At 45.0% G+C, this 144,179-nt stretch overlaps 2 protein-coding genes across 15 annotated transcripts; one reads left to right on the forward strand and one right to left on the reverse strand.

Annotated features, from left to right (window-relative positions):
* Positions 1-11,422: 11,422 nt before the first annotated feature.
* HAAO (3-hydroxyanthranilate 3,4-dioxygenase) lies at positions 11,423-89,480 on the forward strand. 12 transcript variants are annotated; one of them, XM_056568145.1, is made up of 12 exons: positions 25,690-25,831; positions 26,780-26,972; positions 27,023-27,068; positions 32,718-32,796; positions 61,419-61,502; positions 63,945-64,051; positions 75,179-75,268; positions 79,266-79,309; positions 84,212-84,357; positions 85,133-85,201; positions 87,807-87,889; positions 89,318-89,480. In XM_056568145.1, exons 2-12 carry the CDS (start codon positions 26,909-26,911, stop codon positions 89,394-89,396), a joined length of 891 nt encoding a protein of 296 aa, XP_056424120.1. In that variant the 5' UTR covers positions 25,690-25,831; positions 26,780-26,908; the 3' UTR covers positions 89,397-89,480. The 12 variants fall into 12 exon arrangements, with proteins under 12 accessions (XP_056424121.1, XP_056424129.1, XP_056424123.1 ...); XM_056568146.1 differs by lacking the exons at positions 25,690-25,831; positions 26,780-26,972; positions 27,023-27,068 and adding exons at positions 11,423-11,456; positions 18,254-18,400; XM_056568148.1 differs by lacking the exons at positions 25,690-25,831; positions 26,780-26,972; positions 27,023-27,068 and adding exons at positions 12,160-12,292; positions 18,278-18,400.
* A 14,204-nt stretch (positions 89,481-103,684) lies between these two features.
* On the reverse strand, positions 103,685-134,212 carry LOC130360860 (transmembrane protein 229b-like). 3 transcript variants are annotated; one of them, XM_056563412.1, is made up of 2 exons: positions 134,136-134,212; positions 103,685-104,273 (listed from the first exon to the last, which is right to left on the reverse strand). In XM_056563412.1, the coding sequence occupies exon 2, from the start codon at positions 104,250-104,252 to the stop codon at positions 103,773-103,775; it is 480 nt and encodes a 159-aa protein (XP_056419387.1). In that variant the 5' UTR covers positions 104,253-104,273; positions 134,136-134,212; the 3' UTR covers positions 103,685-103,772. The 3 variants fall into 3 exon arrangements, with proteins under 3 accessions (XP_056419387.1, XP_056419386.1, XP_056419385.1); XM_056563411.1 differs by having other exon boundaries at positions 134,047-134,181; XM_056563410.1 differs by lacking the exon at positions 134,136-134,212 and adding an exon at positions 114,453-114,507.
* Between the last annotated feature and the right edge of the window lie 9,967 nt (positions 134,213-144,179).

The following is a 144,179-nucleotide window of genomic DNA, read 5'->3' on the forward strand; positions in this document are numbered from 1 at the left end:
GTCCAGCTTGGTAAAGATGTGGGCGCCTTCTAGGCGGTCAAAGAGTTCCGAGATAAGAGGTAGGGGGTAGCGTTTTTTTACAGTGATTTTATTAAGTCCGCGGTAATCAATGCAAGGGCGTAGGGAGCCATCTTTTTTGGAGACAAAAAAAAATCCAGCTCCGGCAGGAGAGGAGGACTTGCGGATAAACCCCTTTTTTAAGTTCTCCTGGATGTATTCCGACATAGCTTGGGTTTCTGGAGCAGACAGAGGATAGATTCTGCCCCGGGGTGGAGTAGTACCCGGGAGGAGGTCAATAGGACAGTCATAAGGCCTGTGAGGAGGCAGAGTCTCTGCTTGTTTCTTTCAAAAAACATCAGCATAGTCCAGATAGGCCTTAGGAAGACCAGATACCGGAGGAATAACAGGGTCACGACTGTGAGTACTGGGAGCTGGTTTAAGACAGTCCTTGTGGCAAGAAGTACCCCAGTTCTTGATTTCCCCTGTGGTCCAATCAAGGGTTGGGGAATGGCGTTGAAGCCACGGTAATCCAAGAAGAATCTCTGAAGTGCAGTTAGAGAGGACCAAAAATTCAATTTTTTCGTGATGGGGTCCGATGCACATTAAGAGAGGTTCCGTGCGGTAACGCACGGTACAGTCCAATCTTTCATTGTTAACAGAGTTGATGTAGAGGGGTCAGGCGAGACTGGTCACCGGGATGTTGAACCTGTTGATGAGAGAGGCCAAAATAACATTTCCTGCAGATCCGGAATCCAAGAAGGCCATAGCAGAGAAGGAGAAGGTAGAAGAAGACATCCGCACAGGCACAGTAAGACGTGGGGAAGCAGAGTTCACATCAAGAGCTGTCTCATCTTTGTGCGGAGTCAGCGTGCGTCTTTCCTAGCGAGGAGGACGGATAGGACAATCCTTCAAGAAATGTTCGGTATCGGCACAGTACAGGCAAAGGTTCTCCATGCGGCATCGTGTCCTCTCTTGAGGTGTCAAGCGAGACCGGTCAACTTGCATAGCCTCCACGGCGGGAGGCACAGGAATGGATTGCAGAGGACCAGAGGAGAGAGGAGCCGGGGAGAGAAACCGCCTCGTGCGAACAAAGTCCATATCCTGGCGGAGCTCCTGGCGCCTTTCGGAAAAACGCATGTCAATGCAGGTGGCGAGATGAATAAGTTCATGTAGGTTAGCAGGAATTTCTCGTGCGGCCAGCACATCTTTAATGTTACTGGATAGGCCTTTTTTAAAGGTCGCGCAGAGGGCCTCGTTATTCCAGGATAATTCGGAGGCAAGAGTACGGAACTGGATGGCGTACTCGCCAACAGAAGAATTACCCTGGACCAGGTTCAGCAGGGCAGTCTCGGCAGAAGAGGCTCGGGCAGGTTCCTCAAAGACACTTCGAATCTCCGTGAAGAAGGAGTGTACAGAGGCAGTGACAGGATCATTGCGGTCCCAGAGCGGTGTGGCCCATGACAGGGCTTTCCCAGACAGAAGGCTGACTACGAAAGCCACCTTAGACCTTTCAGTAGGAAACTGGTCCGACATCATCTCCAAGTGCAGGGAACATTGTGAAAGAAAGCCACGGCAAAACTTAGAGTCCCCATCAAATTTATCCGGCAAGGATAATCGGAGGCTGGAAGCGGCCACTCGCTGCGGAGGAGGTGCAGGAGCTGGCGGAGGAGATGATTGCTGAAGCTGTGGTAGTAGCTGCTGTAGCATCACGGTCAGTTGAGACAGCTGGTGGCCTTGTTGCGCTATCTGTTGCGACTGCTGGGCGACCACCGTGGTGAGGTCGGCGACAACTGGCAGTGGGACCTCAGCGGGATCCATGGCCGAATCTACTGTCACGATTCGGCTGGCTGGAGGTGGATCCTCTGTGCCAGAGAGGGATTGGTGTGGACCGTGTCGGTGGACCGGTTCTAAGTTGCTACTGGTATTCACCAGAGCCCGCCGCAAAGCGGGATGGTCTTGCAGCGGCGGTAGCAATCAGGTCGTATCCACCGGCAACGGCTCAACCTCTCTGACTGCTGAGATAAGCGCGGTACAAGGGGGTAGACAAGAGCAAGGTCGGACGTAGCAGAAGGTCAGGGCAGGCAGCAAGGATCGTAGTCAGGGGCAACGGCAGGAGGTCTGGAACACAGGCTAGGAACACACAAGGAAACGCTTTCAATGGCACAATGGCAACAAGATCCGGCAAGAGAGTGTAGGGGAAGTGAGGTATAAGTAGGGAGTGCACAGGTGAAGATACTGATTAGGCCTGCTGCGCCAATCAGTGGCGCAGTGGCCCTTTAAATAGCAGAGACCCGGCGCGCGCGCGCCCTAAGGAGCGGGGCCGCGCGCGCCGGGACAACACAGACGGAGAACGGGTCAGGTACGGGAGCCGGGATGCGCATCGCGAGCGGGCGCGTCCCGCGTCGCGAATCGCATCCCGGCTGGGAGTAATATCGCAGCGCACCCGGTCAGGAGGTCTGAACGGGGCGCTGCGAATGAGAGGACGCTGCGAGCGCTCCGGGGAGGAGCGGGGACCCGGAGCGCTCGGCGTAACAAGGGGCTTCCTAAATGTGACATGCCCCTCAAAAACCATTTCAGAAAAACTCACTCTCCAAAATCCCATTGTTGCTCCTTCCCTTCTGAGCCCTCTACTGCGCTTGCCAAGCACTTCACATACACATATGAGGTATTTCGAGAGAGAAATTGTGTTACCCCTTGTAAAAATTCAAAAACTGGGTCTACAAAAACATGCGAGTGTAAAAAATGAAGATTTTGAATTTTCTCCTTCACATTGCTGCTATTCCTGTGAAACACCTAAAGGGTTAACAAGCTTTCTGAATGTCATTTTGAATACTTTTTAGGGGTGCAGTTTTTATAATGGGGTCATTTATGGGGTATTTTTTAATATGAAGGCCCTTAAAATCCACTTCAAATCTTAACTGGTCCCTGAAAAATTCCGATTTTGAAAATTTTGTGAAAAATTTGAAAATTGCTGCTGAACTTTGAAGCCCTCTGATGTCGTCCAAAAGTAAAAACTTGTCAATTTTATGATGCAAACATAAAGTAGATATATTGTATATGTGAATCAATATATAACTTATTTGGAATGTCTATTTTGCTTACAAGCAGAGAGCTTCAAAGTTAGAAAAATTCAACATTTTAAATTTTTTCATAACATTTTTTAATTTTCACTAAGTATCAACAAAAATTTACCACTAACATAAAGTAGAATACGTCACGAAAAAACAATCTTGGAATCAGAATGAAAAGTAAAAGCATCCCAGAGTTATTAATGCTTGAAGTGACAGTGGTCAGAAGTGCAAAAAATGCTCCCGTCCTTAGGGTTATAATGGGCTCCGTCCCCAAGGGGTTAAACTCTGAAATGGACGTGGTTAAACAAAAAATGGGCATGTTCCCGACAAAAAGCCGAAAATACTCTGAGTACTTCAAAAATCACTCCAGAAAAAGCGTGAATTTGGCTCACAGAACAACCGACAGCCAAGAGGACGAGTTAAAATTAAAAAAAATTGTGATTTGTAACAAGGGACTGATTAACATTGTGGTGTGTTAAAGTAACTTGTTTTCTAACCTGAAAACATTTTGTACAGTTCAACACTTTTATGAATAAAATATTGAATGCTTTTGTGATAGTTGATGTTTATTATTTTTCTTTTTAACACATTTGCAATATTACCGTATATACTCGAGTATAAGCCGACCCGAGTATAAGCCGAGACCCCTAATTTCAACCCAAAATCCCAGGAAAAGTTATTGACTCGAGTATAAGCCTAGGGTGGGAAATACATCATCCCCCCCTGTCATCATCCAGACCCGTCATTAACATCCTCATCATCATCAACGCCTGTCATCATCCAGACCCTCATCATCATCACCTGTCATCATCCCCTTGTCATCATCCCACACATCCCCCCTTCATCATCCCCTTGTCATCATCCCCACCCCCCTTCATCATCCCCTTGTCATCATCCCCACCCCCCTTCATCATCCCCTTGTAATCATCCCACACCCCCCCCTTCATCATCCCCTTGTCATCATCCCCACCCCCCTTCATCATCCCACACCCCCCCCTTCATCATCCTCTTGTCATCATCCTCTTGTCATCATCCGCCCTCAGTGGTCTTCAACCTGAGGACCTCCAGAGGTTTCAAAACTACAACTCCCAGCAAGCCCGGGCAGCCATCGGCTGTCCGGGCTTGCTGGGAGTTGTAGTTTTGAAACCTCCGGAGGTCCGCAGGTTGAAGACCACTGCGGCCTTCGACATCATCCAGCCCCCTCTCACCCCCCCCTTTAGTTCTGTACAGTACTCACCTCCGCTCGGCGCTGGTCCGGTGCTGCAGGACTGTCCGGAGAGGAGGTGGTCCGGTGGGATAGTGGTTCCGGGCTGCTATCTTCACCGGGGGCGCCTCTTCTCGCTGCGGGCCCAGAATAGAGGCGTTGCCTTGACAATGACGCAGAAGTACGTTGGCAATGAACGTACCTCTGCGTCGTTGTCAAGGCAATGTGACTATTCTGGGGCCGGGCCCAAAGCGCTTAGAAGAGGCCTCCCCAGTGAAGATAGCAGCCCGGAACCACTATCCCACCGGACCACCTCCTCTTCGGACAGTCCTGCAGCACCGGACCAGCGCCGAGCGGAGGCGAGTACTGTACAGAACTAAAGGGGGTGAGAGGGGGCTGGATGATGTCGAAGGCCGCAGTGGTCTTCAACCTGCGGACCTCCGGAGGTTTCAAAACAACAACTCCCAGCAAGCCCGGACAGCCGAGGGGGGTGTTTTCAGCACGGAAAATCGTGCTGAAAAACTCGGCTTATACTCGAGTATATACGGTAGGTTTAAATCAATTTAACACCCAATCTGATAAACAAGGAGAATTGTTGTAATGTTTGAAAAATTATAACACATGAAAACTTTTGATTCAGGAAAACATTTTTAAACAAACAAGTCTAAGGCTAAGTTTCCACTTGTTTTTTTTTTCTGGCAGTTTTTGGATATCTGCCACTGTAGTTTTTGAGCCAAAGCCAGAAGTGTATTCAAAAGGAATAGGACATATAAAGGAAGGACTTACACTTCTCCTCCCTTATGGATCCACTTCTGACTTTGGCTCTAAAACTTCAGTGGCAGTTTTCCAAAAACTGCCAGAAAAAAAAACAAGTGGAATCCTAGCCTTAACCATTTTGACTCACACAACTAATTTCTTTAGCTTGGAGTTTGTGTGACACAATTGACTAGTGCGATACAAAAAACCATGCGACAGAAAAATAACCAACATGTGCGACAGAATAGTAAAGAAGCCTGAAAAAAAAGACGAGTGATTTTGAAATTACTCCAGAATAAACACTCCACTCTTAGTAAATCAGGGCCAATGTGTGTATGTTGTGTATGTTTCAACATCATGTCCAAACAGCTAAAGATATTATCATGAACCTTGACACACATGTTACTTATATGTCAATAACAAACATAGGATAGGTGATTTAACTCATACCCACCCCCATTTGCCAGGGTCAGGTTTTTTATTTAAAGTCCCATATAAGTCTATGGGAAATAAATGTTACTGCATAATTTCCAAATAGCTGGAGATATTTCAATAATACTTGGTCACATCTTACTTTTATGTCAAATAAAAATATGTAATAGTTAAATTAACCCCTAACCTTCCCCCATATGTGAATGATGTTTTTTTTGTTTAAAGTCCCATGCAAGTATGTAGGACTTCTGGTGCCTTACTCCACAAGCTCCGCTCTGCATCTCCTGGTGAATGTGTCACTCTGGCTGGTAAGCCACACCCCATCACACAAAGACATGCCCACCTTTTAAGCCACACCCCTTTTATTTTCAGCTTACAATATCTTTACCAAATGCAGCCCCACCTGAGGACGGGATATGAGAATTAGAAATGAGGATTAGCTATGGAGATGGAATATGAGGTCGGGATATGAGGTCAGTATATGAGGACGGCATATGAGGTTGAGATATGAGGTAGGGATATGGGGACGGGATATGGGGAAGAGAAATGGGGTCGGGATATGGGGTCAGAATATGGGGTCGGGATATGGGGATGGGATATGGGGATAGAATATGGGGAAGGGATATGAGAATGGGATATGAGGACAGGATATGAGAACAAAATATGAGGACGGATATGAGGACAGAATATAAGGAGGGGATTTGGTGTCGGGATATGAGGAGGGAATATGGGGTCAGGATTTTGGAATGGGGACAAAAGCTTACTCCTTTTCCCCCACAAGGATAAGTTAGGAAAAACCTGGCAACATAGGGTAGGTAATTTAACCCTTACTCACCCCCATTTGCCAGGGTTGTTTTTTTTGTTTAAAGTCCCATACAAGTCTATGGGAAATATATGTTACTGCATAACTTCCAAACAGCTGGAGATATTTTGATAATACTTGGTCACATGTTACTTATATGTCCACATAAAATAGAGGATAGTTATTTTTAAACCTTAACTACCCCCATTTGTGAGGGTCAGGGTTTTTGTTTAAAGTCCCATGCAAATCAATGAGAAATGTTTGTTCCCACATAACTTCCGTATGGCTGGAGATATTTCAATAATACCTGGTACACATATTACTTATATGTCAGAGATATGATAATTAAATTAACCCTTACCTACACCCTTATATAAAAGATGGATTTTTGTTTCAAGTCCCATGCAAGTATATGGGACTTCCAGTACCTTACTCCACAAGCTCCGCTCTACATCTTCTGGTGAATGTGGCAATCCGGCTTGCAAGCCACACCTCATTTCACAAAGGTACACTTGCCTTTTAAGCCCCACATTTTTTATTATCTACCCTTTTTTTGCATCAGTCTGGCTGGCAAATCACGCCTAGTCCCACAAAGCCACGTCCCCTTCTATTTTGAGCTTACAATATCTTCATCACAAATCAGTCCCACCTGAGAACAGGATATAAGGATGGGACATAATGATGGGATATGAGGTCGGGATATGAAGACGGGATATGAGGTCGGGATATGGGACAGGATATGAGGTCGAGATAGGAGGACAGGAAATGAGGTCTAGATATGATGATGGATTATGAGGACAGGATATGAGGACAGGATATGAGGTCAGGATATGATGACGGGATATGAGGTTGAAATATGAGGACGACATATGGGGTTGGGATATGAGGACGGAATATGAGGTTGGGATAGGAGGTTGGGATAGGAGGTCGGGATAGTAGGTCGAGATAGGAGGACGGGATATGAGGTCGAGATATGAGGACAGGATAGGAGGTCAGGATATGAGGTCGAGATATGATGACGGATTATGAGGACGGGATATGAGGTCAGGATATGATGACGGGATATGAGCTTGAGATATGAGGACGAGATATGGGGTTGGGATATGACAACAATATATGAGGACGCAATATGAAGTCAAAAGCTTCCTCCTTTGTTGATTTTCCTCCCCAACAAGGATTAGGAAGGAAAACCGGGCAATGCCGGGTACCTCAGCTAGTATACATGTGTATATATATATATATATATATATATATATATATATATATATATATGTATATATATATATATATATATACATATTTATATGCATGTGAAAATTCATAAAATAAATAAAAAATACATACAAAAATTAAGTGCACAGTGCTTGTTAACGTGTTACCAATGTTTAAGAGACAAAACATATTATTGTCATAGACTATCAATCTATCAATCTATCTATCTAACAGAAAAAAGAAGAAGAGCAGCACAACCACCTCAGGATAAATAGATGCAAAAGGGTGCACGCAGAATATCAAGCCTTGGTTAGGGGCTCCTGGTGTATAAAAAGGAAGCTCTCCACAGCACTCCAATGTTCAAAACAGGGTGAATTTATTCCATAAAAAAAGTGTCTTACAAAAGCGATGTTTCAACCTGCTCTACCTGGTCTTTCTCAAGCTGTGTACATTGTAGTGACTACCTCACATATATAGGGGTATCATTCAGATACCACAGTGAAATAATAACATTTAATAGTGCAAATAAATCCATAAAAATCATTACATATCAATACAAATCGTGATATCAACCAAAAAAGTGCATAATATAATAAGGTTCTCTTCATATATAGAGTATAAACAATGTACGGGGTTTGCCGTCATGGATGAACCATCCTAGTCAATCGACGGGCAGTACAGAGGGACTATCTCCCCCCCACCCCCCAGCTATGCATTCTCTTGAGAGCAGTCTGGGCAGTCTGTGGTGCAAGTTGGCGTTGGTGGATGGAGCGATCAGGTCTGGGGAACGGGCGGCCAGTCCATAGCATCAATCCCTTCCTCTTGCAGGCATTGCTGACACACTCCAGCCACATGAGGTCTAGCAGTGTCTTGCATTAGGAGGAACCCAGGGCCAACCGCACCAGCATATGGTCTCACAAGGGGTCTGAGGATCTCATCTCGGTACATAATGGCAGTCAGGCTACCTCTGGCAAGCACATAGAGGGCTATGCGGCCCCCCAAAGAAATGCCACCCCACACCCTTATTGACCCACCGCCAAATCGGTCATGCTGGAGGATGTTGCAGGCAGCAGAACGTTCTCCACTGCGTCTCCAGACTCAGTCTGTCACATGTGCTCAGTGGGAACCTGCTTTCATCTGTGAAGAGCACAGGGTGCCAGTGTCGAATTTGCCAATCTTGGTGTTCTCTGGCAAATGCCAAATGTCCTGCACGGTGTTGGGCTGTAAGCACAACCCCCACCTTTGGACATCGGGCCCTCATACCACCCTCATGGAGTTGTTTCTGACCATTTTGAGTTCACACATGCACATTTGTGGCTTGCTGGAGGTCATTTTGTAGGGATCTGGTGGTGCTCCTCCTGCTCCTCCTTGCACAAAGGTGGAGGTAGCGGTCCTGCTAATGGGTTGTTGCCCTCTTACGGCCTCCTCCACGTCTCCTGGTAGTGCCTCCATGCTCTGGACACTGCGCTGACAGACACAGCAAACCTTCTTGCCACAGATCGCAATGATGTGCCATCCTGGATCAGCTGCACTACCTGAGAAGTAGTACCTGACTACTACCTAACCCACTTGTGTGGGTTGTAGACTCCGGCTCATGCTACCACTAGTGTGAAGTGGTCTGTGGTCACCACCTGCAGAACTACTCCATTATTGGGGGTGTCTTGCTAATTGCCTAAAATTTTCACCTGTTGTCTGTTCCATTTGCACAACAGCATTTGAAATTGATTGTCAATCAGTGTTGCTTCCTGAATGGACAGTGTGATTTCACAGAAATGTCATTGACTTGGAGTTACATTGGGTTGTTTAAGTGTTCCCTTTATTTTTTTGAGCAGTGTATTTGTGAAGCTATGCGCCAACTTAATGATACCAATACTTACCAATTACTGTCTAGGGATCCCAAATTTGACATCTCTTGTTGAGGAGGCATTTACATCATGAGTTATTGACAAAGCACTTAAGAGTTATCTTACAGTTTCACATACCACAACACCGTGTTTATATTTACTGCCAAAAATACATAAGTGCTAAGGGACCCACCCGGAAGACCAATTGTCCCTGACCAGCCATTGCTCTATTTTCCTTGATCAGGTATTACGCCCCTTTACCACCAAGAGAGAGAGTTCTTTCCTATTGGATACCTCAGGTTTTTTTTAGGAAAATTGAGGATTTGGTTATTCCCCCTCACGCCATTCTAGCCTCACTAGACGTAACCAGTCTGTATATGTCTATCCCCCATGATAGGGACATAAAAGCTGTACAAGATCTCATAGACCAAAGACCAATTTTCTCCAGTCAAAACTGAATTCATTTTGTCTACATTGCAATTTGTTCTGACATGCAACTACTTTACATTTAATTAACATTTTTTTTTCTTCAAATAACGGGCACTGCCATGGGGATCAATACCTAACAACACAGAGTAAAGGCAGCTACCCATGTCGCTCAGGTATTAACTGTCCCCGGATGATTAAAGGTGCATCTTTCACATATTCTGTAACAACCAAGGATTACAATATCAGATATTATTTGACCTGTACATCTAAATTTGTTGGTGTATCTACTTTCTTGCCCATGTCAACATTTATATGTGGGTGAAACAACCCTGGATTTTCACACTCGCATTAACCACCACAGGTACACCATCCACAAAAAGCGCATGGATTTACCTGTGGCAAAACATTTTACCGAAATGGGCCACAGCAAACGTGATCTCCGCCTTACAATAATTGACCATGTTCATATCCCCAAAATCGGTGGGGACCGTACTGCTTTACTAAAACTTGAAAAACCAAAGAAAAAACAAGTGGCACCGATACCTCATAAACGTAGACCCTCAGCAGGACAGTGTAGCAACTGAACAGGTAACCAGGTAATATCCAGCAGCGGCGGTGCTAGAACAAAGTGAACAGTAATCACCAATATGTATACCAAAAGAAACAAAGGTGCTCTGCACTCACCGCTAGATGCTGGTTAAGCGGCTTCCATCTCGGGCTGTTTCGGCACGGTGAACAGGACTGCGTGGGGCGCTCAGAGGCGACTGCCGGAGGTTTCACGCGTGAAACCGCCAGCAGTCGCCTCTGAGCGCGCCAAGCAGTCCTGTTCACTGTGCCGGAACAGCCCGAGATTGATGCCATTTAACCAGAATCTAGTGGTGAGTGCAGAGCACCTTTGTTTCTTTTGGTATACATATTGGTGATAACTTTACTAAAACGTTGTGAACTCCGTTGGATTTTCAAACTCCAAATGCTGCGTCCTAAAGATCTTAATGTAGAATTTAATGTTACACCTGATTTATTATAATATTATGTATACAATATGTCCCAATCATGTTGTTATTTTAGTGTTGTTTAAGATGTGCTTTTTTCCAGTCTCAAGCGTTCAAATTTTTTCTGTCTCTCTGTTTTTTACAGATGGAAATGCGGATGAAGAATAACACCACCAAAATAAATATTATTATATTTATGTATATGATCTAATTTTGTTCAGAACGGGAAACTGAGAAGCCAATATTTGTAAAAATTACAGCAAACTCATGTCCTTGTTCACACTGATGCGATTTGGAGGCGGTTATGGTGTTGCCCTGCCAAGATGTGCAGAATGGCTTGTCTCCGCATTCCTGATACGTGATCCATAGATGGCGATGCTTTCTTTGTTTCGCTTAGGGGTGATAGCTACCTGGAGTATCGTGGGTTCCCTACGATCTCCGGGCGACTTTGCGGCTGCCCAATATGCATAGTGCTGTGGTGAAGGCTTAATATGGACCGTTTACACCTTATCATTCTGTAGTGCCCTCTTTTTCCACTGAAACGCATTATGCTATGCCCTGAACTAAGATGGCTGCGCACTACCGCCATGCGCCTGCACTAGACGTCTAATATGCCTATTGGCTCCTCGTGTGTTTACTGCCCTGTACTGTGCGCCAGCACACGTGGGACATGGCGTCCCCGAGACCATGCTGAGATGCTGTTCTTTCCTATTGGTGAGTGTAGTCTCCATCCTGCTTGTACTGATTACTATATTTTGCACATGATGATAATTATCCTTGTTTACTCATTTAGCACTTTGGCCACTTTACTGTACATGTAATTACGTACCTATGATTATACACTGATTTGTTGCACTTTATGTATGCTATAAGCTTCTTTTTGATGTATATATTATTTTATATTCTCATGATACAACATTTTGAATGTAAATTGACACTTATGTATCACCCCTATTTATATGCTGCACATTCACTCTGTTACCATGCTTGAAAATGGTCGCATGTGGCGACCGAAACATCACACTTTAGATGGAATAAAATAATCCTATTTTTCACCTGAACCTGAGTGCTGCAACCTTCCTTTGTCTATCTCTCATATCTATCTATCTATCTATCTATCTCATATCTATCATTTATCTCTCTATCTATATCATATCTATCTATATTTTTATTTATAATCTTTTTATCTATCCAGGAAGGTAGGCATCAGTGTGTCTTATTGCTGTGTATTTGGAGCAGTGCAACAGGTATTGGGAATTATCCTCCATGTCTTATGGCACAATGGCCGCTCAATCTTTCTTTTTTAACCTATGCTGTGTGGGATAGAAGCAGTGATTTGTAAAGGAAAATCCTACCCCATGCTACAATTTTTTCTATGAAAACATATATTTTGCAGAACTTCAATACCAAAACCATTGCACAACGAGCCTTGTCTGGGATCTAACTAAACCACTTCCCTTATTTGCTTCCACCTCAGCACAATGTCACATCTATATCGCTGGATTCCATCAAAACAGGAGCATCTGGATCAGGACGGCACCTAATGGGAGGTTTGTATGCACTTAGGATCAGGGGATATCAGGTTATATTCTTCACTTCTAAGATAGAAATGTTACGATAAGTGAAGAATCCTGCTGCTCCTTCCCTCTACACTGACTATCATTCTCGGTTCCCTTTTCTATGATGCATTGTCCTTTAATACTGTAGCTTGTAATAAAGTAGTAAGGCCTTGACACTGATAAAATATATAAGGTGGGGGCCAGCAGCTGGAATACCCACCAAGCCCTGAGAATGAGCCTGATGCCAACTGGGTTATAGACATATATGGCAACAATCGTATGGGAATGGAAACTGTCTTATGGTCCCCTGGGGAAAGGATCTATCTTGTTGGAATCTTATTGCTTACAGTCTCTCTTATTAATCTGATGGCTTTCATGGACCTTTAAATTGTCTTACCTTGCCTACATTTTAGGATTCCAAAATCTGAAATTATATTAATTTGTTATTTCAGTTGAGGTAAGTTGTGCCAATCATAAGACGTCTGAAGCAGAATTTGAGATGCAGCCACCTAGCAACAGAAACCAACATACATAGATATACACATACATTGGTCAGCCTCATGTGTAGGCTCCTCTTGTGCCTACAACAGCTCTAAGTTATTAAAGGGGTACTCCACCCCTAGACATCTTATCCCCTATCCAAAGCGATCTCCCAGCTGCCCCCGGCATTCATTTAGAGCGTCGGGTGCAGTGCCAGACTTGCATGCCCCCTCCCATAGACTTGCATTGAGGGGACGTGGGCGTGACCGTGACATGACAATCCTCCACCCCCCATCTCCAGTCATCCGACACAAAGCAAAGTTTACTCCGTGCACCGAAAGTCTGGGGGGCGCAGCCGAGATCGTGGGGGTCCCCAGTGGCGGAACCCCCACGATCAGACATCTAATTCCCTTTCCTTTGGACTTCCCCAAGCAAGATCACATGCACAGGTCAGAATATGTGTAGAGGGGGACAGTACAAAATAGAATGGAAAAGAGGGGAGGTGCTAAAAAGCATAGATCAATTGGCTAAGTGTAAATATTCGTATTCCCGAGAAGACAGGAAGGATACCCAAGGATGCCAAATAGAGAAATGTTTCTCCATATGGTGTCTAGAGTCAGCTATAAGTTCCTCCTTCCTGCATAGATGTGATACTTCCTGTAGCTAAGACGAGATGGAAGGAGAGAGTGAAGACTTCCATAGCCATGGAATCACCGTTCTGGCTGCCAGAAGCAAAATAGAGATCAATCGGGTGTGACCTCTCGTCGTGTCTACAGGAAGCATGGAGAGAAGAACCTCAGGAGTTTTCGGAAGGCGTACAAAGGAGATGCGTGTTATTATGTCCATCACCTGTGTCCAATATCTATATAAACCAAGCAAATACTCCTAAGTGTCTCAGGGCAAAACAATGAAAATTACAATTTTAGGGACACGTCCCCAAGGACTGCCCTAAACTAGAGACTACCTAACTAAATTATTAAAACTTAACTTTTATTACAACCACTAAATTATAAATTGTGCTTTTGGTACCATAGTGAAAAAATGTTAAAAAGTCCGGTCATCCACAGTGTGACTACAACATAGGTCAAAATTGCCCATATGTCTTGTGATCAGTATCACAGTGGAAAGGTCTAGTTAAGCCAGACAGTGTCGCCACCGCTGACTAGAGAAAACCCCCACCCTGTTAGAATCTTGCTATAGTGTCACTAGGATGCCGATTTATAAAAACATTATAGCCTCTCCTGCTGACGTTTCGCCAGTGTACCCTGGCTTTTTCAAAGAAGTGAGGACAGGATTTGAAAAAGCCAGGGTACACTGGCGAAACGTCAGCAGGAGAGGCTATAATGTTTTTATAAATCGGCATCCTAGTGACACTATAGCAAGATTCTAACAGGGTGGGGGTTTTCTCTAGTCAGCGGTGGCGACACTGTCTGGCTTAACTAGACCTTTCCACTGTGATACTGATCACAAGACATATGGGCAATTTTGACCTATGTTGTAGTCACACTGTGGATGACCGGACTTTTTAACATTTTTTCACTATGGTACCAAAAGCACAATTTATAATTTAGTGGTTGTAATAAAAGTTAAGTTTTAATAATTTAGTTAGGTAGTCTCTAGTTTAGGGCAGTCCTTGGGGACGTGTCCCTAAAATTGTAATTTTCAATATCTATATAGGGAAGGACATGAGAGCAAAAAATTAACCATGTTACCACCGGTCCCTGCACACCTCCAACAGGAATCAGCGACATTCAGATAAAATTTGGAGAGAAGAGAGGGGTACCCTGTACCATTTTGTTAGAACTTTATAATTGGTCTCCTGAGCTTTGCAGGATGTGGAGGTATGGTGACAACGAGAGAGAACTTAGCTCCAGGCTTCTAATTTTCTCTCCCAACCATCGCAAAATGGCTGGGGATCTGTCATGGATGCCTCTGGAACAACTGAATAGAGGACGCTTATGGTTTGAGGTATGGGGGATGAGGAGTTGCACAGACGTTCAAATTTTGTTAGTGGGCTGTGAAGATTCAACATGGGATAAAAGTGACAAAGTTGAGAGTATTGAAAGGACTGCAATGGGGAGGGAGGCACGGTCTGAAGAAGTTCCAAAAAGGACTTCAACCAAGTCGGATTCAAAAGGGGAATAAAGGCGATTCCCTAATCTCACTGAAAGATAAGATAAGTGCGGTCCGAGGAAGCAGGTGGAAAAGAGGGATTGCCAAACAGCAGGATGAAGGGTACATCTGGGGTAAAAAAAAAGGGTATACTCTTAGAATATGAGTGCTGGGCACTAGTTACCGAATAACTGGAGGAAAATTGGTTAACGCAACAGGCAGGGTGGAGTGGTGGGGGAGCCAGGGTAGGAATTTGGGGTCATGTCCCAATTTTTGACCCTCAAATGCTACCCACTGTTTGTCTCACCTATGGTGGAAGCAATCCATAATTCGAGTGAGGACTGACACCAAATAATAGGAGAAATAGTCAGGTAGGGCCAGAACCCCTCCCCTTTACGTCTAATCAACACGTGTCTTGCCAATCTGAGATGTTTATGCGCCCAAACAAAACCTGTCTGAAGAGCAAAAATTCTTTGAAGAATGTCCTAGGGAGGTGAAGCGGGATGCTGGAGAACAAGTACAAGAGACGTGGGAGAACAGTTTTTTCATTATATTTATCCTACCCAGCCATGAAAATTCCTAATGCTCCCACCTAGCTAAATCTCATTTCAACATTTGTAAGAGGGGAGGAAAATTAAGCCTATATGTTTCTCGAAGGTCCGCGGGCACTTGAATATCTAAATATTTAATGGATGTTGATTGCCACTTAAAGGGGTAAGAGGTAAACAGGATATGGAGGGTAGAGAGCCTCAGATTTAGAAGAGTTCAATTTATAGTTACTATAAGTGGAGTATAATCTAATAGTGGATATGAGGGAAGATAAAGTTGTATGCGGGGAAGATAAAAAAAGAAGGAGATCATCAACAAAGGCTGAACATTTGCAATGGCACGGCGGGGCTGACAGACCTTTGATATCAGGATTCTGTCTTATAGCTATGAGAAGATGTTCAATACAGAACACATATAGAAGCGGCAACAGGGGGAGAAAACGATTTTTTAATTACGCAAACATTTCCACCCCATGGCCACCGGATGGCGGCAAAGAGCATTTAAAGTATATAAAAAAATAAAAAAAAAACAGGCTGGATCCTTCATTCGCAGTAATAGCAACAACTGCAATGTACTGTGCATTTTTTTTATGGTACTGCATTTCCATATTTACTGTACATTGTCATCATTTTCTGAATGTAAGGTTTGGATAGGCAGCATAGTAATAGCAATATTACACTTTTTATTGCCTCTTCTGTAAGGTTCATTAAAACTGAGGATACAGAATGCCGGATCTATGCCAACCGTGTAATGAATAAAACTGTGTCCCTGTAACAGAATGTGACACACTTTTCTGCTTTACAGACTGGTCCCTCTCACTCCCTAACCCTAATCCTAACCCCTAATCCTAACCCTAACCTCCAACACTAATCCTAACCCGTAATCCTAACTCTAACCCCTAATCCTAACCCCTAATCCTAACCCTAACCTCCAACACTAATCCTAACCCGTAATCCTAACTCTAACCCCCAACCCCTAATCCTAACCTCTAATCCAAACCCCTAACCCTAATTTTAAGCCCAATCCTAACCCTAGCTCTTATCCTAACCCCTGATCCTAACCCTAACCCTATTTCTAACCCCTAATCCTAACCCTAATCCCCACCCCTAACGGCAATCAGCGGTGAGCTCAGGTCACATTTGGCTACGGGTCACAGTTTTTTTTTCCCCTTCACTTATGCCTCTTATTTACCGTATTTTTCGCCCTATAGGACGCACCGGCGTATAAGACGCACCCAATTTATAGGTGCAAAATAAAAAAAAATAAAGATTTTGAACCCAATAGTGGTCTTCAACCTGCGGACCTCCAGATGTTGCAAAACTACAACTCCCAGCATGCCCGGACAGCCGTTGGCTGTCCGGGCATGCTGGGAGTTGTAGTTTTGCAATATCTGGAGGTCCGCAGATTGAAGACCACTGCATAGGAGGTAATACTCACGTGCCCCCGCCGCTCCAGACCCGTCACCGCTGCCCTGGATGTCGCTCCATCGCTGTTGCCGTGTCCCTGTCGTTCTGGAACGTTTCTGTGCCGGCCGGGTATCCTCGCTCTCCGTTGCCGCCCTCACGTCGTTACGCACGCCAACGCACGTACGCGCCGACGTGATGACGAGGAAGGAGAGCGCCGGCCATACAGGGGATCCCTGAACGGAGAAGACACCGAGGAGGCAGGTAAGGTCCCTCCCGGTGTCCTGTAAGCACTAACCCGGCTATTCAGTCGGGCTGTTCGGGACCGCCACGGTGAAATCGCGGCGGTCCCGAACAGCCCGACTGAACAGCCAGGTTAGTGTCACTTTCCCTTCAGACGCGGCGGTCAGCTTTGATCGCCGCGTCTGAATGGTTAATACAGGGCATCACCACGATCGGTGATGTCCTGTATTAGCCGCAGGTCCCGGCCGTTGATGGCAGCAGGGACCGCCGCGATAGGGGTGTATTCGCCGTATAAGACGCACCGACTTTTTCCCCCCAGTTTTGGGGAAGAAAAAGTGCGTCTTATACGGCGAAAAATACGGTAAATCCCATGCCCCAATTTTACTTATTTCCTCGATTATCTTTACTATTATTATTAATATCATTAATAGCATTATTGTAATTTTATTAAGGTCTAATTTGTTGTTGTTGAGTATTTTGAATAATCATTGTGTATCCAGGCTTTTTTTTTTTTTTTTATAATTTTTTTTTATTTCCTCATATTTAGTAGTCCATATAAAAGGAAAAATAATCCATATCCCTGTCTTCATTTTGATGCACAATGCTAAAAATACCCGTGCACCAGAACAATGAACACACACGGCAAATAAATATCATAAAAAAATAAAAAAAAATAAAAAACGAAGCGACACATAACCCAACAACAGTTACAACCCGCCATAAGTACATTACATTAGGGCCAATGGGTGGCATAGAAAATTGCACCAAATTTATCGTACATCATTATGACGTTATCATAAATCTGGAACATTTGATATCGACATAAATGAACAGGTGCGATCACTGATGATGTATATAGCGTCCCTAATATCTAGGGCAGAGTTTTCCAAACAGTGTGCCTCCAGCTGTTGCAAAACAACAACTCCCGGCATGCCCGGACAGCCAACGGCTGTCCGTGCATGCTGGAAGTTGTAGTTTTGCAACAGCTGGAGGCGCATCGGTTGGGAAATACTGGTGTACATTATATAGTTAACACTTGCAACTATTTTTTTCGGAAATGTTGCTGTGAGCTCTGCCCGCCTTTACCTTTGCACCCTCCAACCTTTGCTCAGTAAACATGCAGTGTTCCAGAAATGCTCGCTCTATGTTTTTTTTCCCTAAACAGTATTCCATCGTATATATATCCCAGATCCATCTTTTCGCCATAAGACGCAAGTCAACGTTCAGACATGGAGTCGAAAGCGATTAATGTAACCAAATGGATAAAAGAGAACAAGGCTTCTTTCCTACCCCCCGTGTGCAACAAACTTATGTAAGTACGAGGGGTTAATCCAGGTTATTGCTGAATGTCATGAACCTATACGGATTTGAATTGTTAGCTCCTGCGGACGGTTTCCTGCACAGACTACAGATGTGCTATAGATAAGATGGACTATAATAGAGATAAGACACATAGGTATTATAGAACAGAGGATACGTGATACCAGTTCTCACAGATATTTCACAGCACTGTACAGAGCACTAGGGGTTTTATATATCAACTGGCTCCAGAAAGTTAGACAGATTTGTAAATTACTTCTATTAAAAAATCTTCATCCTTTCAGTACTTATGAACTTCTGAAGTTGAGTTGTTCTTTTCTGTCTAAGTGCTCTCTGATGACACCTGTCTCGGGAACCGCCCAGTTTAGAAGCAAATCCCTATAGCAAACCTCTTCTACTCTGTGCAGTTCCCGAGACAAGCAGAGATGTCAGCAGAGAGCACTGTTGCAAGACAGAAAACAACAACTCAACTTCAGCAGCTGATAATTATTGAAAGGATTAAGATTTTTTAATAGAAGTCATTTACAAATCTGTTTAACTTTCTGGAGCCAGTTGATAAAAAAAATAAAAAAACGTTTTTTCCTGGAATACCCCTTCAAATTACCCTGTTATGTATTAGAAAAAATAAAGCTAGGTGGGGAAGCAGGGGATTAAATGGGTACTCCGCCCCCTAGACATCTTATCCCCTATCCAAAGTCTGTCCACAGTGCTCTCTGTAGACATATGTTTGCTATGGGGATTTTCTCCAGCTCTGGACAGTTCCTGACATGCACAGAGGTGTCAGCAGAGAGTGCTGTGGTCAGACAGAAAAGAAATCCAAAAAAGAAAATAATTTCCTCTATAGTATACAGCAGCTGATAAGTACTGGAAGGATTAAGATTTTTTTAAAGGGTACCTTTCATCAAAAAAAAAAAACTATTGATATATTATTAATTAATAAGGAGAGGAAATAGCCAGCATGGAAAATTCAGAAAATCCCTTTATTGCATAAAATCCGAAAAGCAGGACAGGCTAACCATGATGACGCATTTCAGGCGTAGACCACCCTTAGTCATACACTCAGTATGACCAAGGGCGGTCCATGCCTGAAACGCGTCATCATGGTTACCCTGTCCTGCTTTTCGGATTTTATGCAATAAAGGGATTTTCTGCATTTTCCACGCTGGCTATTTCCTCTCCTTCCTAAATTGTTGGTGTTGCCGCGCACCTGCCGTGCTGTGGACGGGACTGTGATTTGGTGAGCTTATCTACACATATCTTCATTATAGATTAATGTATGCAGAATAACTTTTCAATTGCATGTTATTAAAAAATACGCTTCTTTCTATTTCATTTTCCACTAGACCACTAGAGGTCTCCCTACTAGCACAGCAGGGTATACTCCTGACTCTGCCTTACTGCATACCCTCATTCATTTTACTATCTGAGCTCCCATCTTTCTTCTCTCTGCACATGCAGTTGTAAACAGAGAGGAGAAGATTCAGAGCTGCCAGCTGAGCTTGTCTGTGTCCCGGCTGCAGTCTAAGATTTAGGACTCCAGCATGAGTCTGAAATCTATAAATAGGGCTTTCGACCAGGACTTGTAGGATACCTCTAGTGGTCATTTTTTTCAAAGTCTAAAATTAAATAGAAAGAAGCATTTTTTTTTTATTTAATAACATACAATTGGAAAGTTATTCTGCATACATAAATCTATTATATATCAAAAGTTTTTTTTTTATGAAAGGGACCCTTTAATAGATGTACTTACAAATCTGTTTAACTTTCCTTTAGTCATCCAGTTGCATTGGTTAATACACGCCAGTGATCAGTATAGGAGATCAGTGTGTGCAGTGTTATGGGGCCCTATGGGACCTATAACACTACAAAAAAAAAGTAAAAAAAAAGTGTTAATAAAGGTCATTTAACCCCTTCCCTAATAAAAGTTTGAATCACCCCCCTTTTCCCATAAAAAAAAATGAAACAATGTAAATAAAAATTAAATATAAACATATGTGGTATCGCCGCACAAAAAAATTCCAAAGTCCAAAAAAGCTTATTTTGGTCACTATATAAGGTCAAACTGTTACGCCGAGCGCTCCGGGTCCCCGCTCCTCCCCGGAGCGCTCGCTTCTCTCTCGCTACCGCAGCGCTCCGGGCAGCTCCACTGACCCGGTGCGCTGCGATACCGTCTCCAGCCGGGATGCGATTCGCGATGCGGGTAGCGCCCGCTCGCGATGCGCATCCCGGCTCCCGTACCTGACTCGCTCTCCGTCTGTCCTGTCCCGGCGCGCGCGGCCCCGCTCCCTAGGGCGCGCGCGCGCCGGGTCTCTGCGATTTAAAGGGCCACTGCGCCGCTGATTGGCGCAGTGGTTCCAATTAGTGTGTTCACCTGTGCACTCCCTATTTATACCTCACTTCCCCTTCACTCCCTCGCCGGATCTTGTTGCCATTGTGCCAGTGAAAGCGTTTCCTTGTGTGTTCCTAGCCTGTGTTCCAGACCTCCTGCCGTTGCCCCCGACTACGATCCTTGCTGCCTGCCCTGACCTTCTGCTACGTCCGACCTTGCTTCTGTCTACTCCCTTGTACCGCGCCTATCTTCAGCAGTCAGAGAGGTTGAGCCGTTGCTAGTGGATACGACCTGGTCACTACCGCCGCAGCAAGACCATCCCGCTTTGCGGCGGGCTCTGGTGAAAACCAGTAGTGACTTAGAACCGATCCACTAGCACGGTCCACGCCAATCCCTCTCTGGCACAGAGGATCCACTACCTGCCAGCCGGCATCGTGACAGTAGATCCGGCCATGGATCCCGCTGAAGTTCCTCTGCCAGTTGTCGCCGACCTCACCACGGTGGTCGCCCAGCAGTCACAACAGATAGCGCAACAAGGCCAACAGCTGTCTCAACTGACCGTGATGCTACAGCAGCTACTACCACAGCTTCAGCAATCATCTCCTCCGCCAGCTCCTGCACCTCCTCCGCAGCGAGTGGCCGCTTCTGGTCTACGACTATCCTTGCCGGATAAATTTGATGGGGACTCTAAATTCTGCCGTGGCTTTCTTTCCCAATGTTCCCTGCACTTGGAGATGATGTCGGACCAGTTCCCTACTGAAAGGTCTAAGGTGGCTTTCGTAGTCAGCCTTCTGTCTGGAAAAGCTCTGTCATGGGCCACACCGCTCTGGGACCGCAATGACCCCGTCACTGCCTCTGTACACTCCTTCTTCTCGGAAATTCGAAGTGTCTTTGAGGAACCTGCCCGAGCCTCTTCTGCTGAGACTGCCCTGTTGAACCTGGTCCAGGGTAATTCTTCCGTTGGCGAGTACGCCGTACAATTCCGTACTCTTGCTTCAGAATTATCCTGGAATAATGAGGCCCTCTGCGCGACCTTTAAAAAAGGCCTATCCAGCAACATTAAAGATGTTCTGGCCGCACGAGAAATCCCTGCTAACCTACATGAACTCTCTCCGCAACACATCATTCCTCCTGACTGCCTGATTTCCACTTCTCCAGCCTCCATCAGGCAAACTCCTCCAGGAAAGACCTTCGTCTCTCCACGCCAACGCCTCGGAATCCTCAAATGGGGTCACTCCTCCCATCTCGCAGGTCATGCAGGCATCAAGAAATCTGTGCAACTCATCTCTCGCTTCTATTGGTGGCCGACTCTGGAGACGGATGTCGTGGACTTTGTGCGAGCCTGCACTGTCTGTGCCCGGGATAAGACTCCTCGCCAGAAGCCCGCTGGTTTTCTTCATCCTCTGCCTGTCCCCGAACAGCCTTGGTCTCTGATTGGTATGGATTTTATTACAGACCTACCCCCATCCCGTGGCAACACTGTTGTTTGGGTGGTCGTTGATCGATTCTCCAAGATGGCACATTTCATCCCTCTTCCTGGTCTTCCTTCAGCGCCTCAGTTGGCTAAACAATTTTTTGTACACATTTTTCGTCTTCACGGGTTGCCCACGCAGATAGTCTCGGATAGAGGCGTCCAATTCGTGTCAAGATTCTGGAGGGCTCTCTGTAAACAACTCAAGATTAAATTAAACTTTTCTTCTGCATATCATCCTCAATCCAATGGACAAGTAGAAAGAATTAACCAGGTCTTGGGTGATTATTTACGACATTTTGTTTCCTCCCGCCAGGATGATTGGGCAGATCTTCTACCATGGGCCGAATTCTCGTATAACTTTAGAGTCTCTGAATCTTCCTCCAAATCCCCATTTTTCGTGGTGTACGGCCGTCACCCTCTTCCCCCCCTCCCTACTCCCTTGCCCTCTGGTTTGCCCGCTGTAGATGAAGTGACTCGTGATCTTTCCACCATATGGAAAGAGACCCAAGATTCTCTTTTACAGGCTTCATCTCGCATGAAAAAGTTTGCCGATAAGAAAAGAAGAGCTCCCCCCATTTTTGCTCCAGGAGACAAGGTATGGCTCTCCGCTAAATATGTCCGCTTTCGTGTCCCCAGTTACAAACTGGGTCCACGCTATCTTGGTCCTTTCAAAGTCTTGTGCCAAATTAATCCTGTCTCTTACAAACTTCTTCTTCCTCCTTCTCTCCGTATTCCTAATGCCTTTCATGTCTCTCTTCTTAAACCACTCATCATCAACCGTTTCTCTCCCAAATTAGTTTCTCCCACTCCTGTCTCCGGTTCTTCTGACGTCTTCTCAGTGAAAGAGATACTGGCCTCCAAGACGGTCAGAGGAAAAAGGTTTTTTTTTGGTGGATTGGGAGGGCTGTGGACCTGAAGAGAGATCCTGGGAACCTGAGGACAACATCCTAGACAAAAGTCTGCTCCTCAGGTTCTCAGGCTCTAAGAAGAGGGGGAGACCCAAGGGGGGGGGGGTACTGTTACGCCGAGCGCTCCGGGTCCCCGCTCCTCCCCGGAGCGCTCGCTTCTCTCTCGCTACCGCAGCGCTCCGGGCAGCTCCACTGACCCGGTGCGCTGCGATACCGTCTCCAGCCGGGATGCGATTCGCGATGCGGGTAGCGCCCGCTCGCGATGCGCATCCCGGCTCCCGTACCTGACTCGCTCTCCGTCTGTCCTGTCCCGGCGCGCGCGGCCCCGCTCCCTAGGGCGCGCGCGTGCCGGGTCTCTGCGATTTAAAGGGCCACTGCGCTGCTGATTGGCGCAGTGGTTCCAATTAGTGTGTTCACCTGTGCACTCCCTATTTATACCTCACTTCCCCTTCACTCCCTCGCCGGATCTTGTTGCCATTGTGCCAGTGAAAGCGTTTCCTTGTGTGTTCCTAGCCTGTGTTCCAGACCTCCTGCCGTTGCCCCCGACTACGATCCTTGCTGCCTGCCCTGACCTTCTGCTACGTCCGACCTTGCTTCTGTCTACTCCCTTGTACCGCGCCTATCTTCAGCAGTCAGAGAGGTTGAGCCGTTGCTAGTGGATACGACCTGGTCACTACCGCCGCAGCAAGACCATCCCGCTTTGCGGCGGGCTCTGGTGAAAACCAGTAGTGACTTAGAACCGATCCACTAGCACGGTCCACGCCAATCCCTCTCTGGCACAGAGGATCCACTACCTGCCAGCCGGCATCGTGACACAAACCTATATAAGGTAGGGTATAATTTTAACCGTATGGACCCACAGAATAATGATAAGGTGTCATTTTTACCGAAATATGCACTGCGTAGAAACGGAAGCCGCCAAAAGTTACAAAATGGCATTTTTTCTTCGATTTTTTTTTCCGTTTTGTCGTGAATTTTTGGGTAAAATGACTGATGTCACTGCAAAGTAGAATTGGCGACGCAAAAAATAATCCATAATATTGATTTTTAGGTGGAAAATTGAAAGGGTTATGATTTTTAAAAGGTAAGGAGGAAAAAACGAAAGTGCAAAAACGGAAAAACCCTAAGTCCTTAAGGGGTTAATCTTAAAAGGGTTATCCCAAGATTAATACTTGATAGGGGCTAGGTATCTGAATGGTGGGGGTCTGACTGCTGGGACAACCACTGATCACAAAAACTGAGGATCCCAGTAAATGAGGCAACAGCAAGCATGCCCAACTGTGGCCCCATTTTTGGGAGCGATGGAGGTCCCTATGGTGGTGCCCCTCACTTATTATATACTCAAGTATAGGTGATTCATTTTAATGGTAGGATAGCCCCTTTAACCTGGAGAGTGCACAACATTTCTGGATTTATTCATTGTCTTGCATAGTTAGTAGTGATGAGCGGCAGGGGCCACATTCCAATTTGCAATATTTTGTGAATATATTGACGAATATTCGTCCTATGTTCGGGAAATTCACATATTCGCTATATTCATTCACTTTTTTTCCATGTGAAAATTTGCATGTGAAAAAAAAAGAGAGAATATTCGTCATTACGAATACATAGCACTATATTCTAAAAAATATTCGCAAAATCGTGAAGTGCCAATATTTGCGATGAAAATTTGCATTACGAATATTCATGCTCAACACTTATAGTTAGGTGCCATTTATAGGACAAAGGGCAAACGATTTTATCTTCTCAATAGCCGACATGTCCTTCGGAGGCACCAAGAACCCATTGAGGGAGATTTATCAAAACCTGTTCAAAGGAGAAGTTGCCCAGTTGCCCATAGCAACCAATCAGATCACTTCTTTTATTTTGCAGAGGCCTTGTTAAAAATGAAAGAAGCCATCTGATTGGTTGCTATGGGCAACTGACCCACTTTTCCTCCTGACAGGTTTTGATAAATCTCCCTTACGATGCTTTTGTCAGTGGATTTAGTTACATAGGCCGGGAAGCCATCTAAATATTTGCCCTAGGTGGAAGAAATCCTATATACGACTCCGAGCTTCTTCAGTATATATATTATATACACCATACAGATAAATGAGTAATTCAAATCCGGTTAGGACTGGCTGAAACTTGGATGTAATACGTAACTATGAGGCCCCAAAGAAAAACATAAAACAAACCCTTCTCAGCTCTACTGTAATGTGACAGAACACTGGTAAGGGTTAAAGGGGTTCTCCGATGCTTAGACATCTTATCCCCTATTCAAAGGATAGGGTATAAGATGCCTGATCGCGGGAGTCCCGCCGCTGGGGACCCCCGTGATCTTGCACGCGGCACCCCGTTTGTAATCAGTCCCAGGAGCGTGTTCGCTCCGGGTCTGATTACCGATGACCACAGGGCCGGCGGCGTGTGACATCACGCCTCCGCCCCCGTGTGACGTCACGCTCCGCCTCGCCATGCAAGCCTACGGGAGGGGGCGTGACAGCTATCACGCCCCCTACCGTAGGCTTGCATTGAGGGGTGGAGCGTGACGTCACACGGGGGCGGAGGCGTGACGTCACACGCCGCCGGCCCTGTGGTCGTTGGATAGGGGATAAGATGTGTAAGCACCGGAGTACCCCTTTAAACCTAGGAAAGAGGAGGGAGACCCCCTGCAGGAGAGGTGGCACAATATACATACAAAGTCCAGAAACAGTTTGCTCAAATCTCAAGGTAACTTTACTTTCAGGAAGGCAACAAGCTTCATAGTTGCAATGCATACAAGCTGGGCACTTCTCACTTCATAGTCTGCACAAGATAGGTGCTGCTTTATGCTCTACACACTTGCCCTATCCCTTTGTGTTTCCCAACCAGTGTGCCTCCAGCTATTGCAGAACTACAACTTCCAGCATGCCCGGACAGCCAACGGCTGTCCGGGCATGCTGGGAGTTGTAGTTTTGCAACAGCTGGAGGCACACTAGTTGGGAAATATCAGCAAAGCCATTTAGTGGCTGCAGCAAAACGTTAGAAAAGAGTATAACACGGTGTTAAAGGGGTACTCCGGTGGAAAACTTTTTTTTTTTTTTTTTAGCTCTTTATAAGTCAACTGGGGCCAGAATGTTAAACAGATTTGTAAATTACTTCTATTAAAAAAATATTTACCCTTCCTGTACTTTTTAGCAGCTTTATGCTACCGAGGAAATTCTGTTCTTCTTTTTTAATTTCTTTTTTTGTCTTGTCCACAGTGCTCTCTGCTGACACCTCTGTCCATGTCAGGAACTGTCCAGAGCAGCCTAGGTTTGCAATGGGGATTTTCTCCTGCTCTGGACAGTTCCTGATACGGGCATCAGGTGTCAGCAGAGAGCACTGTGGACAAGACAAAAAAGAAATTCAAAAAGAACAGAATTTCCTTGGTAGCATACAGCTGTTAAAAAGTACAGGAAGGGTACAGATTTTTAAAATAGAAGTAATTTACAAATCTGTTTAACTTTCTGGCACCAGTTCATTAAAAAAAAAAAAAAAAAGAGTACCCCTTTAATTTCGTCGACTAATCATATTCGTCATAGTTTTAGTCGAAAACTAAGGTAAAAACTAAGTTATGATGAAACTAGAATCTATCGACATTTAAGACAGCTGACTAAAACAAGACCAAAATGTTGATCTTTTTTTGTCCGTATTTAGTGTGCAAACCTTAAAGGGGTACTTCGCTCCAGTCCCCCTGCAATCTCAAGGCCGGTGACCGCGACATATTCAGAACACGGAAACTTGGAGCTTCTGTGTTCATGACATCACGCCAGACTCCCTCCATTCATGACTATGGGAGGGGGTGTGAGGGCTAGTACAGGGATCCAAATCTCAAAGCATAAAAAAGAAAGAGGAGTCAGCTCATCATGTGAATTAATCAAACGTTCACATCTTGACCTTGAGGATCATTCGTAGGAAGCACAGAAGAAACTAGGCCGGGTAACAGGTAAATATGTTGTAGAAAGAGAAGATGCTCCAGCTACCTTAAAGGGTACCTCTCATCAAATAAACTTTTGATATATTTTAGATTAATGAATGTTGAATAACTTTCCAATAGCATGTTAATGAAAAATATGCTTCTTTCTATTGTATTTTTCCCGATCAGTCCTGTCAGCAAGCATTTCTGACTCATGCTGGAGTCCTAAACACTCAGAGCTGCCAGCCTGCTTTGTTCACAGCCAAACAGACTGTGAACAAAGCAGGCTGGCAGCTCTGAGTGTTCTCCTTTGTGAACAAAGCAGACTGGCAGCTCGTAGTGTTTAGGACTCCAGCATGAGTCTGAAATGCTTGCTGCCAGGACTGGTAGGGAGACCCCTAGTGGTCATTTCTTCAAAGTGGAAAATTAAATAGAAAGAAGCATATTTTTTAATAACATGCAATTGTGCATACATTAATCTATAATATATCAAAAGTTTTTTTGATGAGAGGTACCCTTTAAAACTTAAAAACTTTAATAAGTCCATTAAAAATGCAAAGAAAAAGTGCACGGTTAAAGCCAAATGAAACTCTGACATGTTTCGGTTTACATGTAAACCTTAAAGGGGAACTCCAGTGCAAAATTTCTTTTTTTTTTAAATCAGCTGGTGCCAGTAAGTTAAACAAATTTGTAAATTACTTCTATTAAAAAATCTTTACCCTTCCAGTATTTTTTAGCAGCTGTATACTCCAGAGAAATTTTTTTTCTTTTTGAATTTATTTTTTGTCTTGTCCACAGTGCTCTCTGCTGACACCTGATGCCCGTATCAGGAACTGTCCAGAGCAAGAGAAAATCCCTATTGCAAACCTATGCTGCTCTGGATAGTTCCTGACATGGAGATAGGTGTCAGCAGAGAGCACTATGGACAGGACAAAAAAGAAATTAAGAAATTAAAAAAGAATAGAATTTCCTCTGTAGCATACAGCTGCTAAAAAGTACTGGGAGGGTAAATATTTTTTAATAAAAGTAATTTACAAATCTGTTTTACTTTCTGGCACCAGTTGATTAAAAAAAAATGTTTTCCACTGTATATTCCTTTTGTTTCATGGTTATGATGTTTAAACTCATTCCTTCCTGTAGTAATTTCTCTGGTGACTGGAGTAAGCTGGTGTTCAGACGGAAGGCGTTTTGGATCCTCCATCTGGACACCAGATACCCGCAGGGACAGAACTACAGAAATTACTTATCATCTATCTATTGATGTGCCCTTCCCCCCCCCCATATAGCAATGTACCTGTGCCGAACTTAACATATTTTTTTCATATCTTTATTTTTGTGTTTTTCTGCATTTCTATTTGTTATCCAGCACACATGTCTACATTTACATACTCAGCTGCTTGCATAAATATACTAATTTCTGGAACACACGCCATACGAGAGGTGTGTCCTTTACTTGCTCATTACTTTCTCTGGCAGGTATAAATACTGGATACTTTCTTCTGTGTAATATTGCTATGATTAAGGTTTACATGTAAACCGAAACGTGTCAGCGTTTCATACGGCTTTTACTGTGCACTTTTTCTTTGGATTTTTAATGGACTTTTTAAAGTTTTGAAATTTTTACATGGATGTCACACCACCTCCGTAGACATGAGTAGAGGGGGTGTGGCTGCTGTGGTCACCCATCATCCGACACAGAGCAGAGTTTGCTCCGTGCATCGGATGACTGGGGAGCCGTGCCAGAGATCGCGGGGGAGTGCCAGCGGCCGGACCCCTGTGATCGGACATCTTAAACCCTATACTTTGGATAGGGGATAAGATGTTTAGGAGTGAAGTAACCCTTTAATACCATAAGCAATTTGGTTCATAGCTTTATCATCAGTTTTCTTTATTTAACCATTTATCTAGAATTTCCATTATACTTTATCTAAACTCATTAGACTTGTATCAACTAAGCTAACTGTGTTACCAGGGCCCAAATAAGAAATTATAGGCCTCTTGGCTACAGGTACTGTGAGTTTTCCCCCCAACAACTGCCTAACCCCCCACCATGGTAAAAACCCCACACAACCCAACCTGTTCCCAACGCCCCAAAAATGTTGGACCTTAAAAAAAGGTTAATGGCCCATATGTATCAATCAGCCTAAAACCCTAACTGTCTGTTTTTTTCATAACAACCAATCACAGCTCAGCTTTCACTTTACAAGAGCTCATTAAGATATGAAAGCTAAGCTGTGATTGGTTGTTATGGGAAAATCCAGATTAGGGTTTCAGTCAGATCGATAAATCTGGGCAAATACTTTCAATGTGTGCCCCAGTCCAGTTAGATCAAGCTCCAAACTGACTCCAGAATCCAAAATCGGCAAGCAGAGGGTGATAGGCCGAAAAACAGATACACAGAAAATAGTAAAAAAATTAATAAAAAAAGAGGTACGGCAAAACAAATACTATGTCGACCCCAATAGTGTTTTTTGGGGTTTTTGTTTTCAAACCACTGAACTAAAACATACCTTTATTTAATATACAATGAAACATCCCAAAAAGACCACCCATTTGAGAAGACCACCCCTCTGTGAGAGATGTAGCGGTTGGAGATGTAGTGGCTGCATATCAAGGTGCAATAGGAAGAGAAGCTAATGGTGGGGACTAAGGATAACATAGGGAGCCATGTTGGGGAGAGGGGAAGCCATGTTGATGGCCAGGAATAAAAGGGCAAGCCATACTGGGAAAAGAACTGAGATATTGAGCCATGATGGGAACCAGGACTGAGATGGTGAGCCAGGCTGGGACCCAGGACTGAGATGGTGAGCCATGCTGGGGACCAGGACCGAGATGGTGAGCCATGCTGGGGACCAGGACTGAGATGGTGAGCCATGCTGGGGACCAGGACTGAGATGGTGAGCCAGGCTGGAGACCAGGAACAGTACAGTTCCCCTACATTAAGTGCAGTACAGTTCCCCCACATTAGGTGTAGTATAGTTCCCCACATTATGTGCAGTATAGTTCCCCTACATTAGATGCAGTATAGTTCCCCCACGTTAGGTGCAGTACAGTCCCCCACATTAGGTGCAGTATAGTCCCCCACATTAGGTGCAGTATAGCTCCCCACATTAGGTGCAGTATAGTTTTCTCCACATTAGGTGCAGTATATCTTTCCATATTAGGTGCAGTACAGTTCCCCCACATTAGGTGCAGTATAGTTCCCCCACATTAGGTGCAGTATATTTCCCCCACATTAGGTGCAATATAGCTCCCCACATTAGGTGCAGTATAGTTCCTCACATTAGGTGCAGTACAGTTTCCCCACAGACATACAGCCTTCAGCCATATACAGTGTATGGCTGGAGGCTGTATGTCTGTGTACTGCCCCAGTTCAGTGTTCCGACCACCAGTCCTCCGGTCCGGGGTCGCGATCTACTGCTATGGCCTATAGACCATAGCAGTAGGTCCCGGGACTGGAGGACCGGTGGTCGGAACACTGAAGACGATGTGCTGCCAGCTCGTGTTGGTCACTTACCATTCCGGCCGGCGCGCGCATCCTCTTCCTTGAATCTCCGCTCCTCCGTTGCTATGGGCGCACGCACGGGATGTCAATGATGTCCCTGCGTGCGCTACTTCCCGGTGGCCCCTGTATTTTTAAAGTTATCACGGGGGCCGCTGTAGAAAGGTAACCGGGACATCCTTGTGTCCCGAAAAGATCTTTCGGGACGCAGGGATGTCCCGAATGTGACGGGGGGATCCTCTGCGGGCTGCTCAGTGGTGGCCTCGGATGCCCCCCTGGGCTTGATTAGGGTGTGCCTGGGCACACCCCGTGCGCACGCCTATGCTGGAGACCACACTGAGCAGTAGGAATGAGATAGCTGGAGACCACACTGAGCACTAGGAATGAGATGGAGAGCCATGCTGGAGACCACACTGAGCAGTAGGAATGAGATAGGGAGCCATGCTGGAGACCACACTGAGCAGTAGGAATGAGATAGGGAGCCATGCTGGAGACCACACTGAGCACTAGGAATGAGATAGGGAGCCATGCTGGAGACCACACTGAGCAATAGGAATGAGATGGAGAGCCATGCTGGGGACCACACTGAGCAGTAGGAATGAGATAGGGAGCCATGCTGGAGACCACACTGAGCACTAGGAATGAGATAGGGAGCCATGCTGGAGACCACACTGAGCAATAGGAATGAGATGGAGAGCCATGCTGGGGACCACACTGAGCAGTAGGAATGAGATAGGGAGCCATGCTGGAGACCACACTGAGCAGTAGGAATGAGCTAGGGAGCCATGCTGGAGACCACACTGAGCAGTAGGAATGAGATAGGGAGCCATGCTGGAGACCACACTGAGCAGTAGGAATGAGATAGGGAGCCATGCTGGAGACCACACTGAGCACTATGAATGAGATAGGGAGCCATTCTGGAGACCACACTGAGCACTAGGAATGAGATAGGGACCCATGCTGGAGACCACACTGAGCACTAGGAATGAGATAGGGAACCATGCTGGAGACCACACTGAGCACTAGGAATGAGATAGGGAGCCATGCTGGAGACCACACTGAGCACTAGGAATGAGATAGGGAGCCATGCTGGAGACCACACTGAGCACTAGGAATGAGATGGGGAGCCATGCTGGAGACCACACTGAGCACTAGGAATGAGATGGGGAGCCATGCTGGAGACCACACTGAGCAGTAGGAATGAGATAGGGAGCCATGCTGGAGACCACACTGAGCACTAGGAATGAGATAGGGAGCCATGCTGGAGACCACACTGAGCACTAGGAATGAGATAGTGAGCCATGCTGGAGACCACACTGAGCACTAGGAATGAGATAGGGAGCCATGCTGGAGACCACACTGAGCACTAGGAATGAGATAGGGAGCCATGCTGGAGACCACACTGAGCACTAGGAATGAGATGGGGAGCCATGCTGGAGACCACACTGAGCACTAGGAATGAGATAGGGAGCCATGCTGGAGACCACACTGAGCACTAGGAATGAGATAGGGAGCCATGCTGGAGACCACACTGAGCACTAGGAATGAGATAGGGAGCCATGCTGGAGACCACACTGAGCACTAGGAATGAGATAGGGAGCCATGCTGGAGACCACACTGAGCACTAGGAATGAGATAGGGAGCCATGCTGGGAATCAGGAATGAGATCAATAGCATTTCTGGGGATTAGGAATCAGATGGGGAACAATGTACAAGGAATGGAGAGCGGAGTCGTGTTGGGGACTAGTAATTCAACACATGATTTAAAAAAACATGATTTTTGGCTCTTTCATCATTATTTATAATTATTTGTGAACATGCTTGCTAACTCCATGAGACACTTTATTCAGCATTCCGTATACTTTTTATGAGATGTCGGCCCCTATAAAAGACCCCTTGTTTGTGCAAATTTGAAATGTCAACTCAAAGAGGTTTTGCTGTAGTTAACTTTGATCATATTCTTCTTACAGTGCTAAGGAGACCTGATACACGTCCTTCCTTATTTATAATTTATACCTGATGTACCAATATATCCCATAATGCAATGAGGGCACGGACTAAATAGACAGAAAACAACATCAGAGGAATCTATCTTTGTGGCTTGAAGGAAAGCCGGGGGAATCGCTAATTCGGATTGGGTCGTTTTTTTGTGAATAATTTATGTCTGTTTTTCGCAGGCACAATAATCAGCTGACAGTAATGTTTGTAGGAGGCCCGAACCAGAGGAAGGATTATCACATCGAAGAAGGAGAAGAGGTATTATGATGCACTAAGTAGTAGAGTATTATTATTAGTGGTTTTCTGATCAGACAACACTTTTAGGCCATGTTCACATGTATAGACATTCCACACACTTAAACGGGTACTCCAGTGGAAATTATATATATATATATATATATATATATATATATATATATATATATATATATATATTTTTTTTTTTTATTAACTGGTGCCAGAAAGTTATACAGATTTGTAAATTAATTCTATATAACATTCTTAACCCTTCTAGTACTTATGAAGTTCATTTCTGTCTGACCACAGTGCTCTCTGCTGACACCTCTGTCCATGTGAGGAACTGTCCAGAGCACAAGGAAATCCCTATAGCAAACCTCTCCTGCTCTGGACAGTTCCTTATACAGACAGAGGTGTCAGTAGAGATCACTGTGGTCAGACTGAAAAGAACTCCAGAAATAAATAAAACTTCCTGTTGAGCATATAGCAGCTGATTAAGTACTGGAAGGATTAATATTTTTAAATAGAACTCATTTACAAATCGGTTTAACTCTCTAGCACCAGTAGATTTGAAAAAAATAGTTTTCCACCCGAGGACCCCTTTAAATAATCCGGCGGGCCCTAAAAGCTCTTGAACATGTGCCATCTCATAAATGGTTGTGCCTTTGCAGAAGATATTTCTGCCATGGAAATCCCGATTCTGGAGTGTCATTTCTTTCTGCGGATTCCACAATGTGCGCAGTGCAGCAGAATTCCCTAGAAATCAATGGGACTCTCCTGAATCGGAATGTCGGTGCGGAATATTCTGGGGGAATTCAGCACGGAAATTCCATTGTGTGAACGTGGCTTTACATGGGGGCGGATCCCTCTAAACTAATGTAGTCCCAAGAGTCCAGGTATACAGTCAATTTTGGCAAGAGAAGTTGATTTAAAGGGGTATTCCAGGAAAAAACTTTTTTTTTTTTTTTTATATCAACTGGCTCCAGAAAGCTAAACAGATTTGTAAATTACTTCTATTAAAAAATCTTAATCCTTTCAATAATTATCAGCTGCTGAAGTTGAGTTGTTGTTTTCAGTCTGGCAACAGTGCTCTCTGCTGACATCTCTGCTTGTCTCGGGAACTGCACAGAGTAGAAGAGGTTTGCTATGGGGATTTGCTTCTAAACTGGGTGGTTCCCGAAACACGTGTCATCAGAGAGCACTTAGACAGAAAAGAACAACTCAACTTCAGCAGCTCATAAATACTTAAAGGATTAAGATTTTTTAATAGAAGTCATTTACAAATCTGTTTATCTTTATGGAGCCAGTTGATATACATAAAAAAAAAAAAAAAAGTTTTTTTCCTGGATAACCCCTTTAAGTTCTTGAGAGCTAGAGCCATGGGGGTTCATTAAAGGGGAACTTGGATACATAAGTACTTATCCCCTATATATAGGATCCTGTGGTTCCCCTTTAAATAGAAGGACTGTCCATCCAGCTACAATGAAGCTGAACTTCAGGGACTAAGGGCTGGAGGCCGTATTCTGAAACCACTTTATTGGACATCAAGAGAACGTGCCCTGTCCCTGATAGACAATAATCCCTATAATAGTGTTTTCCAAATACTGGGTCTCCAGCTGTTGCAAAACTACAACTTCCAGCATGCCCGGACAGCCGTTGGCTGTCCAGGCATGCTGGGAGTTGTAGTTGTGCAGCAGCTGGAAACACACTGTTTGAAAAACTCTGCCCTAGATATTAGGCACGCTATATACATCATCAGTGATCAGTGATCGCACCTTTTCATTTATGTCGATATCAAATGTTCCAGATTTATGATAACGTCATAATGATATACGATAAATTTGTCGCAATTTTCTATGCCACCCATTGGCCCTGATCTAATGTACTAATGGCGGGTTGTAACTGTTGTTGGGGTTATATGTCTCTCTGTTTTTTTTTAATGATATTTATTTATTTGTCGAGTGTACTTTGTTTTGGCGCGAACGGGTATTTTTAGCACATAGTGCATCAAAATGTAGACAATTATATGGATTATGTTTCCATTTATTTGGACTACTAAATATGAGGAATTTCAACAACAACAACAAAAAAGAAATGCTTTTTTAAAATTCCTCAATTGGGAATTGGGAAAATACCCAACAACAAATTAGACTAAAATTACAATAATGCTATTAAGGATATTAATAATAATAATAATAACTATAATAATAATATTAATAATAATGATAGAAATATTTGCAACAAAAATAACAGAAATCACAATAATAAATTATAATAGGGATAATAATAATATTAATAAAAATAATAGAAATAATATTTGTAACAAAAAATTACACAAGTCACAATAATACATTTTAATAGGGATAATAATAATAATAGTAATAAAAATAATAGAAATAATATTTGTAACAAAAAATAACACAGATCACAATAATAAATTACAATACAGTTCATGCTTTCGGTGGAGTCCAGAATTAGAATTTCCGTGGTTAAGTGCAGCAAAATCCCATTAAAGACAATAGAAGCTGCGGCAACTGGCATCTCGGGTCGTAAATTCGGTAGTGTGTAAGGGGCCTAAGACTTTGGTTTGGTATTGTAATTCATGTAGCCATGCTTCTTTTTTAATATTGTGGTGTAAAAGTCGGGTTAGGGGTTTTTATGAGGCTCAGAGTCGCATAAGCTGGTGCCACAATTTTGGCAACTTTTTAAAAAAGTATATGCATCTAAGAACCCACAACACTTAAACTACCTTCCCTTTTTTAGGTCCAAACAAGAAAATGGTGGGCTTGGTAAAAAGTGACAATAAAATGATACAACTGCATAATAAATGTAGGTGAAGTGAAGGCCAGAAAAAGTGGAGAAAAAGTTGCAAAAACAGATGCAGACACCATGGTAGATACTCCTTTTTATCTCTGTATATAGCAGCACAAATAAAAATGATAACTGCAATTTTTGCAATTTTCACCCTATAAGAACTGTTTTCTTTTAATCCCGCTCCTGCTGGATTTCTGACCATTAAAAGGGTACTCCACCCCTAGACATCTTATCTCCTATGCAAAGGCAGGACCCCCGCGATCTCGGCTGCGGGACCCCGGACATCTGCTGCACAGAGCGAACTTCGCTCCATGCCGGTTGACTGGCGATGCGGGGCGGAGGTATGTGATGTCACAGCCACTCCCTGCTCGTGACATCATGGTCACGCCCCCTCAATGCAAGTCTATGGGAGGGGGCGTGATGTCCGTCACGCCCCCTCCCATAGACTTGCATTGAGGGGGGCGTGGCCGTGATGTCATGAGCAGGGAGTGGCCGTGGCATCACAAGCCTCCGGTACTGCACCCAACGCTCAAAAAAAACGCCGGGTGCAGCAGGGACCCCCGCGATCAGACATCTTATCCCCCATCCTTTGGATAGGGTTGGAGTACCACTTTAATGCCCACTCCAACAAGGTGTGTGTTCCACTCCTGCTTGCTCCCACAACATGTGTGTCCAATCCTGGCCGCTCCCACCAACATTTTGTCACCGCTTATAGAGGTAGTACCCCCCTGTGGAATTTCATACAATTGCGCAACTGTGCCCGCAAGTTTTTTACTGGGTCCTGCAGGACCCAATGCAGACCTCTACTATAGACTAACATTCTTGTAGGTTGCAAACCTACAGTGGTCTGCAGTCTACAAAAGTAAACAAGGGATAGATAGATGCAAGTGCCATCTTCGCACACTCCTATGTTTACCTTCTTCGAGAATAGGTTTTCCCCAGATGACCTTCACATTCTGCAAGTTGCAGAAAAATTAGGCCTCTTCTGCTCTCAGATGCTAAGTGCACCCCCATAGCAGAAAAGGGTGGACTGGGCCAAATATGACTTTCACTTCCCACTGGGTCAATCTATAAGTTGGCACTCCACAAAGAGTTATGGATTTTGGAGATTTTGCACTGGCAATCTTATTGTGAGGGGGTTAATATAATATTTTATTCAACAGTTCAATTCTTGGTTGTAAAACGTGAAGACTCATTTTAGAGCCAATCCCGGCACAAGCGCAATTTCCCCAATTATTTCTTTCCGAACAGGAATCGCTGGAGCGGAGATGATGAACATTTTCTGCTTATAATTAGATAATTTAATTATTCTTTACTTGGATCTCTGTGAAATCCTGCCGATTCATTAATTAGCCATTTGCATAAAATAATAATGTAGTAAATATGATAGGACTGTAGCTTTTGTATAATAGATTTACTTAGCATCCAACTCTAGAATTTAAAGGATCCATAAGAAGTCATAGCAACATTGAGGACACCATCTTTATCCCTTACAAAAAGGAACATTTTTTAGTTTCTAATTGGGTCATCTCTGTCTTTGGCACCGTAGGTACAGTATGGCTACTGAACAATGTTTCATTATATACACCAGCCATATTTCCAAACTATAAGTGCCCAATAACACAATCAGCAACCGTGTTCTTCATCATTACAACTTATTCCCAATCTAAAAGTCCACAAGATAGGGGATATATCTCTGATAATGGGTGGCTGGGGGAGGGAAGGATCTGACCACTGGGAACCCCTGCAATCCCCTGTGATCTCAAGAACTTGTTCCCCGAGTATCCTGTAAATTTTTGAGCAAATTGCTACACAGATACAAAAGTTTGAATTGGTCAGGGTCTCAGAACGGAACACTGAAGTGTGTGCTTTTCCCACTTTTTCTCATGATCGATGGGCATCTTACCGCTGAGACCTTGACCTATCAAAACTTTTCCCCTAAATGTACTAACCCATTTTTTGTATGTTTTTTTTTTTTCTCATTTCAATTCCGTGTATGCAAAGGACTACTTCGGACTACGGTGACCAGCATTTTTTTGTTTGTTTTTTGTTTAATATTAATAAAATGGTTAACAAGGGCTTATGGGGGGGGAGTGTTTTTTGTAATAATTTTTTTTTTTTAAATGTGTGGTGTTTTTTTTTCTAAGTTGGCTAGTGCTAACCCCCAAATATTGCCCTGGTACACAACGCCACAAGGGTGTCGGGTAGAGCCGGTACCAACAGGCCCAGAGCGTCCGAAAATGATGCTCCTGGTGGTAACAAGCTGGCGTTATTTAGGCTGGGGAGGGCCAGTAAAAATGGTCCTAACCCACCCTGGTAACGTCAGGCTGTTGATGCTTGGTTGGGTATTGTGCTGAGAATGAAAATACGGGGAACCCTATGCGTTTTTTTTTTTTTTTATCATTCAATAATTTTTGCAGGGTGTATTAGGACCAGTGTTACTGACCCTTCCCAGCCTAAATAACACCAGCCTGTTATCGCCTAGGCCCAGGAGCGCCATTTTCGACACTCTGGGCCTGTTGGTACTGGCTCTTCCCGGCACCCCTATGGTGTTGTGTACCGGGTTAATAATTGGGGGTTAGCGCTAGCTGTTTTTGTGGCTAACGCTAAGCCCAGCTTAGTAAAAGATTCCGTCTATTAGACAGCCTCCATAACTAATCCTGTTAAGAAAACTAAAATAAAAACACTACACGTTTAAAAAAAATGTATTCCAAAAAACATTCCCCACAAGCCCTCGTTAACCATTTTATTAATAATAAACAAAAAAAATTGCTGTTCATCAAAGTAATCCAGCGAATCCGAAGAAGTCCTCTGCATACACAGATCTGAAATGAAAAGAAAAGAACAAGAAAAATACATGTATGGTGCCTCCAGCACTTGCTAAACTACAACCCCCATGCCATGACGGAAGTTGTAATTTAGCTACAGCGAGCATCCAGTTTAGCAACAGCTGGAGGCACCCTGTTCCTTAACTACAACTCCCATCATAGGAGTTGTAGTTTAGCAACAGCTGGAGGCACCCTGTTCCTAAACTACAACTCCCATCATGGGTGTTGTAGTTTAGCAGTTTAGCAACATCCAGGGAAGCCCGCTTATCTCCCACCGCCTGCGCCGCACGACTACAGCTCTCAGCATGTCCTCACTGTAAAGGCATGCTGGGAGTTGTAGTTGTGAGGCACGGGCTGGTGGGAAATGTGCGGGCGGGTGACAGGGAAGCTTGTCACCCACTCGCACATCTCCCGCCACCTGCGCCACCTGCGCAAGGACATGCTGGGAGTTGTAGTTGTGTGTTGCGCAGGCGGCAGGTGGTGGTGGCATACTGCAGGCAGTGCAGGGGGCAGTGGGTGACAGATGCGGGCGGGCGGGCGCGCGGGCGGTGGGGAGTGGAGCCGGCTGGCCTGGAACAATAAATATAATACTAAGGCATTTTCATAAAAAATTTCCCGCCTGGAGCTGTGATTGGCCGAGGGGTCTTGGCCAATCACAGCTTCAGGAGGGAAAAATCAAACTACAGTGCCGTAGTATTATATTCCTGTGAGGCAGCCGGGGAGCGGAGCGCTTGTCACCTGTGCGCACCACACAACTACAACTCCCAGCATGTCCTTATGGTAAGGGCATGCTGGGGTTTGTAATCATGCGGTGCAGGTGAAAAGCGTTCCCCTCCCCGGCCAGCTGCCATGAATATGAAACTACGGCACTGTAGTTTCATTTTTCCCCCCTGAAGCTGTGATTGGCCAAGACCCCTCGGCCAATATCACAGCTCCAGGCGTGGAATATGAAAATACAGTGCCATAATATTATATTCAATGTTTCAGGCCGGCTCCGCTCCTCTCCGCCCGCTGGCCCACGTCTATAACCTGTTGCCCCCCGCATACACCCACCGCCCACAGTATGCCATCACGCCCCCCCCGGACCATATACCACCCGACGCCCGCATATACCACCCGCTGCCTGCCCGCATTTACTCCCGCCAGCTAGCTACTGCAAGACTACAACTCCCAGCATGTCCTCACTGTAAAGGCATGCTGGGAGTTGTAGTCTAACAACAGAGGGTGGCGGGTGGTATATGGGGACAGCTAGTGATAGATGCGGGTAGCAGGTGATAGAAGCGAGCGGCCAGCGGGTATTAGATGCGGGCAGGACTTTACACTACTTTTTGTAAGCCAATTTTATTGGGGGTATAGGTTTGCTACTTTTTAGGCCGTTTGCGATCCTTTTTTTTTACGACTTTTTATCAAAAGTCACAGTTAGTAAATCCCTGCATACAGCTAAGTAAAAAACAGATCTCGTGTGAAACATCTGGATTGTAAGAATTTGTGCAGGCCGGCATATCACTAAAAGTTGCACAAAAGTCGTACTTGGGGCAACTACCTTCAATCTACGGGTTTTTTCCTTTTTCTGGATCAACATGGCAGAATTATAGGTTGGACTTGAATATTTGTCTTCTCATCCTTATCATTTGTGTGACTGATCCATTAGCATATTTTGGCACAAGACATCAGTAGATGTCAGACACACCTAGTACCACTTATCGTCAATGGTAACTAAAGATCAGGCAGGCTAAAATATAAAGTTGAAGTTCTTGTGTTGAAAACAGAATGAACGGAACTGGAATCAATTGCAGGTCAACTTAAAGGGGTACTCCGGGGAACTTAACCCATAATCCATCCTTTCCCTGTCACCAACCTATGTATTTGTCTAAATATCATTCATTAGCTATATACAGCAGTTCTTCCCTCCTTCAGCTGTCACTTACAGGCAGGAAATGAGAGAAAAATGTAATTCTCAAATCCACCTTATTGTTACGCCGAGCGCTCCGGGTCCCTGCTCCTCCCCGGAGCGCTCGCGGCATTCTCCTCTCTGCAGTGCCCCGGTCAGACCCGCTGACCGGGAGCGCTGCACTGACACTGCCGGCGGGGATGCGATCCGCATAGCGGGACGCGCCCGCTCGCGGGTCGCATCCCAATCTACTTACCTGTCCCGGTCCCCGACTGTCACATCCTGGCGCGCGCGGCTCCGCTCTCTAGGGCGCGCGCGCGCGCCAGCTCTCTAAGATTTAAAGGGCCAGTGCACCACTAATTGGTGCCTGGCCCAATCAGTGTAATTAGCTCACCTGCTCCAGGCCTATATTACCTCACTTCCCCTTCCCTGCTTGGCCAGATCTTGTTGCCTTGTGCCTAGTGAAAGCCTTCCTGTGATTGCCTTACCAGTGTTACCAGACCTTCTGCCGTTACCCTTGACTACGAACCTTGCCGCCTGCCTTGACCTTCTGCTATGTCTGACCTCGCCTCTGTCTAGTCCTCCTGTCCCACGCCACTCTCAGCAGTCAGTGAGGTTGAGCCGTTACCGGTAGATACGACCTGGTTGCTACCACCGCAGCAAGACCATCCCGCTTTGCGGCGGGCTCTGGAGAATACCAGTAGCAACTTAGAACCGGTCCACCAATACGGTCCACGCCAATCCCTCGCTGACACAGAGGATCCACCTCCAGCCTGCCGAATCCTAACACTTATCTTGGTATAAACCCTTCACTAAGACTAGCCCCCACCCTTCAGGACAACACCACCTGATTTCTGTTTGATTTCTGTTTGGTCTAGAGCTTTGGCTGTACAGCCACACCTCCCCTCCCCCTCCCCTCCCTGTGTGAGGAGCTTGAGAGCTGTGAGAGAAAAGCAGTATAGATTCTTAGTCACAACTGAGCACATAGCTGCTGTTTTTCTGCTGAATATCTAATCACTGACTTCTGCTATTCAGAGCATAGAAAGATTTATTGCTGGGAGGAAGAATAGTCTGAAAGAAAATATATGTACAGTGTGTGAGCTGAAGTGTAAGCATGCACACAGATAGTGAAAGCAGTTGGCTGGCAGCCATTACACAGAACTGCTCTGACTTCTGGGAGTTGTAGTATATGCTGCAAACAAGGAAAAAGTATTTAGGAGACATCAGGGGCCAAAGGAGCTGCCAAAACCACATGAATAACTACAGAGGACACAGAACAGGTATTGTGGTGGCTTTGGGGCATTTCATTTTCTTAACTACCCTGGAGTACCCCTTTAAGGATGAGTGATCCATTATATAAGAAGGAATAACCAGAAATCCAAGGTCATAATTTGTTTAGGCTGAAAGAAACAAACAAAAATAGTAAAATAGATAGGGTCGGGTACATGGGAGGGATAATACTCTTCTCCTGTCTTTAATAAAATCTAAATTTTCCATCACCAAGGGTAGGAAAATCTCCAATTGTTTAGAGCTTATACATTAATAAAAATATATGCATTCATAAATCTAAAGTTAAAATAAAGACATGGAAACAAGTGGGTCTAAAATAAGAATTTTTGAATGTGGATTCTGATGATCAATAAGCAGCTTTCAATGTACTGTATCTGCCAAAGAGACTCCAGCTTTTCTAACTTTAGTGGACATGGCAATTTTAGTTTGTAAGACTTCAAGCAATGAACATATACATTTTCTTGATAAGGAATAGCTGGGTAAAAAAACGTGCAAAGGTTAGTCTTAGTTTGTTTAATTATGGAAAAATATAGCTCTTTGAGGGGAAAAATGTATCTGAGAAATATCTAAAGCTCTAACGTTTGAAACTCTTAAAAGGAACGAGACATGATTACATTGTGAGTTTATAAGATAATAATTTTAATCATATGGAATCATCATCTCCCCATGAATTGATCATATTTAAGACTACCGTGACATCCCAAGTAGATGGATATCTAGGAGCAGTGAGTCTTCTATATTTAATACATTTCCATAACTTGCACATTACAGGGTGTTTTCCTAATGGTAAAGCGTGCACTGGTGCATGGTACAGAGAGATAGCTGAACGATATACATTAACCCCTTAAGGACCGGGGGGTTTTCCATTTTTGCATTTTCGTTTTTTGCTCCTTGCCTTTAAAAAATCATAACTCTTTCAATTTTGCACCTAAAAATCCATATGATTGCTTATTTTTTGCGCCACCAATTCTACTTTGTAATGACGTCAGTCATTTTGCCCAAAAATCTACGGTGAAACGGAAAAAAAAAATCATTGTGCGACAAATTGAAAAAAACCCGCCATTTTGTAACTTTTGGGGGCTTCCGTTTCTACGTAGTACATTTTTCGGTAAAAATGACACCTTATCTTTATTCTGTAGGTCCATACGATTAAAATGATACCCTACTTATATAGGTTTGATTTTGTTGTACTTCTGAAAAAAATCATAACTACATGCAGAAAAATTTATACGTTTAAAATTGTCATATTCTGACCCCTATAACTTTTTTATTTTTCCCTGTATGGGGCGGTATGAGGGCTAATTTTTTGCGCCGTGATCTGAAGTTTTTAACAGTACCATTTTTGCATTGATAGGACTTATTTTGGACTTTGGAATTTTTTTGCGCGTACGCCATTGACCGAGCGGTTTAATTAACAATATATTTTTATAATTTGGACATTTCCGCACGTGGTGATACCATATATGTTTATTTTTATTTACACTGTGTTTTTTTTTATGGGAAAAGGGGGGTGATTCAAACTTTTAATAGGGGAGGGGTTAAATGATATTCATTCACTTTTTTTCTTCACTTTTTTTTGCAGTGTTATAGCTCCCATAGGGACCTATAACACTACACACACTGATCTTTATCATTGATCACTGGTTTCTCATAGGAAACCAGTGATCGATGATTCTGCCGCTTGACTGCTCATGCCTGGATCTCAGGCACAGAGCAGTTATTTGGCGATCGGACAGCTGACTGAGTTAACCGGCAGCTTTTACTTTCACTTTTAGCCGCGCGGCTCAGCTCTGAGCACGCGGCTAAAGGGTTAATAGCGCGCGGTGCTGCGATCGGCGATGCGCGCTATTAGTGGCGGGTCCCGGCTTCACTATGACGCCAGGCCCGCTGTGATATGATGCGGGGTTACCGTGTAACCCCGCGTTATATCACGGGAGCAGGACCAAGGACGTACCTGTACGTCCTTGGTCCTTAAGGGGTTAAGGCTGCATTCACATCTGGGTTTTACACTATGGGTGCCAGATCCGGCTTGGGAAGGGGCAAACCGGGCTCTCCCGAACCCCAAATGGGATCCAAATCCTGTTGTATGCACCAATAAGACCAAATTTTCCAGGCTTATCTGTAAGATGATTTGGTACCGGAGCCCAAGCGTCCGAGAGGATATCTCTAGCTGATTGTGAAAGATCGAAATCAGGTTCTGATGTCCTGAGATGAATCAGGCTACTAGAGACAATTGGTGTGACAAAATCAGAGGATGTGGATTCCCTGACAGATCTAATAGGATGGATTGATGAATTGGTATGATGCAAGGAAAATCTATAGACATTCCCAGAATCTGAGGGAACCAAGATTGGGTTGGCCAAAGAGGAGTTATCAGGACAATCGTCAATTTCTGTAATTTGGTAATAAGATAATTCTCTGAATTAATGCAAATGGTGGAAATGTATAAAGGGTCTCTAATGGCCAAAGTTGAAGTAATGCATATGTGCCGAGAGATTCTGGGTCAGGACACAAACTGAAGAATCGTGGAAGTTGGCTATTTAGACAGGATGTGAACAAGTCTAGATGAAGGGGACCCCAGAGAGAATTGAGTCGATTGAAAACAAGAGGATCTAGTCTCCAATCGCTGTTGTCGATTAGGAAACAAGAGTTTCAGTCCGCTATGGAGTTGGAAAAACCTGGGAGGTATTCTGGTTTCAAAATAATGTTTTGATTGAGACAAAAGTGCCAACAATATTTTGCGACATTGGCTAAAATTTTTGATTTGGTACAATTGATGTATTGTACCACAGGAATGTTGTCGATCAATAGTAGAATACAACACTGTGACTTGTCTTTGGCGAAACTCTTGAGGGCAAAAGAACCCTCCAAAAGTTCTAAACAGTTGATATGAAGAAGGGATTCTTCTTCAGATCATTTCCCTCCTGTGGAAAGGGAACTGCAGTGAGCACCCCAACCCAGACGACTGGCATTCGATTCTATGATCTTATCCAGAACTGAACTAAAGTTGGCTTTGCCGCTCCAAGCCTAAATATGATGAAGCCACCATAAAAGTTCATCTTTGGTATCTAAAGAAAGGGATATCTCATCTGAATAACCCAAGCCATTTCTCAAATGTTTAGCCTTGAAGTGCCCTGTAGTGAAGAGGTGCTGAGAAGATTACTTGAATGTAGGTAGAAAGTAATCCTACAATACAAACAATGGCTCGTAGGGACACCTATTGTTTGTTCAAAAGGGATCGTATTGAACTCAAAATAATTTTTTATTTCTTGAGGGAAGACTCAGTATGGCTGATTGAGCATTGACCAGGAATCCAAAAAACTCCACTTCTTTTGAAGGTTCGGGAACTGACTTCTCGAGATTGATTAGAAATCCGAGATTGGTAGGTAAGATTAGTGTCCAATTTAAGTGAAGATGAATGAGATTTAAAGAATCGGCCATGATGAGAATATCATTCAGATATATTATAAGATGACCTCCTTGAGCCCTCAAAATAGCAATTAATGGTTTCAATAATTTTGTAAAGCACCAAGGGGCTGAGGATTGATCGACTGGCAGTCTGGTGAATTGCCACTTTGACCTTCCCATAAAAAGAGGAGGTATGGTAGAGACATATGGTGTATAAGCACCACGAGATAGGCATCTTTGTGACCTATCTTGGCCAGTCATTTTGTAATAATAGATCTTGTAAAAGATGTAGTCCCTCCATCTTGAAATTGAGGTAAAGGACAAAATTGTTTAAAATTTTTAAGCTGATGACTGATCCGTGACATCTGTCTTTCCAGGGTACTGGAGTTATGGTGACTTTGGAACATAGTTCCTTGATTATTGATTGAACAAGGTTTTGATCTGATTTTGAAAATATCAATGATTGAGGTGCTTGAGTTTGAACAGTGGGAAAAATAAATTCTATTTGATATCCTTGAACCGTGTTCAAAATCCAAGTGGACCAAAATCTAAGTTATTGTGGACCAGACATGGAAAAAATGTGCTATTCTCCCTCCTACGGATATTTGAGAAGAATATGGAGGAACACTCGATCATGGGAAGCCTATATGGTCCCTAGCCCTCCATGGACACCCTATGCTTGGAATGAAGGCGGTTGGTAGATAAGAAACCTGTGGTAAAGAGAAGTTATCTGGTCTAGGTGGGGGAAGGCCTCTGTATGGTTGTCTGACGTATTTGTTTATTTCTTCAATGTAAGAGTCTCCAAACAGATAATTATCAGCAGATGGGGTAGAGTCTGAAGATGCCAAATGGATTAATTGCGGATCCAGTTTCATTAGAGTGGATCGCTTCTGCTCCATACATATAGAGGCATTGGAATTTCCAAACATGCATAAAGCCCATTGTGCCCAACCTTTAAGAGTAGATAGATCAATAGGATCTAGGGTACTCCAATTTTAATTTGTTCATGGCCGTTTTGTAAAGAGGTTTCTGAACCCCCAGGCTAACAAACTTTGAAACTTGTGGATGAGGAATCCATTCCCCCGACTGTGGGTGTTTAATCTCACCCAGGTCAAAGTATGGATTCCTTGAGCTATCCAGAATGACAGGACCAGAGGATTCGTCACCCAATACATCCTCTCCTTCCTCAGAAATGTCCTCATATTGTGATTCGTCACCTGGGTACGAAATATAAGCCTAATCAGAGAAGGAATGAACAGGTGAAGTAGGGGAGGAGGTAGGCTTTTTCTTTGGAAGAGGCCTTAGATGCCAGCTTATGATATAGTTCTTCTGGGGCTGAGGGTCTATAAGGGCCTAGTACAGAAGGAGATAGGCTTTCTCTGGGAAGAGGCCTTAGCGGCCGCTTATGGTATACTTGCTCTTTGGCCGAGAGTCTATGAAGGCCTAGTAGAGAAGGAGATAGGCTTTCTCTGGGAAGAAGCCTTAGCTGCCCGTTTATGGTATACTTTCTCTGAGGCCGAGGGTCTATGAGGTAACTTAGAGACCTCTTGAATTGAGCTTTAGATAAAGCCTTTATAGAAACCTGATCCCCTGCTTGTGATGCCATTCTCTTTTGTTTGGCAGCTGAAGGATCGGTAATGAGGTGACACTGTTTTTGGGTAGCTTTACCCTGTTTAAATCCACCTGCCATGTGAGAGGTGGAGTGCTCTGCAGATCCAAACAACTCAGAGAGTGTGACTGGACCCATTTGAGGGGAACCATGAAATGTGTTATGGTTCATTGCTGAAGCCACGGATTTAGCAATTACATTGTGTATGGAATACATAGCAGAACGAACTGCTGTCTGTACAGATTTATTGACCGGTCTGGTCCACCATAGGCTGTAATAGATTTTCATCTATAATATCAAAATTATGAGTGTCAGACATTTTAGTTGTTTTCTCGTTCTCCATGTATGAATACAAAAGATATATGAGAGAAAATATAGTAGTTTAGGAATAAATATGAATTAATTTTAATAATAATTATTAATTTATTAGTCTTATTTATAATGTATTTATTAGTAAATTATTTATTTACTTCAGTTATTAATATATATATATATATATATATATATATATATATATATATATATATATGTATATATATATATATATATTGTAAAGGGTTTCACTCTGGGATCGTCCTTTGCCGTAGCCAAAGGACACGTTTTTCCACAATAAACCGGCAAACAATGAGTCCTTTCTGCAATTCCGGCTCCTCGCCAGGTTTATTAACCGGGATGCAGGATAAACAAAACATAAAAATAACTCCTAGGCCGTCTAGCCACTCACTACACATGTAGCATGCCCTAACTAATAACTGATGGGCTTTTCCCTGTCAGTTTAAACACAATAAGTCCTGCAGCCTTATAAGACACAGTTCACATTTGAACATAAAGTCCCATTCGTACAGCCACCTGCTATATGTTACAGGAGCCACGTCTCTCACTCCGGGAGTCCACGCTTGTGTCCTCAGCAGCCCTTGCTGTGCCCGCCTGGCACTGGACACGGTGTCTCCCCCCCTCTAACAGCCACTTCTGTCTAGGGGAGAGCCCAGATTATTCTGTTTCTCTTGCTTTTAAGGACCCTTCCCCTTTCTGCTGCCTCATTGATTAGTCCACAGGTGGAGATTTCTGCAGGATCAGTGTGGGAAATGCACCCTTTCCTTGCCACACTGTCACATATCCCCCCCCCCCTCTGCTCCGACCACCGCGGATGAGCACTTGTCTTCAAAAGACAGTGCACACACGACCATGCATCTGTCCTTCTCTTTGGTCTAGTTAGCTGAAGTTGGTCCACTTTCTTCAACCTTTTGAGGTGGTAGTCCAGTAGAATGGTTGCTTTAGTAACACTGTCCTTTGTGCCCAGGAATACAAAGGGGACCATTCCCTCGTCTTGGGAGCTCTTCTTATTACTCTCAACTCTCACTCTGACAACCGCTGACTGGTCGACAACCTTCTGAATGTGCCTTCCTTTCTTCCCAATGACTTTTCCCACCAAGTTTCGGGGAACCCACATTACCACCTCAGCCAACTCCAGGTAACTTCTTGCCTTCTTCACAGCATCTTGGTTCTCACCATACACATGACACGTACATGTATCTTTATCAAGAATAACAGCAGTCACCCCAGGGATTCTCCTTGCTTGGTGTATATTTGTGCCACGAGTGCCGATTACTGAGCGCATCAAGTCTTTTCGTACATCAAACTGCACATGGAATCTAGACACTGACAGACATAAGCTTTCCAGATTCTTGCTGGCTTCTTTGATTCTCGATATCACAGACAATTTTGTCCGAAGACTTCGGAAATGGATGTTACCCAACATGTTCACCCTCTGTTTTGTCAGACAAGATGACCAGCTGGGCATTCTCTGAGTCATAAGACACCGAAAAGGCTTCCACTGCCTTTGAAAAGTCTTTATGAGCCGATTCCTTTACGCACATCTGCTGTAAGTCTTCAGGAACTTTCAGCTTCACTTTATAGAAACTGTTCTTCACAACTGGTGTTCCAAAGACTTCCTTGGAGCCTCCTACCTTCTTCATGTTGCTCAAGGCAACGCCCTGGACACTGGCTGCAAACAAGATAGTCCTTTTTTGCCTCTGCCTTCTCTCACCAAAGGCTGGACTGTAGTGTGAGCTTCTCTGGCCCCGACCATCCAAGTCTGTACCGCCTTTATTTTTCTGATCACGGACTCTGCATCCAGACGCCGGAGCTTCTTGTGAGACTTGCTTCAGCTGCTTTGTTTCTTGAGCCCTTTGCTCAGACTCTGACACTTTTAGAGGAGGCTTCTCCATCTCCAGCAGCTTCTTCTGCAGACTCTCGGTTTTCATTCTGAGTTCTTCATACAACTGAGCAATTTGCGCTTCAAGTCTCCCAACGGCAAGTTTCTCTTTGTGCAGTTCTGCTGCAGCCTGGTCACTGCTTTCTTTTAGGACCTTCATGTCCCCTTCCAGCTTTAAGTTTTTCTGCTGCTCACTCTTGAGTTTAGAGGAGTTCACCTTCTCTCTTTCTAGCAATTCTGTCAAGTTATTGACAGTATCTTCCAGGGACAGCAGTTGTTGTCTCATCTGCTCATTGTCTTTACTCAGTAGCTCCATCTCGGACACTTTCTGCTCATAGACTTTTAGCTGAGCCTCTTGTTTGGAGATCTGCCTTCCCAGCGAATCCAAGGTAGCTGCATGAGACTTAATGTGCATTTCGTTCTACGCCTCCAGGCTCTGCACCTTATGAGCCATTACCACTTTCTCCTTCTCAAGCTCTTTCATGGCTACCAACCTAGCCTGGTGATCACTTTGTAGAGCCTGATATGCCTCAGACAGAACATTCACTTCTTCTTCCTTGAGTGACAACTGCTGGACCAGACTCTCCAATTCGCTCTCCTTGCTGGTCACATGACCCTGGGAGCGGAACAGTTCATCCTGCAGAGCCACAAGCTCACTTTGGTGGATCTCCATATCTTTCTGCATCTGAAGCTTCGCTTCTTTCTCTTTCTTCAAGTCTACAAGCGATTTTTCTTTGTCCTCCATTAGGTAATACACCTCCTCTTCTTTTTGTGCCAATTTTGAAGAAATCATTTGTAAGGTTTCTTCAAGATTCTGGATCTGCTCTCTTTTCTTACAAAGTCCAGCTCGGTTTTTCCGAGATCTCTTACTTACAGTGATCTCTTCACTCTCGCTGCAGGAACTTGAGACATTCTCTTGTCTTCTGACCGTCACCTGTTCTTGGCCTGTCTCTTCCTTTGAGCCAACTTGATCCAGCTCCTCTCCTCCTTTAGGAGTTGTCTTCCCATTTGCAAGGGACTTGGTCCCATGGGCCTTAGGGTAGTTCCTGGACAGTTTCTCGCTGTCTCTCTGCTCACTCGCAGACTTCTCTTTCACTTCAACATTATCTCTCTGCTGTCCAGCAGAGACATCAAGGGCCTTGGGGTCTGCAACAACATCTGGTTTAATGGTTCTACCTTCCCAGTCAGGATCCATCTCTGGTTCAGATGTCACATTTCCTTCACTCAGGACTCTGTCAGTGACAGTAAGCGCAGCACCCGGCTCAACATGTACTTTCTTCAGCACTTTTGCTTTATCCACAGCCATCACTGTAGCTTCCTTTTCGTCCACCATCTTCCCTTCTAGATGACCATGCAATTTCAGCCCCCCTTTTGACTCATCTTTAACTTGAGGATGGAACCTATGTTCCAGAACCTGCTCCGTTTCTGGTTTTACTGAAGACTCTGTTTCAGTCAGAGGCACACTCTTCACTTGAGTCTCCGGATCCTCTTGGACTTGACTCACAGTCTGTTCTTCAGCTCTCCCAGCAATCTGGCAGACCCCTACCTGACATGTGTCTAGTGACTGCTGATACTCCCCGTCCTTAGCCTCTGCTGAGTGACTCTCACCTAGTGTGTGATGCAAGTCAAGTGTTGTGGGCCTATCAGGTGTACCTGCTCTAGTAACCTGACAGTCTTCCCATAATTGCTGGAAAAATTGAAAATTTGTCCCTAGTACTACATCATTCTCCAAGGAGGGCGCTATTGCAACCTTGTGACTCACTGTACCATAGGGAGTAGAAAAACAGACATCAACAGTTTTATAACCCCAAAAATCAGCCTGTATAGACACTATGTCAGGATCTGGCTTTCTGCTACTGGTCTTTACCAGACTTATTGCCAATCTTGGGTCTAGAATAGCCGCCATCTTTTTACCATCTACAACCAACTCACACAAGTTTTCTTTTGTCCTGTCTGAGTTGGCAGCAGTACACATTACATCAGAAGACATAGGCATGCATGTTTCACACAATACAATATCACATTGCACATGTTCAGAATTGACAGGACAGTTCATATCTACGTGACCTAACTCATGCAAATTGCCTTTTGTAATATTTTCTCCCAGTCCGGCATTCAACCTTTTCTGTTCACTAGACTTTTTTAGTCCAACCTGCAGAGTGTGAACAGTCCCATCAGCCTTCATGAGGTGCGCCCCACCCTCACATGATTTTGCACTTAGACACAGGTTGGAGACATCTTGGACAGAGTTCACACAGTCATCTAGTGAGACAACGCCAACCTTTACCTCAGGAACCTTTGTGTGCGATTTCTCTGGCACATTCTCCCCATTCCACAAAGGCCAAAAATAGGGGAAGTCTCTGCCCAATATAAACTCCACATTAAGCTCTGCACACACCTCCATAACATGGCTTACTGTCCCATAACAAGTTTCAAAGTCAATCAGAACAGTCTTACCAGTCTCTAGTCGGGTCTTCAAAAAGGGTAGTATGTCCGGCATGACTCTGGATACAGCCTGGCGACAATCCAGTTCCACAAACAGCGGGATACCACCGACTATCATCTAACGAGTCCTCACGTCCATCTTTTCTGACCTCCTGGCCAGAGACTTATCAGGTGTGAAGACATCTTCTTGCTGAGCTGCCGCTGATCTCTTTAAGGTGCTCACCACTCCATGCCTCTTGGCGATATCCGGTTGCCGTCCTTGTCGGTTGCTCCTAGCAACGGCCTTGCGACGTCGACCCATCTTTGCACAAAATCTTGCACAGATCACCGCTGCTTTGACACACTTGTCAGACACTCCTGCTGCACCAACAGTCACTTGTCGGCAGGATCGTTGCCCCTAGCAACAATTCCAACGTGTTGCGATCCGTTGCCCCTAGCAACGCCTTCACCACAGGCTCAGTCCTGCTCCACTTGTAACATGCACAGTTGGTTGCTCCCGGCAACAACTCCACTGCAACTTGACCACTGGTTGCTCCTAGCAACGTGTGCCCGCATCCTCCACCAATTGTAAAGGGTTTCACTCTGGGATCGTCCTTTGCCGTAGCCAAAGGACACGTTTTTCCACAATAAACCGGCAAACAATGAGTCCTTTCTGCAATTCTGGCTCCTCGCCAGGTTTATTAACCGGGATGCAGGATAAACAAAACATAAAAATAACTCCTAGGCCGTCTAGCCACTCACTACACATGTAGCATGCCCTAACTAATAACTGATGGGCTTTTCCCTGTCAGTTTAAACACAATAAGTCCTGCAGCCTTATAAGACACAGTTCACATTTGAACATAAAGTCCCATTCGTACAGCCACCTGCTATATGTTACAGGAGCCACGTCTCTCACTCCGGGAGTCCACGCTTGTGTCCTCAGCAGCCCTTGCTGTGCCCGCCTGGCACTGGACACGGTGTCTCCCCCCTCTAACAGCCACTTCTGTCTAGGGGAGAGCCCAGATTATTCTGTTTCTCTTGCTTTTAAGGACCCTTCCCCTTTCTGCTGCCTCATTGATTATTCCACAGGTGGAGATTTCTGCAGGATCAGTGTGGGAAATGCACCCTTTCCTTGCCACACTGTCACAATATATATATTATATATATTAATACATTAGTAGTATGAATTGAAGAAAATGAATTGCTATATATTGAATGTACTTATCTGAAATGAATGCTAGATGGCAGAAGTCTTTTAATGGAGCTGAACTCTGACTGAAAGCTCTGGCTGCCGAAGCTGTGAGGTAAGCGACAGGAGAATCAATGATGTGCCAGGAAAACGGATGCCCGTGCCTGATGTGATTTGAGTGTGGAGCTGCCTGTGTCTGAGGTGATTTGAGTGTGGAGCTGCCTGTGTCTGAGGTGATTTGAGTGTGGAGCTGCCTGTGTCTGAGGTGATTTGAGTGTGGAGCTGCCTGTGTCTGAGGTGATTTGAGCGTGGAGCTGCCTGTGTCTGAGGTGATTTGAGCGTGGAGCTGCCTGTGTCTGAGGTGATTTGAGTGTGGAGCTGCCTGTGTCTGAGGTGATTTGAGTGTGGAGCTGCCTGTGTCTGAGGTGATTTGAGCGTGGAGATGCCTGTGTCTGAGGTGATTTGAGCGTGGAGCTGCCTGTGTCTGAGGTGATTTGAGCGTGGAGCTGCCTGTGTCTGAGGTGATTTGAGCGTGGAGCTGCCTGTGTCTGAGGTGATTTGAGTGTGGAGCTGCCTGTGTCTGAGGTGATTTGAGCATGGAGCTGCCTGTGTCTGAGCTGATTTGAGCGTGGAACTGCCTGTGTCTGAGGTGATTTGAGCGTGGAGCTGCCTGTGTCTGAGGTGATTTGAGTGTGGAGCTGCCTGTGTCTGAGGTGATTTGAGCATGGAGCTGCCTGTGTCTGAGCTGATTTGAGCGTGGAGCTGCCTGTGTCTGAGGTGATTTGAGTGTGGAGCTGCCTGTATCTGAGGTGATTTGAGCGTGGAGCTGCCTGTATCTGAGGTGATTTGAGTGTGGAGCTGCCTGTGTCTGAGGTGATTTGAGCGTGGAGCTGCCTGTATCTGAGGTAATTTGAGCATGGAGCTGCCTGTGTCTGAGGTGATTTGAGCGTGGAGCTGCCTGTGTCTGAGGTGATGTGAGTGTGGAGCTGCCTGTGTCTGAGGTGATTTGAGCGTGGAGCTGCCTGTGTCTGAGGTGATTTGAGCGTGGAGCTGCCTGTGTCTGAGCTGATTTGAGTGTGGAGCTGCCTGTGTCTGAGGTGATTTGAGCGTGGAACTGCCTGTGTCTGAGGTGATTTGAGCGTGGAGCTGCCTGTGTCTGAGGTGATTTGAGTGTGGAGCTGCCTGTGTCTGAGGTGATTTGAGTGTGGAGCTGCCTGTGTCTGAGGTGATTTGAGTGTGGAGCTGCCTGTGTCTGAGGTGATTTGAGCGTGGAGCTGCCTGTGTCTGAGGTGATTTGAGTGTGGAGCTGCCTGTGTCTGAGGTGATTTGAGTGTGGAGCTGCCTGTGTCTGAGGTGATTTGAGCGTGGAGCTGCCTGTGTCTGAGGTGATTTGAGTGTGGAGCTTCCTGTGTCTGAGGGGATTTGAACATGGAGCTGCCTGTGTCTGAGGTGATTTGAGTGTGGAGCTGCCTGTGTCGGAGGTGATTTGAGCGTGGAGCTGCCTGTGTCTGAGGTGATTTGAGCATGGAGCTGCCTGTGTCTGAGGTGATTTGAGCGTGGAGCTGCCTGTGTCTGAGGTGATTTGAGTGTGGAGCTGCCTGTGTCTGAGGTGATTTGAGCGTGGAGCGGCCTGTGTGTGAGGTGATTTGAGCGTGGAGCTGCCTGTGTCTGAGGTGATTTGAGTGTGGAGCTTCCTGTGTCTGAGGGGATTTGAACATGGAGCTGCCTGTGTCTGAGGTGATTTGAGTGTGGAGCTGCCTGTGTCTGAGGTGATTTGAGTGTGGAGCTGCCTGTGTCTGAGGTGATTTGAGCGTGGAGCTGCCTGTGTCTGAGGTGATTTGAGCGTGGAGCTGCCTGTGTCTGAGGTGATTTGAGCATGGAGCTGCCTGTGTCTGAGGTGATTTGAGTGTGGAGCTGCCTGTGTCTGAGGTGATTTGAGTGTGGAGCTGCCTGTGTCTGAGGTGATTTGAGTGTGGAGCTGCCTGTGTCTGAGGTAATTTGAGTGTGGAGCTGCCTGTGTCTGAGGTGATTTGAGTGTGGAGCTTCCTGTGTCTGAGGTGATTTGAGTGTGGAGCTGCCTGTGTCTGAGGTGATTTGAGTGTGGAGCTGCCTGTGTCTGAGGTAATTTGAGTGTGGAGCTGCCTGTGTCTGAGGTGATTTGAGCGTGGAGCTGCCTGTGTCTGAGGTGATTTGAGCGTCGAGCTGCCTGTGTCTGAGGTGATTTGAGCGTGGAGCTGCCTGTGTCTGAGGTGATTTGAGCGTGGAGCTGCCTGTGTCTGAGGTGATTTGAGCATGGAGCTGCCTGTGTCTGAGGTGATTTGAGTGTGGAGCTGCCTGTGTCTGAGGTGATTTGAGTGTGGAGCTGCCTGTGTCTGAGGTGATTTGAGTGTGGAGCTGCCTGTGTCTGAGGTGATTTGAGTGTGGAGCTTCCTGTGTCTGAGGTGATTTGAGTGTGGAGCTGCCTGTGTCTGAGGTGATTTGAGTGTGGAGCTGCCTGTGTCTGAGGTGATTTGAGTGTGGAGCTGCCTGTGTCTGAGGTGATTTGAGCGTGGAGCTGCCTGTGTCTGAGGTGATTTGAGTGTGGAGCTGCCTGTGTCTGAGGTGATTTGAGCATGGAGCTGCCTGTGTCTGAGGTGATTTGAGCATGGAGCTGCCTGTGTCTGAGCTGATTTGAGCGTGGAGCTGCCTGTGTCTGAGGTGATTTGAGTGTGGAGCTGCCTGTATCTGAGGTGATTTGAGCGTGGAGCTGCCTGTATCTGAGGTGATTTGAGTGTGGAGCTGCCTGTGTCTGAGGTGATTTGAGCGTGGAGCTGCCTGTATCTGAGGTAATTTGAGCATGGAGCTGCCTGTGTCTGAGGTGATTTGAGCGTGGAGCTGCCTGTGTCTGAGGTGATGTGAGTGTGGAGCTGCCTGTGTCTGAGGTGATTTGAGCGTGGAGCTGCCTGTGTCTGAGGTGATTTGAGCGTGGAGCTGCCTGTGTCTGAGCTGATTTGAGTGTGGAGCTGCCTGTGTCTGAGGTGATTTGAGCGTGGAACTGCCTGTGTCTGAGGTGATTTGAGCGTGGAGCTGCCTGTGTCTGAGGTGATTTGAGTGTGGAGCTGCCTGTGTCTGAGGTGATTTGAGTGTGGAGCTGCCTGTGTCTGAGGTTATTTGAGTGTGGAGCTGCCTGTGTCTGAGGTGATTTGAGCGTGGAGCTGCCTGTGTCTGAGGTGATTTGAGTGTGGAGCTGCCTGTGTCTGAGGTGATTTGAGTGTGGAGCTGCCTGTGTCTGAGGTGATTTGAGCGTGGAGCTGCCTGTGTCTGAGGTGATTTGAGTGTGGAGCTTCCTGTGTCTGAGGGGATTTGAACATGGAGCTGCCTGTGTCTGAGGTGATTTGAGTGTGGAGCTGCCTGTGTCGGAGGTGATTTGAGCGTGGAGCTGCCTGTGTCTGAGGTGATTTGAGCATGGAGCTGCCTGTGTCTGAGGTGATTTGAGCGTGGAGCTGCCTGTGTCTGAGGTGATTTGAGTGTGGAGCTGCCTGTGTCTGAGGTGATTTGAGCGTGGAGCGGCCTGTGTGTGAGGTGATTTGAGCGTGGAGCTGCCTGTGTCTGAGGTGATTTGAGTGTGGAGCTTCCTGTGTCTGAGGGGATTTGAACATGGAGCTGCCTGTGTCTGAGGTGATTTGAGTGTGGAGCTGCCTGTGTCTGAGGTGATTTGAGTGTGGAGCTGCCTGTGTCTGAGGTGATTTGAGCGTGGAGCTGCCTGTGTCTGAGGTGATTTGAGCGTGGAGCTGCCTGTGTCTGAGGTGATTTGAGCATGGAGCTGCCTGTGTCTGAGGTGATTTGAGTGTGGAGCTGCCTGTGTCTGAGGTTATTTGAGTGTGGAGCTGCCTGTGTCTGAGGTGATTTGAGCGTGGAGCTGCCTGTGTCTGAGGTGATTTGAGTGTGGAGCTGCCTGTGTCTGAGGTGATTTGAGTGTGGAGCTGCCTGTGTCTGAGGTGATTTGAGCATGGAGCTGCCTGTGTCTGAGGTGATTTGAGTGTGGAGCTTCCTGTGTCTGAGGGGATTTGAACATGGAGCTGCCTGTGTCTGAGGTGATTTGAGTGTGGAGCTGCCTGTGTCGGAGGTGATTTGAGCGTGGAGCTGCCTGTGTCTGAGGTGATTTGAGCATGGAGCTGCCTGTGTCTGAGGTGATTTGAGCGTGGAGCTGCCTGTGTCTGAGGTGATATGAGTGTGGAGCTGCCTGTGTCTGAGGTGATTTGAGCGTGGAGCGGCCTGTGTGTGAGGTGATTTGAGCGTGGAGCTGCCTGTGTCTGAGGTGATTTGAGTGTGGAGCTTCCTGTGTCTGAGGGGATTTGAACATGGAGCTGCCTGTGTCTGAGGTGATTTGAGTGTGGAGCTGCCTGTGTCTGAGGTGATTTGAGTGTGGAGCTGCCTGTGTCTGAGGTGATTTGAGCGTGGAGCTGCCTGTGTCTGAGGTGATTTGAGCGTGGAGCTGCCTGTGTCTGAGGTGATTTGAGCATGGAGCTGCCTGTGTCTGAGGTGATTTGAGTGTGGAGCTGCCTGTGTCTGAGGTGATTTGAGTGTGGAGCTGCCTGTGTCTGAGGTAATTTGAGTGTGGAGCTGCCTGTGTCTGAGGTGATTTGAGCGTGGAGCTGCCTGTGTCTGAGGTGATTTGAGCGTGGAGCTGCCTGTGTCTGAGGTGATTTGAGCGTGGAGCTGCTTGTGTCTGAGGTGATTTGAGCATGGAGCTGCCTGTGTCTGAGGTGATTTGAGTGTGGAGCTGCCTGTGTCTGAGGTGATTTGAGCGTGGAGCTGCCTGTGTCTGAGGTGATTTGAGCGTGGAGCTGCTTGTGTCTGAGGTGATTTGAGCATGGAGCTGCCTGTGTCTGAGGTGATTTGAGTGTGGAGCTGCCTGTGTCTGAGGTGATTTGAGTGTGGAGCTGCCTGTGTCTGAGGTGATTTGAGTGTGGAGCTGCCTGTGTCTGAGGTGATTTGAGTGTGGAGCTTCCTGTGTCTGAGGTGATTTGAGTGTGGAGCTGCCTGTGTCTGAGGTGATTTGAGTGTGGAGCTGCCTGTGTCTGAGGTGATTTGAGTGTGGAGCTGCCTGTGTCTGAGGTGATTTGAGCGTGGAGCTGCCTGTGTCTGAGGTGATTTGAGTGTGGAGCTGCCTGTGTCTGAGGTGATTTGAGCATGGAGCTGCCTGTGTCTGAGGTGATTTGAGCATGGAGCTGCCTGTGTCTGAGGTGATTTGAGCGTGGAGCTGCATGTGTCTGAGGTGATTTGAGCGTGGAACTGCCTGTGTCTGAGGTGATTTGAGTGTGGAGCTGCCTGTGTCTGAGGTGATTTGAGCGTGGAGCTGCCTGTGTCTGAGGTGATTTGAGCATGGAGCTGCCTGTGTCTGAGGTGATTTGAGTGTGGAGCTTCCTGTGTCTGAGGGGATTTGAACATGGAGCTGGTCACCAGCCCAAGTACAGGAAGCAGGGACACCATAGATCTGTGAGGTAACCAGCTGACGGGAGAGCCAGTGATGTGACAGGAAAATGGATGCCCATGTCTGAAGTGATTTGAGCGCATGGAGCTGATCACTAGCCCAGGCGCAGAAAGCAGGGACACCACAGAGCTGTGCCAGAGGTAGTTGTACAATTGGACAATGAATTGTAAAAACGCAGTAACAGGGGAAAATATATGAAAAGAAAGTAGTTAAGAATAGAAATATATAGCATATATATGAGAAAAAATAAGGATGAAAAGCATGAAAATTTATGGAAATTGACAAGGGATTAAATATATATACAGAGAAAATGAATTAAAACAATAAGGGAATATATATATATATATATATATATATATATATATATATATATATATATATATATCTCGTATATACTCGAGTATAAGCCAACCTGAGTATAAGCCGAGACCCCTAATTTCAACCCAAAATCCCAGGAAAAGTTATTGACTCGAGTATAAGCCTAGGGTGGGAAATACATCATCCTCCCCGTCATCATCCAGACCCGTCATTAACATCCTCATCATCATCACCGCCTGTCATCATCCAGACCCTCATCATCATCACCTGTCATCATCCCCTTGTCATCATCCCACACATCCCCCCTTCATCATCCCCTTGTCATCATCCCCACCCCCCTTCATCATCCCCTTGTCATCATCCCACACATCCCCCCTTCATCATCCCCTTGTCATCATCCCACACATCCCCCCTTCATCATCCCCTTGTCATCATCCCACACATCCCCCCTTCATCATCCCCTTGTCATCATCCCACACATCCCCCCTTCATCATCCCCTTGTCAACATCCTCACCCCCCTTCATCATCCCCTTGTAATCATCCCACACACCCCCCTTCATCATCCCACCCCCCCCCCCCCCTTCATCATCCTCTTCTCATCATCCGCCCTCAGTGGTCTTCAACTTGCGGACCTCCAGAGGTTTCAAAACTACAACTCCCAGCAAGCCCGGGCAGCCATCGGCTGTCCGGGCTTGCTGGGAGTTGTAGTTTTGAAAGCTCCGGAGGTCCGCAGGTTGAAGACCACTGCGGCCTTCAACATCATCCAGCCCCCTCTCACCCCCTTTAGTTCTGAGTACTCACCTCCGCTCGGCGCTTGTCCGGTCCTGCAGGGCTGTCCGGTGGGGAGGTCGCCCGGTGGGATAGTGGTTCCGGGCTGCTATCTTCACCGGGGGCGCCTCTTCTCCGCGCTTCCGGCCCGGAATAGAGGCGTTGCCTTGACAATGACGCAGAAGTACGTTGGCAATGAACGCACCTCTGCGTCGTTGTCAAGGCAACGTGACTATTCTGAGGCCGGGCCCGAAGCGCTTAGAAGAGGCCTCCCCGGTGAAGATAGCAGCCCGGAACCACTATCCCACCGGACCACCTCCTCTCCGGACAGTCCTGCAGCACCGGACCAGCGCCGAGCGGAGGTGAGTACTGTACAGAAAAATCGTGCTGAAAAACTCGGCTTATACTCGAGTATATACGGTGTGTGTGTGTGTGTGTGTGTGTGTGTGTGTGTGTGTGTGTGTATGTATATATATATATATATATATATATATATATATATATACACACATCGAGCTAAAATACTATACTTATCTTATCATTAGCAGCAAAGAAAGAGGAGGGGCTTCACCTGAGGGGTCCTTATATTCCCCTGGACTGTACCATTACTGATTAACCCCTTAAGGACCGGGGTTTTTTCCGTTTTTGCTTTTTCGTATTTTGCTCCTTGCCTTTAAAAAATCATAACTCTTTCAATTTTGCACCTAAAAATCCATATTATGGCTTATTTTTTGTGCCACCAATTCTACTTTGTAATGACATCAGTCATTTTGCCCAAAAATCTACGGTGAAACGGAAAAAATAATTATTGTGAGACAAAATTAAAAAAAGAACGCCATTTTGCAACTTTTGGGGGCTTCCGTTTCTACGTAGTACATTTTTCGGTAAAAATGACACCTGATATTTATTCTGTAGGTCCATATGGTTAAAATTATACCCTACTTATATAGGTTTGATTTTGTCGGACTTCTGGAAAAAATCATAACTTCATGTAGGAAAATTTATACTTTTAAAATTGTCATTTCTGACCCCTATAACTTTTTTATTTTTCCGTGTATGGGGCGGTATGAGTGCTCATTTTTTGCGCCGTGATCTGAAGTTTTTAACGGTACCATTTTTGCATTGATAGGACTTATTGATCGCTTTTTATTCATTTTTTCATGATATAAAAAGTGACCAAAAATGCACTATTTTGGACTTTGGAATTTTTTTGCGTGCACGCCATTGACCGTGTGGTTTAATTAATGATATATTTTTATAATTCGGACATTTCCGCACGCGGCGATACCATATATGTTGATTTTTATTTATACTGTGTTTCTTTTTTTTTTGATGGGAAAAGGGGGGTGATTCAAACTTTTAATAGGAGAGGTGTTAAATGATGTTTATTCACTTTTTTTTCACTTTTTTTTTGCAGTGTTATAGGTCCCATAGGGACCTATAACACTGCACACACTGATCTATTACATTGATCACTGGTTTCTCATAGGAAACCAGTGATCGATGATTCTGCCGCATGACTGCTCATGCCTGGATCTCAGGCACTGAGCAGTCATTCGGCGATCGGACAGCGAGGAGGCAGGTAGGGGCCCTCCCGCTGTCCTGTAAGCTGTTCGGGATGCCGCGATTTCGCCGTGGCTATCCCGAACAGCCCACTGAGCTAACCGGCATGCTTTCGGTTTCACTTTAGACGCGGTGTTCAACTTTGAACGCCGCGACTAAAGGGTTAATAGCGTGCGGCACAGCGATCAATGCCGCGCGCTATTAGCCATGGGTCCTGGCCTCTAACAGAGGCCGGGCCCGACCCGCTATGACGTGGGGCCAGTACGTCATGTGTCCTTAAGGGGTTAAATACCGGACTTACAGGGGTTATCCAGGAAAAAACTTTTTATATATATATATATATATATATATATATATATATATATATATATATATATATATCTCAACTGGCTCCAGAAAGTTAAACAGATTTGTAAATTACTTCTATTAAAAAATCTTAATCCTTTCAGTACTTATGAGCTTCTGAAGTTAAGGTTGTTCTTTTCTAAGTGCTCTCTGATGACACGTGTCTCGAGAACCGCCCAGTTTAGAAGCAAAACCCCATAGCAAACCTCTTCTAAACTGGGCGGTTCCCGAGACATGTGTCAGAAGCTTCAGAAGCTCATAAGTACTGAAAGGATTCATATTTTTTAATAGAAGTAATGTACAAATCTGTTTAACTTTCTGGAGCCAGTTGATATATAAAAAAAAGTTTTTTCCTGGAATACCCCTTTAATTTAACATAATGTGAGTCTCCTGTCTTGTTATAAAATCACAGAAGACACTAACAATACTCTAATGTCTATGGTGACCTAAAAAGTTCTTAACCTCTTCATTATGATGATGCTAAATGTTTTTCCTCTTTTACAGCTATTTTACCAGTTAGAAGGAGATATGTGCCTGAAGATAATAGAGAATGGAGAACATAAGGACATCAACATTAAAGAAGGGGAGGTAAGGATATCAACGTTTCATGTAGTTTTGTGCCATAAAAGTATTTCTAAGGAAGTCTCTTGAGAAGGTGTAAAGAAGGTCATTCAAGTCTCAGGCACCCACAATGCAATGCTATGACAGTATAAAATATTTGCATTGGTCAGAATCAGATATTTTAGCAATATACAAATATAATAATCTAGAGGAGGGGTAGGTTACCATAAGGCTGTCGCTTAGTGTGCGTGCAATATGAGTGAGGCTTATTGTGGGTGGGGTTTGAGGGGTGGAGTTTGTGAGGGGGTGTGGCTTGTCACATGGAGGATTATTTTTAAAAATTTTCACTATTTATCAGTAAGGATAATATAGTGGGAGGGAAAACCCCAACAGACCCCAGACAAGACAGACCCCAGAATCAGACCCTAATATCATCTCCTGCATAATACAGACCCCAGAAAATACAGACCCCAAACAATACAGACCCCAGAATCAGACCCTAATATCATACCCTGCATAATACAGACCCCAGAATCAGACCCTAACACCATCTCCTGCATAATACAGACCCCAGAAAATACAGACCCCAGACAATACAGACCCCAAAATCAGACCCTAATATCATCCCCTGCATAATACAGACCCCATAATTCAGACCCCAGACAATACAGACCCCAGAGCCAGACCCTAATATCATCTCCTGCATAATACAGACCCCAGATAATACAGACCCCAGACAATACAGACCCCAGAATCAGACCCTAATATCATCTCCTGCATAATACAGACCCCAGACAATACAGACCCCAGAATCAGACCCTAATATCATCCCTAATATCCCTAATATCATCCCCTGCGTTCTCGCCAGTGCACTGTGCTGAAAAGTTAGTCCTCTTTATTGTCTCTCTCTCTCTCTGCCTGTGTTTTTCTGTCTCCTTCCAACTCCTCCTGTCTTCCTTCCGGTCTACCTGGGAGCCTTCTCCCTTTCTCATTTATTCTTGCTCTTCTCTTTTTCTTGTAGGAACACTTGTGCCAGACTAGGTGCTGATATTTTATTGTCTGCCATGTATGCCTAAGTTTTTATTGTTGTCATGTTGGAGTCCTAAAAGACTAGTGTCCCTGCTCCTAATATGACTTATTTGCCATATTACCTGTTTATTTCTTTTGGGCGCATGTGCGCCACATATTTTGGCCCCTTGGTCACTTGCACATTTACTACTTTGTATGTTTAAAATCTTTAATAAACTTTACAATTGAAAAAAAAATTACATTGCGAGTGTGTCTCTGTCACGTGACACAGTGCCAGGAGAAAACGTGCTGAGCGCAAACTCTTACTCCTCCTCTAAACACTCAGAACCCCACCTCAGACCCCCACTAGGACATGTCAAAAGTTTTTTCCAAATGCCAGGGCATGGAGGAAACCTTAAAAAAAAACCCTATCCCTGCTCCCCATAGATCTGTCGCAGATCCCGTTCTCCTCCATGCAGTCCGGTGTTTTATGAGACTTACAGGACCTTTCCTGCTCAGCCAATCACTGGCCTGACAAATGACACTGCTGCGGCCACTGATTAGGTGAGCAGGAAAGGTCCTGGAACCAGTTACTTGTCGGGAGAACAGAGAAGATACTGGGACCAAACGGAGGAGAACAGGATCTGCAGCAGACCTATATGGACTGAGGCTAAGTGAGCATCAAGTTTTTTTTTTTTATGTTTCCCCCTGCACCCCTATTATTACTTAAGCAGTGTTTACGAACCAGGGTGCCTCCAGCTGTTGCAAAACTACAACTTCCAACTCCAACGGCTGTCCAGGCATGCTGGGAGTTGTCGTTTTGCAAAGGCTGGAGCACTGGTTGGGAAACACTGACTTAGCATTTGAATTTTCGCAGCCGCCTAGCACCAGACCCTGCGTGTGTGATATGGTGTCTACAGCCTGCAACCCCAAGCCCCTGCATCACCAGGGAGGCCACGTATACGGCTCTTTGGCTGAACTTGGTTAGCGCTCATTTGTGGTCCTTCCCGAACTTTGGCGGAGGATCTGGCCCGAAGTGAAAGGTTTGTGGGGCCTCTATGTTAGACAAGGACTTGGACAGATGACACATTCTTGTGTACTTTTTGTCTGAAAATGTTTTTTGCATTTGGGTGATTGATAGCCGTATTTCTGTTTAAAAAAAAAAAAAGAAAAGAAATTATCTTGCAGATAAAGCTGAACACAGAAGTTTTGTCTTTTGTTAAAGATCTTGACAATGTGCAGAAAGCTCACTGCGGGGATAATTGTAAATGGGGAGAATCAGTGTTCAGCGTCTTCAAGACATCTGCTAAACATCACATTTATTTACTTCTTGTGTATTTCTTCTGTTTGAGTAGAGTAGAAAGTAATTGTCATGTGTGAGGATGTAACTGGGGATCGCAGCATAGATAATTCTATATTTCTGTGAAATGTCTCCTACAATAACACGTTCTGTCTGGACAGATGTTTCTGCTTCCTGCTCGGATACCGCATTCTCCGCAAAGATTCCCACATACGGTGGGGCTGGTGTTTGAGAGGAGGAGATCGGAGGCCGAAAAAGATGGCTTGAGGTACATGGTAGTCTATATTAACACAACCATAAAGGGATACTCTGCTGCTCAGTGTTTGTAACAAACTGCTCCGAACCGGCGCCGGGAGCTCCTGATGTCATAGCCCCCTCATGACGTCATGCCCTGCCCCCTTAATGCAAGTCTATAGACTTGCATTGAGGGGGCGGGGTGTGACGTGACATCATGATGGGGCGGGGCTATGACATCACAAGCTCCAGGCGCCGGCTCCAGCATTCAGAATAGTTTGTTCCAAACGCTGAGCAGCGGAGTACCCCTTTAATAATTGACTACAAGGGGTACTCTGCTGAAAACATCTTATCTCCTATCCAAAGGATCCCCGCAATCTCCAGGCCTGCAGTGGTGGCGTCCAGAACATGGAAGCTTGCAGCTTCCGCGATGGTGACGTCACACAACGATCCTTTCATTTATGTCTATGGGAGGGGGCGTGATAGCTAGTACATAGTGAATGGAGGGGGTGTGGTGGCTGGCATCGTCAGTCATCGGGCACGGAGTGAAGTTCGCTCCGAGCACCAGAAAACAGGGGTGCTGCAGCGGAGATCACAGGAATCCTCAGCGGCGGGAAACCCATGATCTAACATCTTATCCCCTATCCTTTGGATAAGGGACAAGATGTTTTAAGTGGAGTACCCCTTTAAACAATGGGGATACAGGCACAGCATGGCTTATTGATAAAAAAGAAAACCTGTTCTATCTCAGTTTTATCTGAATAGAATCTGCTCATCCAGATCCTTCCCATTCTGAAATACTTTTAAAGAAGTTGGCTCAAGGAGCCCTATGGACATCAAAGGGAATCCTCTGCTTAGTACTCAGAGTGCTATGGAGGACACAAGACTTCAATGTACTTTACATAGATGGCCACTGCAATTGTTTGTAATTAGACAATCCCTTTATCCCCTTAAGGACCCAGCCAATTTTCACCTTAACCCCTTAAGGACTCAGGATTTTTCCGTTTTTGCACTTTCGTTTTTTCCTCCTTACCTTTTAAAAATCATAACCCTTTCAATTTTCCACCTAAAAATCCATATTATGGCTTATTTTTTGTGTTGCCAATTCTACTTTGCAGTGACATTAGTCATTTTACCCAAAAATGCACGGTGAAACGGAAAAAAAAATCATTGTGCGACAAAATCGAAAAAAAAACGTCATTTTGTAGCTTTTGGGGGCTTCCGTTTCTACGCAGTGCATATTTCGGTAAAAATTACACCTTATCATTATTCTGTAGGTCCATACGGTTAAAATGATACCCTACTTATATAGGTTTGATTTTGTCGCACTTCTGGAAAAAATCATAACTACATGCAGGAAAATTTATACGTTTAAAAATGTCATCTTCTGACCCCTATAACTTTTTTATTTTTCCATGTACAGGGCGGTATGAGGACTCATTTTTTGCGCCGTGATCTGAAGTTTTTATCGGTAGGATTTTTGTTTTGATCGGACTTTTTGATCACTTTTTATTCTTTTTTTTAATGGTATAAAAAGTGACCGAAATACGCTTTTTTGAACTTTGGAATTTTTTTGCGCGTACGCCATTGACCGTGCGGTTTAATTAATGATATATTTTAATAGTTTGGACATTTACGCACGCGGCGATACCGCATATGTTTATTTATTTATTTTTTTACACTGTTTTATTTTTTTTATGGGAAAAGGGGGGTGATTCAAACTTTTATTAGGGAAGGGGTTAAATGACCTTTATTAATACTTTTTATTTTTTATTTTTTTGCAGTGTTATAGGTCCCATAGGGACCTATAACACTGCACACACTGATCTCCTATGCTGATCACTGGCGTGTTTTAACACGCCTGTGATCAGCATTATCGGCGCTTGACTGCTCCTGCCTGGATCTCAGGCACGGAGCAGTCATTCGTCGATCGGACACCGAGGAGGCAGGTAAGGGCCCTCCCGGTGTCCGGTCAGCTGTTCGGGATGCCGCGATTTCACCGCGGCGGTCCCGAACAGCCCGACTGAGCAGCTGGGTCACTTTCAGTTTCACTTTAGAAGCGGCGGTCAGCTCTGACCGCCGCTTCTAAAGGGTCCCGGCCGTTGATGAGCGCCGGGACTGACGCAATATGATGCAGGATCGCGGGGCGATCCCGCTTCATATCGCGGGAGCCGGCGCAGGACGTAAATATACGTCCTGCGTCGTTAAGGGGTTAAAGGGGTACTCCGGCGCTTAGACAACTTATCCCCTATCCAAAGCATAGGGGATAAGATGCCTGATCGCGGGGGTCTCGCCGTTGGGGACCCCCGTGGTCTTGCACGCCGCACCCCGTTTACAATCAGTCTGATTACTGTCGATCACGGGGCCGAATCTGTCACGCCCCCTCCCATAGGCTTGCATTGAGGGGGGCGGAGCATGACATCACACGGGGGTGGAGGCGTGACGTCACAATGCTCCGGCCCCATGATCGACAGTAATCAGACCCGGAGCGAACACGCTCCGGGGACTGATTATAAACGGGGTGCGGCGTGCAAGATCACGGGGGTCCCCAGCGGCGGAACCCCCGCGATCAGGCATCTTATCCCCTGTCTTGGATAGGGGATAAGATGTCTAAAGCGCCGGAGTACCCCTTTAAGGACGGGAGCATTTTTTGAACATCTAACCACTGTCATTTTGAGCATTAATAACTCTGGGACGCTTTTACCTTTCATTCTGATTCCAAGATTTCTTCTTTATGTTAGTGGTAAATTTTCTTCGATACTTGCATCATTTCTTGGTAAAAAAAAATCTAAAATTTGATGAAAAATTTGAAAATTTAGCATATTTTTTTTATTTTGAAACACTCTGCTTATAAGGAAAATGGACATCCCAAATAAATTATATATTGATTTACATATACAATATGTCTACTTTATGTTTGCATCCTAAAGTTGACATGTTTTTACTTTTGGAAGACACCAGAGGGCTTCAAAGTTCAGCAGCAATTTTCCAATTTTTCACAAAATATCAAAATCATAATTTTTCAGGGACCAGTTCAGGTTTGAAGGGGATTTGAGGGGCCTTCTTATTAGAAATACCCCATAAATGACCCCATTATAAAAACTGCACCCCCTCAAAGTATTCAAAATGACATTCAGTGAGTGTGTTAACCCTTTAGGTGTTTCACAGGAATAGCAGCAAAGTGAAGGAGAAAATTCAAAATCTTCATATTTTTTTTCTTTTTTTTTCAAAACTTTATTTAAGAATTATAAAGTTAGCACAAAGCATCGGACACACAGGTCCGCAGGTAAACAAAGTACAAGTTAAAGGTTGGCGCAACAGGCGCGTAACCCAACAAGAACAAACGTGCGTGGGTCTACACGTAGTAGCATAAAGAAGCTCAATAGAAGCAAGACAAGTTACAAGGAATCATTATAAACATCAGGCATATGCAGCAGGGGACATCTGTAGATGCAGTATAGGTACCGAGACTAAGAGGCGCTCATGTCCCAGCTTGGGTCCCAGCAGCGCCTCCCCCACCCACCCGCAATATCTCTCGTAATTCCGACCATACCAGGTATGTGGCTACGTTTGATCTAGTCAATGCCAACCTGTCCAGTATCATGAGTTCCATGGTGCATGTGTGAATGAGGCAGTTCCTGATTTCAGCCATAGAGGCGATGTCTCTGGATTTCCAGTTTTTAGCTATAGAGATTCTGGCTACGGAGAGAGTATGGAAACATATCAGCAGACTCGAGAATGACAGTGACTCGGGATGGAGGGACAGAAGAGCTACCCCCGGGTCCCAAGTGAAAGGTTCAGGGATTAATGATTTCAGCATATCATGTATATTTTCCCAGAAATTCCGTATATCTGGGCAGGACCACCAAATGTGAAGTAAGGATCCCAACGTCTCCCCACAACGCCAGCAAAGAGGGGAAGCATCTGGATAGATACGTGCTAGCCGGGTAGGTACCATGTACCAGCGGTACAATAGCTTCCTAGCAGATTCTAAGTGGTTAATATTGTGGGACAATCTAGTAGGAAGTGTGAATAACCTTTCCCATTGTTCCTGTGAAATGGCTATACCCAGGTCTCGTTCCCACGCTAATTGGTAGTTCAGTGCAGAGGGGTTTAAGGGGGACAGAAGAGCTCTATAGGCTTTAGACACTCCTCCTCTAATCGAGGCCATTTTCGTAAAGTAAGTAATATACGGGGTGGAGGGCGAAATAGGATTCCATCGTAGGCAGTGCAAGAGATGTCTAATCTGCAGGAACTTGTAAAAGTCCCTACTAGGTAAACGAAACTCAGTGGAAATCGTGTTAAAGTCAAATAGCGTTTCCTCACGGCTAATATCCCCCAAGGTCTGCACTCCGGCTGTCATTCAAGAGGAAAGATTAGTATTGGGTAGAAGAAACTGAATAGTGGATAGAGGGGTAGAGCTGTATGGCCCTAAGGAAATTACATTGTGTCTAATAGCATGTAGCCACACTGTAAGACTAGCCTGTATGGTAGGAACATAAGTTGGTTGGAAATCTTGCTGTAGGTACACGGACCATAACAAAGACCGCAATGAGGGTACTCCCAAGATATGGAGCTCAATGCTTACCCAGTGGGCAGGAGGCTCCGAGTCCCACCACTGTTTAATCTGCGCTAGAATAGCTGCCCTGTAATAGGACACTAAGTCAGGACATCCTAACCCACCACATCTAACTGGTCTGTAAAGGATTTTTCCTGAGATCCTGGCTTTAGAGTGGTTCCATATATAATCCATAATCAGGGATTGCAGACGACGGATAGCAGAAAGAGGAAATAGGATAGGAATGTTACGGAATAGGTAGAGAATCTTAGGGAGGAGAAACATTTTGGTCACGGCCATGCGCCCTATCTAGGACATGGGAACCGTAGCATACCTGGAAATTTCCGATTTAAGTTGTTTAATAAGGTGTTGCATATTGGTGGGTACAAGAGTGGAGACAGAAGATGTAAGTATAACCCCTAGGTAAGGGATGTTATCTAATGACCGCATGAAGGGATATCTGGATTTAGGAGAGACAATTGTATCAGGGTCTAAGTTGAGGGGAAGAATCACGGACCTAGTGGAGTTCAGTTTGTAGTAACACACAGCGCTAAAAGCGGAGAGAAGGTCCATAACTGATGCTAGTGAGGAGGTTGGGTTTGTCAGTGACAGGACCACGCCATCGGCAAAAAGTCCAATACGGTGATCCTGACCACCCACAGATATAAAACATGTAAAAAAAGAAAGAAAGAAAATGGCAGCAGCACACTTGGTCAACAAAATGGAGGCTCTTAGCGCACTTTTTGATCAAAACGTGTCCCCCATCCACCACGCGGAGGTGGCCTCTTATCGGATGGGTCCCTAAACACTCACCTACCTCAGGCTGGGTGACATGTTGGATCCACTAACGATCCAAACCACCTCCTGTGAAAATAGGGGAGGGGATGCACGGCTACAGAGGGAGCCACTCCCCCCAAATTTGCACAGCAAAGAAAAAAAATGAAAATGTAGCCAGCACCTAAACCCAATACACGGGTGCACGCTGCTGTGGCAAGTACAAAACATGTAAAAAAAGAAAATGGCAGCAGCACACTTGGTCAACAAAATGGAGGCTCTTAGCGCACTTTTTGATCAAAACGTGTCCCCCATCCACCACGCGGAGGTGGCCTCTTATCGGATGGGTCCCTAAACACTCACCTACCTCAGGCTGGGTGACATGTTGGATCCACTAACGATCCAAACCACCTCCTGTGAAAATAGGGGAGGGGATGCACGGCTACATAGGGAGCCACTCCCCCCAAATTTGCACAGCAAAGAAAAAAAAATGAAAATGTAGCCAGCACCTAAACCCAATACACGGGTGCACGCTGCTGTGGCAAGTACAAAACATGTAAAAAAAGAAAATGGCAGCAGCACACTTGGTCAACAAAATGGAGGCTCTTAGCGCACTTTTTGATCAAAACGTGTCCCCCATCCACCACGCGGAGGTGGCCTCTTATCGGATGGGTCCCTAAACACTCACCTACCTCAGTCTGGGTGACATGTTGGATCCACTAACGATCCAAACCACCTCCTGTGAAAATAGGGGAGGGGATGCACGGCTACAGAGGGAGCCACTCCCCCCAAATTTGCACAGCAAAGAAAAAAAAATGAAAATGTAGCCAGCACCTAAACCCAATACACGGGTGCACGCTGCTGTGGCAAGTACAAAACATGTAAAAAAAGAAAATGGCAGCAGCACACTTGGTCAACAAAATGGAGGCTCTTAGCGCACTTTTTGATCAAAACGTGTCCCCCATCCACCACGCGGAGGTGGCCTCTTATCGGATGGGTCCCTAAACACTCACCTACCTCAGGCTGGGTGACATGTTGGATCCACTAACGATCCAAACCACCTCCTGTGAAAATAGGGGAGGGGGATGCACGGCTACAGAGGGAGCCACTCCCCCCAAATTTGCACAGCAAAGAAAAAAAAATGAAAATATAGCCAGCACCTAAACCCAATACACGGGTGCACGCTGCTGTGGCAAGTACAAAACATGTAAAAAAAGAAAATGGCAGCAGCACACTTGGTCAACAAAATGGAGGCTCTTAGCGCACTTTTTGATCAAAACGTGTCCCCCATCCACCACGCGGAGGTGGCCTCTTATCGGATGGGTCCCTAAACACTCACCTACCTCAGGCTGGGTGACATGTTGGATCCACTAACGATCCAAACCCCCTCCTGTGAAAATAGGGGAGGGGATGCACGGCTACAGAGGGAGCCACTCCCCCCAAATTTGCACAGCAAAGAAAAAAAATGAAAATGTAGCCAGCCAGCAAGTGTGCTGCTGCCATTTTCTTCGTGCATCCCCTCCCCTATTTTCACAGGAGGTGGTTTGGATCGTTAGTGGATCCAACATGTCACCCAGCCTGAGGTAGGTGAGTGTTTAGGGACCCATCCGATAAGAGGCCACCTCCGCGTGGTGGATGGGGGACACGTTTTGATCAAAAAGTGCGCTAAGAGCCTCCATTTTGTTGACCAAGTGTGCTGCTGCCATTTTCTTTTTTTACATGTTTTGTACTTGCCACAGCAGCGTGCACCCGTGTATTGGGTTTAGGTGCTGGCTACATTTTCATTTTTTTTTCTTTGCTGCACCCACAGATATGCCTGACACCCCTGCAGAGCTTCTCATGTGTTGTGCTAGGGGTTCCATAATGAGCGCAAATATCAGGGGTGACAGAGGGCACCCCTGACGGGTGCCGTTAGTTATCGAGAAGCTTTTAGATAATGCCCCCCCAGTATATACCCTCGCCGAAGGCTTGGCATAAAGAGCCTTCAAGGCTCCAACTAGAGGTTTTAGGAAACCAAACCCTCGTAGCACCTCAGGCAGATACCCCCAGTGTACTCGGTCGAATGCCTTCTCCGCGTCCAAAGAGAGGAGCAGAGAAGGCGTCCGACTTCTATTAACAACTGAAATGAGATCCAAAAATCTTTTAGTCCCTTCCACAGTCTGCCTCCCCTTAACAAAGCCCACCTGGTCCAACGAGACCAAGGTGGGAAGAATATTAGCTAGACGATTAGCCCACAACTTAGCATATAGTTTCAAGTCCCCGTTCAAGAGGGATATAGGGGGAAATTAGCAGGGGTGGTAGGACTTTTCCCCGGCTTGGGCAGAGTCACTATTACCGCGGACAGCCTTCTCATCGGGGATAATACCTGACCTAGCAATTTCATTGTACATATTTAAAAGGTAGGGAACCAGTAGAGTGGAATGCATTAGGTAAAATTCATTAGTGAGGCCGTCAGGACCAGGTGATTTAGCATTTTTCAAGGTCTTTAGTACCGATAAGACCTCATCACTAGTAAATGGTAATGATAGTGTAGCAGCTTGTGACTGGGAAAGGGAAGGAAGATTAGCAGAAGACAAGAAAGTGGAAATAGCTGAGGGAGTAGGCTGAATAGTTTCAGGAGAAGAGGAAAGATTGTAGAGACCAGCATAGTAGTCAGCGAAAGAGTCTGCAATCCCTTTAGGATCTATGATCTTCACTCCATTGGCCATAGTTAAATAAGCTATTCTATTATTTTGCTGTTTTTTCATGATTTGGCGAGCAAGTAAGTTACTAGGTTTGTTTGCGTGCCAGTAAAAGTTCATCCGCATTCTACGTAACACTAAGTCAAAGCGGTACAAGTCCAGTTGGTGCAACTCCTCAGTAAGTGAGGAGATGCGTGCTGTAATGTCAGAAGATACGGCGGTCTTATTACGTCTGTGCAGGTCGGCTAGTTCAGTGTTAATAGACAGTTGCTTAGCGGCCGTGGACTTTCTAAGGTGAGTAGTCTAATCAGCTGGCCCCTTACTACTGCTGTAAAGGCACACCAAAGGGTGGGACACAGCGGTACAGAGCCCTGATTAATACTAAAGTAATCAGATATGGTAGAGGCCAATTTAGGTTGCATCTCGGGGGATTTGATCACATATGGACTGGCGCGCCACAGTCTGTCTTTGGGTTTCGCTAAGGAGTCTCGTATAGACAGCACAATGGGCGTGTGATCCGACCACGTAATTGTTTTGATCGAGTTGTGGCTCAATACATCTAATAGGGGGCTACTAACTAAAAAGTAATCGATTCTGGAATAAATTTTGTGGGGGGGTGAAAAAAAAGTAAAATCATGTTCGGTAGGGTGCATAACGCTCCAAGCGTCAAAAAGATTATATTGGTGAATGGTCTGAAAAATGGGGGTAGGTTCTGTAACTCGTTTGTCAGAGGATGAGTCCACAGACGGCCAAATGGGGCAATTAAAATCACCCATCACTATCACTCTTTCGTGTGGGGCAATAGCAGACCTGCGCAGAACTGTACGGAGGAATTCCGCCTGTTTGACATTAGGAGCGTACACACCAACCAGAATATATGGGGTGTTATTAATAGAACATTGTACAATTATAAAGCGACCCCCAGAATCTATATCCGCCATCACATCAGATAATGCTAGAGAGTTTTTAAATGCGATGGATACACCACCCCTCTTGCGAGGAGCCAGCGCATGCAACACAGTGGGATATGATTTATGCAATAATCTACCAGTATCTTCCAGTCTGAGGTGCGTTTCTTGAAGGCACAGCACGTCTGCTCCCAGACCACCCGTCTCCCTCCAAACCAAAGACCTCTTAAAGGGCGAGTTGAGTCCCTTACAATTCAGGGACAAAAACTGTAGTGTCATGTCACTATATAACAATAATGGTTAAATACAATGGGTTGAGACATATAGGCTACCAACATCCAAGGCTCCACTGCAACAGCCAGAGGCCTGAGATCTTTTGAGCACAAGAGAGAAAGGTAAAGAGACACCACGCAGAAATAATAAAGGTCCAACAAGGAAAAATAAAAAAAAATAGAAGTAAGAACAAGAACAACAACACGAAAAAGGAAGTTGTAGAGAAGAGAAGAGCGCATGGAGTATGCTCTCGGGGGGTACATTGCAAACACAGACAATGTGGTAAACCGTGGCTAAACTGGCAGTATAATTCTGCAGACTAGGGAACAATTATAACAGATATAACAGCATCTTGGCGAATTGGGAATGAGAAGCACATAGGCCACCAGTTAAGCAATGCAACTGATAATCCTAATGGTTAACAAAGGACCAATGACAGTCAACAGTAGCAAGTATACAGTACACACAAGTACCCTTTCAAGATTCAAGTCGTCTTCCTCTTTTTCTTAGAGATGGTGATCCATTCTTCGGCTACTTGGGTAGGGTCCCCCCTGTCAGGTGAGTGAGGAACAGGAGCCTCCTGGCGCAAGCCCCAGTCCCGGCAAAGTCCGAGCAGGACTTGAGGAGAAGATGTGACATGCTTAGATCCGTCATAGGTAACAATAACCTTCACTGCCCCATTTGTAGTTTATGGAGTGGTCTCTCAGTATGCGGGTACCCTCTGCAAATTCCCTCCGTCTCGCCAGGGTAGCCGTGGACAGGTCAGCAAAAATGGAAAGAGAAGTAAACCTCTCAGGCAAGTTGGCAGCGCTGCGGCCATTAAGCATAATCTGTTCTTTCATATGAAAGAAGTGCAGCCTCAGTATGGTGTCCCTGGGAGAGGAAGTGGGGACAGACTTGGGCTTCGGGAGCCTGTGTGCCCGGTCAATGAGGAGGTCTTGGGAAGAAGCCTGCGGCAGAATGGCGGAGAAATAATCTGTGAGAAAGGCCCGCAGGTCCTCCGTTTTAACTGCTTCAGGAATTCCCCTGACCCTGAAGTTGTTCCTGTGGGACCTATCTTCCATGTCAGCCACCTTCGAATTCAGCAATGTTAATTCTTCATCCATAGAGTTGACTAGACAGCCATATCATTATGGGAGTTAGTAACCTCCGCCATCTTGTTTTCAATATGTGAAGTCCGGGAGCCCAGAGAGTGCACCTCTTGCTGGATGCCAGCAACAGTGGTGTGAAGGGTATGTTGGAAGGAGGACTGTAGGTCAGCCAGCAATAATTTCATGGCCGCCACTGTTATAGGTGCGGCGGGATCGGCATCAGTTTGAGCCCGAGTGTCCTGCATGGCACCAGGCGCAGAGGCCGGGGAGCGTCTCTGATCAGCAGCCCCCGTGCCCACGGGGGTCTGTGCAGGCTGCCCGGAGAGGTGCGCGGGTGAGAGGGATCCCGGTGAGGCCGCTGACAAGTCAGAGGAGGTAGGGGATGAGCGGCGCATCGGACTCACCACTACAGGCTGCTGAGAGGGAGATGCAGTCATCTGAGTCGGCACAGGAGAAAGCCCGGGAAGCCCAGCGCCATCTTGGGACCGCTCAGCCGCAGGGAAGAAGGTGGTAAGTTAAAGAGGGCTTTTCTTCTTATTCCTGGTGCGGGCCATCGCAAGGACCATATCAATAGATGCCTGGAGTAATCAGGAGTAGGAGAAGTTCCTCAGTCGGGTAATTAAGTGCGTAGTGCCGGAGTAGAAGCCGGATACAGACGGAGCTCAGCTCTCAAGCGACTGCCGCCATGCGTAGCTAGCCACGCCCCCTCCCATCTTCATTTTTTTACACTCGCATGTTTTACAGTTCTTCTTTTTTTCTATGTTTTCCTGTGCTTTCTCACTAACAACAATGAATTCATAAATAAATAAAGGTAAATTAAAATAAAATTAAATAAATAAATGTAACATTTATTAGCCACACTATTTCCTTTGAAAGGTATTACGTGAACAATTCGACTGAAGTTTTATTTGAAAAGTGGTTTCACTGTGAAGATCTTGGAGTTCAGCTCGCACCAATAATCAATGAGTAAGTCCTTCATCTACTGCACTTTATTGTAATATGTGGTAGGTGTGTTGGTTTTTTGTAGGTGACAGTGCTTCACGTATACCAGTGTTTCCCAAGCAGGGTGCCTCTTGCTGTTGGAAAACTGCCAAAGGCTGTCGGGAGTTGTCGGGAGGCATGCTGGGAGTTGTAGTTTTTCAACAGCTAGAGGCACCCTGTAGCGACCTATAGTGACCCCTCCCTGGTTGACATAAATAGTGATGAGCGGCAGGGGCCATATTCGAATTTGCGATATTTTGCAAATATATTGACGATTATTTGCATATTTGCTATGTTTGTTCACTTTTTTTTCACGTATGAATTTGCATAAAAATTTGCATGTGAAAAAAAGAACACAAAAAAGAATATTTGTCATTACGAATATATATAGCACTATATTCTAAATATTTGCGAAATCGCGAAGTGCTGATATTTGCAATAAAAATTTGCATTACGAATATTCGTGCTCAACACTAGTTATGAACATTACTCAATAATCAAGCCTTCTAGGAGCCAAGGAGAGAGGTGACCAGGGAACAGTGAGTAATGTGTAGTATTAGTTTATTCAATATACAGTAAATGTATTATTTGACATATGACCATATAACCTTTGTTTTCTATATGAGATAAACATTTCAGTAGAGTTGAAGCCTCAGTAAGAGTTGGCTTAGTGGTTACACCAGTGTTTTCCAACCAGGGTGCCTCCAGCGGTTGCAAAACTACAACTCCCTGCATGCCCGGACAGCCAAAGGCTGTCCGGGTATGCTGGGAGTTGTAGTTTTGCAACAGCTGGAGGTCCCCTGGTTGGAAAACAGTGGGTGTATAACTGGGAAAGTAGATCATTCCAGTTCGGATACATATCACCTCTTTAAAAGAGGTGATTTGGGTATTTTATGGAATATTCCTGGATTATGACTTTAAATGATGGTCATCATAATTGGTAAAGCAGACAACAACAGCAGCAAATAATAATAATTCAATTAAAATTAATCTAATAATTATAATATTTTTCCGGTAAGGCTGGGTTCACACTACGTTTTCTCCCATACGACAGGGGTGGAGCTGAAACCTTGCGCTCCCGTATGCCTTCGTATGCGCTCCCGTATGTCTTTCATTTCAATGAGCCGGCCGGAGTGAAACGTTCGGTCCGGTCGGCTCATTTTTGCGCCGTATGCGCTTTTACAACCAGTCCTAAAACCGTGGTTGACCACAGTTTTAAGGGGAAAAAGCGCATACAGCGCAAAAATGAGCCGACCGAACGTTTCCCTCCGGCCGGCTCATTTAAATGAATGACATACGGGAGCGCATACGAAGGCATACGGGAGCGCGAGGTTACAGCTCCCCCCTGCCGTATGCGCTCCCGTATGGGAGAAAACGTAGTGTGAGCCCAGCCTAAGTCAGATGTCCAGATTTTCTTATACAAGGACCAAATCATTTTAACTACATACAGAATTATAGTTTTTAAGGGTGATCCCAAAAATCACTTTTAAAGGAGAACTATTGTGCAGGACAACTTATCCCCCATTCAATGGATAGGAGATAAGTGTCTGACTGCTGGGACTCCCAAGGAGCTCTCAGCTTTCCCCAGGAACGGAACACGTGGCCCCCCGCACAAGCGGAGGCCGACATGCCCCCTTCATGTATTTCTATGGGAGAGCTGGAGATACAGCGTTCAGGTGTCTTCAGGTCTCTCATAAAGATACATGGAGGGGGGCATGTCGTCCGCCGCTTCGTGCGAGGGTCAACACGTTCCGTTCTTGGGGACAGCCAGGGTGTCATGCAGGAGTTCGCGGGAGGGGATGTCCAAGTGGTCGGACCTCCCAAGATCAGACACTTATCCCCTATCCTTTGTATAGGGGATACATTTTCCTGCATGATAGTTCTCCTTTAATGGGGTACTCCGCCCCTAGACATCTTATCCTCTATCCAAAGGATAGGGAATAAGATGTCTGATCCCGGGGGTCCCACCACTGAGACCCCCCGCGATCTCCCTGCAGCACCCCTCCCATAGACTTCCATTAAGGGGGAGGGAGTGAGGTCAGCGCCGCCTCGCTAGTCATCAGATATGGAGCGAAGTTTGCTCCGTGCATCCTTTGGATAGGGGATAAGATGTCTAAGGGTGGAGTACCCCTTTAAAGGGGTTCTCCGGCATTAAGACATCTTATCCCCTATCCAAAGGATAGGGAATAAGATGCCTGATCGCGGGGGTCCTGCCGCTGGGGACCTCCGTGATCTTGCACGCAGCACCCCATTATAATCAGTCCCCAGAGCATGTTCGCTCCTGGTCTGATTACTGGGGATCATGGGGGCCGGAGCATTGTGACGTCACGGCCCCGCCCCCATGTGATGTCACGTTCTGCCCCCTCAATGCAAGCCTATGGGAGGGGACGGGACCCCCGCGATCAGGCATCTTATCCCCTATCCTTTGGATAGGGGATAAGATGTCTTAGCGCCGGAGTACCCCTTTAAGTCCTGTGAACCAGACCTACAAGTCTTATTGATAGGAGCTCCAGTGAAGCTGCAACCCTCAATAACAGCATGCATTGAGCAAAAGCAAGGTCTACAACCAGTCACTTGGGACAATCACACAAATCATTAATTTTTTACATTTTTTGTTAGTTACACAAACATGTTTACCCTATTAAAGGGGTACTCCAAAGGGGGAGGGGGGGGAAATTTCAACTCAACTACTGCCAGAAAGTTATACAGATTTTTTTATTATTTCTATATAAAAATCTTAATCCTTCCAGTACTTTTTAGCTGCTATACTGCATGCTCTACAGGAAGTTGTGTAGTTCTTTCCAGTCTGACCACAGTGCTCTCTGCTGCCACCTCTGTCCATGTCAGAAACTATCTGAAGCAGGAGAGGTTTGCTATGGGGCTTTGCTCCTGTTCCAGAAAGTTCCTGATACAGACAGAGGTGTCAGCAGAGAGCACTGTGGTCAGACTGGAAAGAACTACACAACTTCCTCTGTAATTTTCAAATCTGTTTAACTCTTTAAAGTCTGGTTTATACCCCTCTGTTATCAGTATCCATAGCATTTACATTTTTATTTACAAATTCCATATGTGCACTGAGCCTACTGTAGTGACATATATAGATTGATAGGTTGTAGTACCCTCTTGTTACCTGCAGGTGCTGCTCATCTCACAATGTTCTTTTAGGAACCTGTATCAGTTTACAACGCATATATTTAAAGGATTATATCTGTTTTTCTCAACCAGTGTGCCTTTGGCTGTCCGGGCATGCTGGGAGTTATAGTTTTGCCACAGCTGAAGGCACACTGGTTGGTAACATATGTAAGCGGTGGTCTTCTCAAAGAAGTGGTCTCAGTGTATAGCAGTGTTGTCTAACCACGGTGCCTCCAGCTGTGGCAAAACTATTGGCCATTGGCTGTCCGGGCATGCTGTGTCCGGGCATGCTGTAAGGTTGTAGTCTTGCCACAGCTGGAGGCACCCTGGTTGGGAAACACTGGTATATAGAGAAGAGATCGTCAGGATCTGAACCATGAGTGATCAGAACTTTTGACGTGTCTGTCTGACATGTCAAAAGTCTTTCTAAATGACAAGGATATTTAATTAACTATAAGGGTAATGTCACACTTGGCGCATGTGCAGCGTATTTGACCCTGCAGACGTGCTACTGACAGCCCTTAGAGTCAGTCTCCTACTTTGCCCGTGTGTCCTGGTTTGTCTGCTCGTAGCAGCAATACCCCGCTACAAGCAGACACAGACTAAGCTGCGAGTAGCGCGTGCGCAGTGTACTTAGACATCGTAGTCGCTCCCTGAGCTAGGCCGCGATGTCTACGATGGCTGCCGTGAGCAGACAAACCGGGACACATGGGCAAAGTAGGAGGCTGACTCTAAGGTGTCAGTAGCGCATCCGCATGGTTAAATACGCTGCGGATGCGACCTTCCCCCAAAGATAATCTAATTCTCATGTAACATAATAACACAACTTGTTCAATGTTTTCCTTTCTAGATTTTTCAACTCAAAACAATATAAAACAGGAAAACCTGACCCAGGTAACAGTGATTACAGAACCTCTAAAGCATTACCCAAATGTTCTGAACCATCAATGTTTTTTATTGTTCTGTTGCTAATGTTTAGGGTTTAGTCACACACTGCGGCTAATTACTGCGTGCAATTTTTTTCACAAATGACCCACATTTTGGTAAAAATGCAGCATTTTACAACAATTATGCAAACTTATCCTTTATCCACAGGATGAGCGCACTCCAAGTCAGGAAAATGTGTCATCTACCGGTAGACAGTCCATTCATTTCTATAGCAGCGCTCCTCACTGAGCACCGGGTCCCGTCCCGGTGATCGCGGGGGGGCCGCAGCAGTCAGACCCCCTGCAATCAGCTACTAATCATCTATCCTGTGGATAGGGGATAAGTTAATTTTTGACAGAGATCTGCTTTAATGGTTACAACAGACCCTGACTTCCTGTGGACTACAGGATGACATCATCACCTACCAGACCCCTCATATTAGCTCCTAGACACCCCCCCCCCAGCTCCATCTGCTATCTCTATGGGATCAGTATAAATATATAAGTTATACACCTTCCCTTTAGCTCTATCTGTATACTGCTGCTATTTCTATGGAATCAGGATATACCATAGTTATACAGTTCCACTCCAGCTCTATCTGTATACTGCTGCTGCTGCTGCTGTTATCTCATTGGGATCAGGATATATAGTAGTTATACACCTCCCCTGAGGTTGTATTCACACATCATTTTTTTTTTGCTGCTTATATTGTTCTTTTTTGCTTGAATTTTCTCAAAATCAAGGCAAAAATGGAGATTGTACTGCTACTGCGCAAAATATGTACAAATATATAATTTTTACCATGATTTTGGAAAATCACTGCAAAAACAGCTCAGGCTGTGTTCACGCGTTGTGGCAAATTGGCAGTACTGCAGCTAATCACTGCATGCATTTTTGCTGCAAACGACCAAAATTGCATTTAAAAAAAAGTAACCACAATTTGTATAATTTGCATAATTGCTATAAAGCGCAGCATTTTTGTTTTACAATTTCAGTATTCTGCAGCAAAAATGCATGCACAGCCTAAAATGCTGTAAAAACCTGGAAAAAAATACAGTAAAAATTCAACATGTCAACACAGCCTAAAAACATCAAAGCTTCATAAAACAACTGAATTATGATTATAGGTCAAATCACTTTCTCCTCATGGCAATATTTTTCTTAAAAACACACTTTGGATTCTCCTGCTGACCATATATATCAAAGAAGCTTGGTTAATGCTAATTTGCATTAAATTGATTTTTTTTAGGGGCTTAAACAAGTATTCCAAATGTGTAAAAAATACAGAAAATACCTTTATGTGTCAGAATGCTCATTGGATTATGCCAATATTGCCACCATAGCTCAAAAGTAATAAATATTCATTATGTGGCTGTACAGCACCTTTGTTTTGATGCTGCCAGGTCTTGTTCTTGAAATTACCAAAGTTCACAGATAATTCTCCTCTCAAAGACAATGGGGGAGATTTATCAAAGTTGTCTATGTCCCGCATCAATATAGACAAAACTACAGAGGGTTAGGCTGGTCTATTGTGCGCCTAATTTATCAAAAGTCGCACGGCTCTTGATAAATTCTGCACACATGTGTGATCTATGCTTTAGACTGTATTTAAACCTGCTCCAACATGGTCTGACATTTCGGCGTACTTTCAGCCGATGTGACTTGTCGCTGAAAAGTCGCTTTTGATAAATTCAGCACCAATGCATTTTTCCGTCTATAATAGACTAGAATGAATCATGTTCTAAAAATCCTCTTAAGCAAAAGTCGCAAAAAAGTTGCACATATTTAGACTGCGACTTTCTTTGCGACAAATTTAGACAGGAAAAACCAGTCTAAATCCTTTGATAAATCTCCCCCAATGCCTCTATTTGACAGTGCAGCTGCCTGCTATATAGACCCCTACTCTAATTTATTAGGTAGTGTTAGTGTCTTCTCTGTTATTCTTCTGATCACAAGCAGGAAATAAATAGCAGTAAATTAGTGAGCACATGTTTTTTCGGAAAACCCCTTTACCATGGGATTTGGTATTATTACTTTGGTATGAAATACGGTACGCTGAATTAACAAAAAATATTCTTAGAGCTTTCAGTGTAATACTAAGCCAGGAACAGGCAGTATAATGTGTCAGAGATTTAATACATCAGCACAGGGTTTTTTCAGCTTAAACACTAAAATGTAAGATTATATGAGGCCAGTAAATCAATGGAGCATTAACAGGACAGAATACGAGCAATGCCGGCAATTAGAGGCTGCGTCTTAAAGGGATATTCCAGGATTTTATTTTTATTTGACTATGCTACAGGGGCTGTAAAGTTAGTGTAGTTCATAATATAGTGTATGTACCTGTGTGTGACGGTTTTCTCACAATTTTTATATGATTTTCACCCCAATATTTATTTTTAACAGGGAGCCTGTCTGCTTCAATGGGTGGAACGATCACTTGGTGGGAGAGAGATCAATCTGCAACTAATACAACAGCTGTAGGCACCCTAATTGAAAACCACAGGTCTTTTGAATGGATGCACCTCATTTATGGTTCAATGGGTGGGGTTGCTGATGTGTGGGAGGGGAAAAATTATGGGATTTGTAGGCATAAGAAGAAAATTCAAACAGGAAATACCAGTTCACAAAAAGCTAGCCGCAGTGTTATGGTAATCAAACCAAGACAAGCGCAGATCCTTCCTAAGCATGTCCATTCCTGTCTTCCAGGTATGTACTAAAATCACCTTATGGTGGAGAACCCCTTTAATTGTACTTCTGCTGAGTATTGGTAACTATAAAGCCCAGATTATGGCCTAAGATGTAGGATTTAGTATGTTCTCTATTATAGTCCTCAGGTATATGGATATGTTCACAATTGCTTCCTTGCTTAAAGGGGTACTCTGCTGCTAGGCATCTTAACCCCTATCTCATCCTTTGGATAGGGGATAAGATGCCTAGCAGCAGAATAGCTCTTTCATAAATACAAATACAATAAAAATCCTATCACATTTGCTATGTTTTCCTTAGTTTAAGTTCTAGTGTTTCCTTGATGTTTTCTAAGGAATTCTGTTATTGTGTTTTTTCCGCCTTTATTCCGTAGGTAGACCACTGGGCTAATATACATGGTGGATAACACTTTATAAGGTGTTATCCACCATAAGGGGATTTTAGTTCTTATCTTACAGACAGTAATGGACCTGCTTAGAAAGGATCCGTGCTTGTCTTGGAGCTAAATGGCTATGTTGTGAGTCCACCATAACGCTGCTGCTATCAGTTTGTGAATATGCTATAAGCACACAAGGTGAAGGCAGCACATCCAAGCAAAATGTAGTAGGTGGGTGCAGGCTGATGGTGAACAGTCCCAGTCGCAGACTGTATGGCAATATCCAAAGAAAATGATTCAGTAGAACACCAAGGGATTCCAAAGCAACAGTGGTTTAATTCCCCATGTTTAGATACTTTGTGAATATGGCTATTTCCTGTTGGAGTTCCCTCTCTCCAACTTCAAGTCCCATGATCCCTGATTTGTAACTGTGAGGTCACTTTTCTCCCTCCCACACATCAATCACTCCACCCATTGAAGCACACCTGAGCTCCTTACTATGCTGTGCTGTGTTTGAAACTCCCCAGAGGTCGCTCCACCCATTGAAGCAGACTTGCTTCGTTGCATACCTGACTCGTGATGTATCGGGCCGCACTGCAACCTGGGAAAAGCAGCACTTATTTTGTATGCTGTAAAAAATAAACATTGGGGCAAAGATCAAATAGGAATTGCAAGACCAGCCATCAAACACAGGTACAGACACTATATTATGAACTACACTAACTTTTTGGCCCCTGTAGCACAATCAAATAAAAACATTCCTGGAATACCCCTTTAAATCAGTGCAGTAATATTTCAGGAACTGTGTTTTATATTATTTTTTTTCAGTTTGATTTATATCATTATAACTGATATAATAATTATAAATGTATATTCATTTTGTTTAAAGATCATTCAGTGGAACAAATGGAAAGGGGAAGATAAACAGCTTCATGAGAGTGGAGGCCCCTACTCCCCAAATGAGTGCAGTGGCTGCATTCATGCTTGTCCACCACTCCATTCACCCTCAATGGAAGTTAAGAACATAGTCAAGTATAGAAGACTACCATGTCTGGAAGTCCCATTAAGAGTAAATGATGCAATTGTGTGCTTGGGGCGTTGCTGTTGGGGACAAGGCTCTTCCGCTCTCGTGATCAGAGGGTGAGCTAGAGGTTGGACCCTCACCGATCAGCTAGTTATCACCTATTTTGTAGAAAGTTGATAACTAAATCTCGGGATAGGCCTTTTTGAGGTCTGAAAGCCAGGTGCTATTACATTCTTCATATAATACCAGGGCAACACAACTGTTTCCAGTCAGATTGCACTTCTCACAAGGGTGTCATGGACAGTATATAGCATAACTAGGTGACAGGTTTGGGTTCCAGTTTTGAGGAAGAGAGTACATAAACAGCCAAGCATCTCAAATTCTTGGCTGTGAAATACACTGCGGATGCGCTACGTGTGACCCTACCCTTGAGATGAATTTAACAAATATTATGTTTTATGGGACATGGTCAAACTGGAACCTTTTTTCCTTTCCTATGAGTCATAAGGGTGGTCCACAGCAGCGCCCCGCTCCCTTAATTGATAGCGTTCTCCTTGTTTGGGTATAGGGAGAGATCTATCAATTGAGGCTGGTGGGGTAGACAAAAGCCACCAGGGGCCAACTGATGACTCATTCTATCAACGTGAAAGTGATGACAGGATATCAAGGACATAGAGTCATATTGCATTCTGTAACATCAATTTGTTTGGACTTCAATGTCATATTTCTAGTACTAATATAATGTTTTGTTTTCTTAAAGACCAAATACCACAAAGACCGCCATTCCCGATAAATACCGAGAAAGTGATGGAAGCATTTTCCTTTCAGAGTTGGCTAGATACACACCGTTCCGAAATAGAGAAGAAAAAATCTGTCAGTTTGTTTGAAGACCGATATGAAACTAAGGTATGATGTGATGCATAGAGAAATATAAATACAGGCGTTCTGTAATTAAAGAAGTTATCCACCATAAGGTGACTTTAGTACTTACCTGCCAGACAGAAATGGACATGCTTAGGAAGGATCCGTGCTTGTCATGGAGCTAAATTGCTATGTCTTGAGTCCACAATAACGCTGCTGCTTTCTTTTTGCAAAATTGCTTTTTCCTGTTGAAATTCCCTTCCTCCAACTACAACTAAACTATGTGTGCTGTTCATGAAACTACAATTCCCTGCAGCCCTATGGAAAATTATCTCCTTCCAACCAAGCAGTCGCTACACCCATTAAAGAACTTCCATGTTTCCTTATAACACCTGACTAGTGATGTAACGTCTCGGGCTGTACTGCAACCTGAGTCAACACTAATTTTGTACGCTACTAAAAAATAAACATCGGGGCAAAGATCACATAAGAATTGCGAGACGAGCATTCAAACATAGGTACAGACATTACATTATGAACTACACTAACTTTACGGCCCCTGTAGCATAGTCAATGGAACACCCCTTTAAGTAACAAGTATCTAAAAAAATTAAGATATAAAATCAAGCAGGGGTATAGGGGCATATGGCCTAAATTCACTGTGAAACTTTCATAGGTCGAGGGGATTTCGTAAAAGCAAATAGCAAGTCCCAAAGACATTCATTCTTTAACAAAAATTATTCAAAAATATGAATAGCCGGTGACCCTGATGTTTTTTTATCATGAACTTGCATAGTTATCTTTTTTCTTATTATTTCAGGCTACAGTCTATGGAGAAGGAGAAACTAGAGATACCACATTACCTACGGATACCTGGTTATGGCAGCTGGTTGGTGTTATAATATTCTTATTATCAACAGATATTGTGGGGAAATTGTTAGACATAATGGGTAGTTCAAAAATATCACCTTTTTCTTTTTTTTACAAATTTTTTTCCTAACATTTACTTAAAATGGATTGTCTCAAGCATTTATATTACATCAACAGGATTTTCTATTCATATATGATCTGTTGGGGTACCATTGATGTGACCCCTGCTAGATAAAAAAATCAATGGTCAATAATTGACTATACTGGATGACATTACAGCTCAGTAGGGATCAGAAGAGACTAACCTCCACCGATTAACAATGATATTAGCGTGCCGTCAATGTCTGTGCTTAGACTTCACTTTTTAGTGTAATGCCGGTTGCCTACCTCCTCTGCCAGGGACCAGTTGTCCCCCACTCTCTGCCACTATCATGCTGCAGATTCCTCCTCCACTGTAGTTTCATCTCTGGTCCATAGGGTACATGTTCTGCTTTTTTACAGGGACAGTGCACACACCCAAAACCTGTCCTTTCCTATCCCAGTTCAGCAACACCAATTCAAGGCAGCGTCACCCCTTTCCTTGGTGCCTGAGCAATATTTTGGTTCCCTAGTGTTCATAGTGAAGGTGTGTTGCAGTCCTGATCCTGATATTCTTGTATTAAAGGGGTACTCCGCCCCTAGACATCTTATCCTCTATCCAAAAGATAGGGGATAAGATGTCTGATCGTGGGGGGTCCTGCTGCTTGGGACCCCTGCGATCTTCCTGCCGCACCTGGCATTCGTTTAGAGTGTTGGGGGCAGCGCCGGAGGCTCGACATCACGGTCACGCCCCCTCAATGCATGTCTATGGGAGGGGGTGTGGTGGACGTCACGCCCCCTCCCATAGACTTGCAATGAGGGGGCGTGGCCGTGACGTTACAAAACAGGGCATGAACATGACATCACGAACCTCCACCCCGCATAGCCAGTCATCCGTGCATCGGATATCTGGGGTGCCGCATCCAAGATCGCAGGGGTGGGACACCCGCGATCAGACATCTTATCCCCTATCCTTTGGATAAGGGATAAGATTTCTAGGGGCAAAGTACCCCTTTAATCGAGCCTGCTTCTCCTGGGTCCGCTTCTGCCTGGGCCCTGTCTCCATACCAACTCTCCTATTCTATAAAATGAACCATTGCTGCCTGCCTTGACTCTTTTGCATGTTCCTCACTACACTGTTTGCCAACAACACACCATTTATGCCTAGACCCCGACTTGCCATGTCTGTGTTTTCTGGGTGCGCATTTACTTATATCAGGAAGACTCTTAGGAAGCGACCTGGTACCCTCTAGCAGCAGCTTTCATATCCTGAAGAGGAACAAAGGGTGAAAACCTAGTGGGTACTTAGACTCCGCTCCTGAGCTTGACCCAAAGCTGAACCAGTTGGGTAGCACAGTGGGTCCACAACCATTGCCCTGGTACATTAATATTGGGGATGCATATGTGTTTTTATTTTGTTATATACTTTCGTATAACTTTTTTGACATGTCCATCAGACTTGTTGTAAAAGTTTGAGAGGAGCAGGTCTTGTTACTGGAACCTTCACCGACCCCAAATGTTGGTGTTACCTCATGGTCAGCGGAGCCTACAGGAGAAAAATACACTGTATACAAAATACTATATATAGAATAGTTGAGTCTTTTTAACAGCAAGGATTATATTATATGGTCTTCTGCAAAAGCCTCAACAGTGAAGGCAATTTTGTTAAAAATGTGATTATCTATGTGATGATGTATTGGTTGTATATGCAATGAAGTAAGATTTAAATGGGCACTGTCATTAAAATGATTTTTGGCATATGATAGATATGAGCAGATAAATAAAAAAGATTTGTAATTTACTCCCTGTGTAAAAAATGTCTTTTTATGTTGCTTTCATGGCCTTATAAATCTGGCCACTAGGGGGTCTCCCTTCTGGTCCAGACCACATTCCGTCTGCTCAAAAGCACAGACTTTGGTCTCCCTGCTGGACTGGCAGGAGACCAATCTCAGGAAGTGCGGTCTGGCCATAGGCAGTGAATAGCACCTGATCTCTGCCTGTGCATAAAACTGGGATGAAACAGGGAGAGCGAGTGCTATTCATTGCCTATGCACCTCCTGAGTCCTAATTTTAATGACAGTGTCCATTTATCCTTTGATTTTTGATTTTACATTGTAGTTTTGAAAAATTGCTATCTGCTGACCCCATGACTGGCCAGAGGATCCTGGGCACCATAATGACATCCATTATTTAGCATTCTTGTTAGTTAGTTTGGTCGCATCTGGTTGAATCCACATTCTGGGATATTTTGGAGTACATCGATACAGACTCTATCTTTGTCACTATGCGCTTAGAATGAGGATAGCTTACACTCTTTTTCTTTGGAATATCTAAGGGAGATGTTATCATTGGTCACCACTGATTTCCTGCTCCTGGGTGGGAGCCATAGGTCTCTACTATATAGGATAACAGCAGCATTACATGTGGTCAGTGTGGCAGCGCAATGACTTGAAATAAAACTGTCTACACAATGTTATACATTCTACGTAATATTGTAATAATACACATGCGATATAATAACATGTTAGTATGACAATACTTTACAGGAGGGCTCCTCGGTGGTATCTGTAGGTGACAAGGTTCTGACACTGACTACTGGAGACAGCCTTCTCATACCTCTGCAGACTAAGTGAGTAAAGACATAAAGCCCTGTACTCTACAATACACAACAAACTGTAATTTTTTAGCACAATTCAACCTAAGTTTGATTTAAAGGGAAATTGTTATCGCTATAATGCGGCCAAGTCAATGGGACAATCCCCAGTGGCTTCTCTCCACCCCACCAGCCTTCATTGATCTTTCTTTTGGGATATTGGGAATGATGTATAAATCAAGGCTAGTTAGATAGGAGAAGATATGAGGGATTAGTGTTCCTTTTAAAGAGGTGTTTCATTCTTGAATAATGGTCTATCCTCAGGATAGACCATAAATATGTGATCTGTCGGGGTCCTATACCCGACACAAGTGCCCAGAGCCCCAGCATCTTTATATACAGTAATTTGAGCTGGAGGCAGACAGCTCCACACATTGTGTAGTGGCCATACCGGGTCACAACACTCTGCTATGCTCTGTGATGCTCCATTGAAGGCTGATGGCAGTGATGGATACGGCCAGGGGTCAAGTCTTGGTAAAAAAAGGTGTGGGAACTCACCCAGGATTTGCACTCAAGGGCTGGTCCTGCTAATGGGAACAGTGTTCCTGCAGGACTTGAGCCCTGGATACAGCCAAGCACAGCCATGGACTGTGAATGCAGCGGCATGGTCAATGCTAGACTGCCACTCCGACCACCTTTTCCTAGGCATGGCTGTGTGGCTGGGGTCTTCTGGGGACCCTTATAATAGTGATCATGGGAGGCTTAAAGGGGTACTCCCGTGGAAAACTTTTTGTTTTTTAAATCAACTGGTGCCAGAAAGTTAAACAGATTTGTAAATCACTTCTATTAAAAAAATCTTAATCCTTCCAGTACTTTTTAGGGGCTTTATACTAAAGAGAAATCCAAAAAGGAAATGCATTTCCTCTGATGTCATGACCACAGTGCTCTTTGCAGACCTCTGCTGTCCATTTTAGGAACTGTCCAGAGCAGGAGAAAATCCCCATAGCAAACATATGCTGCTCTGGACAGTTCCTAAAATGGACAGAGATGTCAGCAGAGAGCACTGTGGTCATGACATCAGAGGAAATGCATTTCTTTTTGGGATTTCTCTTTAGTATAAAGCCCCTAAAAAGTACTGGAAGGATTAAGATTTTTTAATAGAAGAGATTTACAAATCTGTTTAACTTTCTGGCACCAGTTGATTTAAAAAAAAAAAATGTTTTCCACGGGAGTACCCCTTTAACTGTTAAAAAAAAATAAAAAAATAAACAATTGATACAGTATGTGATGAATGAATTAGGCTTGAATACCCCTTAAATATTAGTATTTTTGGGATTCTTATATTACTACTTGTATAATAATCACGTTACATCATCTGAGTTTACTAGAATATCTTAGGTGTATTCCATATTTGGGCATTGCTTTCTACCCACTGACATTTTTTTACTATTTTCCTTGGAACAGATTTTCCTGGAAGAGACATGATGGGTGCATCGCCTTCTGCGTTTGCCTGGATCCGGCTCAAAGAAAACCTTACAATTAATCACACGATCAGAGAATTTCCAGATCTGCTACACATTTCTTATGACACCATTTCATTAAACATGTTCATGAATAAACCAGATGTCTGATGCGTTGTCTTCATATTGTGGCTTATGTACAATTAATGCCAGGGGTGAGGGTCCAGTCTTATGTAATAGCCCCTTAAAGGGGTATGCCGCTGCTCAGCAACAAACTGTTCCGACCGCTGGAACCGGCGCTGGAGCTCGTGATGTCATAGCCTCCTCATGACGTCATGCCCCGCCCCCTCAATGCAAGTCTATGGGAGGGGGCGTGACAGCCGTCACGCCCCCTCCCATAGACTTGCATTGAGTGGGTGGGGCTTGACATCATGAGTGGCAGGGTTATGACGTCATGAGTCCCGGCGCTGGCTCCAGTGTTCGGAACAGTTTGTTCCAAATGCTGAGCAGCGGAGTACCCCTTTAAATCAACTGGTGCCAGAATGTTCTACAGATTTTTAATTTATTTCTATTTAAAAATCTTAATCCTTCCAGCATTTATCAGCTGCTGTATGCTCCAGAGGAAGTTGTGTAGTTCTTTCCAGTCTGACCACAGTGCTCTCTGCTGACACCTCTGTCCATGTCGGGAACTGTCCAGAGTAGAAGGAAATCCCCATAGCAAACCTCTCCTGCTCAAGACAGTTCCTGGTATGGACAGAGGTGGCAGCAGAGAGCACTGTGGTCAGATTGGAAAGAACAATTCAACTTTCTCTGGAGCATACAGCAGCTGATAAGTACAGGGATGATTTTTTTTTTTTTTTAAACAGCACCACTCCTGTTCTCAGGTGGTGTGTGGTATTGTGGTTAGTTTCACTGAAGTGAATGGAGCCAAATTGTAATACCACACACAACCTGAGGACAGTTGTCGCGTAACAAGACCACAAAATGTAAAAAACATTTTTATTTGAAATGTATAATTCCAATCTGCTATTATGTAATTGTTTTCTATCATCATCGGCATAGGCGATGTTCCCCTATATTTGTCTTTTTATTATAAGATAGAATGCACTTACATTGTGGCTTCTACATTATATTACTCTATGCTATTTTTTTTTGTTGTTGGTTTTTAAGCAACTGGGGGAAGGTACAGTATTTCGTTGATCACGGTTTATATGTTATTAAGGAAATGAGTCATCATCAACCGTTCTGTATGATTCCTCTTTATTCACACATTTATCTCCAAACAGGATCTTGCTAATGAACATAAGATTATTTATATCGCATTTTAAGACAGAGATGATATAGCAGGGGGGATTCTCACAGCACCTGGACCACTCCTTCTGTTAACATTCTGGATGATATTAATAATAATAATAATAAGAAGAAGAATTATTATTATTATTATTTTTGTTATTATCATTATTATTATTTATTTATATAGCTGCAACAGATTTTGCAGCACTTTACAATTTTGGGGGTAAAAATAAAGACAAGTATCAGACATTACTATAGAAGGTTGAGGGTCCTGCTCGCATGAGCTTACAGACTAGGAGTAATGGGGGGGGGGACAAAAGGCAGAAAGTGCTTTACTGATACGACGGTCCAGCCATGTTTTATGAAGAGGGGATGTCTAAAGTGCACAGAGTGCTGGGAGACTGCCGAATATTAATGTTTAAAGGGGTACTCTGCTGCTCAGTGCTTGAAACAAACTGTTCCAAACGCTGGAGCCAGCACCGGGAGCTCGTGACGTCATAGGCTCGCCCCATCATGACGTCAAGCCCCGCCCCCTCAATGAAAGTCTATGGGATGGGGCGTGACGGCTGTCACGCCCCCTCCCATAGACTTGCATTGAGGGGGCGGCGGTGATGTCATGATGGAGGCGGGGCTATGACATCACAAGCTCCCGGTGTCGGCTCCAGCGTTCGGAACAGTTTGTTCCAAACGCTGAGCAACGGAATGCCCCTTTAATGTCTCCAAGACCCAGAGAGGTGTTAGAAGGGGGTAAAGTGATAGTAGGAGAAACCAATATTATAATCCTGCGTGAAGAGATTTGTCTTTAGGGCACGTTTAAAACTGTGGCTGTTGGGTACAAATCTGAGTGTTCTGAGTATCACATTCCAGAGAACTGGTGCAGCACGAGCAAAGTCTTGGAGACGAGAGTTCTGGACTGAATGTTTATTAAGGGACAGTGGTACAGATCATTAGGGAACAGTGGCACAGATTATTATGGGATAGTGGTCCAGTTCATTAGGGAACATTGGCACAGTTCACAAAGAAACAGTGGCTCAGATTATAAGGGCACAGTGGTAATGATCATCAGGATACAGTGGCAAAGTTCACAGTGGCACATACTTAAAGAGTACCTGTCATCAAGTAAAACTTTTACTGTGTTGTTCCTTATGTAATGTTATGACTATTTGCCATATATCTTCATTAAAAAAAATCAATCTTTCCATCAGTTTTTTACCTTTGAAAAAGTGGCCACTAGGGGTCTCTGTTCTGTAGCGTTCAGCAGACCCTGCATAGCCCTCGGACTTGTGCCGGACTGGCACAAGTTCGAACCCCGGAAGTGCTGGTGGGGTGGGACATGAGCGCGGCTCTGCATATCTCTCTGTCAATCATATCTGTCAATCATGCAGGCAGGAGCGAGTGCTGTGCAGCAGAAAAAGCTCACAGACAGTGAGCAGACTTTATAAAGGCATAACTCAAGACATAATGGGCGAAATTAAAAAAGAAAAAGTGCAGGGGACTCAGGATGAAGAGATACGGAAGAATATAATCCCTTTACTTGGTGCTAGGTACTCTTTAAGGGAGAACAGTGGCAAAATGAATTACTTAAAGCGCAACTGTCATGAACTTTTACTGTAATAACCTGCACACAGCATGTGTACTGTGTGCAGGTGGTTTGTATAACAACCTTTCTACCTAATAGTTCCTGGCTTTTATTACCCTAAAAAAGGCTTTTTATGAAAGCCACGGACAGTCGGGTAGGCGTGGTGCGAGGTCCGCGATGCCCCGCCACCAGCCACGCCCACTGACTGTAATTCAGCGCTGGGACTCTGTGTGATTGACAAACAGGTCCCAGCGCATGCACCGTTCATTTCTTCTAACGTGCGCGCCGCTGCGTATAATGCTTGCGAGCGCTCGCTCCCGCTGCCGTCTTTCTACTTAGGGCGTCTGTGCAGTGTCAATCACACAGAGTTCCAGTGCTGAATTACAGTCGGTGAGCGTGGCTGGTGGCGGGGCATCACGGACCTCGCGCCATGCCTACCCGACTGTCTGTGGCTTTCATAAAAAGCCTTGTTTAGGGTAATAAAAGCCGGGAACTATTAGGTAGAAAGGTTGTTATACAAACCACCTGCACACAGTACACATGCTGTGTGCATGTTATTGCAGTAAAGTTCACGACAGTTGCGCTTTAAATACATATCAGTTTTATCCCTGCCCTGTCCAGAGCTGCTTCTTTGCTTTCCATTTAACCTTTTAACCTTTTTTTTCTTCTCTGCGGAGATGATGTTCCCTGCAGCCAATCATTGGTTTCTGGGTCTTGTGACTTATACTGTAGAGGCCTGTGATTAGCTGCCGGGACAGACACATGATCTCTACAGGGAATTAATGGAGGACCGGAGTGGCAGCAATGGGTGTGGTAGGAATAAAATAGGTGAGTGTGGGAAATTATTTATTACAGGCTGTCATTTATTTTATTTTTTTTAGATGATTTAGACAACGACTTTAATGGGGCACAGTGACATCATTTTTCAATTCGGGGGGAGATGTGGTGTGACAATAGAAGGAACTATTATAAAGGTTAAGGATCCAGAGACATCTGGACAGCAAACACTGCATAGCTGAGGTGTAAGTGGAAGAATTCTTCATGGAGGTCTGGGCCAGATGGAGAAGACAAAAAAAATTAACAACTCTGATCAGAGAAGACGTCACCTGTGATTCAATGAAAGTAGATGTAGAAGTAGATAGGGGATAAGATGTCTGATCCCGGGGGTCCCGGCATTGGGGACCCCCGCGATTTCGGCTGCAGCACCCCAGACATCCGGTGCACGGAGCGAACTATGCTTCATGCCGAATGACTGGCAATGCGGGGTTGGGGCTTGTGACATCATGGTCAAGCCCCCTCAATGCAAGTCTATGGGAGGGGGCGTGGCGGCCGTCACGCCCCTTCCCATAGACTTGCATTGAGGGGGTGTGGCCGTGACGCCATGAGCTCTGGAGCTGCACCCGACATTCTAAGCGAACGCCGGGTGCAGCAGGGAGATCGCAGGGGGTCCCCAGTGGCGGGACCCCCGTGATCAGTAGTGATGAGCGGCAGGGGCCATATTCGAATTTGCGATATTTCGCGAATATATGGACGAATATTCGTCCTATGTTCGCGAAATTCGCATATTTGCTATGTTCCTTCTCTTTTTTTTTCATGCGAAAATTCGCAATAAAATTAGCATAGTGTGCATGTGCAATTATATCTTTCACCTAAAAGGAGGGATCAGTGTCCAGTCTGGAAGTGCCGATATTTGCATAAATATTTGCATAAAAAAAGAAAGAAAAAAAAACACAAATATTCGTCATTACGAATATATATCACTCTGTTCTAAATATTCGCGAAATCACAAAGTGTCGATATTCGCTGTAAAAATTCTCAGATTCGTGCTCAACACTAGTGATCAGACATCTTATCCCCTATCCTTTGAACCTGAGCGAGATGCCTCGATACGCTGTGCTTTAGATATTTGTGTTTAATATTAAACCAATGTGAGTTCATTTGGTTCCTGAATGCCTGCGAGGTCCTTTCAACCTATTGGATACCACAGGGACACTCCAAGACGTAAATTACATAACGGCTCCCACAATCCATCCTAGATTTGATGTCTATACTTTCACCAGTAGATGCACTAATGATATTTTTAGTCCCTGACGGTATATATTTACAGGTACCACACTTCTTTTTATTACACTTATACACTCCCCTTAGCAGAGATTTTTTTGTACTTTTATTTTTTACTAACACAAGGATAAGAAGGTGCAATGTGCTGTGCTATAGTTTGCGCTCTTCAATATATAAAATCAGGTGTCTTCCTGCTTTTCCCGAAACTTCTTTTCCCTTTCTTGAAATAAGTTTTGGGAGAAAGTAGTAAGAAACCTAAGCATAGCTGTAAATAGAGGATGTCTAGGGGAGAAGGGGGGCTTAAGGGGTACTCCGTCTCTAGACATCTTATCCCCCAACCAATGGATAGGGGATAAGATGTCTAATCACGGGGATTCCCAGCGGCGGGTGCAGCGCCGGAGGCTTATGACGTCATGGCCGTACCCCGCTTGTTACGTCACAGCAACGCCCCCTCAATGCAAGTCTATGGGAGGGGGCGTAGCAGCTGCTGCGCCCCCTCCCATAGACTTGCATTGAGGGGTCGTGGACGTGACATCACGTGCCTCCGCCCAGCATCGCCAGTCATCCAACATGGAGTGAAGTGCGCGCCGTGCACCGGATATCTGGGGTGCCGCAGCCTAGATCATGGGTTCCCCAGCGGTTGGTCCCCCGCAATCAGACATCTTATCCCCTAGGGGATAAGATGTCTAGGGGCGCAGTACTCCTTTAGGCTACATTTTCACCAGGGCCCATAAGCCCTTAGCTAGGCCCCTGGGTGTTCCAGTTATTTTGTCCATTTCCTATATACGTGCATTATGAACAATCAGTACTCAAGCTTTTTTTTATTTTCACATATGGTATTATTTAGTAAGTGAAGATAAAATGAGACGCTTATAGCTAAAAAAAACAAACAAGTTCTTGTGGAAGTTTAATGATTTCCTGAATATCACCCACCTGCTCATGCAGATGTACCGAGAAAATGTGCGTATAAACAGTCAGATGGTGACACTCAAATTAGTCAGGATTTTCACATGTTGTTTGTGAAGAGATTATTATTAACTCTGCCGGGGTAATGTCTATACACATATAATTAACTACAATTTTTATTGGCAGTTCCCAAATGTGAATGTTTAAAACCTTTAATCTCTAATAAATATGGATCCTGGACCGGTGGTGTTATGGCCCCACCATCTACTTATCATCACCCTGTAGATTGCACCAGTCAATACTACTTGCCTAGCTCCGAGCATTTTTTTGGTGGGTCTTCTCTGGTTAAAGGGGTACTCCGGTGGAAAACTTTTTTTTTTTTTAAATCAACTGGTGGCAGAAAGTTAAACAGATTTGTAAATTGCTTCAATTAAAAAAAAAATCTTCATACTTCCAGTATTTATTAGCTGCTGAATACTACAAAGGAAATTATTTTCTTATTGGAACACAGAGCTCTCTGCTGAATCACGAGCACTGTGCTCTCTGCTGACATCTCTGTCCATTTTAGGAACTGTCCAGAACAGCATATGTTTGCTATGGGGATTTTCTCCTACTCTGGACAGTTCTCAAAATGGACAGAGATGTCAGCAGAGAGCACTGTGCTTGTGATGTCATAAGAGAGCTCTGTGTTCCAAAAAGAAAATAATTTCCTCTGTAGTATTCAGCAGATAATAAGTACTGGAAGGCTTAAGTTTTTTTTTTAAATAGAAGTAATTTACAAATCTGTTTAAGTAGTTTAACTAGTGTCACTAGTTGATTTAAAAAATAAAAAGTTTTCCACCGGAGTACCCCTTTAAAACGAGAAACTGCTGTCTCCTCCTGAAGCTGGACAGGTGAATTTGGTGACGTACCCATCTTATTTTGAACAAAATAGAAGAGAAGTTGATCCAGCACTCCTTAAAACGCTAGTCTTCATTCATTTCCATTAAAAGTTCTCGATACAGGATAACACACCACCGTGCTGCAAGCAAATCAGTAAAATAGGACGCCTTTCAAGCGCATGCACGCTCGTGATCACCAAGAGTGAGCCTGCTGGTAGTTGTAGTTTTGTAACATGTGGAGGATCACGGTTTGGAGCCCACTGGCTAGCAGAAGACAATCTTTTCTAAACAAAGAGGAAGCAAGATATGGCTTTTGCGGTTTAATGGGGTATTCCGGCCAAAGACATTTTATCCCCTATTGAAAGGATAAGGGATAAGATGTCTGATCGTGGGGAGCCCGCACCTAGGAACCCCGTTGATTTCCTTGCAGCATCTGCATTCTTTGATGGGCTGCTGGTCCAGTATCGGAAACCTCTGTGTTATGACACCACGTCCTCTTGTGATGTCACACCACGCCCCCCTCCATTTGTGTCTATGGGAAGGGGCGTGACGCCACGTCATGCCGCCTCCAATAGACATGAATGGAGGGGGCGTGGCTTGGCATCACAAGGGGGCGTGGCGTGACGTGGCATGATGTAGCTTATAAGAATATGTAAAAATTTTCACTCGTGCCATTCAATGAGCTTGAAACATTGAAGCCAAATGGCATGAATGAAAATTGTAATTTTAACGTTTTCTTCTATGTTTATACCAATGTTTATAGTAATGAAAGAACTTTTTATTGTACTCTAGTCTGTTAAAAAATGGGTTTTACTTAATCTGAGAACAGGTGTTCACAAGGATACTTTAGGTCTATTCCCCTACAGCCCAGTACGCATGAGGAAGGGGCGTTCCCCCGAAACGTCACCTCCGGACTGAAGTGGCCGTGTTCACAACATCTTCCAGCATACACTACTGAAAAAGAATGTACATTTTGCAAAGAATGAAGAAATAGAAAGAAAAATGTTGGACGAGCGTCTGAAACTGTGAGTTAAATTATAGTTACCTAAACCGCATTTGTCTGAACAATAGACAAAAAGCCATATCTTGCTTCCGCTTTGTTTAGAGAAGATTATGGTATACGGAGAGGGATAGATCGCCGTCTAAGAGGATTTGGTTTCCTGTAAATTACAGCATTCAAACCTTTAAAGGGGTACTCCGGTGGGGAAAAAAATTCAAATCAACTGGTACCAGAAAGTTAAACGGATATGTAAATGACTTATATTTAAAAATCTTAACCCTTCCAGTACTTATCAGTTGCTGTATACTCCAGATATACCACAGATAAATGTGTGAATTTCTTTTCTGTCTGACCACAGTGCTCTCTGCTGACATCTCTGTCCGTGTCAGGAACTGTTCAGAGCAGTATAGGTTTGCTATGGGGATTTGCTTCTAATTTGGACAGTTCCTGATGCGGACAGAGGTGTCAGCAGAGAGATGAAGGAAGCAACTGATATGGCATATGTGCAGTTTCCCGATACCCAATCTACCTGCTTCTGAAGGATATAGGTTGTTGTCTGGCAGTAGATAATCCTGTTAGGGTATAGTGAGTTTTAACTTGTGTAACATGTACTGTATTTCTTCACCCTGCTCAACATGTGTATACACTGATGTATATACTTGTGCAATGGTTAATACTCTCTGTGCTACTACCTCTGATGTATACTCTGCAAAGTGCATGAGAAGCAGGTCAGATGATCCATCACCCCCCACCCCGCTAGACATCTTATCCGCTATCCAAAGATAGGGGATAAGATGTCTGATTGCGGCTGTCCCTCTGCTGGAGTCCCTTGATCTCATGTAGCACCCGGTGTTCCAAACAAACGCTGGGTTCCTGCGGCAGTGGTGATGTCACAGCCACCCTCCCTCATAACGTCACGCCCTGCCCCCTCCATTCATGTCTATGGGAGGGAATGTTCCGACACGCCCTTCCTATAGACATGAATAAAGGGGGCGTGGCAGTGATGTCACAAGGGGCGTGACCACGACATCGCGATCACGGTCTCCGGCTCCGAGCTTTCTGAACAAAGTGTTCAGAATGCTGGAGCTCCGGACTACCTTTTTAAGCCAATGAAGCTACTTGCGACTCAAGCTCACTCTGAGTCTTTCATGGTGAATCTCATGGCATCATGGGGGAATAAATTTGCAACCCTAAGCTGCATTCAATCCATTCTAAAGTGGTATCTACTAAAAATCCATATTCTGCCTCCAAGAGGGTAAGAGTGTCATCAGAAAAGAAAAACTGCCCTCCTGCATCTACTGGACCCCTAGTGGACCTTTGGCCATTGACAATGCTATATGACCACAAACCTTACTGCTCTACACCCTTCTATAGGAAACCATAGCACTGCCAACCGTGAGTAACAAAGGTCTTCTAAGTATTCTTATTCACCATGGGAGCCAACCTGTGGAGATCGATTTTAATAGAGGAAAGGTATATCTAGACTATACCTTAAAAGTAACACACAAAGTGTGTAACCTGCCATTATCTTGTGCCTTAGGACATTGTATCCTGTATTGACTTGAACAGAGGAAACTTCTTCAATAACATTTATGGTTCAAGTTTATCACCGTGTCAGGTGTAGTTTATCGTCTTGTGAATAACTCAGATTAAACAACTTTTTACTAATTAAATTTTAATAGAATATATAGGAGTTCATAATATATCTGTGCAGCAGCCTTTACGTTTTTCCACAATTAAACAGAATGGAACAAACAGAGTAAGTAATTGTAATGATGGCCATGCCTCCTCCACACAATGGCTTAAAGAGGTATTCCCAAGTTAAAAAGTGATCTGCTATCCACAGGATAGGAACTAACAAACTGATCGGTGGGGATCTGACTGCTGGAACCTGTTCCGATCACAGAAATGGAGGATAAAATGGAGGGCAGCCACGTAGAGAATGAATGAAGTGTTGGCTGACACATGTGCTGGGCCCCAATCATTCAGGGGAACAATTTCCCCCCATTCTCATGATCAATGTGGGTCCCAGCAGTGTGGATAGGGGATAACTTTTATAGCTGGAAATACCCCTATATAGAGTATCACCAAGTATTTAAGAAAATGGGTCAATTCACCATATATCTTTCTAAGCGTTTACTCATGAAAGTGCAGACAGTGATAAAACAATAGTGTTGAGCGGCATAGGCCATATTCGAATTTGCGAATATTCACGAATATATGGACGAATATTCGTCATATATTTGCTAAATTCGCATATTCATAATATTCATATACAAAAATTAGCATAAGTAAACATTTGCATATGCGGAAATTTGCATATGTAAATTTTCGCATATGCGAAAATTAGCACGCCAGTCTCACACAGTAGTATTAGAGCCTTCTTTACACCACACAAGCTGGAAGCAGAGAGGGATGATCACTGTGATGTGAACTGTGAAAAAAAATTTTTTGCGAGCAACACTAGTAAAGCACAGGCTACCCTCTGCTAACCATGGCTTGGATGCTTCAGTGCTGTGTGCAGTGTGTACAGGTGACAGCTGTTTCGCGTCTTAAAGGTGTGAAACAGCTGTCACCTTTACGCACTGCACACAGCACTGAAGCGTCCCAGCCCACGGTGAGCAGAGGATAGCCAGTGTTTTATTACTGTCTGCACTTTCATGAATAAACGCTCGAAATGACACATGGGCACTTTCTCTTCTATACGTGGACAATATGAGGCGTTACAATATATTAGCTAAGCACCACCAATTGCCGACCTTACTGGCTTCCTTTTTTATCGGTATTAGCGTTGAATGTTTTATGTAGAGGTTGTGCCGATCGCTTTTTCTCCATTTTTTATTGCCTATATAGAGTATAAAGTAATAAATACAGTCATCAAGCCCTGATGTAATGAGGCCCAAAGTCTCCTCTTCCACTTGAGAAGACACCGATATTATGAATGGCACTTAGCAGGGGTGGGGGGGAGAGGGGCTTTGTAGATTTTGCATTAAGGTCCATGAACATCAGGTTTCTGCTTTGACTCCGAGGAGCTCTGGATATTTTAGCTTTATGGCTTTAAAGGGGTACTCCGCTGCTCAGCATTTGGAACAAACTGTTTCGAACGCTGGAGCCGGCGCCCGCGCCGGCTCCAGCGTTCGGGACAGTTTGTTCCAAACGCTGAGCAGTGGAGTACCCCTTTAATATTTTGTGGTACAATGTGAAATCAGCGAAACAAATGAGCCAGTCACATATATGATTTTCGGTAGACAAATGTAGCACTGTTATGCGCACCCTGTACACACTTTTCTTTAAGAAACATATTTTTTGCTAACTTTAATAAGTATAAAATATTAAAACAAAAGCTTTAAAGTGAAAAATAACAGACTAATGTTAAGGCACAATATTTATTGTTCAAAGGTTTTTGGCATATGACATAGCTGTCCAATTCATGGCTTAAAGAGGTTATCCAGGTAATAAACTTTATATATATATATATATATATATATATATATATATATATATATATATATCAAACAGATATATTAAATATAAATATATATTAAACAGATTTGTAAATTACTTCTATTAAAAAATCTTCATCCTTTCAGTACTTATGAGCTGATGACATTGGGTTGTTCTTTTCTGTCTAAGTGCTCTCGGATGACACCAGTCTCGGGAACCGCCCAGTTTAGAAGCAAATCCCCATAGCAAACCTTTCTCTTCTACTCTGTGCAGTTCCCGAGACAAGCAGAGATGTCAGCAGAGAGCGCTGTTGCCAGACAGAAAACAACAACTCAACTTCAGTAGCTGATAATTATTGAAAGGATTAAGATTTTTTAATAGAAGTAATTTTCAAATCTGTTTAACTTTCTGGAGCCAGTTGATATATATATATAAATAAATAAAAAAGTTATTTCCTGGAATACCCCTTTAACCCCTTAAGGACGCAGGACGTAAATGTACGTCCTGGTGCGGTGGTACTTAACGCACCAGGACGTACATTTACGTCCTAAGCATAACCGCGGGCATCGGAGCGATGCCCGTGTCATGCGCGGCTGATCCCGGCTGCTGATCGCAGCCAGGGACCTGCCGGCAATGGCCGACGCCCGCGATCTCGCGGGCGTCCGCCATTAACCCCTCCGGTGCCGGGATCAATACAGATCCCGGCATCTGCGGCAGTGCGCGATTTGAATGAATGATCGGATCGCCCGCAGCGCTGCTGCGGGGATCCGATCATTCATAACGCCGCACAGAGGTCCCCTCTCCTTCCTCCGTCCGGCTCCCGGCGTCTCCTGCTCTGGTCTGAGATCGAGCAGACCAGAGCAGAAGATGACCGATAATACTGATCTGTTCTATGTCCTATACATAGAACAGATCAGTATTAGCAATCATAGTATTGCTATGAATAGTCCCCTATGGGGACTATTCAAGTGTAAAAAAAAATGTAAAAAAATGTTAAAGTAAAAAAAAAGTGAAAAATCCCCTCCCCCAATAAAAAAGTAAAACGTCCGTTTTTTCCTATTTTACCCCCAAAAAGCCTAAAAAATAAATTTTATAGACATATTTGGTATTGCCGCGTGCGTAAATGTCTGAACTATTAAAATAAAATGTTAATGATCCCGTACAGTGAACGGCGTGAACGAAAAAAAAAAGTCCAAAATTGCTACTTTTTTAATACATTTTATAAAAAAAAAAATTATAAAAAATGTATTAATAGTTTTTTATATGCAAATGTGGTATAAAAAAAAAGTACAGATCATGGCGCAAAAAATTAGCCCCCATACCGCCGCTTATACGGAAAAATAAAAAAGTTAGCAAAATTGTGTTTTTCTTTTAATTTCCCCACAAAAATAGTGTTTTTTGGTTGCACCATACATTTTATGATATAATGAGTTATGTCATTACAAAGGACAACTGGTCGCGCAAAAAACAAGCCCTCATACTACTCTGTGGATGAAAATATAAAAGAGTTATGATTTTTAGAAGGCGAGGAGGAAAAAATGAAAACGTAAAAATTTAATTGTCTGAGTCCTTAAGGCCAAAATGGGCTGAGTCCTTAAGGGGTTAAAGGAGTACTGCAGTCTTAGACACTTATCAGCAGGATGAAGGATAAGTGTCTGACCGCAGGGGGTCCGACCACTGGGATTCCCCGTGATCTCCCATACGAGGACCCGGCATTACCGCAGCTCTGAGCAGCTTATGCGCGTGTCGTCAACCTCACTGACATGCCCCCTCCATACAGCACTATGGGAGGGACGGGCATGAATGAACGCTGGATCACTGCCTCTCCCATAGAGATACATGGAGGGGAGTGTCGGTTGCGGCATCATGCTGCGGCCGACATGCCTCTTGCACAGGAGAGCCAGGGCCCCGTACAGGAGATCACGGGGGTCCCTGTGTTCAGACCCGCCGCAATCAGACCCATATTCTGCGGATAGGGGATAAGTGTCTATGGCTGAAGATCTCCTTTAAGGGCCCATTTACACTACGGAATGCCCTATGTAGCAGGTGTCGGCAGAACAAGCAATGCATTTCTGAGCGCATTTCGCCACAAGTCTGGGGGTCTGAAATTTCCGTGTCGGAACGTCCGCCACAGCAATTCCATAGTGTGCATGATGTAGCAGAATCCCATTGAGAACAATCGGAGACTGCTGCACTGTATTTTATGCACCAAAATTTCACTCAGAAAATATGTACTGTTAATGGACCCTTATAGTTTATTTACAATATAGCAAAGTAAGAATTTATAAAACATTGATAGAACATGTCTATAGCAGTGTTTCTTAACCAGGGTGCCCCTGCAGCATGCCCGGACAGCCATTTTTTTAAAACTAATTTTAAAACTAGAGTTTTGCTTTGACTATCCAAAATGGCTGTCTGGGCATCCTGGAAGTTCGGACAGCCAGATGACAAATGGGGACTTCTTAAAAAGAGCAGAGACAAACTGAAAATACCCCACACAAACTCAGGACCAATTGCCAAAGGCTGTCTGGGAATGTTGGGAATTGTAGTTTTGCAATGATACCCAGGATGGCAAACACTGCAATGAAGACATATAATAGTAACTTATTGTACGGGTGCTCAAATGGAGCAGAAGTAAAAAGCAGCCAATGCTGGTAAAAATAAATAACAGAACAGCGTCACCTAAACACCTAAACATATAAAGGCCATAACAGGACATGTGCTTTAACTTCTTCACATAAGGACTCAGACAATTCTAGCACATATATATATATATATATATATATATATATATATATCAATCTTTTTATGTTATGGCATATGCCACTGTGATCCTTGGGAGTCCATGGCCTGATGCCAATTGTGAAAGCAAAAGCATGGAAGTTCCTTAAAGGGGTACTCCGCTGCTCAGAGTTTGGAACAAACTGTTCCGAACGCTGGAGCTGGCGCCGGGAGCTTGTGACGTAATAGTGTCACCCCCTCATGAGGTCACGTCCTGCCCCTTCAATGCAAGTCTATGGGAGGGGGTGTGACGGCCGTTAAGCCCCCTCCAATAGACTTGCATTGAGGGGGCGGGCATGACATCATGAGGGGGCGAAACTATGACGTCACAAGCTCCCGGCGCCGGCTCCAGTGTTCGGAACAGTTTGTTCCAAATGCTGAGCAGCGGAGTATCCCTTTAAGCATCTCCACAGTGCTGGCCACTTACTTAGGTTGAACTGTGACCCTCTATTAAAGTGAATGGTTAGGTCCTTGCACAACAAGTGCCGGAGGGGGGTATGTATGAAGACGAATGTTATCGTCCTTTGCAGTTTTTCTGACCATCCTGGATAAATTGCAGTCGTAATGTGTTTTTGATCACCACTTGTTCCGCTATCATACAGCCAAAATACCAAGGCACCGCGTACTCCAAGGTTATGAGCCCCATGATGTTTCCAGAGAAATGAGAGTAATCCCATGGACAGGCATTAAAGGTCTTCAGGAGAAAACCAGTGGAGAACTCCCAAACGTATGTCCAGAGAAGGTATAGGAGACATCTAGAGAGAAGATGGCATTTGTCTTCCAGATGGAGGAACATTTTCTCTATGACGAATATGGCAGTTCCGTATATAAACATGGCCCAGATGCTGCTCACACCAATCACCTTCTGGTTGCAGGTGAGGATGAAATCCCAGGACGCTGTAAATAGTATTTCACATAAAAGTCCATGGATCGCATAAATGTACCAACGGGTGAGGCCACTGAGACATCCTGATTTCTGCTTCTTGACAAGCATTGTAGAGGAAAATCACCCAACCTGAGAAATCCAAAAAGTGTAAAAATATTAGAGACCATGATTAGTCAATAATTCAAAACATGTTCTATGTCCTTTTTCAACGATAACATTTAGAGCATGGGTGTAATAGGGTAAAAAGTTGTCCAGGTAGACAATAATGGTTTTATTTGGCAAAAATATTCCACCAATGTCTCATCAAGGGGGTCTGATTTCTGTGACCCTCATATTCACTGACCTATGGACAAAGAATTTAAAAAGTGTTGTAGCACTTAGACTCCAGTTAGAATCTTTTTTGGCAGCTACATGGTCAGTCATTCAATATAATGGACTTTCAAAGAAAGCAAAGAGGAGCCATCAGAAAATAAAGTGACATTGTAGGGATCCTAGTGCTAAGGTGGGGGTCCTAGCATTAAGCTACTAATGTCTATATTGTGAAACCCCCTTTATGAGATTAAAAAACTAAGATCTGCCCCATGTTGTTCATCATTTGTGAGTGGTATTTTAGGTAGTGAGGTTGATTCATAGTTTGGCTATGGAACCCTATGGTTGAGTAATTACAGGACATTTTAATTAAGTTTATTTTGTTTAATTCGGCTTTTCAAGATTAGTTTCTGTTTATTATTCCAAATTTATCATGCAGTCCACATACTATGAACTGATTTTCAATACAGCAAAACACATTTTTAGGCCTCACAAAGGGAAAGATAAGGACTGGAGGTGCAAACAATCATAGTTCAGTGGGGATGGGGCAAAGGGCCATTCATTAATGGGTCATATCAAGTATTAAGAGGAGGTCAAGGGTTTAGAGGTGTAATATCTTGTAGGAGCAGTAGTCTCAATAACCTTTATGCTTTACATTATACACACATTATAACTTCCAAAAAGGGAAGGGGGGTCATGGCTCAAGCATGGAATGAGCCCACATAGGTTAAAGAATTAAATGGGCCCACATAGGTCGAAACATAGAATGGGCCCACATAGGTTAAAGCATAGAATGGGCCCACATAGGTTAAAGCATAGAATGGGCCCACATAGGTTGAAGCATAGAATAGGCCCACATAGGTTGAAGCATAGAATAGGCCCACATAGGTTAAAGCACAGAATAGGCCCACATAGGTCAAAGAATAAAATAGATCCACATAGGTCAACGCATAGAATAGGCCCGCATAGGTTGAAGCTTAGAATGGGCCCACATAGGTGAAAGCATAGAATTGGCTGACTTAGGTCGAAGCATAGAATGGTCCCACATAGGTTGAAGCATAGAATGGGCCAACATAGGTTGAAGCATAGAATGGACCAACATAGGTTGAAGCATAGAATGGGCCCACATAGGTTTAAGCATAGAATGGGCCCACATAGGTTGAAGCATAGAATGGGCCAACATAGGTTGAAGCATAGAATGGGCCCACATAGGTTAAAGCATAGAATTGGCTGACTTAGGTCGAAGCATAGAATGGTCCCACATAGGTTGAAGCGTAGAATGGTCCCGCATAGGTTGAAGCATAGAATCGGCCAACATAGGTTGAAGCATAGAATGGACCAACATAGGTTGAAGCATAGAATGGGCCCACATAGGTTTAAGCATAGAATGGGCCCACATAGGTTGAAGCATAGAATGGGCCAACATAGGTTGAAGCATAGAATGGGCCAACATAGGTCGAAAGAATAAAATGAGCACACATACGGTAGGTCAGAGCATAGAATAGGCCCACATAGGTTGAAGCATAGAATGGTCCGACTTAGGGCGAAGCATAGAATAGGCCCACATAGGTGGAAGCATAGAATAGGCCCGCATAGGTGGAAGCATAGAATTGTTCACAGTATACATCCAGGCATGATCGCTTAACCAACCATCTAATTGGGGGCACTCGGTATAAGTCTTTGTAGAGGGTATCCTATAGTTCGGATTTTTATGGCCTAGACCAGTGGTCTCCAAACTGCAGCCCTCCAGATATTGCAAAACTACAACTCCCAGCTGGCTTGGAGTTGTAATTTTGCAACCCCTGGAAGGCTGCAGTTTGGAGACCACTGACCTAGACCATCCTTTTATTTTATTCTGCACAGTGAAGGAATTGGTAGCAGTTCTTCGTTACGTTACTCACTTATTGATTTGTAGACATTGATCTGTAGACATTGAACTAGATAAGATAGGATGGGAAATGTCACTACCATGCACGATGTTAAATGATACCATCCGGGGCAAAAGTCAAATTAATGTTTTACTAGAACTCAAATAACGGGGGTCACTGTACATGACCGTCCTATCACCACGCCTGCCATATCAGCAACTGAAAAACGGAGGAAGATTATAGAACAACAGATTGTTCGTCATTTTATTAAATGTATCTGTCTACAAACTTTTGTTTTCCCACTTCTACAGAATGAGAATGGTGCAGTGACAAATATTCGCCACTTACGAAAATAGAATTCAGATTTTTTGACATGGAAGCTGCTACATAAAGCTATCAACTTACAATAGTGTTCTCTATTGCTGCAGGTAGGGATCTTTAAATGGGCACTGTCAGAATCAAAAACCTTTTAAAGGGGTACTCCACTGCCCCTGAGTTCGGGAACATTTTGTTCCGAACACTGAGTGTGAGTAACATCATGGCCACGCCCCTCATGACGTCACGCCCATGCCCCCTCAATGTAAGTCTAGGGGAAGCTTCCCATAAGTTTGCATTGAGGGGGCGTGGCCTTGATGTCATAACCTTCGCAGCCCGCACCCAGCGTTCGGGGCAAAATGTTCCGAATGCTGTGGCAGTGGAGTACCCCTTTAAATGTTGTACATCTTGGCTGAACATCCGGCTGCAGTATCATCTTTGTCCCAGCTGAAGCACAGGCAGGACAAGCATTCCTCTGCATCTGTTTCATGCTACCTGTGGTTTGGGCAGCATAAAACAGGTGACAGGTTCCCTTTAAGTGTATGCACCATTGTTTCACCATCTTTCTGAGGTGGTTTTGTGCTTTGCTTTAATAGAAGTTACAAAATCATTAAGATATTGCTACACAGACTTCTGTAGTATTCCTGGTGAAAAATATATTATTAAATTCTGTGGTTTTAAGAATAGATTTATGTTTAGTTTCTGATAACTACATAAAAATGTTTAAAGGCGTACCCTGCTGTAAACATCCTATCCCCTATCCAAAGGATAGGGGATAAGATGTTAGATCGCAGTGGTCCTGCCACTGGGTACCTGCGCGTTCTCCAGGCCGCCAACGGCAGTGCTTGGAACATGGAAGCTTGCAGCTTCCACATTCGTAACATCACGCCACGTCCCCTCCATTCTTGTCTCTGGGAGGGGGCATGATGGCAAGTTCATAGCGGTCATGCCACCTCCCATAGATATGACTGGAGGGGGTGTGGCAGCCGGCATCGCGAGTCATCGAGCACGGAATGGAGTTCGCTCTGTGCACCAAATGACAGGGGTGTCAAAGCCAAGATGGCGGGGGTCCCCAGCAGCGGGACCCCCGCAATCTAACATCTTATCCTCTATCCTTTGGATAGGGGATAAGATGTTTACAGCGGAGTACCCCTTTAAGCACCGATGTGAATTTGTATTCAGTTTAGGTTTGGATTTACAATTTCTGGTGATTGTAAGTGCCTGTCCCCGCAACTTTTCACATGTTGTCAAAAGTTTCAATTGCACCGGGTCTCAATGCCGAGCACTTCCACGACTTATAACTAGTGTTTGCAACAAGTCTCAGGAGCAAATCCTCTTATCTAAACTTTTCCATGGCTATCATGGATTTATTATGCTCCTAGTGTGAACAGAGCCTACTACCTATTACTGTAGTATAGCTTTGTTTTCTGTCTTCTAATTAATGTTGTTAAAAGGGTTTGTATATACAGATAGCTTAATATTATAATATTAGCTGTATCTTAGCTATATATTATTAATACTAGAGATGAGCGAATCAAAGCTGACAAATCCATATTTGTTACGAATTTCATGGAAAATTCGATTTGCAATGAATGCGAATATAGCCGTGAATATATCGCGCAAATCGCTTCATTAAACTCCATTTATTCCAGGCTCCATGGCATCTAAAATGGCGGATCCACATGTGAGGACATGTGGCAAGGAATCCTAGGAAGGCGGGTAGGTGGGATGACCCTGAATCACATGCAGGATGCAGCCTATCAGCAGCCAGTGACCCCTGTGATGTCACAGTCCTAAATAATCAGCAGCCATATTCTGGATCGTCATATCATTCATTACACTGCAGAGAGATAGGATGGACAGCCTGTGTGTGTGGGTGTCACACAGAAAAGCTTTTTTCAGCTTCCTTACACCTCCTAGTCACATCAGTGTTCTGGTGAACAGAAAGCAGTGCGTTTTTCACAGAATTTTTTTTTTACTGCAGTCATTAACCTCCCAGTCACTTAATACAGCATTGTATTACAGAGAGGGGCAGAGAGCTGTGTGTTGCCTCATACATTTCAACAAGCTGCCTCAGCTTCATAAACCTTAGCAGAGGAGGCAGGAATAATTTTTCAGCGCAATTCCGTGTCACAATATTCCACAACAAATGGTCTGCTGGTTATACTAGTCTATAGCCGGTACAATACCTAGCAGTCCATTCCTAATAGCCTTTGAAAGAGTGACATTTTGGGTTTAGTACACAGCGACTGTGTGCTGCAGCACTGTTGTGTACTGTTGGTGTTTTGCAAAAACATGTTTTTTAAGCGTACTGTAGTATGTTTTTCTGCCCTCATAAGTGCATACCACATACCTACATCTAAGTAGTGTACTATTTTGTACCTGTTAATCTGTCAAGGGCCTACATACTGTGAAAGTCCAGGCAAAAGTAATCATCGGGTTATGTTTTACTCCAACACATTTTTTTAAGCATACTGTAGCGCATTTTTCTGCCCTCATAAGTGCATTCCACATACGTATATCTAAGTAGTGTATTATTTTGTACCTGTTAATCTGTCAAGGGCCTAGATACTGTGAAAGTCCAGGCAAAAGTAATCACCGGCTGGTGTTTTACTCCAATATGTTTTATTAAAGGTACTGTAGCGCATTTTTCTGCCCTCTTTGTTCCAATACAAATGGTCTGCTGGTTATACTAGTCTGTAGACGGTATAATACATACCCAGCTGTCCATTTCTAATAGTCCGTGAGAGAGTAACATTTTGGGTTTAGTACACATCGACTGTGTGTTGCAGCACTGTTGTGTACTGCTATTGTTGTGCAAAAATATGTTTTTAAGTGTACTGTAGCGCATTTTTCGGCCCTAATAAGTGCATACCACATACCTACATCTAAGTAGTGTACTATTTTGTACCTGTTAATCTGTCAAGGGCCTAGATACTGTGAAAGGACAGCCAAAAGTACAGACCTGCTGCTGTTCTAGACAAATACTGTTTTAAAAATAGTGGAACGTATTGTACTCACTCATATACGCACTGCATGTCAGGCAGAGAAGTGCCAGGACATGCGCAGAGGAGTGGCAGAGGCCTTAATTCATCAGGTGCAGGCAGAGGTCACAGCAGACTAGGGGCGAGTGACAGCAGGAGTCACAGCGAGAGGCATGAGCTCCCAGTATCAACTAGCGGTCATGTCTCGACCAGCAACCCATCTGCCGTCACGTGGCAAGCTAGACAGGGGTATTTCAGCTTCAGGGCTTGAGGAGGAAGAAAAGGCCGCCTCTGGCAAGGTACTCATTGCAGACTCCTCCGATGGGATTTCGGCCCACGAGCCCCAAGTTCTGTGGTGAGGGGACAATCTCACCTGTGATGCACCTCCAGGTGTCCCTGCGCTCTCCGCTGGAGGTGTGTCCAGCCATTCATCGTCGTCATTGGGCAGAGGGGGAAGATTGCAGGCCCCCTCTTCATCCAGTGACAACTGCTGCAGACGGTCAGCAAGTTCTTGGAACAGTTGGGCTGCGACTGCCACAACTTTCCGCTGTCCCGGCGCCATTTTGCTGTTCTCACCACGTGGAACGCTGTTCTCCGCCATGTCTGTACTCTCCGGCTCCCTGTGCAGACTGAAGAGGTCGCTGTGCGTGGTGTCTTTTATATTGAGCTTCCCCAAAATGGCGGCCGGCAGGAAGGACGTCATCGGTGCAGCCCCGACTTCCGGTCCTCCCAGAAACAACTTCTCTGTTTACAAGTTCCCTTTCGGTTGTGACACACCAACTTGGCAGCCACGCCCAGGGGCGGGGCGGGGCGCAGCGTGGGACTTCTTTGCGCGCTTCTCCGGCAGCAGGTTAACTCCTCCCGTCCAGAGGATCGTAGCATGAATTTGTTTCGCAGTTTACACATTGCAGCAAATAAATCTTTGCCTCCCCCTTACTTTTCGCGTGGCCCCCCTGTAATTCGCACCACACGCACCGCTCCTGTACACTGTAATGCAGTCTGCGACACATGAATAAAGTCTGTTACTTTTTTTGGGGGGAGTACAATTTCACTAGTGGCAACAGCAGCAGGCACACACCCCAATCCTCTTCGTGCGACGCCAAAAAGGCTTTGTGGTGAGGAACTGTGTGGAAAGCCTTGTGGGGTATAGGTTAGTTGGGGTGTTGCTGTTCTAGATACTAAAAGGGCGCTGTTAACCCTTGTCACTCGTGACGCCAGGGTAAGGGTTAAACTCTGTAGTGATGCTGGGCATATCGCCACCCTTCCCAAGAGCGATAGGTGAGTGTGAAATAAATAGATTGTCCACAGCAGTGCTGAACTTAAAACTTGCAGAATCTTTACTGAAGATTTTCTGTATTTGCAATAACTGTAACAGTCCAGATGACAGAGTCTATTGAAACAGCAAAGAAGTGATAGACAGATGCTTAGGACCGGAAAGTTCGCTTTAGCTTTAGAGGATTGTATTTGCATAGATCCGCCGGATTTAGGGGTTTGATTAGGTCCGCAAATCTTGCTGAGGTAACAGGGAATTGTATGAACTATCCGTCTCTAGCGCAGGCTTAGGCCGCAAGGCTTAGGCCTAGTAATTTGTCTTGTAAGCTGCGGAGGTCCTACCTCATCCAGAGTCAGCAACCCAAGAGCGAAGAGAGAAGAGAAGAGAGCGATCAAGATGGCGCAGCTCCCTTATATGGGCAGGGGCTGGCCGGCCTGGATTGGTCCAATCAGCTGTCACTCACCGTTACATTGCATTGTGGGTGATCACATGTCATGAGAACCACCAAAGGTCCTTCAGCAAACCATAGAGTTCTGCAACCCGGTCACATGACCGCAGGTCCTGCGACGCAAACAAGGTAAGAATCTTTAATAGACATATTTATTTACATAAATATTAAATAACTAAGGGGTGACGAGGGGCTAGCTAAGGTAGAGGACCCCCACTGTTCCTAGGGACTCTGTCTTTGGGGACCTCACCACAAGGTAACGTAGGAAATACGGTACCGGGACAACACAGTAGATTAACATTATGTTATATGTATAGGTATCACTCAGCGCAACTGTACATCAGCAAGACCACCGCTATATCTAGTCTGCCCTTATATTATTTTCTTTTTATCTTTATCTTAAAATAGATACATGTTTATTCCAGACAGGATTACATTTACTTATTGTGGATTTACCAACCACATCTGGTGAGTTTGTTACAAGCCTCTACTACTCTTTCTGTAAATAATATTTTCTGACATTGCTTTTGATCTTTCTCCCCAAACTATCCTCAGATTATGGAGAAACTATATCAAATTATTGGCACTCCAAGGACATAAACACTAACCTTAGATTTTTGCCCTTATCAATAACGATATATGTGGTAGAGGATGTGATGCAAAGGGCAGATGAAATTACCCTAGGGGAAGATGGCATTAACCCCTTGTATTCGTGAAGCCAGGGCGTGGTTTATCCTCAATACCACCTAAAGGTATACTGCTGGATCCTGGGCTAGACACCGGGGCAATAATGACGCTGACGCCAAGTTACGGACAACGGTAGCTTTACTTAGGTTAGACAGGAGGAAAAGTCTATACAGTTCAGCCAGGGCCCAAGGAGGTGACCAGTGACTTCAGAGACCTTAAGGGCTTGCTGAGACTTGTAGTAGGTGTGGACAATTGAGTGCAGGCCACGTTGACTAGACAGATGACTTTGACTTAACTGACTTGTGACTGACAAGACTGTGACTATGGTTACTGGCAGGTTGGTAGCTTGTGGCTGCAGACTGGACTTGAGGCCTCCTGTGACTCTGGACACACACTTAGGCTCGACTTGACTGGACCTCAGAAGGAAGGAAGAGAGAGCAGAGGCTCCACCCAGGGCTTTTATAGGGGAGGCTCTGGGGGGTCCCATAGGTCATCCCTAGGTTACCTGGTCAATGATACCTCCTGGGTAACAATCAGATGACAAATAGCATGTTAAACACACTTAAAGTGACAACGCTTTCTTCCTACATTATGCAGCATAATACATAATAAATATGTTTACATGGGGGGACAGATGTATGGGGCCCAAGGGACACTGCAGGAGGCTGCCTGACAGGGCAGAAAGGGTACGGGGTAACACCTCCCGTACTGGGTCACCGCATATAATTTATTTATATATAATTCAACAAATAAATGTTACTAATTTCAATAACAGACATAGAAAACAGTTCTCCAAATGATATGTAAAGGGCCTCTTAAAAGTAAAGTTCACTTTGGACCAGGGTGGGTACTAACATAAGACCACATAGGCAGCTGCCTTATGGCACCAGGGTGTGTGTGGGGATGGTCCTAATCCCAATGGGATTCAGATTAAAATACAAAAAACAAGCTGAAGGCTCCAAATTTACTTTGTGCCCCGCCTATTGAGGGAGGAGCATCCTTTGCCAGTGATGAAAGGAGCAGGGGGAGGGGGGGGGGGGGGTTAAAACATCAGAATCCAAACTAGGGATGTTGTAATCCCACCTCTTGGTGTCACTGGCCAAAGGTCCCCTGCCAGTGTCATGGGCTTAGAGGTCCAGCGGACACAGTGAGATGAAGACAGAGAAAGGACATGAGACAGTCAGAGCAGAAGATATGGGGACAAGGGATATGGGTAGATGGGCAAAGAGCTTGGTAGGTTGGGGGTGGGTGCGAGGGAGAGGCAGGTGATTGTGGTGGGGTGGGAGCAGGGGAGCAGGATTGGAGGCAAAAAAATGTACATTCGTCTGTGAAGCCAAAAATCTTTGCACCGGCCCTACTAAGGATAATGGGGGAGATTTATCTAAACCTGTGCAGAGGAAGAGTGGTGCAGTTGCCCATGGCAACTAATCAGATCACTTCTTTCATTTTCAAAAACCTATAAAAAAATTAACAAATCAACTCTTCCTCCACACAAGTTTTGATAACTCTCCCCCAATGACTTTAAGTTAGAAGGTTTACCAGCAATAACCTAATTCCAAAGTATGTAGTTTCTGAGACCCCTAGCAATCAGCTGAAATCTGTAGAGAAATCCAGCAACAAGTGGTCTATTCCTCTGCAGCGCCCCTACAGGTGATTTAAAGCATTACACAGTGTTTGTCTAAATCATTGGACTGTCTGTGTATTTATGGGTAGAACCAGTTATTCTCTACTCTGGGTGATGGATTTGCTAAGTATAAACTTAGAATTCACTAATAGGATATTTGGAAATTGCTTCTCTAAAACAAGCAATTCCTTTAATTTATGAAATAAACAATTTATTTTTAATGGCATGTATTTCATTATACAGACTGTATGACACTCTATAGATAGGATATGTTCTCCGATATATTCCCTGTATATCTATGGATTTCTAGATCTACAGTGAAACATCTCCGTGCCTAGATTTTCAATTTCCCCTTTTATTGTGCCTTCTTTAAGAAGATCAGTTCCCCCCAGAAGAACAATTGTTTTGCGCAATTTTGGGTGGTCATCTAAAAACGGTTTCACTGTATCTTATTCTATGCATCTCTGGTTGTATGATGCCTCGTCGTGCCATCAAAGTTTTATAATCGCATGTGTCTTGATTTTGGAATTTTACTATCTGCCAGTAAACCTCATTTATACACCCCTATTGGTAAGACTAAAGTATGTGAACCCTTTTGTGCACTAAAGCAAATATAGACATTTCATTATCATCATCACTACTTGACGGACCCAGCCCGTTGGATAGCTGTAGTACAGAATATCAGAATTTTAGTGTCCTATGGTCAGTGTTGTCCATCCTCAGTGTAGACCTACCGATTTGTTCTCCATATTGTATCTGCTGTGTATGTCGCATAGAATAAAGAAAGATTTTTTTCTCACCTGTCCCTCTTCAGGATCACTTCTTTCCGTGGCGCTGTTCAATACTTGACTACTTGAGGTTGACAAAGCGTAATCTAGTTAATATTTTCTTAGGCTACACACTCAACTAAAATAACATTGATCAATATCCTGGATTGTGAAAGCTACTTGGAGATGCCGGAGGATAGAAGTGTATGTGAGATGTTCATGGCTCTTACAAAGATCACTACTAACTCTGTGCAATAAAGAAAGAAGCGCCGAGCAGGTGGCCAATGCTAATAGATCCGGGATTATTGCTTATCAATGCTGCAATGCTCTGACCTCAACTTCACTTCACAATGGTGCAGATAGATTACAGATAGTGCACCTTCATACATATGTCCACCTGTGAGCATGTGGGAAGGGAAAGTCCATGCCAGGACTACTTATGGGAAAACATTGGGTAAAACTGACATGGACAAGGACTTCGGAATTTTAGTTGACACTAGCAGAGATACAGATTTTGCACAGAATTTCCACCTAAACCTTGAGGGAAAGGAAAAGCAAAATGGCGCTCTTGACCTCACATCCGGCCTCATATCCCTTTTATTTTTATATCTCTTGTCACAGCGAGCGCTCCGGTCCCCGCCTCTTCTCCCGGGATCCCGGCGTCTCCGGCTCAGACATACCGATCGGAAGCACAGGATTCTTTGTGTCGGGGACGCGGCTGCCGTGGCGGCTGGTCCCCGCTCATGCGCCGCGTCTCTGTCTAACTTACCTAGCACCTCACTCCATACGCCGACTCGCTCTGGCGTGCGCGCGCCGCCTTCAGTAAATTTAAAGGGCCAGCGCACCATTGATTGATGCGCTGGCTAATTGTTCCCTGCTCTTTCCCCATAAAAGTTACCTGCTCCTTCCTGCCCTTGCCGGATCTTTGTGCCCTAGTGCCTCTGAGAAAGCGTTCCATATTGTGTGTATTACCTTGCCTGTTGCCGAACCCGTTGCTACCGCCTACTCGCCTCTGAACCCTTGCCGCCTGCCCTGACCTCTGCTACGTCCGACTACGCTCTTGCCTGCTCCCTGTGTACCACGCCATATCAGCTGCCAGAGAGGTCGAGTTGCTACTGGAGGATGCAACCTGGTGGTTACCGCCGCAGCAAGTCCATCCCCCCTTGTGGCGGGCTCTGGTGAAAACCAGTAACCACTTAGAACTGGTCCTCTGGTACAACCCGAGCCATCGCCTCTCTGGTCAAGAGGATCCACTACCAGTCCTGCCGGTACGTGACATCTCTTCTCAACCTATTATCCTATCCTCATATTTTGTCCTCATATAGCATCCCCATATCCCATCTTGTCCTGGTATCCTAATGTGGCAGCCCAGTACGGGATGGTGTGTCCCCGTACTTCTCCTGCCCTGTCAGGCAGAGTCTCTCCATGTCCCCAGGGCCCCCTTTATGTGTTATCCCCTAGGTACATAAGTTGTATAATAAAATATACTGTTTCTTTAATAGCTGTTACCATGTGATTGTTACCCAGGAGGCACTGGCGACCAGGTGACCCCCCAAGTGACCTGTGAGCTCCTTGCACAGCCCCCCTATATAACCAGGGGAGGGGCTGCAATCTCTCTCTTAGCTCATTGCTATTCCTGCTGAGGTCCAGTGCAGTCGTCTCAGTGTATGTGTCCAGAACATTGGAGGACTCAAGCCTAAAGTCTGCAGCCACAAGTCAGCTCAAGTAAGCTCAAAGTCATCTTCATGTCAATTGTGAAGTCAGTCAAGTCAAGTTTTCTATATAGTCACCATGGCCTGCACTAAAGTGTCTCTACATACTGCAAGTTCCAGCAAGCTTGTGAGGTCCCCCTGTGTCACTGGTCACCTCCTTGGGATATTGGCTGTACTGCATACACTATATCACCTGTCTACCCTCAGTAAAGCTACCATTGTCTGTAACTTGGCATTGGTGTCTTCATTGCCCCAGTGCCTAGCCCAGTGGTTAAGGCTAAACCACACCCTGGCATCACGACAAGAATGGGTTAATAACATCGGCCCCCAGGGTTACAGCATCTGCCCTACATTGCACCCCCACACGCCACACTCATATCATATCCTGTCTTCATATCTTGACCTCATATCCCAAATTTAGATCCTGTCCCCATATCCCAACCTCATATCCTAACCTCATATCCCATCCTCATATCTTGTTTTCATATCCTAATATCATATCCTGTCTTCATATCTTGACCTCATATCCCAAATTTATATCCTTTCCTCATATCCAGTCCTCATATCCCGACCTCATATGCTTACCTCATATCCCAACCTCATATCCTGACCCCATATCCCGTCCTCATATCCTAACCTCATATCCTGACTTCATATCCCGTCCTCATATCTCGACCTCATATCTTGACCTCATATCCTGTCCTCATATCCGACCTCATATCCTGACCTCATATCCCGTCCCCATATCCCAACCTCATATCCCGACCTCATATCCTGACCTCATATCCTGACCTCTTATCCTGACCTCATATCCCAACCTCATATCCTGACCTCATAGCCCATCCCCATATCCCATCCTCATATTCACACCTCCTATCCCCTCCTCATATCGTGTCCTCATATCCCATCCTCATATCCTGTCCTCATATTCCGTCCTCATATTCTAACCTCATGTCCTCATATGCCGAATTTATATTCTGCACTGATATCCTCATATCCCGATATAAGGATATGAAAAGACATATGAAAAAAAGAAAAAAATTGGGAGCGGCTGCTGGTTCACTTTTCAAACTGATATTAAATAAGCAAAAGGAAAAACAGTTATTCACTTACACTTTGTGAGTGGCCAAGACAGACCACTCCCAAATTCAATAGGCGTTTTCACATGTATTAATTTCACAAGTTGCCGCTGCACTCTCTTCTGGTGGAGAGACCTCTATCCTCCCGATTTAGATAACGCTAGGAAAAAAAGTTGAAAAAACGAGGAGCGGACACACCTATTCAAAAGATAGCGTTCCTCTGGTAACTTTGCAGATCTCAACCTCTCAAGTTGTGGATCCTCCTGGAGGCTCTGTTCCTTTTTTACATGGATCAGAAATGGCTCAGTATTCAACAGGTGAGTATATTTATTTGAACATATAAAAATACATCTGACGCGTTGCGGAGTTGCCTCCTTCCTCAGGGACTAATACATCACACACTATCCACCTATTTCTAGGGGATGCATTAGTGATGTGATGTATTAGTCCCTGAGGAAGGAGGCAACTCCGCAACGCGTCAGATGTATTTTTATATGTTCAAATAAATATACTCACCTGTTGAATACTGAGTCATTTGTGATCCATGTAAAAAAAGGAACAGAACCTCCAGGAGGATCCACAACTTGAGAGGTTGAGATCTGCAAAGTTACCGGAGGAACGCTAATAGGAGATACAGGCTTACCGGCACGAGGGGTGCAGGACGAAAATTGGCTCCCCTCGGGGAAGTAAGTGCACAGAAGTATTGAATATTCTAAGTCTGAATAGCGATCTTTTGAATAGGTGTGTCCGCTCCTCATTTTTCTAACTTTTTTTTCGTAGCGATATAAGGATATGATAATAGGTGAACTAAATAGTGTATGTCTTATTTCAGCCTTACAAACTATGTCACTATGCTAGGAAAGACCAGTAATATTTATTCCATCTCCTGGCATCCCGGCCAATTGGCTGAACAAAGGAGCCTTGGATGGAACAGAATTGCATTACCAGACGTAACCACAACTGTATGTGTGGCACTGTGTCAACAATGAGGGGACCACATGGTGCTTTTATTCAGTTGATTATGGTGGGTTGTTTAGAGTTGGACCCTATCAAATACTGATGTTCCATTTTAAAGATAAGTCATCAATAGAAAAAGTTAAGAAAAAAGAAAAGAAGCAAGTTCCTTGGCAAATACCTGACCATTATCTTTTACTGATGCTATGTTCACAATTCTGCAAGCTTCAGAGCTGAACTCTCTCGGCACCCCTGCTTATGTTGTATTGATCCTGAGCTCCAATCTGTACATTCACTCTTTATTGTACATATAGTCTAACATGGTGTCATAATACAGACATATAGGAGCTGGTAGAAAATATTAGGAAGCTGAATATGTGGTAACTATTGTAATACACTTTCTTGGCTGTGTTCCATGGATGAAGCCACAGCTTGTGACATATACAGTACTCGGCAGACTATGATGGAGAAAGCTCAGCTTCTTCTATGGAGATCCTCCTCTAGAAACAACATGGTGCATTTACCACAAGCGTCCTCTAGGGCTAGAAGCATTACAACTCTCCAGTACAGTCAATTCCATCCTTTTACCATAGGGGGACACCTGAGAAAATGTTGCCTTTCAGAAGAACCCTACAATTACACCATGCCTACTGTTTAAAAGTACTAGTAATATCACCCAAAAAAATAATTCTTCTATATGTTACTCACTAGGTCATGTAGATAATTTAATCTTTTTTTTGTATCTAGCTTCTGTATTTGGTTCACAAATCCCTCTGTTCTGCTGCTTACTCATCCTGACATCCACTGCTCAGGAAGGGGCGTGTCTGATGCAAGCACTGAGCCCCCTTCACTCACCTTCACTCCCTCATGCATTCGCTTCCTCCCAGAGTCTGCTGTGCTGGATCTCTTCATACAATCACTGTAGGATGCTCTGTAACCGCCCTCCCCCCCCCCCCCCCCTTGTTCTTATGCTAAGGTCTGATAGACAGGACAGGGGTGAGAACAGAGAAGTGCTAGTCCCTCCCTCACTTCCTGGACCTTGTCCCAGACTGTACTGTACAGCTGGACAGGATTATGTTCTGGATGGTATGTGGACCCTCAGTGGCCTTTCTTTTATAAGCTGTTATTTATTTAAAATGTGATACTGTAATATCTGTTTTATGTGTTTTTCTGTGTTGGTGTGTATTTATACCTGCTTTTCATGCCTTACTGGTTTTTGCATGTTGTGTGCTTTGGTCAGGATTGTGTTAATGTTTCAAGCCAATAGGCTCCTGGGTGGGGTTATTAGGACCCCAGCTCTGCTGGAATTCCTGGCTGCTAATTGCACAATGTTTTCACATAGCACCTTAGCCTTTACCTGTTCACATGTATCCTGAGTTCAGCCATGGCTTTTTATCCTATATCTAGACTTTAGCTTTGTTATGTTTTTACTTTCCTTGTGGTTTTAGTGTTATGCCTTGTATATATTTAGTGTACTTTGTTTAGACCCGTTTTCAGATTATATTTTGTTATCTGTCCAGCATAGTACTTGTTCTAAGTCCTGTGTTCAGTATTTAGTATTCCTGTTTAGGATCATATTTTGGAGTTTGGCTTTTGAAGATTTTCTTGTATCTGTCTAGTGTGAATTAAGTTCTAGTAATACGGACCTGTATAGTATCTGACATCAGTTAACCCTTTCATCACCTGCATATCCTGGTCCTGTTATATTTTTCCTGCTATTCAGTCTTGTTCATATTATCATATCTGCCATTAATCTTGTCTTTGGTCTTGTCTTTGGTTCCTGAACTGACTGTCAGTATGTTATATCTTGCCTCCATATTCCTATTTGTGCATGATTGTGTTCTTGACGTGTACCTTGTGAACATTGAAAGTTTGTGTATTATTTTTGTCTTTGATGTCCCAGCACATTAGTGCAGTTTAGTGACCGTCTTCGTGGTTGTAGATCCATCAGTCAGGGAGGATATGCAATAGGAAGCGGCAAGGTTGCGGGTGAGTTTAAGGCCACACTTACTCCCTGCCGCTTCATGACAGATACATTTTTTATGAAGTATATAAGAAATGTTGGGTGTGTGAAAGAAGAAAAGAAACTTGGCGACTCACCACTACTTACTTGAAGACTTTATTGCACAAAGTCACTGCTTATCATCGGACAACAAGTAGGGAAGGGTGGGAGAGGTGGGGGGGTCAGTTGTGGGACAGCACGGTTTCGTACCGTAAAGGCACTTCTTCAAGCCAGTCTGACTGGCTCGAAGAAGTGCCTTTACGGCACGAAACTGTGCTGTCCCACGACTGACCCCCCGCCTCTCCCACCCTTCCCTACTTACCGATAGTAGTGCCAGTCTATTGCTCCTTTCACTAAGTATATTAGAAATGTTAATGTTTTTCCAAAACGTACAACATATAAAAATTGTTTGATTCTGACACTCCTCATTTAAAGTGACAGCAATTGTTACTGTCTTCCAGGGAATTTCAAGGAACCTCGTTGTCTTACAGAACCCTAGTTGGGAAACACAAACCGAACATACAGCTGGAATAATAGAACAAATTCTTTTTAAAGTCTACAGGTGGCCAACAAGTGGTTAAATACCTATGCAGCCTTCAATTACCCTGCCTAACATTATAACAAAATTTTATTATGTCTTATCAATGGTGTTTTGTCTCTTCGGTCTCTATTACCTTTATTTCTTATGTTCTTTATGTGTCCATTACAATGACTGTATCTCCCTCTGCCCTGGGTGAATTGTTCAATTGTTATATTCGTAATAAGCAAAAAGTTATAAGTGGAGGAAATCCATCAGATAAATAGTTCAGCGCGATGTACAATTCAACCCATAAATAGGATAACAATGGGCCACAATGGATCTTTTTATATGAGTTTAGCAGAAATGAAAATGTTGCTTTATGCTCCATATATAATAGTAACAATCTGTAGGGCTTTTTTGGAAAGCGATAGTAGCCGAGAATAAAATTGGCAAGATATATAAGATGAAAATGATACAACTACAATAAAATATATCACAGTGTAACAAGCTGGATAACAATTACACCAATATTGTTTCAAAAACTACCATAAAGTGTGTAAAGTAATATAACCTCAATACACAAATAACAGCAATGTATTATACCTAAAATATAACACCATATAGTGCACAAATATTACCACCATTTATTACCTAAATAAATTCCTAGATAACAGAATTTTGGGTTTATAAGCTAAGTATACTTGTCATTGTAGCGCTAAAAGTTACTAGATTAGTGGTCTTCAACCTGCAGACCTCCAGATGTTGCAAAACTACAACTCCCAGCATGCCCAGACAGTCATCAGCTGTCCGGGCATGCTTGGAGTTGTAGTTTTGAAACATCTGGAGGTCCGCAGGTTGAAGACCACTGTACTAGATTATAGAGGCTGGACACATTACAGTAATAATACACACAGTGATGTCACAGTACAGAGATAATACACAGTGATGTCACAGTACAGGGATAATACACAGTGATGTCACAGTACAGGGATAATATACACAGTGATGTCACAGTACAGGGATAATACACACAGTGATGTCACAGTACAGGGATAATACACAGTGATGTCATAGTACAGGGATAATACACACAGTGATGTCCCAGTACAGGGGTAATATACACAGTGATGTCCCAGTACAGGAATAATACACAGTGATGTCACAGTACAGGGATAATAAACACAGTGATGTCACAGTACAGGGATAATACACACAGTGATGTCACAGTACAGAGATAATACACACAGTGATGTCACAGTACAGGGATAATATACACAGTGATGTCACTGTACAGGGATAATACACACAGTGATGTCACAGTACAGGGATAATACACAGTGATGTCATAGTACATGGATAATACACAGTTATGTCCCAGTACAGGAATAATACACAGTGATGTCACAGTACAGGGATAATAAACACAGTGATGTCACAGTACAGAGATAATGCACACAGTGATGTCACAGTACAGGGATAATGCACACAGTGATATCACAGTACAGAGATAATACACACAGTGATGTCACAGTACAGGGATAATACACACAGTGATGTCACAGTACAGGAATAATACACAGTGATGTCACAGTACAGGGATAATACACACAGTGATGTCACAGTACAGAGATAATATGCAGTGATGTCACAGTACAGGAATAATACACAGTGATGTCACAGTACAGGAATAATACACAGTGATGTCACAGTACAGGGATAATACACACAGTGATGTCACAGTACAGGGATAATACACAGTGATGTCACAGTACAGGGATAATACAAACAGTGATGTCACAGTACAGGGATAATACAAACAGTGATGTCACAGTACAGGGATAAGATAAACACAGTGATGTTACAGTACAGAGATAATACACACAATGATGTCAGTACAGAGATAATACACAGTGATGTCACAGTACAGAGATAATACACAGTGATGTCACAGTACAGGAATAATACACACAGTGATGTCACAGTACAGGGATAATATACACAGTGATGTCACAGTACAGGGATAATACACACAGTGATGTCACAGTACAGGAATAATACACAGTGATGTCACAGTACAGGGATAATACAAACAGTGATGTCACAGTACAGGGATAATACAAACAGTGATGTCACAGTACAGGGATAAGATAAACACAGTGATGTCACAGTACAGAGATAATACACACAGTGATGTCACAGTACAGGTATAATACACACAGGGATGTCACAGTACGGGGATAATACACACAGTGATGTCACAGGACAGGGATAATACACACAGTGATGTCACAGTACAGGGATAATACATACAGTGATATCACGGTATGTACAGGGATAATATACCCAGTGATGTCACAGTACAGGGATAATATACCCATTGATGTCACAGTACAGGGATAATACACAGTGAAGTCACAGGGCAGGGATAATATACACAGTGATGTCACAGTACAGGGATAATACACAGTGATGTCACAGTACAGAGATAATATACACAGTGATGTCACAGTACAGGGATAATACACACAGTGATGTCACAGTACAGGGATAATACACACAGTGATGTCACAGTACAGAGATAATACACACAGTGATGTCACAGTACAGGGATAATATACACAGTGATGTCACAGTACAGGGATAATACACAGTGATGTCACAGTACAGGGATAATACACACAGTGATGTCACAGTACAAGAGAACTGGTTGCACTTAAAGTAATGTTTGTAGTAGTCCTCCCGGATACTTTCTAGGTGTGTATGCTTCCTGGTTGATGGTAGTTTAGGTGTCCTTCATGGTAATGCACAATGGGAGCCAAAGACAAAGGGTAACTTGTAGAATGGTAAATCACAGTTCTCTGTAATTGAAGAAAAAGGTAACACTTCCAAGATTGAGGCACAAATCTTAAGCACTGGTTTAGGCTGGAGCAGGGTTTCCTAATATATATTCTCACTGTAGCTTTCTGAAGCTGTATCTCTCTGGAACACAAGCTTTTTCTTTTCTAGTTAGGGTAACTCAGGAGCAGGAGCTTTATCTGCTTGTCTCTTTTGTAATCTATTTGGTAATGCAATTCCCAACTACAGGGTGCATGTTTGTAAAATCAGCGCCTTACTAGCCTCAATGCAATGTGCCTGGTAATAACCCACTGTGGGGCCCATGTGTAAATTTCTCCACACAGGAAAATACTCTTTCTCCTTCAGTACCTGAATGCAAAATAACAACTGCTCTGCACAGTTGCCTGAACTCAACTTCACTGCCTTGGCTTCCTCTCTGTAGAGAGGCTGTACTGAAGCTGAACTTTACCTCTTTTTTAGCAAGGGCACAGGGAGCTGAACTTTACTAGCAAATTAATAGTTAACACCATTGAAAACCTCATGATTCTCCATATGTTGGAAAACTACAACTTCCAGGATGTTCTGATACGTTCACCCTTTCAGTGAAAGCTGTGGGTGTAATTTTGAAGACTACAACTACTGAATATGCTGGGAATTGTAGTTTTCCACAAATAAATAGACAACCCACTTGAAAAGGGCCTACTGTCAGGCTTTCAGGGCATACTTGTAGTTTTACTTTTCCTAAAAACGTGTTATCTACAGGCCACATGCCCCTAGGGGTTGTCCTCTCATCTTTTTGGAAGCTACAACTTCCAGTACAGGCTACCTTTCAGGAGATTTTGGGAGTTGTTCTTTGTCTAAAAGTAGGATAGAGCCCAATAAGCATACTGTTTCTCCCCGATTCTGCAGATTGGCTATTCTCCTTTCCATATAGGTGGGCCCACAGAATCAGACAGACAGAGGTGTCAGCAGAGAGCACTGTGGTCAGACAGAAAAGAAATGTAAAAAGAAAAGAACTTCCTCTGTAGTATACAGCAGCTGATAAGTACTGGAAGGATTAAGAATTTTAAATAGAAGTAATTAACAGAACTGTTTAACTTTCTGGCATCAGTTGAATTATTTTCCACCAGAGTACTCCTTTAACCTTTCGTTCTTCGCTGCCACCACTGGTGGATTGTGTCTGTACGGATACATGGAACATTGGTCACATGACTCCCCCAGATTGGTTTCCATATAGAAACTGCTAGAAATCCAACTCTCTCTTCCCAGAGGGCTGGAACCAGTTAGTGGCCATAGACAGAGAAGTGTGCACATCCAACTAGACTCTGCCCTGCTAAAGTCAGCTCTGGGTCAGTCACTGTGTTCACAGCGATGTGTGGTGTTTAGGATTTACCCCAAGCCTGTGTTTTCACCATTTAGGCAATTTGTTTCAAGTATCCTGTTGGGAGAATCGTCTACCCAGATGAAGAAATAGCTGAGCAAGTACTCTTCTGCAAACACTTAACACTTTGTGGGCTTTAAGCCGGAGTTAGTGCGACATGGCCTATACCTCATAATCCTCTGTGACCTTTCCATATCCCTTTAATAATCCCGTTTCTTATTTCTTTCTCTTGTGGATTCATTATAATAAAAACCACAAAACTAAAACCCAGCTGTCTGTGATTAAAATATGTCAGGGCGGAAAGTTGTATAATTATACAGAGAAGGAGCTTGTTGAGATTTCAATTACCTTAAATTAAATATTGTGTCAGAACTTCAAAAGGGAAAACACTTGAATGAAGTATTTTTGGTTTTATTAGTGAGTCTTTTATTTATCTTATTTTTTTTAAATATTTGGCTTTTGGCAAACATTGCTGCGTAAAGCCTTTTTGCCCAATTAGGATGCCTCCAGCTGTTGCAAAACTACTCCGGGCATGTTGGGAGTTGTGGTTTTGCAACAGCTGGAGGCACCCTGGTTGGGAAACACTGTATGTATGGCTAACTTCAGAGGGTATAAGAGAAGTTGGTGTATTGTTTTGCCCTCTTTGCTTTGGCATTCTCTTCACCTTCCTCTTCCTTATATCCCATTCTCCTATTGCTGTAACAGAAATTACAGTCGTCTTTTTAAAGGTCCCCAATGATGTCACAGTATAGGAATAATGAACACATGACATGAAAGCACAGGCATTATATACACTATGACATCACAGCACAGGCATAATCTACACTATGACATCACAGCACAGGCATAATATACACTATGACATCACATGACAGGCATAATACACACTATGACATCACAGCACAGGCATAATACACACTATGACATCACAGCACAGGCATAATATACACTATGACATCACAGCACAGGCATAATACACACTATGACATCACAGCACAGGCATAATACACACTATGACATCACAGCACAGGCATAATATACACTATGACATCACAGCACAGGCATAATATGCTCTATGACATCACAGCACAGGCATAATACTCACTATGGCATCACAGCACAGGCATAATACACACTATGACATCACAGCACAGGCATAATGTACTCTATGACATCACAGCACAGGCATAAAACACACTAATACATCACAGCACAGGCATAATACACACTATGGCATCACAGCACAGGCATAATATACACTATGACATCACAGTACAGGCATAATATACTCTATGACATCACAGCACAGGCATAATATACACTATGACATCACAGCACAGGCATAATATACACTATGACATCACAGCACAGGCATAATATGCTCTATGACATCACAGCACAGGCATAATATACACTATGACATCACAGTACAGGCATAATATACACTATGACATCACAGTACAGGCATAATATACTCTATGACATCACAGCACAGGCATAATATACACTATGACATCACAGCACAGGCATAATATACACTATGACATCACAGCACAGGCATAATATACACTATGACATCACAGCACAGGCATAATATACACTAGGACATCACAGCACAGGCATAATATACACTACGACATCAGAGCACAGGCATAATACACACTACGAGATCACAGCACAAACATAATACACACTATGACATCACAGCACAGACATAATACACACTACAACATCACAGAACAGACATAATACACACTATGACATCACAGCACAGACATAATACACACTATGACATCACAGCACAGGCATAATATACTCTATGACATCACAGCACAGACATAATACACACTATGACATCACAGCACAGACATAATACACACTATGACATCACAGCACAGGCATAAAATACTCTATGACATCACAGCACAGGCATAATACACGCTATGACATCACAGCACAGGCATAATACACACTATGAAATCACAGCACAGGCATAATACACACTATTACATCACAGCACAGGCATAATATGCTCTATGACATCACAGCACAGGCATAATACTCACTATGGCATCACAGCACAGGCATAATACACACTATGACATCACAGCACAGGCATAATGTACACTATGACATCACAGCACAGGCATAATACACACTATTACATCACAGTAATAACATCCATAACAAAGGTCATGAACATTGTGACCTCACAGCCTAAATAAAAACGTATAATGATGTCACATTGCAGTAATAATTCAGAGATATCGTACACTGCTGGACTGCATGAGACTTCATAGCAAAACTTACATGGAGACCACATTCACTTTCCTACTGTCCAAACTTAAAGGGGTTATCCACTATAAGGTGAGTACTTACCTGCTAGACATTAATGGATAGGCTTAGGAAGGATCCGTGCTTTTTTTGGAGCTAAATGGCTGTGTTGTGAGGATGCCTTGTTTGTAAGTGTGAGGTCACTTTTCTCCCTACCACGCATCAGCCATCCTAATCATTGAAGCACATCTGAGCTCCCTACCATGATGTGCTATAAATACACCAGTTTTTTTTCTAACCAGGGTGCCTCCAGCTGTTGCAAAACTTCAATTCCCTGCAGAGCGATCTCTCTTCCACCCAGCAGTCACTCCACCCATTGAAGCAGACAGGCTGCCTCTAAACACCTGAGTGTCAGGATCCGGATGGGTATACTGTGAGGATATTGGTGGTGGATCCTCTGTGTCAGTGGGGTGATGACGTGGGCCGTACCAGGGGAACGGAGTCTAAGGGATACTGGTTTTCACCAGAGCCCGCCGCAAAGCGGGATGGACTTGCAGTGGCAGGTAACCCCCAGGTCGTTCCACCCGATAGCGACTCAACCCCAACTGAAGGCTGAGACAGGCGCGGTACAAGGGATTAGACAAGAGCAAGGTCGGACGTAGCAGAAGGTCAGGGCAGGCAGCAAGGATCGTAGTCAGGGGCAACAGCAGAGGGTTTGGAACACTGGCTTGGGAAACGCTTTCACTGGCACTGAGGCAACAAGATCCGGCAATGCTGGAAGGGGAAGTGAGGTTTTATAGAGAGGGCACAGGTGTGACACTGATTGAGCCAGGCGCCATTCAGTGGCGCACTGGCCCTTTAAATCGCAGAGAGCCGGCGCGCGTGCCGGGACTGAGCCGTCGGGGAACAGGATGGGTGAGGTGACCGGGATGCGAGCCGCGAGCGGGCGCGTCCCGCTACGTGGGTCGCATCCCCGCCGGTATCATTAATGCAGCGCACCCGGTCAGCGGGTCTGACCGGGGCGCTGCAAGAAGGTGGGAACACGGAAGCGGATATACTTGGCAGAGAGCCACACTTTGTCCCCAGGAGCGAAGACAGGAGGAGTTCTTCTCTTCTTATCGGTATGTCTCTTCATATGAGACGAGGCCAGTAGGAGTGACTTTTGAGTTTCCTTCCAGATGACATAGAAGTCCCGGGTGACTTCATCAATGGCAGGCAATCCAGAAGAAGTGGGAATGGGGAGGGGGGGGGCAGAGGGTGACGGCCGTACACCACAAAGAACGGGGATGTGGCGGAGAATTCAGAGTTTTTGAAATTGTACGAGAATTCAGCCCAGGGTAGAAGGTCGACCCAATCGTCTTGGCGGGAGGAAACAAAATGTTGCAAATAGTCACCAAGGATCTGGTTAACTCTCTCTACTTGCCCATTGGATTGGGCATGATAGGAGGACGAGAAATTTAATTTGATTTTTAATTGATTACAGAGAGCTCTCCAAAATTTCGATACAAATTGGACACCTCTATCCGAGGCGATATGCGCGGGTAGCCCGTGAAGGCAAAAAATATGCATAAAAAATTGCTTCGCCAACTGTGGCGCAGAAGGAAGACCTGGAAGCGGAATGAAATGTGCCATTTTGGAGAAAAGATCAACGACCACCCAAATGACGGAGTTGCCATGGGATACAGGAAGATCCGTAATAAAATCCATGGCAATTTGAGACCATGGCTGCTCAGGAACAGGTAAAGGATGGAGGAGTCCAACAGGCTTCTGGCGAGGGGTCTTGTCCTGGGCACAAACTGTACAGGCCCGAATGAAATCAGCGACATCACCCTCCAGCGTAGGCCACCAATATAAACGAGAAATAAGTTGGATGGACTTCTTGACGCCAGCGTGGCCAGCGAGGTGAGAGGAATGTCCCCACTTGAGGATCTTGAGGCGCTGGCGTGGAGGGACAAAGGTCTTTCAGGAGGGATTTGTCTAATAGAAGCTGGAGCAGAGGAGACCAGGCACTCAGGAGGTACTATGTGTTGTAGAGGGACTTCAGATTCGGTAGCATTAGAGGAACGTGAAAGGGCGTCAGCCCTGACGTTTTTGTCAGCAGGACGAAAGTGAATCTTGAAGTTAAAGCGGGCAAAAAACAACGACCACCTAGCCTGGCGAGGATTCAGATGTTGGGCAGACTGGAGATACGAGAGATTCTTGTGGTCTGTGTAGATGACAATGGGGTGTTTGGAACCTTCCAGTAGATGCCTCCATTCTTCGAGAGCTAACTTGATGACCAGAAGTTCACGATCACCAATGGAGTAATTTTTTTCCGCCGGAGAGAAGGTTTTAGAAAAGAAACCACAAGTAATATCATGTCCTATATAGTTTTTTTTTGAGGAGTACGGCACCGGCTCCGACTGAGGAGGCATCCACTTCCAGCGAGAAGGGTTTTGATGGATTAGGTCTGGACAGCACTGGAGCAGAAGCAAAGGCAGTTTTTAGGGGATTGAAGGCCTCGTCCGCTTGAGGAGGCCAGGATTTAGGGTTGGCATTCTTCCTGGTTAGGGCCACAATAGGGGCCACAATGGTGGAGAAATGGGGAATAAACTGTCGGTAGTAATTGGCAAATCCCAGAAAGCGTTGGATAGCACGGAGTCCAGAAGGGCGTGGCCAATCTAAAACCGCTGACAGTTTGTCTGGGTCCATTTGAAGTCCCTGGCCAGAGACTAGGTAACCTAGGAAGGGAAGAGATTGGCATTCAAAGAGACATTTTGGCATACAGTTGATTTTCGCGGAGTCTCTGGAGCACTAGGCGGACATGACGATGGTGTTCCTCTAGACTAGAGGAGAAAATCAAGATGTCATCCAGGTAAACCACAACACAGGTATATAACAAGTCCCGAAATATTTCAATAACGAAGTCCTGGAAGACTGCCGGGGCGTTGCAGAGCCCAAAGGGCATAACAAGATATTCGAAATGTCCGTCTCTGGTATTGAATGCTGTTTTCCACTCATCCCCTTTCCTGATGCGAATGAGATTATATGCGCCCCTTAAGTCCAATTTAGTGAAGATGTTGGCGCCACAAAGGCGGTCAAAGAGTTCCGACATTAGAGGCAGGGGGTAGTGGTTTTTGATGGTGATTATATTTAATACATGGCCGTAGGGTAACGTCTTTTTTCGAAACAAAGAAGAACCCCGCACCGGCAGGGGATGAGGACTTGCGAATGAATCCCCTCTTTAAATTTTCCTGAATTTAGTCAGACATGGCTTGAGTCTCAGGGGCGGACAGAGGGTAGATCCTGCCCCGGGGTGGAGTAGTACCAGGAAGGAGGTCAATAGGGCAGTCATAAGGCCTATGAGGTGGCAAAGTCTCTGCTTGTTTTTTACAGAAAACATCGGCAAAGTCCTGGAAGGCCTTGGGAAGACCTGGTATAGGTGGAGCCACAGGGGTTTGACTAACGGGAGCAGACGTGAGGCATTGTTTGAGACAAGAAGGACCCCAGCTCTTGATCTCCCCGGTGGTCCAGTCAAGGGTAGGAGAATGATGTTGGAGCCATGGCAAGCCGAGGAGAATTTCAGAGGTGCAGTTGGGTAGGACAAGAAATTCATTTTTTTCGTGATGCAGTCCAATGCACATTAGCAGGGGTTCTGTGCGGTAACGCACAGTGCAGTCCAATTTTTCTCCATTGACTGAAGAGATGTAGAGTGGTCTGACGAGACTGGTCACTGGGATATTGAACCTATTAACGAAAGAGGCCAAAATAAAATTTCCTGCAGAACCGGAGTCCAAGAGGGCCACAGCTGAGAAGGAGGAGTTTGCAGAAGGAGAAATCCGCACAGGCACGGTAAGACGTGGAGAAGCAGAATTCACACCTAGAGCTGTCTCACCTTTGTGAGGAATAGGAGTGAATTTTTCCTGACGTGGAGGGCGGATAGGACAGTCTTTGAGGAAGTGTTTGGTACTAGCACAGTACAGGCATAGATTCTCGTTACGGCGGCGAGTCCTCTCTTGTAGGGTCAGGCGGGACCGGTCCACTTGCATAGCCTCCTCGGCAGAAGGCACAGGAACAGATTGCAGTGGACTTGAGAAGAGAGGAGCCGGGGAGAGAAATCGCCTGGTGCGAACAAAGTCCTTCTCTGTCGGAGCTCCTGGCGTCTTTCAGAAAAACGCATGTCAATGCGGGTGGCCAAATGGATAAGTTCAGACAGGTTAGCAGGAATTTCTCGTGCGGCCAGTACATCCTTGATGTTGCTGGATATGCCTTTCTTGAAGGTCGCGCAGAGGGCCTCATTGTTCCAGGATAATTCAGAGGCGAGAGTACGAAATTGGATGGCGTATTCGCCCACAGAACTTCTTTGGACTAGGTTCAGCAAAGCAGTCTCGGCAGAAGAGGACGGGCTGGTTCCTGGAAGACACTACGAACCTCAGCGAAGAAGGACTGGACAGTGGCAGTGACAGGATCATTGCGGTCCCAAAGCGGTGTGGCCCATGACAAGGCCTTTCCAGACAGGAGACTAACCACGAAAGCCACCTTAGACCGTTCTGTGGGAAATTGGTCCGACATCATCTCCAAGTGTAGGGAACATTGAAACAGGAAACCACTGCATCGTTTAGAGTCCCCATCAAATTTGTCCGGCAGGGACAGGCGGAGGCTGGGAGCGGCCACTCGCTGCGGAGGAGGTGCAGGAGCTGGCGGAGGAGATGGTTGCTGAAGCTATGGCAGGAGTTGTTGCAGCATGACAGTCAGTTGGGTCAGCTGTTGTCCTTGTTGCGCTATCTGTTGAGATTGCTGGGCGACCACCGTGGTAAGGTCAGCAACAACTGGCAGCGGGACCTCAGCGGGATCCATGGCCAGATCTACTGTCAGGATCCGGATGGGTATACTGTGAGGATACTGGTGGTGGATCCTCTGTGTCAGTGGGGTGATGACGTGGGCCTTACTAGGGGAACGGAGTCTAAGGGGTTACTAGTTTTCACCAGAGCCCGCCGCAAAGCGGGATGGACTTGCAGCGGCAGGTAACCCCCAAGTCGTTCCACCCGATATCGACTCAACCCCAACTGACGGCTGAGACAGGCGCGGTACAAGGGATTAGACAAGAGCAAGGTAGGATGTAGCAGAAGGTCAGGGCAGGCAGCAAGGATCGTAGTCAGGGGCAACGGCAGAGGGTCTGGAACACTGGCTTGGGACATACACAGGAACGCTTTCACTGGCACTGAGGCAACAAGATCCGGCAATGCTGGGAAGGGGAAGTGAGGTTTTATAGAGAGGGCACAGGTGTGAGCACTGATTGAGCCAGGCGTCAATCAGTGGCGCACTGGCCCTTTAAACCGCAGAGAGCCGGCGCGCGCGCCCTAGGGAGCGGGGCCTCGCGCGCCGGGACTGAGCTGTCGGGGAACAGGACGGGTGAGGTGACCGGGATGCGAGCCGCGAGCGGGCGCCTCCCGCTACGCGGGTCGCATCCCCGACGGTAACATTATTGCAGCGCTCCCGGTCAGCGGGTCTGACCGGGGCGCTGCAAGAAGGTGAACGCCGCGAGCGCTCCGGGGAGGAGCAGGGACCCGGAGCGCCCGGCGTAACACTGAGTAGTGATGTAATGTTGTGCCGCACTGCAGCCTGGTAAAACCTGTGACAACACTAATTTTGTATGTTGTTAAAAATAAACATTGGGGCAAAAATCACAGAAGAATTGCGAGGCCGCCATAAAACACAGGTACAGACACTATATTATAAACTACAATAACTTCACAACCCCTGTAGCATAGTCAAATAAAAGAAAAATCCTGGAATACCCCTTTACTAATACAGAAACATAAAATGTGTTTCAGATAAGAACTATTTGGCCCAGCTAGTCTGCCCAATATTCCAAATACTATGAATAGTCCCTGGCACTATCTTAGCCTTATGCCTATCCCTATCTTATATGAAGGATAGCCTTATGTCTGTATCTATCTTATATGAAGGATAGCCTTATACCTATTTATATCTCATATAAAGGATAGCCTTATGCCTATCCCTATCTTATCTGAAGGATAGCCTTATGCCTATCCCCTACCTTATATGAAGGATAGCCTTATGCCTATCCCTATCTTATATGAAGGATAACCTTATGTCTATCCCTATCTTATATGAAGGATAGCCTTTTGCCTATTTATATCTCATATAAAGGATAGCCTTATGTCTATTCATATCTTATATGAAGAATACCCTTATGCCTATCCCTATCTTATATAAAGTATAGCCTTATGCCTATCCCTACCTTATATGAAGGATAGTCTTATGCCTATCCCTATCTTATATGAAGGATAGCCTTATACCTATCCGTATCTTATATGAAGGATAGCCTTATGCCTATCCCTATCTTATATGAAGGACAGCCTTATGCCTATCCCTATCTTATATGAAGGACAGTCTTATACCTATCCCTATCTTATATGAAGGATAGCCTTATGCATATCCCTACCTTATATGAAGGATAGTCTTATGCCTATCCCTATCTTATATGAAGGACAGTCTTATACCTATCCCTATCTTATATGAAGGATAGCCTTATGCCTATCCCTATCTTATATGAAGGATAGTCTTATATGTATCCCATGCATGCTTAAACTTCTTCACTGTATTTGCAGCGACCACTTCTGCAGGAAGGCTATTCCACGCATCTACTACTCTCTCAGTAAAGTAATACTTCCTGATATAACTTCAGAAACCTTTCCCCTAATATAAACTATGCATGGGCGTAGGAACATTATCAGTCACCCAGGAAATCATGTTGTGGGACTGATAATGACCGAATCCCCTTCCCCCAATTTTTCCTGCAGTCCCAACTTAATAAGTAGGCCTGCAGGCTTAGTTGGGACTGCGGGTGTCAGATGCTGCACTTACAGGTGGGAGGTGAAGTCAGCGGAGCCAGGCATCGGGGGGCACTGCAGCCCCTGTCAAATTACATGTTCAAACTTTTAAGGGCCGCCCACCTGATGCTGCCCACCACATGGCTGGTGTCAGGCTGGTCTGCAGGACGTCTCCTCTGCCTCCTGGGACTCTCCCTGCGCAGGCTCTCACAGCAGATCACTGGCTCTACAATATGGCAAGTGCACTGTGCAGAGGAAGACTGAAGCTGAGACGCTCCCCCACCTCTCCGGCCCTGTTATCAGCCTCAGCCATGAGACCAGGAGCAGAGTGATAGTAAGTGCTGTCACTGATGTGTACACTAAAGTTTAAAAAATCATAGAACTGTTAACCCCTACCTACCTGTGTGCATACAGCAATACAGTCCCTGGGAACAGCAGATTTGGAGCTAATCTGAAGTGCACCCCAGCAGGAGTACAGTCAGGACAGCCAGGTTTACTCTCTTTATAGCCACCGTAAATGCTCTCTTGCTCTAAAATCTAGGAAAATGAGTTTCTATTGGGAAAGGGTTAATGTAAGTAATGTATATGTTACGCCGAGTGCTCCAGGTCCCTGCTCCTCCCCGGAACGCTCGCTGCGTTCCTCTCTCTGCAGCGTCCCGGTCAGACCCGCTGACCGGGAGCGCTGCACTGACACTGCCGGTGGGGATGCGATTCGCATAGCGGGACGCGCCCGCTCGCGAATCGCATCCCAAGTCACTCACCTGTCCCGGCCCCCGGCTGTCATGTCCTGGCGCGCGCGGCTCCGCTCCTTAGGGCCCACGCGCGCGCCAGCTCTCTAAAATTTAAAGGGCCAGTGCACCAATGATTGGTGCCTGGCCCAATCAGCCTAATTAGCTTCCACCTGCTCCCTGGCTATATTACCTCACTTCCCCTGCACTTCCTTGCCGGATCTTGTTGCCTTGTGCCAGAGAAAGCGTTTAGTGTTGTCCAAAGCCTGTGTTCCTGATCTCCTGCTATCCTCATTGACTACGAACCTTGCCGCCTGCCCCGGACTTCTGCTACGTCTGACCTTGCCTCTGCCTAGTCCTTCTGTCCCACGCCTTCTCAGCAGTCAGCGAGGTTGAGCCGTTGCCGGTGGATACGACCTGGTTGCTACCGCCGCAGCAAGTCCACCCCGCTTTGCGGCGGGCTCTGGTGAAAACCAGTAGCAACCCTAGATCCGGTCCACCGACACGGTCCACGCCAATTCCTCGCTGACACAGAGGATCCACATCCAGCTAGCCGAATCCTAACAGTAGATCCGGCCATGGATCCCGCTGAGGTGCCGCTGCCGAGTCTCGCTGACCTCACCACGGTGGTCGCCCAGCAATCGCAGCAAATTGCCCAACAAGGACAGCAGCTGTCGCAGTTGATCGCCACGTTACAGCAACTTCTGCCACTGCTACAGCAGCAACCATCTCCTCCACCAGCTCCTGCACCTCCTCCGCAGCGAGTGGCCGCTCCTAGCCTCCGCTTGTCCCTGCCGGACAAATTTGATGGGGACTCTATACTCTGCCGTGGCTTCTTGTCTCAATGTTCCCTACATATGGAGATGTTGTCGGACCAATTTCCCACAGAACGGTCTAAGGTGGCGTTCGTAGTGAGTCTTCTGTCTGGAAAGGCCTTGTCTTGGGCCACACCGCTCTGGGACCGCAATGATCCTGCCACAGCCACAGTCCAGTCCTTCTTCGCTGAAGTCCGTAGTGTCTTTGAGGAACCAGCCCGAGCTTCTTCTGCCGAGACTGCCCTGCTGAACCTGGTCCAGGGTAATTCTTCAGTAGGCGAGTACGCCATCCAATTTCGTACTCTCGCCTCCGAATTATCTTGGAATAACGAGGCTCTCTGCGCGACCTTTAAAAAAGGCCTATCCAGTAACATCAAGGATGTGCTGGCCGCACGAGAGATTCCTGCCAACCTGCAAGAACTTATCCATTTGGCCATCCATTGTGCCTCCCACCGAGGAGGCTATGCAAGTGGATCGGTCTCGCCTGACCCATGAAGAGAGGACTCGCCGTAGGGATAAAAATTTATGTCTGTACTGCGCTAGTACCGAACACTTCTTGGTGGATTGCCCTATTCGCCCTCCACGTCTGGGAAACGCACGCACGCACCCAGCTCACGTGGGTGTGGCGTCTCTTGGTACAAAGTCTGCTTCTCCAAGTCTCACTGTGCCCGTGCGGATTTCTCCTTCTGCCAACTCCTCCTTCTCAGCCGTGGCCTGCTTGGACTCTGGTGCTTCTGGAAATTTTATTCTGGACTCTTTGGTGAATAAGTTCTGCATCCCGGTGACCCGTCTCCTCAAGCCGCTCTACATTTCTTCGGTCAACGGAGTGAAGTTGGATTGTACTGTGCGTTACCGCACAGAACCCCTCTTAATGTGCATTGGACCCCATCACGAAAAGATTGAATTTTTCATCCTTCCCAACTGCACCTCTGAAGTCCTCCTCGGTCTGCCATGGCTCCAGCATCATTCTCCCACCCTTGACTGGACCACCGGGGAGATCATGAATTGGAGTTCTGCTTGCCACAAGAAATGCATCACATCTGCTCCCAGTCCCGTCAGGCAAGCCTCAGTGCCTCCTCCTACACCTGGTCTCCCCAAGGCCTATCAGGACTATGCTTTGCCTCCTCATAGCCCCCGTCCTGGTAACACTCTGCCCCATGCCAAGCTTCACCCTCTGCCCTCCCTCCCCATTCCCACTCCTTCTGAACTGCCTGCCTTTGATTAGGAAACCCTACAATCGCTCCCAGTGTCCTCGTCCCACGTGAAGCAATTACCGGAAAAAAAAGGGGGAGACCTAAGGGGGGGGGGGTACTGTTACGCCGAGCGCTCCGGGTCCCTGCTCCTTCCCGGAGCGCTCGCGGCGTTCCTCTCTCTGCAGCGTCCTGGTCAGACCCGCTGACTGGGAGCGCTGCACTGACACTGCTGGCGGGGATGCGATTCGCATAGCGGGACGCGCCCGCTCGCGAATCGCATCCCAAGTCACTCACCTGTCCCGGCCCCCGGCTATCATGTCCTGGCGCTCGCGGCTCCGCTCCTTAGGGCGCGCGCGCGCCAGCTCTCTAAGATTTAAAGGGCCAGTGCACCAATGATTGGTGCCTGGCCCAATCAGCCTAATTAGCTTCCACCTGCTCCATATTACCTCAGTTCCCCTGCACTTCCTTGCCGGATCTTGTTGCCTTGTGCCAGAGAAAGCGTTTAGTGTTGTCCATGGCCTGTGTTCCTGATCTCCTGCTATCCTCATTGACTACGAACCTTGCCGCCTGCCCCGACCTTCTGCTACGTCTGACCTTGCCTCTGCCTAGTCCTTCTGTCCCACGCCTTCTCAGCAGTCAGCGAGGTTGAGCCGTTGCCGGTGGATACGACCTGGTTGCTACCGCCGCAGCAAGACCATCCCGCTTTGCGGCGGGCTCTGGTGAAAACCAGTAGCAACCCTAGAACCGGTCCACCGACACGGTCCACGCCAATCCCTCACTGACACAGAGGATCCACATCCAGCTAGCCGAATCCTAACAGTATATAAAGGGGGTGAAAAACAGAAGGAAAGGACTGATCTATTTTGTAGGAATTACGGGGTCACTATTGTCACTACTGTTAACCTGTTAAGGACGCACGTAAATTTACTCCCCTGAAGTCAAGGACTTAATGGAAAACTGTTCTTCTGATCACCCACACTAAACCCAATACACAGGGTTATATTGTGGGTGACCAGGAGTCCAAAGAGGGGTCACTTACTAAATTCTATCCATAGGTTCTTGTGATATGAGATCCAGAAGATCTCTTGCTATATTCACTTAATTGCGCGCAGGAGGTTTGGTCTGGCTGACTGTCCACCCTGTCCACCCTCTGTCTGTCTCCATCTACTGCTGGCCCTAAATTAGCATAATCATCTTCAGTGACTCCACATGCCAGCGATGTGGAGTCACCGGTCACGTGAGCGCTTTGCTCAGTAGCTGGAGCGCATGTGCAGTACTTGATTAGCAGAGTGCTGTCATCAAGCACAGTTCTCACATCATTACGACGCGAGAGCTGCATAGTCTGTTGGCTCATGCGCTCCAGTTACAGAGCGGAGTGCTCACGTGACCAGTGACTCAACGTCACTGGGACATGGCGTCGCAGAAGATGACTTAGCATTGAGGGCCGGAAGTAGAAGGAGACAGAAAGATGCAGGGGCGGCCAGCCAGCGGGGCCCCACCTCCTGCTGCAATTAATTAAATCTAGCATGAAATCTTCTGGAGCCCATATCACTTCATACTGCCCAGAATGTATTAAGTGACCCCTCTTTGGACTCCTGGTCACCCTCGCTATAATCAGTGTATTGGGTTTAGTGTGAGTGATCAGGGTGACAGTTTTCCTTTAATGCAGCAGTAGCTGCGCTCGCTTCAGAACAGTGAGTGTCAGCTAGGATCCCACCCATGTCACCGATGTCACCGATGTAATTTATCCTTTAGACGCTGTGATCAATGCACTTAAAGTGAAAGTAAAATTTGCCAGTGGCTCAGTAGATCTTATTGTACCCCCCACAATGTGATCACGGGGGTAGGAGAAGCTAAAATGGCAAATCGCCGATTCACTGATGCAGCTTGGCCAGTAGGGCTGCACGATATATTGCAAAAGCAATCGAATTGCGATTTTGGCTGATGGGGAAAGGTCTTTTTCAGCAGCAAACACACTAGGTTGATGATTTAAAAACGCCTGGGAAACCTAGTGTATTGCTACTGTACAAAATGTGACAGGGGGGAAGATTGTGACAGGGGAATGTGACAGGCGGGGGGGATGTGACAAGGGGGGAATGTGACAGGGGGGATGTGACAGGGGAGGAATGTGACAGGGGGGAATGTGACAGGGGGGGGTGTGACAGGGGGGATGTGACAGGGGGGATGTAATAGGGAGGGGATGTGACAGGGGGGAATGTGAAAGGGGGGGATGTAACAGGGGGGATGTGACAGGGGGGGATGTGACAGGGGGGAATGTGACGGGGGGATGTGACAGGGGGGGAATGTGACACAGGGGGAATGTGACGGGGGGGAATGTGACAGGGGAGGAATGTGACAGGGGGGATGTGACAGGGGGGATGTGACAGGGGGGAATGTGACAAGGGGGAATGTGACGGGGGGATGTGACAGGGGGGAATGTGACGGCGGTAGAATGTGACAGGGGGGAATGTGACAGGGGGGAATGTGACAGGGGGGAATGTGACAGGGGGGAATGTGACAGGGGAGGAATGCGACAGGGGGAATGTGACGGGGGAGGAATGTGACCGGGGGAATATGACAGGGGGGAATGTGACAGGGGGGAATGTGACAGGGGAGGAATGTGACAGGGGGGATGTGACAGGGGGTGTGTGACAGGGGGGATGTGACAGGGGGGAATGGGACAAGGGGGAATGTGACGGGGGGATGTGACAGGGGGGAATGTGACGGGGGTAGAATGTGACAGGGGGGAATGTGACGAGGGGAATGTGACGGGGGTAGAATGTGACAGGGGGGGAGAATGTGACGGGGGGATGTGACAGGGGGGAATGTGACAGAGGGGGAATGTGACAGGGGGAATGTGACGGGGGAGGAATGTGACGGGGGGAATGTGACAGGCGGGAATGTGACAGGGGGGAATGTGACAGGGGAGGAATGTGACAGGGGGGATGTGACAGGGGGTGTGTGACAGGGGGGATGTGACAGGGGGGAATGGGACAAGGGGGAATGTGACGGGGGGATGTGACAGGGGGGAATGTGACGGGGGTAGAATGTGACAGGGGGAATGTGACAGAAGGGGAATGTGACAGGGGGAATGTGACGGGGGAGAATGTGACGGGAGAATGTGACAGGGGGGAATGTGACAGGGGGGGGATGTGACAGGGGAGAATGTGACACGGGGGGAATGTGACGGGGGGGGGGATGTGACAGGGGAGGAATGTGACAGGGGGGATGTGACAGGGGGGGTGTGACAGGGGGGATGTGACAAGGGGGAATGTGATAAGGGGGAATGTGACAGGGGGATGTGACAGGGGGGAATGTGACGGGGGTAGAATGTGACAGGGGGGGAGAATGTGACAGGGGGGAATGTGACAGAGGGGGAATGTGACGGGGGAGAATGTGACGTGGGGAATGTGACAGAGGGGAATGTGACAGGGGGGAATGTGACAGGGGAGGAATGTGACAGGGGGGATGTGACAGGGGGTGTGTGACAGGGGGGATGTGACAGGGGGGAATGTGACAAGGGGGAATGTGACGGGGGATGTGACAGGGGGGAATGTGACGGGGGTAGAATGTGACAGGGGGGGAGAATGTGACGGGGGGATGTGACAGGGGGGAATGTGACAGAGGGGGAATGTGACATGACAGGGAGAATGTGACGGGGGGAATGTGACAGGGGGGAATGTGACAGGGGGGAATGTGACAGGTGGAAGATTGTGACAGGGGGGCATGTGACAGGGGAATGTGACAGGGGAGGGAATGTCACGGGGGGAATGTCACAGGGGGGAATGTGACAGGGGTGAATGTGACAGGGGAATGTGACAGGGGGGGGATGTCACGGGGGGAATGTGACATAGCGGGAAGATGTGTTGGGAGAAGATGTGACCATGAGGGGAGAATGTGACAGGGGGGTGGGGAAGATAGAAATTAAATGGAGGAGATGTGAAATGGGCAGTGGGCATAAGATGTGTGAATAATTGTAAAAGGGAGGAGTTTGGACATGAAATGGCGGGATTTCACCATTTATTTACTGTATCGCATTGCATATCGATATCGCAATATTTAGGCCCATAATCACAACCGTACATTTTCCCCATATCGTGCAGCCCTATTGGCCAGGCTAGATCATTGAATCGCCCATCTCTCTGTGTAATGCCATGACATAGACCCAGCAATATACAGTGAATGTAATCTAATGATTGCATATAAAAGTCCCTTATGGACTAAAAAGTGTTTCAAAAAATGGGTGGAATTCATCAAGTGCGCTGAGGGAAAGTTGACCAGTTGCCCATAGCAACCAATTAGATTGCTTATTTAATTTTTCAGAGGCCTTTTTCAAAAATGAAAGAAGCGATCTGATTTGTTGCTATTGGCAACTGGTTGAATTTTCTGCTTCATAAGTTTTAATGAATCTCCCCCAATGTCTCTAAAATTGTACTAAACCCCTCCCCTAATAAAAAATAAAATTGCCCTTATTTTCCCAATAAAGAAAAAGAACATATTTGGTATTGCCGCATGCATAATTGTTCAAACTATTGAAATATAATGTTCATGATCCAGCACAGTAAACGGTGTAAACGTAGAACATACCAAACACTAAAAATACTGATTTTTAACCACATATTATATCAGAAAAAAATGTATATGGAAAAATAAAAAAGTTATAGGGATCAGAAAAGGACAATTTTAAGTCAATTTTGTTAAAAAAAAGTTAGCATTTTTTAAATGTAGTACAATAATAGAAAAACTATATAAATTGGATATCATTTTAATCGCGTTAACCTACAGAAAAAAGATAAATGATAATGTATCATTTTTACCATAAAGTGCACTGCATAACAACTACATTTTTCTTATCAATTTCCACCCAGAAATTTAAATGTTTTGATTTTGCAGTACATTTTATGATAAAATAAAATATGTCATTACAAAGTACAATTGGTCGCGCAAAAAAAACAAGCCCTCATATGGGTTTGTAGGTGAAAAAATAAGAGTTATGCCTCTTAAAAGGAGCGGAGGAAAAAACGAAAACGCAAAAATGAAAATTGTTCACAAGGCTAATGTGGGCTGTGTCCTTAAGAGGTTAAGGGGAAATTAATTTTGCTGATTGCTATGACTGGACCCTGTACAGTCATAATACCCCTCTGTAAGCATATGCCCCCTGTACACAGTCATAATACCCCTCTGTAAGCATATGCCCCCTGTACACAGTCATAATACCCCTCTGTAAGCATATGCCCCCTGTACACAGTCATAATACCCCTCTGTAAGCATATTCCCCCTGTACACAGTTATAATACCCCTCTGTAAGCATATGCTCCATGTACACAGTCATAATACCCCTCTGTAAGCATATGCCCCCTGTACACAGTCATAATACCCCTCTGTAAGCATATGCCCCCTGTACACAGTCATAATACCCCTCTGTAAGCATATGCCCCCTGTACACAGTCATAATACCCCTCTGTAAGCATATGCCCCCTGTACACAGTCATAATACCCCTCTGTAAGCATATGCCCCCTGTACACAGTCATAATACCCATTTGAAAGCATATGCCCCCTGTACACAGTCATAATACCCCTCTGTAAGCATATGCCCCCTGTACACAGTCATAATACCCCTCTGTAAGCATATGCCCCCTGTACACAGTCATAATACCCCTCTGTAAGCATATGCCCCCTGTACACAGTCATAATACCCCTCTGTAAGCATATGCCCCCTGTACACAGTCATAATACCCCTCTGTAAGCATATGCCCCCTGTACACAGTCATAATACCCCTCTGTAAGCATATGCCCCCTGTACACAGTCATAATACCCCTCTGTAAGCATATGCCCCCTGTACACAGTCATAATACCCCTCTTTAAGCATATGTCCCCTGTACACAGTCATAATACCCCTCTGTAAGCATATGCCCCCTGTACACAGTCATAATACCCCTCTGTAAGCATATGCCCCCTGTACACAGTCATAATACCCCTCTGTAAGCATATGCCCCCTGTACACAGTCATAATACCCCTCTGTAAGCATATGCCCCCTGTACACAGTCATAATACCCCTCTGTAAGCATATGCCCCCTGTACACAGTCATAATACCCCTCTGTAAGCATATGTCCCCTGTACACAGTCATAATACCCCTCTGTAAGCATATGCCCCCTGTACACAGTCATAATACCCCTCTGTAAGCATATGCCCCCTGTACACAGTCATAATACCCCTCTGTAAGCATATGCCCCCTGTACACAGTCATAATACCCCTCTGTAAGCATATGCACCCTGTACAGTCATAATACCCCTCTGTAAGCATATGCCCCCTGTACACAGTCATAATACCCCTCTGTAAGCATATGCCCCCTGTACACAGTCATAATGAGCTCTCTGTAAGCATATGCCCCCTGTACACAGTCATAATACCCCTCTGTAAGCATATGCCCCCTGTACACAGTCATAATACCCCTCTGTAAGCATATACCCCCTGTACACAGTCATAATACCCCTCTGTAAGCATATGCCCCTGTACACAGTCATAATACCCCTCTGTAAGCATATGCCCCCTGTACACAGTCATAATACCCCTCTGTAAGCATATGCCCCCTGTACACAGTCATAATACCCCTCTGTAAGCATATACCCCCTGTACACAGTCATAATACCCCTCTGTAAGCATATGCCCCTGTACACAGTCATAATACCCCTCTGTAAGCATATGCCCCCTGTACACAGTCATAATGAGCTCTCTGCAGTCCTATGCCCCCTGTATTGTCATAATGCTCCCTCTCTAGCCACTATGGGCTTTGTGCAGTTATAATACCCCCTCTGTTGCCAGTAATATGCCCCCTGTACAGTACAGAAGGCATATTACTGGCTACAGAGGGGGCATTATGACTGTGTACGGGGGGGGGGGGGGGCTTCGTGGCTATAGAGAGAACATTATGACTTCACAGGGGGCATATGGCTATAAAGGGCCCATTATGACAGTGTACAGAGGGCATATTACTGGCTACAGAGGGGGGATTATGACTGTACAGGGACACATATTACTTAAGCAAAAGCGAAGCTCAATTTTGCAATATTGTCATGCAATATTGAGTGGTTTTGCCCATGTTGGCCCCTCCCCTTTTATGGCTCCACCCCACATAGCCACACCCATTTACAAATGTTGTCTCCCCCCCCCCCCCCCCCAGATTTGTGCGGGTTCCTACACCCCTGAAACTATGTCTTCTACATCTTATTACTAGGTGGAGACATCTTAGTTGTCGGGCCCCATAGCAGCTGCCATGTCTGCTACCCCGATTTTCGTGCCTTTGCTCCTTCTTTATTCATTCTGCATCGTGTGTGAGATAAATAGAATTCTGCATGATACATTTTATCTGCACTGATACATTGCAGCAAACTAGCAGGAAAGAGATTGCTGAGGTTTTCGTTCTGG

Source organism: Hyla sarda, chromosome 3, assembly GCF_029499605.1.
Source record: "Hyla sarda isolate aHylSar1 chromosome 3, aHylSar1.hap1, whole genome shotgun sequence".
NCBI classification, from domain to species: domain Eukaryota; kingdom Metazoa; phylum Chordata; class Amphibia; order Anura; family Hylidae; genus Hyla; species Hyla sarda.

Bases quoted from the DNA above. Each gene is read 5' to 3' on its own strand.
- HAAO (XM_056568145.1), top strand. From the start codon at position 26,909: ATGACTATGGGAGGGGGTGTGAGGGCTAGTACAGGGATCCAAATCTCA. The intron at 26,973-27,022 runs GAGGAGTCAGCT...CATCTTGACCTT, and splicing joins CTCAAAGCATAAAAAAGAAA to GAGGATCATTCGTAGGAAGC. The intron at 27,069-32,717 runs GTAAATATGTTG...TGTTTTTCGCAG, and splicing joins GAAACTAGGCCGGGTAACAG to GCACAATAATCAGCTGACAG.
- LOC130360860 (XM_056563412.1), bottom strand. From the start codon at position 104,252: ATGCTTGTCAAGAAGCAGAAATCAGGATGTCTCAGTGGCCTCACCCGT.